The sequence below is a fragment of the Anolis sagrei genome, chromosome 1 (assembly GCF_037176765.1).
Source record: "Anolis sagrei isolate rAnoSag1 chromosome 1, rAnoSag1.mat, whole genome shotgun sequence".
Taxonomy (NCBI): Eukaryota; Metazoa; Chordata; class Lepidosauria; order Squamata; family Dactyloidae; genus Anolis; species Anolis sagrei.
In genome coordinates, this window is record NC_090021.1 from 213,965,399 (window position 1) to 214,079,265 (window position 113,867).

Below are 113,867 nucleotides of genomic sequence, written 5' to 3' on the forward strand. Positions count from 1 at the left end.
ATTTTGACCTGATAGGGCTGTGTATAATTATAGACAAAATTCTAAGCTGGAATCTAACCTGTGTGTGTGTGTGTGTGTATACACACACACACACACATACATACACATACACATAAATACACATGAATGTGACTTGTTAGGGCTGTGTATACATGGGGGTTTCATAATTATAGGCACAAATACAATTTAAAAATATTCCTTGGTTTTAAAGTGTTCCAGATATAGACAGTACACATTTGTCTCCTCCCATAAATACACCCCCTAACCACTTATAATGGAGGAATTACTTTAATGGAGCCCCCCCCCCCAATATATTTAACACCCATGTACATATATGGATATACATGCACACATCCTACTGTCTACTGGAGTGACAGGGAGAGAGTCTTGCCCCAGGTGGGAAAGCGGGGCTTGCTTGCCTGCCTCCCTCCCTGCTTGGCACTGCCTTGCCTTCCCCTCAGAGACAGGCATGCTCTCCCTCTGTCTCTGTCTCGCGGCCCCTGCTCCGCCTGCACGCGGCTGGCGCGCGCTTCCGTCCAATGCAGGCCTGGGAGAGAGGAGGGGGCAGAGGAGGGAGAGCGAGCCGAGCGTGGCGTCAGTGGTGCAAAGCAGAGCCCAGGGGGGCTCCCTTCCTCTCTTTCCCCCTCCCGCCTTCCTTCCCTCTCTCACGGGCCTTTGCAAAAGCCGGGCCTCCCAACGGGACTCACCGCGGAAGGAGGCGAAGGCCAGGCCGGCTCTCTTCAGGGGGTGTCATACACCGGAGGGGCTTAACCCCATCGCCAGCCCCCCAACAGCGGCTCCGGCTCCTCCTGCCGCCGCTGCCGCCGCCGCTGCTGCTGGAGCCATAGAGGGTGGTTCTGAGGCAGCCATCAGCCAATCACCTCTCTCTATCGTGGTGACGGACATCCTCCTCAGCCACTTAGCGCCTGAGCTACTCTTCCCCCTCCCACCTCGCCTTCTTCCCGGCGAGTGGTGTAATATTCGGCCCACGCAGAAAAAACGCCCCGGCGATTCGCGGGCAGCCAATCCGGGCCCGGCGGCATCGCTGAGCGACCAATGGGGAAGGGGAGCGGGTGACGCAAGAAGCCCGCCTCCTTGACGTGCGTTCTTGTGAGGTGTTGGAGGTTGACTGATGGCTCAACGTTCTCCCTCCGCTTCCCTGCCTCAGAGGGTAGCAACAAGGATGACAGTCACGATACCACGACAACCTGTCATGATACAACCCCGCCGTCGCCCTGTCTATATAGAGTTAGAACAACAAGCCTCAGAAACACACTTTCAAACAGCCTCGCTCTAGTGATGGAGCGAGGCATGCTGGGAGTTGTAGTGTGGCGCGTCTCCAGCCCTCTTTGGCAGCGAAGGCTCCTTAGGCGCTTGTAGGACTACAACTCCCATGATTCCATAGCGCCGAGTCATGGCAGTTTAAAAGCTCTAACTGCCATAATTGACCTGATAGGGAATTGTAGTCCCATAACCTGAGCAGGCCCACTTGCACCTCGGGCACGTTGCGTTGCGGCCCAGTTTGCCTTGAGCGCACAGCAAGCCACCTCAGTCCTCAGCTCAGAGTGTTTCAACAAGGTGGTGGGCCTGGTTTGAGCCCACCCGTGAAACCCTGACCCCCTGAAAGAAGGGGACACGGAGTTTCGAAGTATTCCTGACAGAGGCCCTCTCCCAGAAGCACAGCCAGCCCCTGCCTCAGCCATTGGTAAGAACACACAGACTAATGAGAATACTCTCCATCTGTGGAGCTGTTTTTTAGATTTGTTTCTGGCTCAAAATGATTAGTAAAGCTTGACTTACTGAACCTTGTGTGCCTGTCTATATATGTGTGTGTAAATATATGTTCTTGTGTGTACATGTGTGTGTGTAAATATATGTTCTTGTGTGTATGTGTGTGTGTAAATATATGTTCTTGTGTGTATATATGTGCGTAAATATATGTTCTTGTGTGTTTATATGTGTGTGTAAATACGACGAGATGGGACGTTTTTATTAGGAGACGCAAATGATGTATGCTTTTAGTATTCTTGTTATGGTTTTATATTATGTGTTAATGTTTTTAAATGTTTTATGGTGTTTTGGGGCATCGAATCGTTGTCATTGTAAACCGCCCTGAGTCGCCTAAAGGCTGAGAAGGGCGGTATGCAAATATAGTAATTAAATAAATAAATATTTGTGCAGCAGTGGCGCAGCGGGTTAAACTGCTGAGCTGCTGAACTTGCTGACCACAAGGTTGGCAGTTTGAATCTGGGGAGTGGGGTGAGCTCCCGCTGTTAGCCCCAGCTTCTGCCAACCTAGCACTTTGAAAACAAGCAAATGTGAGTAGATCAGTAGGTACCGCTTTGGAGGTTTCTATGGACAACGCTGGCTCTTTGGGTTAGAAATGGAGATGAGCATCACCCCCCAGAGTCGGGCAGAACTAGACTTAATGTCAGGGATACCTTTACCTGAAATATTTATACTTGTATGTGTGTATATGTGTGTATATTTATATATATATGTGGCTCTATAAATATATATATGTGTGCGTGCGTGCATTTATATGCATATAAATGTATAAGTAGCCCCCTGGTGGCCCAGGGGTTTAAACTGCTGAGCTGCTGAACTTGCTGACCTAAAGATACAGCAGTTCAAATCAGAGGAGCGGGGTGAGCTCCTGCTGTTAGCCCCAGCTTCTGCCAACCTACCACTTTGAAAACATGCAAATGTGACTAGACTAGACAATAGGTACTGCTTCTGCAGGAAGGTAATGGCACTCCATGCAGTCATGCTGGCCCCATGACTTTGGAGGCCTCTAAGGACAATGCCAACTCTTTGGCTTAGAAATGGAGCTGAGCACCACTCCCCAGAGTTCGGCACAGCTATGCTTAATGTCAAGGGGAAATCTTTACCTTAAAAGTATATACTTGTGAGTATGTATGTTTATTTATTTATTTATTTATTTATTATTCGAACTTATATGCTGCAACTCCCCTAGGGCTCGGAGCGGCTTATGTGTGTATACATATAGATGTGCATATGTGCACGTGTGTATATCTATATAAATAAACATGTAATGTTTGTTTGTGGGATTAACATAACTCAAAAAATACTGGACAAATTGACACCAAATTTGGACACAAAACACCTATCAGGCCAACAAGTGACATCACTCATAAAACACAGAAAAACACTGCAGAAGAGACTTAAGAAGCCACCCCCCCCCAAAGAAAAATTACAACGCATGCTCAAAACCACATATATACACAAACACACATATATACACATATACAGAAATATATATGTACACACAGACTTGACCACAGCAACGCGTGGCAGGGGACGGCTAGTGTGTGTGTGTGTGTGTGTGTGTATATATATATACACACACATACATATTGTATATATATATACATAAACATACTGTATATATATATATATATATATACACACACACACACACATATATGGCTATATATATCGGTATGTTTGTGTGTATATATGTCTGTGTGCATCTATTTGTATATGCAGCAATATATATGTATGTGTGTATATATTTGTATATAAGTGGCTATATGTGTGTGTGTGTGTTGGTATATGTATGTGTATATTTATGTATATATGTATATGTGTGCTTATATATGTGTATGTGGGTATGTGTGTGTATACATGTGTGTGTGTGTGCATTTGCATATATGTGGCTATGTATACCAGTATGTTTGTGTGTGTATGTGTCTGCATCTATTGGTATATGTGGCAGTATATGTGTATTTGTGTGTATATGTGGCAGTGTGTGTGTATATTTGCATATATGTAGCTATGTATGTTTGTATGCATATATGTGTATTATTATTATTAACTACTTTTGTATACTGCATTTCTCACCCCTGAGGGACTCAAAGCGGTTTACAACATAAGTGGCAAATTCAATGCCTCACACATATATAAAAAATATCACATATCTAAATCAATAGCATACAACTGCAGATAACCATTAAAACTATAAACATTTGTATTTATGTGACTGTATATACATATATATGTTTGTGTGTATATGGATATATATAGCTATATAAATATAGGTATATATGTTTGCATATATATACAGGTTACAAAGATTCGACTTAGAAACGACTCCTAGTTAAGAACGGGGGTGAGACAACAGGAAGGGAGAGAAATCTACCCCTTGGGAGGAAAATTCACTCCTGGGAGTTATAATGGGGGAAAGGTGTCTCCACTGAAGCTTTCTCGCCAATCCTTGTTTCTACAACAAGCCATTTTTTTTCAAAATGCAGTGATCACAGGGACAGAAAGGGGGGGGGGGGATATCTTCTGAACACGGGGCAGAGGCAGCAAAATAAACCCCACAGGGGTGTCAACCTTTCCCAATGCCATCCAAAGCATTCATTTGGAAGAAGGAGAGGGACTTCCGCCGCTTTTTTGGCGCGAAAAACTAGGTGGAGATTAGCCAGAGAAGGAGGAGGAGCCGCAGCAACCCTTTCTGTTCGCATGGGAAAAGGGAATGGTCTTCCTTGTTGCGCGTTGCGTTGCGGCGAAGTAGGCTTCTCCTGGCGGGTAAAGTCATGATGGCCCCTCTCCTTCATGCAGAGCCCCCTCCCATTGTGCCCACTCCCCAATATTCCGTCCAGAGGCAGCATTCGTGGAGTGGACGTGGGGAACCTTTCTTTTTTTCCTTCTTTGATTTTTTGTTTATTTAATTTTTTAATTGTGACTAGCTACTGTATTGTGATATTGTATAAAAGGTGGGCGTTTAATTTTTTTTTATAAAGGCATGGGAAGTCTTAACCTGGAGGCGTTAGAGGTTTCCTTCTTTCTCTCTTTTAAAATCTAATTAGCGCATTCAAAATTATGGTCCTCATTCCCTGATCTCTAGACTGAACTTGGACTTGTTCGCAGTATCATGGGGTATGCGTGGCCAGGTTTGTTCAGAAGGTGCCTCCCGCTGAGGCTGAGAGAGTGTGACTATGTCTGCGTCAATAGTACTGCCATGGCTCAGTACTATGGGATCCTGGGAGTTGTAGTTTGGTGAGGGACCAGCCCCCTTTGGCAGAGAAAGCTATAACAAGACTAATAATAAGACTTTAATTGTATTCTGCCCTATCTTCTCTAGGGCTGGACACTTTGGCACCATCTACATTGCCATATCATGCCTTATATAGTCACTGTAAAATCATATGATGCAATTACATTACACTATGTAACAAAATGTGATTTTTTTTCCGTTCCTGGTTTGAATTGTGTGGTACTGTACTTACAGTAGAGTCCAGCTTATCTAACATAAAAATGCTGGATAAGTGAAAATGTTGGATAATAAGGAGGGATGAAGGAAAAGCTTATTAAACGTCAAATTACATTATGATTTTATAAATTAGGCACCAAAACATCATGTTTGACAACAAATAGACAGAAAAAGCAGTTCAATGCCTAGTAATGTTATGTAGTAATTACTGTATTTACGAATGTAGCACTAAAAGAGACAGGGATTATTTCTTTCTCCCACCCTGGACGTTATTTTGGGTGGGAGGAAGACTGAGTTGGATAATACAGAACGTTGGATTAGTGAAGGTTGGATAAGCAAGACTCTACTGTAGTTGTTATACTCCGGAAACTTCATTTTTGTGCCAGTCCCAAATAGTTGAATTGGTTGAGAGTCTATGAACTATTCATTGAAAAATTATAGCAAAATGTGCTGCGGGATGTCCCACAAAGTTTTTGCAGTTTAATAAAGCCTTTTCCAAGTTGTTATTATAGAACCAATTAGGAAACAACATTTATAAACCAGGAACAAAAATTGTGTTGCATAGGCCCCTTCCACACAGCTGAATAAAATCCCACATTTTCTGCTTTAAACTGGAATATGGGGTAGTATGGACTCAGGGCCCTTCCACACAGCCCTACATCCCAGAATATCAAAGCAGAAAAATCCCATATTATCTGAGTGTGGACTCAAATAACCCAGTTCAAAGCAGATATTGTGGCATTTCTGCCTTGATATTCTGGGATATAGGGCTGTGTGGAAGGGCCCATAGAGTTATAAGAGTCTCAATGACCATATAATGCAACTGCATGAGTCTACACTGCAGTTTCAAACAACATTATAATGGCAGTGTAGATGAGGCCTTTGTAAACTCACAACTCTCCATGACAGTGGCACCAAACTGCATTAATTCCAACATTGAATGTTTGCCTTCTATAAGTTGTGCTCGCCCTGAGTCCCCTATGGGGTTAGAAGGGTGGAATATAAATGTTTTAAATAGATAATAGAAGAAGCACTTGCTTTGTTTTGCTGCAAGTGAGTAATAAAGCTACATCTCACCCCAAAATTCCCTGTACTGTATATTCACAGTCTAGACCAGGGGTCCTCAAACTTTTTAAACAAAGGGCCAAGTAACAGTCCGTCAAACTGTTGGAGGACCGGATTATAATTTGAAAAAAACATGAATGAATTCCTATGTACACTGCACATATCTTATTTGTAGTGCAAAAAACACTTAAAAACAATACAATAATTAAAATGAAGAACAATGTTAACAAATATAAATTTATTAGTATTCCAATGGGAAGTGTGGGCCTGCTTTTGGCTGATGGGATAGGATTGTTGTTGTTGTTGTGTGCTTTTGAGTCGTTACAGGCTTAGGTTGACCCTGAGCGAGGGCTGGGTAAATGACCTTTATTTTATTTGCTATATTTATATACCGCCATTTCTCAGCCTAGCCGGCGACTCAACGCGGTTTACAACATAAGTGTACCTTTAAAATAACCTAAAGATTAGATTTGAATTTATATTTTAATATCAATCAATTATTCCTTCAAATGCATGGAGTTAAACTTTGTTTAATGGTACAGTGACTCTTTTTCTTATCTGTCTTTTTTACCCTTCTTTCTCATCTGCCTCTGCATGGCCTTTTATGGAGGGCTCTCCAAACAGGTGTCCTTTCATAATACACATGTCTAACACTATTGTTCCAGTTTAATTGCTATGATTGTGTCCTATAAAGTCTGAGTTTGTCATTTGATCAGAAGTAATAGAGTATGTCTCTGGATGAAAAGCCTAAATTCTCCTCCCTTAACTCCTGATCTCTGGATTCAAGAGGATGGAGCCATGGCAGATAAAGTGAAATCACAGGACCCTTCCACACAGCCACATAACCCAGAATATCTACTTTGAACTAGGTTATCTGAATCCACACTGTCATATATTTCCATTCAAAGCAGAAAATGTTGGATTTTATACAGCTGTGTGGAAGAGCTAGTGAAAGGGCCCCATATCTGTGTAGTGTGAAAGGGCCCCATATCTGAAGGGTCTGTGTCCAGTGTTTGATGGCTGACAGACACTATTGTTCAATGAGAACTGTTTCAAAAAGGCATGCACATGTTTCTGAATTATATACAGCTTATATGGCTTTTAAAGTCAAGTATTAGTAGCAAGACAACTAGTTTTGTATTCTATTTTTATTGTTTTGGTTGTGAACATTCTGACTATTTGTACTCTGCCAGCTAAATTTGTTGTTGTTAATTGTGTGCATCAAGTCATTTCTGCTTTAGCATGGGGCTGTTATTTTTTTTTGCAAGATTTTATTTAGTTTCTCTTTGCCTTCCTCTGGAGCACAAACAGTGTGACTTGCCTAAAGTTCCCCAGTGGGTTTCCATGGCGGAATGGGAATTTTAACCCTCATTATTGGGTCATAGTCCCAAATGTATAGCTACTAGGGGAAAAGTTGACATATAGGGGGCCCTTGTTATCCGTTGGGGTCTGTTTCCTGTCCTCTCCTCCCCGAGGATGTCAAGATCCCATTTTATTCAATGGCATAGTAAAATGGTGTCTCTCATATGAAATGACAAAACAAATTTAGCTTTATTAATTAAAAATATTTTTGAGCTGTGAATGGTTGTATCCATTGCTAGAGAATCAATAGATACAGAGGACTGTCTGTACTTGTTTAGGAATATGATAGACATCTGCCTTCTTTATTGTAGTCGATTTAAAAACGTGCCTTGAGTTGTTGTAAGTGAACACATCCTGCTTGTAGTTTTTATTTCCTGATGAAATTCTCAACATTTTATGAGCATCTCTTGACGCTGCCAGCATTAATATGCATATATGTTTAAAATCATGTCAGCAAAACACTAGATAATTAGCGAACTAGATAGCTGGAGTCGCCTTGAACCTCAAATCTAAGAGGAATCTTGAGTGCTTGTGCTTGATGCATTTGGTATAAATAATTTAACTAGCTTTCCTTATCTATAAATATCGAGATGGATTATCAAAAGATTGCCTGCATGTCAAAAATCAGCTGCTATATGCCAGCATTGCAGAGTTAAATCATCTGCATTGTATTTGGTCTACCCGTGAATTAAAGGCTTTAACTGTAAATCCTTTAACTCATTACTGGACTAATTACATTGCAGATGTAATTACATTGTAGATGTTTAAATGTAAAGTTTAAGCAGCTGACAAACCAGTTGCTATTATATTGTGGCAGCAGGAGGAAACTATTGGAGATGTAGAGGGAAGTTATCTACCCTTATAGTTTTCTAAAAGCTCCACAGACTGCTAAAAGTGCTTTAAAGATGGCAGTAAGGGACAAAACCTGTAAAGGTTATGTTTACTACTATTTCTGAAAAATGTTGTTGTTTCGTATCAACAAATGAGGGACCTCCAGTTATTGCAGACCCCCAAGCTATGGCTTTCTTGATAGGGTCCATCCACCTATAATGCAGTTGTGATGTCTCGGCCTAGTTTTTACCTCTCTGTTTGTTCCCTGTAGTTGGATTGCTCCATTTTGATAAGTTTAGGGGAGAAGCTTAGGTTCCCCCTAGAGGCCGAGCTCGGTTGGTGCAGCCCATTCTGACTCAGAGCCAGAATGGGCTGGTGATAGAACTTCTTATGGCATTCTTTGTTGGTCATAGCTTGAAGTTAGTTAGCCAGATAGTGACTGGTCTGGCCTAGCAATTTGAACAGGCCATCCTTATCACATATTTGCCTTATAGATAGATAGTTCATAGATAATACATATTTGCCCCAAAGTTTATAGTTTGTTACCTCAGAGTTTATATTTCACTGTTCTTACACCATCATAATCAAACTGTACTTTTATACCTTGATTATTCAGTAAACAATGTTGAATTTCATCTTGTTTGTAGAGTTTTATTTTGAGGTATTAACTTAGGGCATACCGATGGTCACTGGGAAAGTAGCCAGACACCTTTAGTTTCTCATTAGATCTTCCTGGTGTGCCATCATACAGTCTTCCCCCTTTCCTAATTGCCAAGCATTGCTGTCCTCTCAATGAGTCAATTGTCACATGATACAGTCAAAATATACCGGTAGTAGCCCCCGTTTAGTCATATTAACTTCTAAGTAGAATTTAAGCATCCGCTTTAGCATCCATTTATTTGTCTTTTTGATGGTCCATACAATAGCTGTAGAATCCTCTTCCAGTAACACATTTGAATGAATGGATTCTCTTCCTGACAGCTTTCTTCACTATCAAGCAATCACAATCATGCATGGAAACTAGAAACACTATGATATGAACAATCCTGATTTTTGTATTAACTGATATATAAAAATAATTCTTTGAAAAATAGCTCTTTTGAAATGTTAAATGGAGCAGTCTCTCAGTTACAAACACCCAACTTATAAACCATTCCTAGTTAGGAATGAGGATGAGACAACAGGAAGTGAGAGTGATCTAACCTAGGAAAGGAAATTCACTCCTGGAAATGTATCATGGGGAAAAGCAGTCTCCACTTCATCACGAATCCTTGTTTCCACAACAAGCCATGTTTTTCAAAATCTAATGATCACAGGGACAGAAAGTGAGGGAAAAATCTTCTGAACAGGTGCACAGACAACAAAGGAAATACGACGGGTGTTAATCCTTCCGTTTGCTGTCCAAAGCTTCTATCTATCTATCTATCTATCTATCTGGAGTTACACTTAAAAATATACTTGTTCTGACTTACATACAAATTCAACTTAAGAAGAAACCTATTGAAGGAGAGTTCTGACCGTTCCCATCTGTTTAGATGACTAGACAGAGAAGGCAATTATGTTTCGTAAGATAGAAAACAGTAAGGAAAGAGGAAGACCACAGTTCAGAAGGATAGACACAGTCAAGGAAGCCCCATTATGCTACATTGTAAATGCACCCTGTGACTCTTACTGAAGAATACTAAGTGGGGCTCTTTAAATAAGATGTTTGTTGTTTTAGGTTGAAAATGGCAAGTGCCACCCAAGAGACACCTGGAACATCTGGTTCAGATTTTGATGAAGAACTGTCTTACCTTCCAGAAAGGTTGAAAAAGCGGCTACTTCCTTTTCAGAAGAAGGGGATTGTGTTTGCACTGGAAAGAGGTGGCAGGTAAAATTATCTTAAATATAGGTTGTTCTGAAATTGTCAGTTCTTTCCTAAGAGGAAAAATGGTCTGATGCTAGGTTTAGCAGCATATTTGATACAGAACTCAATGTTGAAAATATTCAACTCTGAAATCATAGTATCCCAAGCAATAACATCTCCCTCTTATGCTCATGAAGATGATTGTGCCCTCTAGGTGCAGGTATGCATCCTGCAAATTAGTGTTTGTGTCTAATATATGCACTGAAATGACAGTGTTCCCTAATCTTGTAGTCTGATTTCATATTGATTTCATATGAATGGCTATTGTTGTTAATTGTATATTATTGTATAATGTGTTACGAGGTTAACTGTTTTATACCGTGTTGTTGTAGCATTGAATTTTTGCTGGTTTTGCTGTTCCTGTTGTTAACCGCTGTGAGTCGCCTAAGGGCTGAGAACAGCGATATACAAATAAAGTAAATAAATAAATATTGCACTACTTCTGACATTAAGAAACAATATCTCCTCACGTTCTGACATTAAGAAACAATATCTCCAAGCTTCCATTTTTCCTATTGGAAAAACAGGAAAAGCTGCCTTTTTCCAAATCCCTTCTTTTTTTTTTGCCCCCATTCCTTTTTCTAGCCTTTCTTCCTTATCTCTGGTTTTATATGTTAAAATGTATTATTTTGTGAGGCCAGAAGTCCACTAAAATAGTAGTTTGGCCTACTGGTTTTCAGTTAACTAGCAGTATGTATAGTAGGCGATACTGTTTCATTAATTGACATAATTTGTTTAGTATTGTAGATTCACTCATTTGGGGTTGACAAACTTTAAAACTCAAAACTTTAATTCTGAGCTTGAAAGGTGTTAATGGGTTTGAAGGCTCAGTAGTCTGTCTCAATGCCAGACACTTTTACCACTTCTACCTATTTCTATATCTTCCCGTGAATTGCTGCAATTTGCAATGCTGTCAGTCTCATTGGCATCAGATTCAGCTTTAATGTGCCATGTGCAAGTCATTCAAGGCTCTATTTTGAATGAAAGCACCTAATTCCTGCAATGCAAGTCACTTTTGTTACAAATTTAGGACCACATAAGGTGATTAATGACACACAAATGATATGGTTGCTTACACATTTTAAAATCTACCAGCTTCTCCTTCCTTAAATAACCCCAGTATGGGAGAGATGTTAATTCAAAAGTGTTGGCTTGTGAGTAGGATGCAAATTATACACCGGACTGTTACATAAAACTGATTCACTTGTGTGGGTGAATATCCTAGGGGAAAAAAAATCTGAAACTCAACATTGAAGAAAAACAGCCTTCTTCCTCTCTACAATCTGCTCAGTTCAAATGTACAAATCCTTTTAATTAAAGAGAAGCAGAACAGCCTTGGTGCTAAACTCAATTTCCTTTTGTTACCTACCTTTTGTGTTTGCTTTTGTCATCTGTCTCTCAACTGTGCTCAGTTGAAGTTGCTTCCAGAAAGTGTGGGAAGATGGGATATAACTGTTTTTTAAAAAATAAGCACATTTAAAAAGTGATAATTAAAAGAAAAGATAGGTTTTAATTCTTGTTTACAATCTTTATACATTATATATCTTAGTCATTTGATGTTAGTTTTATATAAGCACCTATAGAGGCTGCTTGACCCATGTGAGATACCTTGTGGTTGTGGTTTATCATGATGTCTGAGTTCAGCCCACTGTGTTTACTGTAAGCTATGATTTCCTTCCAAAGTATAGTCAGACTTCCCATTCAACACATAATAACTGGGATAATGCCAAATTTTATAAGATCTTTACACACATGCATTATTTTAATGCAGCAGAAGTTACTCCTTTGGACAAGAACTAGTGCATGCCTTACTTTTGCTTTATGACAGGGACTCTCAAGAAAACCTTTTTCATCTGTAGATGTGCATCCATTCCTTTTTCATTATAAATACATCATTGTATAGTTTAGTAGTCAGTGTTGGGATATGGAGTTCGAATCCTCATTGTGTTGTATGATTCAATAGTTAGGACCACAACCTGGTTGCTGTAAGAATTAAGAGGAAAGGAAGCCATGTATGTGACTGTGAATTCCTATGAAGACAGGTATTAACTTTAGATACTTAAATAATAAAATGTTGTGGAGCCAATGTATTAGCAGGCTGCTGCACTGAGAGTCCCAGAGAGAGAAAGATGTTAGAGATATAAGTGTGTACCCAAGTGATTGCCAAATTGCATTAAAATAAAACATTTATTTTTTCAAAAAAAAAATACAATTATGCTGAAAAGCATGCCTCTTTTTATTTATTTTTAAAGCATTAATTGGCTAAAGCAACACTAACACAGTTCCTAGATACTCTGTCACTGGCCGAGCCTCTGGAGGCGCAATGGGTTAAACTCTTGTGCTGGCAGGACTGCTGACCAACAGGTCAAAATCCAGGGAGAGCGAGTTGAGCTCCCTCTCAGCTCCAGCTCCCCATGTGGGGACATGAGAGAAGCCTCCCACAAGGATGGTAAAATATCAAATATCCAGGCGTCCCCTGGCACTACCATCCTTGCAGATGGCCAGCCAGAAACAACTTGAAGTTTTTCAAGTTGCTCCTGACACCAAAAAAAAAAAAAAAAAAGGGACTTGCCCAAGGTCATTATGAGCGCCATGCTGGATTGTAGATTTATACAATGAATTAAAATCATCTATATACTGGTAGTTATCCCTCCACATTTACGGTTTTGACTTTTGTGGGTTTGATTATTCACATGTTTGATTTAAAGTCTCCCTAGGAACCTCTCTAAGTCCTGTCTACAAATTTCAAGAAATAACAGCTCACTACATTTCTTTAAAAATTCTTGCAATCTCTAAATTGGAGCTTTCCAAACTGTGTGCCATGACAAGTTAGTGTGGCAGCTGTAGTGTTTAGGTGTGTCCTGTGAACATACTGAGAAATGACAAAAATCTGGGAAATGTATACTATTATCTTATAAATCATATTTTTAAAAATATAAATGAAAAGATTTATGAGATAAATACATACACACACCCCATACATTTCGTTATTATAATTAATGAATATGTCTTTCTCTCTTAGACGAAGTTAGTTTAACCTCTGGTGTGTTATTAAAATTGATTACTATGTTGCGAAAGGATGCATGTATAAAAAGGTTGTCACCAGCAAGAAATGTTTGGAAAGCTTTTAGCAGACATTGACCAGAGAGTCATTTCAAAGAAATTTTTAGAGAGGTGTTTTCTTGGGTAAAAATAGCAATTTCTTTATTTGTGGTTTTTGCTTTCATGGAGAGTGGGGTCCTGTGCTCCTAACCCCAATGAATGTAGAGGCTTGACTGTAACATTTTATAACTGAATGGGAAATGATTGCTTAACTTCTCATTCCAGTGACATTAAAAAAATGATACAGATGGTGTTGTTACCTGCATTGGGGTTAGAGTGAAATTCATACCATTTTCATATTTGTTGGTGAAATCAGTTTGGAATAAAGCAGATGTTGTGTTTAGCCTTCCTTTATTTGTTTTAACGTTAGTTTTGCCTCAGGGTAAATGATTTGCTGTGGTATTTTCTCAGCAATTACATCCAAAAAGACAGAGGACTGGAAAATAGAGTGTTATTCATATCTACTTTTTGACACATTTTTCCATGTGAGCTGAATTTATAGAATAAAATGAAACTGAATACCTCTACGCTCAGATTAGCGTTCTTGAATGTAGTCGTCATATCGTTGTCAGGAGCAGATGGTATGTGAATGATCTCGTCTCATTTGGGTAACTACCAGTTGAAAGGAAATGACTAATTGAACTTCAAAGAACAAGATGTCCTGCTCGTAGCACTCAAAATGTGTGACAGAATTCAGATTTGTGCCTCAAATTTTTATCTGGAGATCTGTTTTCTCCTGCTTCAGCAGCACATAACCTTTCTATTGGCGTAGGTGGTTTGCTCTGATTTCATTAATATAGGAAGCAATGGTGGGGGGGGGGGAGGTATTAGAACTAACATGGGTGTCAGATGCTGCATTACATTACAAGGATAAGGGATATAATTTTGAATTACTGTAACTTCATCATAATGAGACTTGTTATGTGTTATGCATTATCCATTCATTCTGCCCACAGAAGCAGATGGAACAGCTAAGTAGACATAATATAATCAAGCAAGTGGTAATTAGATGTTACTTTATATAGTACCCAGTAGTTTTCTTTTAGATGTCACCTTCATGTGATGAGATCACTGTTTCCCCAAAAGTTTCAAATGGATTGGGGAGAAAAGTTCTTGTAGTCTTAAAGGTTTCTCTTTCGTTTTTGGCCTAAGTGTATTCAATGGCTAGATTTTCAGGAAAGTCTTGGGTTTATTTTTGGTATCTCAGATTATATTTCGTTAAAATAGTGTTATTGTAGTTGGTTCTTATATTTCACAATAATGCTAGTTGTAAAACTGCACTGAGCAGTATTTTAAGCTTATTCTCTGTAGCAAATAATGTATCAGATGATGCATGAATATAGGCTTGGTTCATAAGGCCATGAGCAAAAGTTATTTCCCAGAGACATATGTCTTTAGTGAGTTACTGGAAGTCAGAGGATCTTATAACTAAAGGCTTCTCAGCTGTATACAAATTACATCAGAGGTTCTAATAATCTCATAATATTATTTTAATACCAGTAAAAAAAATCAAATTCAGCATTTCAGGCATATATGCCCTGTGTCAGACAATAGTAACGAGGATCCAGAGATACTGACATAAATGGAAGATAATCTCTTCTGTTTCCTTAAGTAGAAGGCTTTGATCTTCACCTCTCTCCATTTAAATATATGACAGTTTGCAGTTTTAAATATGTCTTACATAGCAATAACTTGGCAGTTTTAACATCTTTCCTGTAGCAACAGCACTGATAGAAATCATATTTTTGTTATGAGCAAATACTATCTTCAAATAGCTGCTCCATTTCTTCTAGTTGTCTTGTATTGCAGACCCTATAAAGACAGTCTCAAAAAAGCTTATGACACATTCTATACTAGCAATCTCTGGACTTTTCTGCAAAGAGAGAGCTGCTGTCAAAATTGCATTTCCATTTAAACTTTAGCTGGCAGTTGTAAAATAATTGTCAAGAAACTAAACTCGTCCAGTGAACTCATAATTATAGCAAAATGTGTGTACATGTTTTCTCTGAAGGTGACAAATGCTGTGAAACAGGTGAAAAAAGAATGAAGATGGTGGGACTTGTAGTCCAAGATACTTGTTAGGCATTGGCTTGAAACTGACTTTTCCAGATCAAGGATGTAGAGAGGCATCCGGTGGGTCTCCAGCAGACCCCAAACCCATTTCTGTGTCCCCTACTTTGCACTCAATACAACCTACTGTTAAAGTAGGCTATGTCAAAGTACTGTTATTGGCCCACTTAATTTCATATATAGTGAGCAGAAAATTTAAATCCTGATCTCCTGGATATTTAACAAACCCTAATCATTACACCAGGCACTTTCTTCAGAAACACACCTCATGATCACGAATCACATTTACTCAGTTTGTCAAGTCTACTGGCTAATCTGTTCAAGTATATCTACACTAAAGAACATGCTTAGGAAAATAAAACAGTTATTTAAAGATGATGCAAAAACTTGGACATTTCCACTGGGATTTTATCTTTCTCATCTCAATATGAGCACTTTTGAAAGAATAAATACGGGTTATCAATTTTACATTGTATCCTTTCAATTGAATAGGTTTACTATGGGTAGATGTAAGTGGTGATATTCAACATCTCCTTGGGCACTTGATATTTGTGTATACATACTTGGATTTTGGACAGTAAACATTAGTGTGAGAGGTACAGTGGGCCCTTAGTATATACTGAGTTTTGTTCCAGGATTCCCCATGGATACCAAAATCTGTGGATGCTCAAGTTCTATTGTATACATTGATGTAATAAAATGCTGCCCCTTATATAAAGTGACAAAATCAAGGTATGTTTTTCAGACTATATAAATCTTTTCATGCTGTAGATAGTTGAATCTGTGAATACAGAGTCCATGGATACTAAGGGCAGCATATGTATTACATCCTCTGAATAAATCATTACATTAATAAAGAATGGATAGTTCATTTAATGACAATTTTAGACCTCGTCTAACATTTAGATTTTCTCTTCTAGGTGTATGATTGCCGATGAAGTAAGTTGCTTTCTATCTATTTCTTATGTTTTCTTCTACTTCATATTTTAGAATATAAGGATGCAGTTCTTTTTCTCTAATCTCAAAAACCCATATGCTGTTCTGGAAGGTCCTGTAGAACGTAGATTGTATTGCAGGTTGTGCTTTATTCACTGGCCAGAAGAGTCAAGGTGATACGATGATTTTATAAGAGGGATTTCAGTTCATCAGTATCTACTTCCTTGACTCACTCAGAAATTTGTGAGCTCCAGTTTTATAAATATGCAGTGCTTGGTTTCCCTCTTACCTTAGGTTTTTTTCCCTTTTTAACTTTCTGTAAAACTTACTTTCCTCTCCTTTGTGTATTCTTCATCTTTCCCAAACTCAAATTCCTCCTTTAAATTCTTTTCTTCTGCATACATCTTTCTATCCCTCTCCATGACTTTGGTCAAGGGTGTTTGGGTCAAGCCTGCAAAAATATGAAAGAACATTGTCCCTGCATGATATCCATCTCAATGAGCATGCCTCCAGCTTCATCATTCATTCCTACTGCTCAAACCCATTTAACTGTATAACAAACAAACTTTAGGAGAAGTGTCTCCTAATGAGATCTTGCAGTTTTTACAGTTTCAATGAGAAAGAATAACAGGCTGAAGAAGAGAGTACAAACAAAATACTATCTCCACCTTTTGGGTTATTGAGTCTGTGTCCAATTGATGCTCCCATTTAAACTAAATTTTCTGCAGCCAAACATCAATTCTGGACCCTCCACCCTTCATGACCCCAATGAGAGATTAATTGGGAATCCTATCACAACTGGCCTGGACAAAGGAGGATAATGATGTGACCTGGTCTTGGCTTAGGTAGACATTTAGTTCTGATTATTTTTCCATTTCCGGCCAGAACATGACTCTCCTTGGGGTTTAATCATCAGACTCAAAACCTGCTATTCCCTCTGATGAGGTTTTTCCATAAGAAAATCTACTGACCACATTTTCCCAATTTCACCCTGTGGTGAAATGAGATGCCCTTTTACAGAAAAAAAACATGGTGTCATTAACCTATAGAAAGTATTCCCTTTATCTATTTCTTACAAAACTCAGTTTCATCATCCATTCCTCCAGAGTAGGTAGTATTGAATTCTTTCATGTTTGTTCATACGAAAGTCTTGCTGCCATGGTAATACACAACAGCAACTAACTACATTTCACCCAACATTCCCAAATGAAACAATTCAGGTTTCAATTGAATAATAATCTTTAAAATCCTCTGTATTAACATATACCAGTACATCATATCCTTGGAAGGTTATCATATGTCCAGGAGCAAGAATAGATACAGACAAGCATATTTTGTGAATTAGCAGAAATACCATGATTCAATAGCATTGAGCCATGGCAGTTGAAGTGGTGTCAAACTGTATTAATTCCACAGAATAGATGCATCCTTCAGCAACAACAAATGGTTGTAATCAAGATTCTCTGTACAGATTTTAACAATCCACTAAAAGAGATACAGAAAAAATAAATTAATAAAGCAGAAAAGGGATACTGGTCTCCGTGTGCTTGTTGATGGTCTGAACTTGTTCTTTAAATAGCCTAATGCATTTCAGCCTCTACGTAAACTGATGGCCTTCTACAGGGACTGCACTAAAAATAAACACAAATATAAATATTAACTGGTGAGCTGCAGCCAAAGAACATCTAGGAAGGGCACAATTCCCATTTTTAGAGGGGCCTTCCATATGATTCACAATACTAGAAAAACCATCGTTATGAATTCATATGTATTAAGAAGACTCTTTATGTATTCAGAAGACTCTTCATATCAGAAAGCTACTGTACAAGCATAGAGGAAAATGGAAATGTCTCTGAGATCACAGCTGCCACTCTTTTCTCTCCTCATTTATTTGCAGAACGATGAACTAAGGCTAGAGACTAGGCTCGTTTTGAATCTGCAACCTGATATTCTGTTAGTTTTTCAAATGTATTCAGGTCTCCTGTTCACACATTTCAAGTGTTATTCCTGCAAATACTAAAATCAGAGGAAGAACATTTGATTAGTTTGGGCCTATAAGACAACTATGGAGAGATGCTGTTAACCCTTCAAAATGCAACAGACCTATTCAATATATGTTTATCCCCTATTTGTGAAAGAAAAAAATTGCTAGGCAACAATCCACAGTTTTTTTACCAAGCCCTGGAGGTCCATTTTCCATTGGTCTTGATGTACCATGGGTTCCTCCCACCTCTTATTTTATGATCAAAGAAAGAACTGAATGGTAGAAGTAAAATATTTTCAGAGACTTGGAGAGCCTCTTTCTTTGCTTATGACCTCAAAGTGTGCTTGTATATTTTTAATTGGATACCAATGCTTTTGTGTCAAGCTGCTTTGAATCCCCTTTGGGGAGATAAAGCAGGGTATAAATAAATATAATAATAATAATCATCATAATCATAATAATAGAGAACTTTCAGAATGGTGCAGAGGTTTTTTTAAATGAATTGGGTCTAGTGAAATGTAGTATAATTGCTTGTCCGGTCAGACTACAGTGGTTCTCAACCTGTGGGTCCCCAGGTGTTTTGGCCTACAACTCACAGTAATCCCAGCCAGATAGGATTTCTGGGAGTTGAAGGCCAAAACATCTGGGTACCCACAGGTTGAGAACCACTGGGTCAGAGGGAATCCTGTAAAGCAGGCTTGCACAACATATGGAACACCTTCTATAAGGACCGTTACCATACTGTTCGCACAAAACATGAGAGTCGAGATTATGTTGTGCCAGTGCTCTTTATATCATGGTGTCATAGTCCTTCAAGCCTTGGTTGTGTTAGGTTTTTATAATCAAATTGAGTCTACAGGCTTGAATGCCTAATCATTTTATTTCAGTTTTAATTACTGATATAGTAATTAATTGAAAGCTCCAAATGAAAGGAGACATGCTCATGAATATATTCATTACAGTTAATTACCACATTCAGAATTATGTAGAAATTTGATCTTTGAGAAGTAGCTGTCTTAGCGTGAAGCAGTAACTTGAGAAGTGACTTTGCTAGTTAAGATTACAGACTTAAACATATTTCAAGTCACAATGTTTCCTTAAAATTAATTAGATTTGCAAGACTGTCTATAATATTCTATATGTTTACCTGGGCATGATGGAACTTGGCATGATGGAGTAACTATGGCTAGAATTAGAAAGTATTTTAGTATGAAATAAATAAATAAATGCATTTATATTAGTTAAAAGACCCCCTCGTGATGCAGTTAAACCACTGAGCTGCTGAACTTGCTGACCAAAAGCGGTTCAAATCCAGGGAGCAGGTGTGAGCTCCCGTTATGCCCAGCTTCTGCCAACCTAGCAGTTTGAAAATATGCAGCTGTGAGTAGATCAATAGGTACCACTTCAGGAAGGTAACAGCGCTTCATGCAGTCATGCTGGCCACATGGCCTTGGAGGCATCTATGGGCAAGGCTCGCTCTTCAGCTTAGAAATGGAGATGAGCACCACCCCCCAGAGTCAGACATGATAAGACTTAATGTCAGGGGAAACTTTTACCTTTACCTTATATTAGTTAATGTCGGTAACCTATTTATCAAACATTTGGCATATAACTTACGCATACAAACAAATGTTGAAATCAAAGATAATATCTCTTTGTTGTTGAAACACAAACAGTTGATAGATATAATAAAGTTTTCTAGGTCTACTATGAAATTTTCTCTGACCTTTGTTCACATTATCACAAGTTCCATCCAGTAGAAAAATCACAGTTAAGCTAAGCTTTTCACTCACACAATTATTTCTTTCTTTAAAAAAATGACAACTTTATAGAAGGACAGAGAAGGATTGAAGGATTGATTCATCTGGGTCAGGTTGACTTAGAAATATATTTTAAGCTTAAAAGAACTTCAAGGAAGGGTGGGGTCACTCTGGATAAGGAAATAACATTGTTTTTTCCCCAGTCAATCCTGGGCATTGCCAACCACTTCAGTATACTAGAGGCAAAAAGCAAAATACGTTTTTACTTAAAATGCAAAAGACCAGTGTTTGAATTAAGCATAGGTTTTATTCTTGACTGTCTGTAATATGTAATTAAATCTACATGTGCACCATTCCTCATTTTAAAAGAATGTATTTCTCTGGGACTTCATATGGTTCTTTAATATATTTTATTTTGGTTCTTTTTTTCTGACAGTGGAAGGTATTTAAGAAGATAAATGAGATTGGAAGTAGCAAGTAATTACCTTGCTGCTATGCAGTCCTGCGCAACTTTCATTTGTTGTTTTCATTTTCCTGTGAGGCTTAAAATAATACTTTAGTTTCAAAATAGCTGGAGGCTTCCCATGGTAGGTTTTGAGTAGTAGAACAGGAGGAAGAAAGTATAAAGAACCCTTTCAGAGTCAATGGTTATAAAAATAATAGAAGCTGAGGTATTTCTTTATGTTTGTTGTTGGTATATGCCCTCAACTCATTTTCAGCCAGGTTTTTTTGGGGGGAGGGGGGCTAAGAGTGTGCAACTCATTCAAAGTCACCCATGGGATTTCCCCAGCTAAGTGCGGGAATCAAGCTCTGGTCTCTAGAATTGTAGTCAACACTCAAACCACTCCACTCCACTGGCTCTCACTCCACTGGCTCTCATTTCCCTTTGGTTTGTTACCATCTGGAATAAAATTTGAGATACAAGTGATATAATATTTCTTGTGATACCTAAAATGGAAGTTTAGCCAGGGATGTTTTTCGCAAAATATTTCTGGAAAAGTTTAATGTTTCATATTTTGATGGGAGTAACAATTACACAAACATGGCCACTAAAAAGAAGCACTTCTCTGATTGGTCCTTGAAGGTTCTGAAGCTCACTTCTGCTTTACATTTTTTTTCCAGGAGAATCAAGATCACAGCTTGGGTGTCAGATAAAATCCATGGCCCATCAGCCCTCCCTAGTTTCTTTCTTGTTCCACCTAGGTTTTTGCTTCTGAACCTTCGTCCATCTTCTTTTGCTGTTTTTTCAGATCTTCTGCTGTGTTTCCTTCAAGATTTTTCCAACTTGTGGCAACCCTAAGGTTACCCTATCATGGATTTTTTTTAACAAGATTTGTTCAGAAGGGTTTGCCTTTGGCTTCTTCTGAGAGAGTGATTTACCCAAGGTCATCAAACAGGTTGATATGCCCAAGTGGAAATTCACATCCTAGGATGCATCCACAGTTTGATACCACTTTAACTGCCCTGGTACAATACTATAGAATTCTGGAAGTTGTCATTTTATAATATCTTTCACTTTCTCAGTACCTCATTGAGCAAAGGAGGGACGATCCTGGAAAACAAAATTGTTATCATTACATGTCAAAGCAAGGTTATTTTTATTCTTCAGGTAGCAATGTGATATTAAAATATTTTAAATAAGTTCCCATGCTTTATTTTTATATTGTCTCTTGTTTTTGTAAACTGACCTGTGAGCTGCTTTGAGGAAATTATATTATTCTTTAAGTAAATAATCTCTTACCTGGCTGTATTTTTAACTGACCATGGCTTCAAAAGATTTTATTCATTTTTTTAAAATTAAAGTTGTGATTGCTTTTACATAGTGTTACATTGACAAATTACTCGGGTGCTGTCGAATGTTCTGCAAAGTTACATCTGATTTCAAACTGGTTAAACGATTTGTATGGCTTTGCTTTTATATAAAGGATTCTAATCAGCTCCTTCCCTTTTCTAATTGCTTCCATATTAGATGGGCTTGGGGAAGACTATCCAAGCCATAGCTGTATCGTACTACTACAAAAATGAATGGCCTTTGTTAATAGTGTTGCCCTCATCTCTGAGGTACCCTTGGGTTGATGAAATGGAGAAATGGATTCCAGACCTCTCTCCAGAAGATATAATCATCATTCAGAATAAAACTGACGTTTGGTGAGTGTCATGTTAACAATGATATCACCCCAAGTTGTAGCCATGTAGGTGGGCACAAAATGATTTTGGTTTTTTCCTTGCAAAACTTGCTCTAAATCACTGGTGGGAAACTGCAGAAGGTTCGGGGGGGGGGGGGGGATGCAGTATTTCTAGGTTCCTGTTGCCTCCGTTGGTCTGTTCTGATTCGGAGTTTTACAACTGAATTGAGACCTTGCTGTCGCAGTATAAAAAGCAGAGGGGATGTTCATCTATGTGTTCATTCCTTATTTCTTTATTTCACAAGGATCTGGAGCTAGAGTGGCTAATCTCCTGTAACTGAAGGAGAACTAGGCAGGGGAGAGTTGTGCCCACATAATCCTAGTGCATAGATATGAACTTGTATACCCATACTTCCTCCTTTTCTCAAAATGCAAGGTTGAGAAGGTTTAAACTTCCCCTCCTTGAGTCCTGTTGGCTTCCCTTTCTCTCTATAATGGCTCCAGCTGATAGATGGTGACAATAATTTTGCTCATTGCCTGTCAATTGGATGGGAAGGAGTTGTGCAATTTGAATGGGGGAGAATTCAGGGTTGTCTCTCGGCATAGATTTCCCCATGTAAACTCCAGTTCATACACACTATCATACAATGGTGTGAGAGGACACAATTACGATGTGGATTGTGATGTATGGTAATGATTCATTCCTTTTTCTCATATTCTGTATTGTCTGATCATAATTTTATTCCGTATTGTCTGCCTGTCACTCAAATGAGCAGCATACTGGACACCTATATCAGCTGCATGGAAGGCCTCCACAGTCTCCATATGAGTCATATACGATCCACTTCATCTGATCAGGGTTGTAACCATACAAACCTAACGGCTAAAAAATGCATTCTCTGTTTTAAAATATCTGATACTGATAGATCAACTAATGGTTAATTCAATCTCTTAACTGAATTTTTCTGTCTTAAAAAGCAGGGTTTTAGCCATTCAGCTTGAACCATTTGAAATGTAACTCTTTAGAAACCTTGGCATATTATGCACTTAGATCATAGTAATTTGAATTATAGCTAGATGTTTACTTTACTTTCTAGTGACTAGATAACTTCCTCTTTCTATTTTTCTAGGAGGGTATCTACAAGCAAAGTAATTGTGTTGGGTTATGGACTGCTGACTTCAGATGCACAGACTTTAATAGATACTCTACACAAGCAGGAGTTCAAAGTAGTGATTGTTGATGAATCCCACTACATGAAATCCAGAAATGCAGCCCGTAGCAAGATTTTGTTGCCTATCGTGCAGAATGCTGTGCGGGCCATTCTCCTCACTGGGACTCCTGCTTTAGGAAGACCCGAAGAGGTTCTGGAAAACTTCTCTAACTTTCCAATGAGTTATTTGCTTGGCAAAGATAAAATATTATGGCCCTTTGATAATAAGTCTTGAGACTGTGTGCTTTCTGTTCCTCTTCCACACTCCTTATCTTGATCCCCAATTTTTTTTTACAGATGTCTGAATTTTAATTAATATAGGTTGTATCAATCATAGGTAGTCTGCTTTCTTTTGCGGTGGGAAATCAACAATGGTTATTGTAAATCAGAAACATAGCAAACAAATGAGAATGTGGAAGTGCAGTGGAGAGACAGACTCTGAAGAAGATTCTTTGCTTGCTCTGAACCCCAGGATCGGGCCTAAAAGACATCAATGAATTTTGTTGTTGTTGTTGTTGAGCTATGTTATTGTTCTAATTTTTAAATGGGAATTTTCAAATATTTTGCCTCACTATAATTCCAAAAAATTCATGTGCACTAAATCCTTATTCAATCCATAGTCAACTATCTGAACTATACTGTAGATTGCAAACAGCAAGGTCATACTACACATTACTTCATTTTATGATCAGTACAGTGGTTCTCAACCTGTGAGTCCCCAGGTGTTTTGGCCTACAACTCCCAGAAATCCAAGCCAGTTTACCAGCTGTTAGGATTTGTGAGAGTTGAAGGCCAAAACATCTGGGGACCCACAGGTTGAGAACCATTGGTTATTTGGGACACTGATTCAGAAAACTGTATAGGCCGCATCAGCTATAGTTTCTTAGAGATGGTTATCATGACTTCTATGAGCGAGCAGGTGAAGACTGTGAACCACCCCGCCCTGAGTCCCCTTGGAGATTGAGAAAGGCGGTATATAAATACTGATAAATAAATAAATAAATAAGATTGGAAGATGGCATATGTTCTGTATCTCAAAGTAGAAATAGATCTCTAACATTTCAGGCACCAAAATGTGTGTTGGCCAATGAAACAGATCATTACTAAGACCGATAGCTTTGTACTAGCTTTTTTCTTTTTGAGAATGATATAAGGCAATGTGCTATATTCCTATTTCAATTAAAATTCATTTTTAAATGGTATAATGGACTAAACCACTAAAAACAATTGTTATGTTGTGTGGATGTGGCCAGGGTAAGGCATCTTAGTACCTTCATCAACAGTATTACAGTCATTATTAGAGATATGTCCATATCTGACTGAAAAACAGAGTGCTCCTAGAAATAAATGCAATTTGTTTAAGATTATTTATGCCTTTAATAACTTCTTAATAAAATGCATTTGTGTTTTTTTGTTTGTTATTTTGTTTTGTTTTGTTTTTTGCTTACAGCTTTTCATGCAACTTGAAGCAATTTGCCCAAGAAATTTTGGGACATGGACTGAATATGCCAAAAAATACTGTAATGCACGTGTTAGGTGCTGTGATTTTATTATCTTTTTTCATACACTCCTGCCTATTGTAAAGCTATTTTCAAAAGTAATGTGTTTCTATTACTCCTTGGAATGTTTAGAGAATAATTGGCTGCATTGCTCGTCTAAGAGATAACTCATTGTGTTAATCATTACGTTTTTTGCAATCTTACTGTTTTCTTTTTGAGGGGAAGGGGAAGCAGAACTGGTAAGAGATTTGAGACTCCATATCAAAATGACTTTTAAAAGCTACTTGAATGTTACTATTTAAGCTACTTGAATGTTACTATTCTGCCCCCATGCTATTGTAACTACTTGGAAGGTGAACTAGCTGCACAGGGAACAGATTGGAGACTATATAGTTGAATCAAACAAGAATTTATTAACAGACAAGAATTTTAGAACTTCTCTCCTCCTGACTCTCACTACAAAGTCTTTATGAAGAGAGGCAAAGTCTTTGAGAGCTAGACACAGTTCTGGCCGAACTTAGGCTCTTGAATCTTTATTTCTTTTATATAGTGTTCAACTGTCTCTAAGATGGTCTCAATATTTAACTCTGACTGGACTTGAATAAAATTCGTACAGCTCTGACTGCACATGCTATTTTGTAGACTTTCCGGCCTTTCTCTCTCTTCACCTTCCAGTCACAAAAAGGCTGACTCAGAACAACCAAGTGACTTGCTTGAGGCTCTGCCCCTGAGGGGATTCTTAAAGGGGCAGGGTGGCAGACTCTTCAAATGCAAAGAGGCTACCTAGACCGACCACTCAGAAACTACATAAAATATTAATCTCTCTAACTAGAAAGGGTTTACCTAGGGGTAAACAGTGAGGGTCTTCATGGGGCATTACAGTTACTCTTTACATTATTTTAGAATTGTGACTTTATTGCACCTTTGTTGCTTGAAAAAGTAGCTAGTTTCAGGTCATGTTGTTACTCTTAATCAAGTATCGTCAAACTGCGACCTTCCAGCTGTTTGGGCCTCCAATTCCCAGAAGCTCTAACGAGCTTGTTCAATTGTCAGGAATTCTGGGAGTTGAAGGCCCAAACACCTGGAGGACCATAGTTTGAGGATGCCTGCTCTTAAATAATTATTTCTGAGCTGTGTTACTCATTGGGCATAACAGCAGCCACTTCTAACTGTGTGTTGAAATGAAGTACAATATGTCAGTGCCCTCTTGATGCTATGTGCGGGAGAACTATGCTATTCTAAGCCCAGGCAATGAAGGCTTGTTTTTGAAACTTAAAGGGAAGTAGCAGAAATCCTGTCAGTTCAGTAGCATACTAGACTGGGGCGAAAACATTCCCACATTTCAGTTCATGTGCCTATTTATTTATTTATATTGCACACCAATTTTCCCTAAATTTGTGATGGACCCTGCTATGAAAGATTTCCTCAATGATACTTTGTCCATGACAGAACCGATACAGTACATATGACATTGCAGGGTATAAATGATAAAGCAGGGGTTGGCAAAGGGTCCCAAGTATTATTGTACTCTTGGCATTCTTCACCATTGGCCACAATGGCTAGGGTTGGTGGGAGTTGCAATTTGAAAACGTTGGAAGGCTGCCGTTTGTTCATTGCCTTTGTAAAGCATCTTGTGGTATGAATGCATTTAATCTGGTACTAAATTCTTATGTGTGTCATGAACGTGGCCTTGTTTTGCTAGTAAAAACAAGCCCAGGGACAGACAGTCAATTATTAATATATACCTATTTTCTGTCCAAACCATAGCTTAGCAGCAGTTATATTTAATGGCAATGTACTTAAAACATTTATTGAGAAGTCAGTAATGCTGTGTATCTAGAATTTATTAAAAATAACTCTTTTTAATGTTTGCCTCGTTTTGCAAAGGTCTGTAATGTTGATCTGATAGCTATTTGTGTGACCATTCTTTGCTTAATTAAATATTAATATGTTGATTTACATTTGCTGTCTTGTTTCCTTTTCTTCGTGGACTCTTGCAGATTTTTTGGTAAAAAGCGGCAGTGGGATTGCAGAGGAGCTTCGAATTTAGATGAGCTGCACCAGTTACTCAATCATGTAATGATCAGGAGACTGAAGAATGACGTTTTAACCCAGTTACCACCTAAAATCAGACAGCGAATCCCTTTTGATCTTCCCAAAAGTGCTGCTTCAGTAAGGTTAAATATTGGTTAACAATCATTCTGCTCCTGGCAAACACTGCTCTAATAACTGTGAGGTGATAGTGGTAGTGTTTCATTTTCATGGGTATAGTATCTGAAGAAAATACACAGACAAGCATTAGCTATGCTCCAAAAACTACACTGCTCAAGCTTACACAGGTTCATTTGGTGCATCACTATCCCTTATCAAGTTTTGTTATTGAAAAAGAATGAATTCCCTGCTGCATACAAGGGATCACGATTAAACCCTTCTGCTGGCTGAACTGCTGACCTGAAGGTTGGCGGTTCGAATCCATGAGACAGTGTGAGCTCATGTTTGTCAGCTCCAGCTTTCCATGCAGGGATATGAGAGAAGCCTCCCACAGGATGGTAACACATGTGGGCGTCCCCTGGACAACAAGTGATACAGTTATAATGTTATCATTAAAATAGAGTTAAGCTAATCAGAGTATTAAAACATTTCAAATATCGAGTTAAAATAATAAAATTTAAAACTATTAAAATAGTACAGTTTAAAACAATATAGCATGTACTTTCTGTATTAAAACCCTGTTAGAATAACAAGAGTTGTCTGCGAGTGGAAGGACAGCAGGGAGGAGACATTCTGCAAAGGACAGCACTGTGATCAGGCTGCATTGCAGTTTTGATTTCTTCAGTACTTTTATCTTAGAGACTTAACAAAAGATACTTTCAGATCTGATTTATGATCAAGACAGAATGAGTTGCACTTCTTTTGTTTTGTTTTGGGTTTTTTGTTTTATTTTGGTTTTTGCTGCTAGCTTTCATAGGGATTCTGTACACCCCTCTGCAGAAATAATGTTCTGGGAAGAAACTGGCATATTCTTTCTTTTTCTACAGCAAAAGTAGAAACAATGTATTCAAAGGAAATGTAATTGTTTTGCCCTTTCTCATTTTTAGCCTCTAAATATTGTTTTACCCTTCCATGCAGGAATTTAATGCCAGCTTTGAGGAATGGGAGAAATTAATGAGGGCTTCAGCTTTAGATTCTACAGAAAGTGACTTTGTCCAAGTGATGGCCCTCATTACTCGGATGTTTAAACAGACTGCCATTGCTAAGGTAATTTTGAATTGATTTGCAACTCTTAACAATTAAAGAGCTTGGGCATGTTTAGCCTGCAGAAGAGAAGGCTGAGAGGAGACATGGTGGCCATGTATAAATATGTGAGGGGAAGTCATAGGGAGGAGGCAGCAGGCTTGTTTTCTGCTGCCCTAGAGACTAGCATGTGAAACAGTGGCTTCAAACTACAGGAAAGGAGATTTCACCTGAACATGAGGAAGAACTTCCTAACTGTGAGAACTGTTCAGCAGTGGAACTCTCTGCCCCAGAGTGTGGTGGAAACTCCTTCTGTGGAGGCTTTTAAACAGAGGCTGGGTGGCCATCTGTCAGGGGTGCTTTGAATGCAATTTTCCTGCTTCTTGGCAGGGGTTGGACTGGATGGCCCACAAAGTAACTTCCAACTCTAGGGTTCTATTATTCTTTTTATAGTTGTTAAATTTGGCCAGTGTTTACAATATCTTGCAAGACTAGAGATGCTGTGTTGATTCAAATCAACTCCCACATAGTGTGACCCTATCTTAAGGTTTTCTTGGCAAGATTTATTCAGAGGAGATTTTCCACTGCTGTTCTCTTATGTTGAGAAAGTCTGACTTGCCCAGAGTTACTCAGGAGGGTTCCATGGCTGAATTTGGGGAGGAGGGGGGAGCGTGAGGGTTGAGTCCTTGCCTCACAGAAATCATTTCACCATTCTGGCTCAAAACAGCAAAATTATCTAGTTATGATAAAGTAAGGCTCTTGTTCCTTCAGAATCATGGTCCAGGTTTTTAATTGGAAGAGGCTCAAAGCTTAAATTGTCTGTAAAATAAGAACTAATTAAAAATATATAGTTAAACATGACTTCTCACTTTGATGCCAGTATTATTTTGATTGCCATGTATCATGTCCTAAGTGGATCTTTACTAGTAGCAATGTTCCAGAAAATCCAAAGTGATGGTTTTCTTGCAGAACTAGGCTTTCTCAAACATTTCTTTGTGCTGATTCTACCATCATCTGGACAAGCCACTCCTGTTCTTGGGACAGCATGGATAACAGGAAAGAAGGGGTCACTGCCTGAAATTGTGTTCATATCAAATCAGTCTATTAGCACAAATGTATTAATACAAAAGACACATCTAGCATATGCAAGACTCTGGAAAACTGATAAGACTCCTGATGTTGTAGACTGGATTGACAAATTAAGGGAAGTAAAAAATATGGACAAATTAATCTTTTTGTTGAAGGCCAATTCTAGAAATCCAATAAAAAGAACTGACTGGACACTTCTTGAAGAATATGAAAAAGACAAGAAAAGAGTTTAAACTAAACAGCTATTTCACTTCTTTTTCTGAATTTGATATAGATACAGATAGGTTTATGCTAACATGGGCAATTTTTTCTCCGCCACCCTTCTATAAATATACAGCAAATGAATTTATAGAGTAAGAAATATATACTAGCAATGCAGATATGAAAATAGACATAACTATCACTAAAAAGAATGATGAGCGAAAGCACAGGATGAAAGTCAATTGGACCCTTTTTTTCTTTTTCTTCTTTCTCTTTCTTCCCCCCCTCCCCTCTCTTTTTCCTACTTTTTCTGGATATTAATTGTTTCCCCACTTTCGATGTCTCTCCCTTTTACTATTACTTTCTTTATATATTATCTTTGATGTAGATACAATTAAAATTAAAATTTAAAAAATAAAATTTTAAAAAGACACACCTGTAAGAGAATATGGTGGAATGGGTTGCTTTTTGTTAACTTGGTGTGCTTTAAGGGAGTTGCTATATTGGAGAACACAAAAAAATATTTTTCACATCAGTACAAAATTGTTTTGACGTTTAACATTTCCTTTTTATTATTTAAATAAAATTTAGCTTTCCTTTTATGTTTTAGGCAGGAGCAGTAAAGGACTATATCAAAATGCTGCTGGAAAATGACAATCTTAAGTTTCTAGTCTTTGCCCACCACTTAAGTATGCTCCAAGCCTGTACCGAAGCAGTGATAGAAAGCAAGGTAAGGGTGCTCTGTTTGTTTAATCTTGAAAGCAATTGCCATGTCTTAGTGAAAGAAGACATAAAGGAATCTGTAGCATATTTAAAACTAAGTGGGAAGAAGAAAAAATTAGTATAAGCTTTTGTGGACTAAGGCCACTCATTTGATGTGGTGAAATAGACTGTAGTCCACAAAAGCTTTTGCTACAAATTTATTTCTTTGAGTGTGTCTCAGACGTGCTACTGGAGATATAGATAGATAGATAGATAGATAGATAGATAGATAGATAAAATAGTTTTTGAATGCTGTTATTAACCATAATCCTGTACATGTTCTTTTCAATTGCGCAAAAGGAAAAGTTTAATAATAAGCTGGTGTCTTTAGCATGTTGGGCATTTTGTTAACATTACAGACATAATGGCATCCGTTTGATCCCATTTTATTTTCAGATCCCACATTTTCCGTAATATTTTAGTTACAGCTTTCTATCCTATGCTCTATTGCAGAGTTAGGAATTGTTCAACCTTCAGTTTTGGTGGATTACATTTCCCATTTGACCATGTTAGTGGTCAGGAATACCCAACATAGCAGTTCAATAATATCTGCATTATTGCATGATTTCCACTCTTGCCCTACTGTAAAAAAAAACCCATAATTCTAGGTATATGAATTATAAATATTTCATCTTCTTGCATTTAACTTTATCCCCACTTCTCACTCTTTTTAGCACTAAACCTTAGATCTTCTTTCATGGTCTCTGTGACGCACACACATGGAATACCTATAGTAAACTATAGATTGTGAACTACTCAGGAGAGCAAAGTGTACCATCCCAAGGACCATCTGGGAGCAGCAGGGATAGAAAATGAAAGCAGGCCTACTGTTAGTCTTCCTGAGAATCCCATTCCACAGCAGCTGCCCCATTAGGGGTAGGAGAAACAGTGAGGAGGGCCACACACCTGAGAAATTAACAGAGATTTTGATAAGAAGGAAAACTAGGCATGACTGTTGGCAGCATTTCACCTTAGTCTAAAACCATTTAACATTAAGAAGTAGTGCAAACATTTTCTTGTTTTTCTTCCCTGTTCCTTGTTTCTTTTGCATCATGTGGCTCGTTTGCTTGTTTTAGTTTCTAGGTGTAAGGGAGATAACTGTCATGTCTTTATTGATATGGATTCAGCTCTGAAAAGTAGGGTAATGCCTAATTTATTAATAAAATTATATTCATGGACATTGATGACAGCTTAGGTTGATAGCCATGTATAAATATGTGAAAGGATGTCATAAAGAAGAAGGAGCAGGCTTGGTTTGTGCTGCCCTGGAAACAAAGACTTGAAGCAGTGGGTTCAAATTACAGGAAAGGAGATTCCACCTGAACATAAGGAAGAACTTCCTGAAGTTCAGCAGTGGAACTCTGTGCCTCGGAGTGTGGTGGGAGCTCCTTCTTTGGAGGCTTTTAGACAAAGGCTAGATGGCCATCTGCTGGGGATGTTTTGATTGTGTTTTTCCTACATGGTAGGGGCTTAGACTAGATGACCCTTGATATCTCTTTCAACTCTATAGTTCCATTGTTCTGTTTGAAAGAGCAAGCATAGTGAACCAGAGCCTGCTTCAGATTATTGTGATGGATGGAAGGAAAGATTTTTAAACAGTCCCATAATATCCTTGGCTTGTGATTTGATTGCAGCATTATAATTGGACTACCTTTTCCTAATCATTTAACTTTACTTTTACTGAAAACTCTATTTCAGTGTCTGGTTACAGTTTGTCTTACACCTTATGTTAATAGACTCGATATATTCGAATAGATGGAAGTGTAGCTTCATCGGAAAGAATAAGCCTTGTCAACCAGTTCCAAAAGGATCCAGATACCAGGGTGGCCATACTGAGTATTCAGGCTGCAGGTCAGGTAAGAAAACATACAGGATCCTATTTTTTTTCCTATGGTGAAGTTAGTGCTTGTGTCATTTGAACAGTGTTCGGTTGTGCTGCTGCTGTTTAAAAAAATAATGTAGGTCACATAGAAAAGCAAAACATAGTTTTAAGAATTGGCTGTTGTTGTAGTCATGTCATGTGTGAGAAAATCCCAGATAAAGCTATCTGCAAAAGTTAAACTTCTCTACTGTGCCAGATTGTAAGATAGTAATATTCTTGGTATCAATATGCAATGGTTTGGAAAATCATGATCAGGAAGAAGGCAATGCAATTTAGTGTGGCATTAAGAAAATGTGAGTCATTCTGGCTACATCCACGTACTGAGGCGTGAAATGATTATATCAGTGCTGAGATTTCTGGAGGACACTGGCAGATCTCAGCACTGATATAATCATTTTCATATGGCTAATGTGCTGGCTGCTGAAGCTGATGAACAACTGCATTGCATCCTGTCAGATCCCTAAAATCGGGAGGAAAACAAGAGTCATAGCCATTTTGAAACCAGGCAAAGATTGCAGCGATCCAAAAAACTATAGACCAATCTCCTTGTTATACCATCTTTGCAAAGTTCTAGAGAGACTTATTTTGCATAGAATTTTGGAAAAAATAGGCCCATGTATGATTCCACAACAAGCTGGTTTCAGGAAAGGCCATACCTGCACATCACAAGTGCTGGACCTGGCTCAGCACATAGAAGATGGTTTTGAAAGGTAGCAGATTACAGGAGCTGTCTTCATAGATCTGTCAGCAGCACATGATACTGTAAATCATTGCCTTCTCCTGAGAAAAAAATTATAATATCACAAAGGATTACCACCTCATCCACTTCATAGGAAATCTGCTACAAAACAGGAGCTTGTTGAGTTCCAAGGCCAGAGAAGCAGATGGCGAAAACAGAAGAACGGCCTGCCTCAGGGGAGCATGCTTGCTCAATCAATGTTTAACTTTACACAAATAATCAGCCACTGCCAAAAGGGACCGAGAGTTTCATCTATGCTGACAATCGTGTCATCACCGCTCAAGCAGTGAGCTTTGAGATGGTTGAACAGAAGCTCTCCAGAGCTTTAGGTGCTCTTACTGTCTATTACAGGGAAAAATCAGCTTATTCCTAATCCATCTAAAATACAAACATTTGCTTTTCATCTTAAGAACAGACAAGCATCTCGAGCATTGAGGATTACCTGGGAAGGAATCCCACTGAAGCATTGCAGCATACCAAAATACTTGGGAGTCACCCTGGACTATGCTCTGACTTACAAGAAGCACTGCTTGAATATCAAACAAAAAGTGGATGCTAAAAATAATATCATATGAAAGCTGACTGGCACAACCTGGGGATCACAACCAGACACAGTGAAGACATCTGCCCTTGTGCTTTGATACTCTGCTTCCGAATATGCATGCCCAGTGTGGAATACATCGCACCACGTTAAAAACAGTGGATATGGCTCTTAATGAAACATTCTGCATTATTACAGGGTGTCTACGCCCCACATCACTGGAGAAATTATACTGTTTAGCTGGTATTGCACCACCTGACATCTGCCAGGAAGTAGCAGCCAGCAATTAAAGGACGGAGGCATTGACATCTTTGGCCCATCTCCTGTTCGGATATCAGCCAGCATGCCAACATCTTAAATCAAGAAACAGCTTCCTAAGATCTACAGAGATACTTGCAGGAACACCTCTGCAAGCGAGAATCCAACAGTAGCAGGCTAAAACCCAGCACCTCAATCAGTTGCTGAGACCAGATGAGAAGCTCCCTCCTGGGCACACCGAAGAGTGGATGACCTGGAATGTGCTAAGCAGGCTGTGCTCTGGCTCCACGAGATACAGAGCTAACCTTAAGAAATGGAGCCACAAAGTGGAGTCCATGACATGCGAATGTGGAGAAGAGCAAACCACAGACCACCTACTACAATGCAACCTGAGCCCTGCCACATGCACAATGGAGGATATTCTCACAGTGACGCCAGAGGTACTCCAAGTGGCCTGCTTCTGGTCAAAGGACATTTAGTATAATGCCAAGTTTTAAAACTTTGTATTTAAAATGCATTTTAACTGTGTGCCCTCAACTTGCTTCTGATATGATGCAAAAAATCTGGCTACGGGGATGTAACCAGACAGCTGTGATCTTACCCACTGGCTTGAATGGCCAAGCAGAGGACCTAAGAGACTGTTTAGTAACTTGAGTGTAGAAGTGTAATAACAACCCCTTAGTACTCAGATCAGGACATAATGCTTGCATAAGGGAGACTTAGGGATACATACGTCTCTACCAGGATGCCAGCCTCTGCCTGCTAAACTTTCTATACATTATGGAAACTTTTGAGTCAGACTAAGCACTAAAACCTTTATTTGTTTACTAGCTTGGGGACCCGGCGCTGCCCGGGTTATTAGAGAAAGTGGGTAATGGCGGTTCTGTATGCCAAGTTTGGTCTGTATTGGTCATTGGATGACGGTTGCATTGTTTTCAGGAAGTGAGTGAAGGTACTTGAAGTCGCATTGTCCATGGTCAACCCTCCTCCAAACAGCAGCAGGATATAGAGTGAGTCATGGGGGCTCTGTGTGCCAAGTTTGGTCTTTATCATTGGTTCAGGGTCGCAGTGGTTTCAGTAAGTGAGTAAAGGTACTGCAAGTCCCATCATCCATGGTCAACCCTCCTCCAAAACGGCAGCAGGATGTAGAGTGGTCCATGGGGGCTCTGTGTGCCAAGTTTGGTCTTGATCGGACATTAGATGAGGGTTGCAGCAGTCTTGGGAAGGGAGTGGAGGTACTTGAAGTCCCATCATCCATGGTCTGTCCTCCTCGAAAGTGCACCAGGATGTAGAGTGGGTCATGGGGACTCTGTGTGCCAAGTTTGGTCTGGATCAGTCATTGGCAAGGGTCTCAGTGGTCTCAGGAAGTGAGTGAAGTGACTTCAAGTCCCATCATCCATGTCCAAATGTTTCTAAACTGCACCAGGATGTAGAGTGGGTCATGCGGGCTCTCTGTGCGAATTGTGATCCTGGTCCATCACTGTTGGCACTTGTAATGGTCTCAGGAAGGGAGTGCAGGTATTGCAAGTCCCATCGTCCATGGTGCATACTCCCCCAAACCGCACCAGGATGTAGAATGCATCATGGAGACTCAGTGTGCCAAGTTTGGTCTTTATCGGTAATTGGTTGAGGGTTGCAGTGGTCTCAAGAATTGAGCAAAGGTACTGCAAGCCCCATCATCCATGGTTCATCCTCCTCCAAACTGCAGTAGGATGTCGAGTGGGTCATGGGGGCTCTGTGTGCCTAGTCTGGTCTGTATTGGTAATTGTCTGAACCAGCCCCCTCTGGCCCTTTCCTTTCCTCTCTTTGTCATCTCGGAACCTTGGAATTGAGGCTGGCCAATCAGAGACCATATGCAAATTTCCCTCTTATGTTCCAGTTTCTGTCATGAACTCTTTTCTCCACCAGGGGCTCCTGTTGAAGCAGGCCAATCAGGGACCATATGCAAATAGCACCACAGCAGCAGCCAATTAGAATCTTGGAACTTTCAGGCTGGCCAATCAGAAAGCCGGCACATACACCGCCACACATCCGCCGCATACAAGTTTTGACTTTTATTATATAGATAGATTTTTACTCTCTCTGCTTCTTATACTGAAGCCAAATGTCCATACCACTAAGAAATATTCATGTAAGACTTGCTACCCCTACAACATCTCCCGGGTTCTCATGTATACATCTTGGAAAAATGATCTGTAAATACTAAGAGTTTTTATTTCCAATCTTAGGGTTTAACCTTTACTGCTGCAACTCATGTTGTTTTTGCTGAACTATATTGGGATCCTGGACACATAAAGCAAGCAGAAGACAGAGCTCATCGGATTGGACAGTGCTGTTCTGTGAATATTCATTATTTAATTGCAAATGGAACAATGGATCCTCTTATGTGGGCAATGTTGAACCGCAAGGTATGATGATGCACTTAAATATTGGCAGCCATCATTTTCAAAAACAAGGGTGGGTACCTGAAGAAGTGAAAATCCTCAATTCTTGTTCCCAGGTCTGCTGAGGACCACGCTGTCATTTTTGGGTAGACGTAATGTACATTGTTTCCAGTGTAATGTCATGTAATATATAAATAATGTTGGTGTAAACCTGATATATCAGGGGGGGAAACAAAACTTGTTATAAGTCTTCTAGGAGATCCATGTCAGGCTTTCATGAAACTCAGTTTCACTTAATTTATATCTTGTTTCTCTTCACATTTTAAAACCACAAGGGTAGAAATAACAACTTCACTCTCCAGCACCACCCTGTTAATATCTACTTTAGAAGAACCCATTTTGTCAATTTATTAGCATTCCAGGCTTTTGTCAGATCTGTTCATGAGTGAACAGAAGGATTTCTAAAAATAATTGTGTTCATAAGCATTTGAGAAAACGGAAAGTGAATTCAGCTGTTAGATTTTCCTTGGCAAGGAGTTTGATGAACACTGGGAAGTGTGCTGGGTCACCCCCTTATCCTTTCAGCCCAACTAGAACCCACCAACAATGCTGTCCCAAAAGATTTCAAGTCATACCATAGGAGATAGACATTTGGAGGATCATGAGGTCCCAGAAGGTGTGTTTTAAAAGTAGTCTTCCTTCAGGAAGAGTTCTTGCTTTCTCCATCAAAAGTAGAATTTATTTCTGAGGAATAGGATCATCTTTGCACACAGAATAGTGCAACGTCTATCAAAGTCTAAAGTTTTTCTTCAGCAGTAAACAATGCAAAATATGAGCAGGTAGAAGAAGAAGGAAAACCAACTGGTGGGGAAGTAATCTCTCCCTTGATTCACTGTCTTAAAATATAATCCATACAATGTGGCCGGCATTTAAATCAGGCAATAGTCAGCTTTGTGATGCGCTCTTGTTTGCACACAAAGTTAGTTAGACTTTTAACTACTGCTGCTGGGAGAAAGATGCAAACAATGATTAGTCCCCCATTTTTGGGATAGAAATATCTGCTGTTAGATAGATTTGACTCATTTCCTAGAGGCAAAACATTCATTGATACACTGGTTTCTTTATATTGCATCAATAGCATATGTGACTCTACAAATATGATACAATAAAAACACGTATTCCTGCCAATGGTATCCATTCTGTTGCCTTAATATGTTTGCACACATTTATTTTATTTAAAAGAGCCTGTGTTGTGTAATAGTTTGAGTGCTGTACTAGGTCACAGGGAGAACTGAATTTGAATCCTTGCTTGGCCCAGAAACTCACTGGGTGATTTGGGCAAGGCACTCTCTCTCAGCCTCAGAAAAAGGCAAAGACAAACCCCCTCTGAACAAATCTTGCCAAAAAAAATCTCACGATGGGTTCACTTTAAGGCTGTAAAAGGCCATAATTTTTTTGAAGGCATACAGTAATTCATTTTATTTAAGACCCGTCGCAAACTCTGTTCCTGCGGGAGGAAAATTGCTAGCATGTCCCTGACGTCACGAGACTCCGCCTCTCGCCCCGCCCCTTTCTCCGCCCCTTTCTCTTTGCGAGCGTGGTTTTTCCTGTGCTAGGGCAGCATTGCCCGCATTTTCTCTCAGTTGGCAGAATTCAACTGAGAGAAAATGCGGGCAATGCTGCCCTAGCAAAGGAAAAACCACGCTCGCAAAGAGAAAAGGGCGGAGAAAGGGGCGGGGAGAGAGGCGCAGGCTCATGACGTCAGGGACTTGCTAGCAAGGTTTTCTCCAGCAGGAACCTAGTTTGCGACGGGCCTAAAGCATTTCTCTGCTGCTTCTCAGAGTCTTTGAAGTGATGTACAACAGATAAAACATTTTAAAAGGCCTAATATAGCTCCTTAAAAATACTTTAAATTGTTGTCAACTTCCAAGTCATTTCTGAGTTATGGCACCCCTAAGGCAAACTATCACCGAGTTTTCTTGACAAGATTTGTTCAAGAATAGTTTGCCTTTGTCTTCCTTTTAGGCTGAAAGAGTGTAACTTGCATCACGTCACCTCTGATTTTAAGGAACCAAAGAACATTTGAAAAACACATTTGAAAAACAGAAACCCAAAAGGGGTGAAACCAGACTGGCTTCCTTTGGGAAAGATTTCCACAATCAAGATACAGCTACAAGGAAACAAGGTCACAAGTCTTCACTTACCTCTCTTTCTAGAATGATGGGACATATAACAGAGTCTCAATGAGAGGCAGAAAACAGATGTGAAGAGAAAGTATATAGATTTTTGAAGATAATCCTGATGGCATACTAGTCATTATTCCAAAAACTGAAATGGTTTTTGTATTCTCCTGCATACAGGCCAAAGTTACAGGCACCACTCTGAATGGCAAGAAAGAAAAACTGCAAGCACCAGAAGGTGACAGAGAGAAATGGAATTTCCTGAATTTTGCTGAAGCCTGGACTCCTAATGAAAGTATAAATGAAATAAAAAATGAGGCTTTGTTCACTCATGTAAGTGTATACAAATAAAACAGTGTCATTAAGTATTTGTATGGCTACAACTACATTTGTTGTGTATTTACAACCATGCTATTTGTATTGGTGCGCAGGCACAAGGTTAGCTGACATGTATAGGCCTCATTGCCTACATTTCTGCATTATCTGCTGGTTTATAAATATAATTACAGTGGCTTCTTAGTATCTGCTGGAGTTTGGTTCCAGGCTGTTCAAGACCCATTATATACAAGACCCATTATATACAATGGTATTATAAAATGGTCTCACTTATATAAAATGGCACAATCAAGGCTTACTTTCTGGAGTTATTTTTTGTTGATTACTTTTAAGCAACAGATGGTTGAATCTATGAATGCAGAGGGCTGACTGTCCTTGTAGTTAGTTGGTTGAATCCTGTTACGTTTCATATTTGTTTTATTTTTCACCTGGAATTCCCTGGTGAGGATGTTTTAGTGTTGTTGTTTTGTTTTGTTTTGGTTTTCAGACACTGGTGCAAAACCCATTTATTCTGGAAATGGGGAAAAATCGGACTGGGCAGTTGGGCTGATATGAGCTGAGATTAAAACTAATCTATCAAAACAGCTGGTGTTGTACAAGATTGTAGCAGACAGCCTGTTCAATATGAAATTGTAAGACAGGTTTAAGAATCTAGGGGCCCTTCCACACAGCCATATAACCTAGAATATCAAGACAGAATAGCCCACAACATCTGCTTTGAACTGGAATATCTGAGTGCACATTGCCATATATCACAATTCAAAGCTGATAATCTGGGATTTTATTCAGCTGTGGGAAGGGGTCTAGGATTCATGTTTGTGGTCATGAATGACCAAACATGACTTCCAAAAATTGATCTTTCTGAGACCTTGTTATTGTTGTGTTCCTTCAAGTAATCTCTGACTTAATGGTGACAGAGATGGAGCTATCACAGGTTTTTCTTGACAAGATTTGTCCAGAAGAGGATTGTTTTTGCCTTCCTCTCAGTGTAACATGCTCAACATCCCTCAGTGGGTTTCAATAGCTGAGCAGGGATTTGAGTCCTGGTTTTTGGAGTCATGGTCTAGTGCTAATATCCTTGAAATGTGTGAAGCTGCATTGCAGAAGGAGCAGCTTATGTTTCCTACTTTGCTTTTCTCCAGCCATCCTTTCTCTCTCTTGCTCTTCTTCATTATTATCATTTTTACAGAGAGCCCTCCACATTTCACCTGTATGAACATGCAAAGTGATTGCTCTCCTCCAGTCGCATAGATATGTCAGCACATAATCTGAGACATAACTCTCCAGTCATTCAAACATATACACAGCCAGCCTCAGAAACAGACGCATATGCAGTGCCACTCTGAAAGCATCTTTTCTGAGCTTTTCATTCATCTCTTGACCTACAATAGCCCTCCCAGGGTCATTAAATCTGTCTGCATACCCCTAAAGTATATTTTATCCCAACCCTATTCTCCAGCCTCCAAGCCTCTGTCTTTTGCTCTCTCTTGTATAGCAAGAGTCCTCTGCTGGTAAGAAACAGGATGGACAGCTTATTGCTTTGGTGATGAGCTTCTCTGATAGCTTTGCTATTAAATCTTGAGCCTTGAACTTTTTCATAGTTTTCAAGTTTTCTCCATGTCTAGATTGTTCAAGTTTCTGGGTTTTTTTTAATGATTTGATATTAATAAGTCTTACATTAATGACTTCTTATGTAGATTATAGAAGCCCTAAACAGTTTGGGACCTGCTCATCTCCATGATCGCCTCTTCCCCTATAAACCAGTGCATACCTTGAGATCACCTGGGGAGGCACTGCTCTCTCTCCCCCGCCATCTCAAGCATGGTTGTTGGGGATGAGGGAGAGAGCTTTCTTGGTGGTGGCCCCTCAGCTCTGGAACTCCCTCCTTAGGGAGATCAGACAGGCTCCAACCTTGTCCTCCTTTCGGAGTCAACTAAAAACCTGGATGTTCTGGTGTTCTTTCGATTGAGCAGCTCACCAGTAATTTTCCTGTCCCTATTGAGTTTCTGCACTTTATTTCCACCCTCAAATGGCCTACCTCAACATGTTTTATGACAGCATTTCCCGCCCAATCTACTAGTCTGTTGCACTTTTCTTGCGCTCCTGCAGAATATATTCCACTCATTGAATTGTACCTCAGCTATGATTTTTCTCAGCCATATTGTTCCTATGTTGTTTATAATTGTGTTGTATTGTTTTTATCTGATGTTTTAATTGTAGTTTGATTGCTGTGTTTTAATTGTAATTTTTGGGCTTGTCCCTTGTGAGCCGCCCCAAGTCCCCTAGGGGAGATGGTTGGCGGGGTATAAAAATAAAGTTGTTGTATTGATTGCTTCAGAAAACCATCGAACTCGTTTTCATGCCATTAGCCTGCCTCACTGGAATATGACTAATATCTTTGAAAGAAACATTAAAGGGTGTGATTTAATGGCATCCATATGTCCCTGGAACAGTGTACCACAATTACAGGTGACAAAGAAAAGGTTGTGAGATAAATTTCACAAATTGAAATTGTTCCAGTGTTGGATGCCACCCAAACGGTTCAGTGCTCTGAGCCAGACCAAGTTGAGTACTCAGCATGTTTTTGAATGAGGCTCCTGGTAGCCTGTGAGTTGGGAAAGCAGCTAGGTGAACTTTTAAGTACCGAACAACAGCATGCAAGCTACACTGCCAGGATCAGATATGTATCTTTTGGCTTGGAAATAGTGCTGCTTATTCATTGCACAAATGAATGATAATACAAAACTGAAATTACGTGTGTTCTACCTAATTTCTCTAATACACAAAAAAAGGCTTTTCGTTAAATATGGCTCATTTTCTATAATACTAGAATTGAGAAACTAGCAACTAAGATTCAGCAGATGAGACCTAGGAATCCTTCCAGATTCTTTAATAGTAGTAACAGCAACAAGTAATAGCTTTGAATTCAATTTTCCTGCTTCTTGGCAGGAGGTTGGACTGGATGGCCCATGTGGTCTCTTCCAGCTCTATGATTCTATGATTCTATAAGACTAATACAGGTCCAGCTCTGTTATTTCAACCATACAGAAGATAAAGATTGAGAACTTGTGTCAGGAAATATATCTCTGGGGGGTGCTTACTTCACCCAGCCAGACCTTTTCATCAGCCACCCCGGGACTGGGGAAAAAATTTGACAGCTAAATGAGTTGTCAGAATTTAAAACAGGACCTATCTTTTCCAGCAGGCTACTCAGTCCATTTTCAACTATGAATTTTAAATTGACATTTTATTGGTATGAATTATTTTAATGTGTTTTAATCTCATATCTATGTCTTTTAATATATGTGTTCATAATTGTTTCAGGTTACATTTTAACTATGCGTAATTACTCAAGTATAATGCGCCATGGAATGAAATGCGTAGCTCAATTTTGAAGATGCACATTACAAAAAAAGTTGTTTTGTCCATGAGTGTCATATGCCCAACAGCACATCAGGGAGGCAGGTGGCATGAATGAGGCTATTTGGGAAGCTATGTCCCTTCGTCAAGTTGAGGCTGGCAAACTCGCTAGCCTTGCACAATTCCCAACTGGCCTCTATCACAAGACTTCAAAACCAAGGGGAAGGTTTTGAAGGTCTTCAGAATGAGGCCAGTTGGGAACATCATGGGACTGAGTCTAGGGTAGATGGGCAGGAGACCCCAGGGGCCATCCAAGAGCCAGAATCTTGTCGACTACAAAAGGCCACCTTACTTAGATCTGCATGCATCATTTGAAAATACATCACACATTCCTAAACGCTTGGGAAGTGTTTAACTTGTGATTTTGTGATACAAAATCCAGCATATATATCTTGTTTGTTGTGCCATACTGTGTTTTTGTGTCAGTAAAGTAATAATAACACAGTGCACAGTAGGTTCCTGCCCAAGATGGTCATTTCATGTATTGCTTTCAAATCTTATAAACTGTTTTAAATCAAATTCTGTAAGTTATTTTAACATGGTTAGGAGCATGGTGAGACACGACCATCCCTTTTCCTTTGACTACAGTAGGCATGTTCCAGGACTCTTCCTACTCTAGGAAGATAGCTTGATCGTTCTTTTCCACTCCCTTCATTCTCCATAGAAATGTGTGTCAAGTGGCCTGCCACACTGAAAAGGTGGGCTTTGGAGAGGAAGGGCGGATTTAGCCATTGCGTAACCACATCACAATTACAACCTCCACAATGAACCCCCCCCCCCCAAAAAAAAGATGGGTTATGAGAAACTAGGTTGGATTTATGCCTCAGGATGCAAGAAACTTACTTAGTGCTTAATTTTTACCCAGCTGGTAAAATTGATAGGTTGTACTATGGTGGTTGTGAAAAACTGTGTCATTCTATGAATCAAAAGTTACACACTTGGGTTAAATCCAATTTTGGTACCTTTTAGAATAGGCCTGTTAAAATAAATGGTGCTTACATAAATTGTAAGAAACAAGTGCAATACATTTCAATGAATCAACTCTATTTATTATGTTTATTTATATCCTACTTTTTCTCTCCACAAAGAGATTCAAAGCAGCTCAAATTAAAAGCATTTCAGTACAATTTAAAATCCAAAAATATACAACTGATAAACAAAGAATTAAATATAAAAAGTACAGTATTTTAAAAACCACAATTAAAACCCATAAAATTCATAATGTTGGATTTAGCACCCTGCCTGAAAATATAATGGGACTTTAAATGGACAAGGAAAACCTGTTTCACTGGAGCACATGATAATGGTGTAGAGCTCTACAGGTCTCCAGAAGATATTTGACTTAAAACAGCCTTTAGGGTTTTATATGTAAAATATAAAAATGACAGTCCATGCACATGTTTTTGTGATTACTGTAGCGATCGTTTGGTCACTTACAATGGCCAGAAAAAGAGGCATAATAATAGTTTCTCATGTTTTGTAATATGTCAGTTGTCTGTTAAAAACCAATTCAGTTACAAAAAGAAAACTGGCTATTGGTATAAGGCTGAAACTGGAAAATATAAAAAATAGATTCAGGACACAAAAAAGCTATTAATATAAGTCTGAAACTAGAAAATATAAAAATAGATTCAGGACACAAAATGTAATGAAAACTGTACCCCTGTATGTTAATGTATTTTTTGTCCCATCCCTTAGTTTGAAAAGGAAAAGCAGCATGATATCCGTACTTTCCTTTCACCAAAGCAAAATATGAAGCGGAAAAAGGTTGCTTGTGATAACTCTCCCCAAACTTTGGGGGAAAAGAGCATAGAAAACGGCATTTCTTTGGATGTTGAGGGACTAAATGAATTGGATGCACCTTGTAAAGAAGCGAAGAGAGCAAGAGCTTTAGAGCCGCCAAGTACACCAAAGACTTCTCCTAAGGAAGGAATCAAATCTCTTTTCCAAAAACCAGGCTGTTCATTTGCAAAAGACATTACAGAAGATGAGTTTGATACTCCATTATCTCATTCAAGTAGAAGAGAATCTGCTTCTGAAGCAATATGGCATTGCAGACAATGCACTTACAGCAATAATTCACTGCTGCCTTATTGTGAAATGTGTGATTCTCCACGGAGAAAGAAGAGTAAGTATGCTCTTGTGCTACAATATATGAGGCATTTGAAGAAAAACATAGTAGATGTTCATTTTCTAGATACACCTCTTAAAATCTTTACCCAAAAAATTAAATGTGCCATACATTTGTTACCAATGGTTATCTCTTGGCATTAGGAGTTGGGAGGATATCTGTAGTACCTTTCCATAGAAATTGTCATTCCAGATCCTTTCAAAAAGCCATTGTTTTCCAACAATTCATGAAACTCAGGTTCTTCTATTACTGATCTTGAATAGATAATATACTTTGGAAGAGACCTCATGGGCCATTTAGTCCTACCCCAGTCACAATCAAAGCACTCCTAAAAGAAGTACATCATCTCACGTTTTTGGTAGATAGAGTCAAGATGCTAGAAGAGAACAGACTGGCAGGCACATACCCTGGGATACTTTCTAATTTGTGAATTATCTCATAAATCAGTTATATTAATAGTTTTTCCTTGAAGAACTAGTGTGAAGATTATGCTGTAACATAATAGTGCAGGATTTATCTTGAAAGTGTAGATTTTAACAGCAGAATTTCATTATACTTCTGCTCGTGTGCAAAGATCTAACTGATGTTACTGTTGTTTTAATATCTACAGTTACACAGAATGAAACTCAGATTAGTTTTGTATCTACTCAAAGTGAAAAAGAAAGAATAGCTCAAGATGATGCCAGTCGAAATGGAACAGAGGAACCTAATCATGTTAGTCAAAGAGAAAACACAGGACCAACAGATGCGCCTGATGGAATGAAGGAAGAAGATGCAGCTACTGCAAATAATGATCAACCAGATTGTTTGGAGCAAGGGGTGAAAGAAGGTAAGAGCTTGCTTCCTTTGATGACGAGAGATGTAAAATTACTGGAAATATAGTGTCTATAAAATGAACTATGGTACTATTATCCTGTACATATAATTAAGTACAATTTTGTTTGGCTTAACATTATCAGGATTGGCGTATTCATGTAACAGTTCATTCAGTCATTAATTACATGTTCAGTTGTCTTTCTTTTTTTAACAAATAGAGCTACAAGGTCCTGAAATGTAAGGAGTTGCTTTGATTTCACAAGTTTATTAGGAACAAGGAAAAATCAATAAAAACAAATAGCTATCGGTTATTATCTCCCCCCCCCCCCCCCCGCCCTGGTGGCGCAGCTAGTTAAACCTCTGAATTTGCTGATCAAAAGGTTGGCAGTTTGAATCCGGGGAGCGGGGTGAGCTCCCACTGTAAGCCTTAGGTTCTGCTAACCTAGCAGTTCAAAAACATGCAAATGTGAGTAGATGAATAGGTACTGCTTCTGTGGGAAGGTAACTCCGCTTCATGTAGTCATGCCAACCACATGTCCTTGGAGGCGTCTATCGACATTGCTGGCCCTTTGGCTTAGAAATGGAGATGAGCACCACCTCCCAGAGTCGGACACAACTAGACTTAATATCACAGGAAACCTTTGCTTTCATCTTTATCAATGTTAAGAAAATAGAGAATTTTGTTTTACCTCCTGTATTTTTCTGTAGTTTCAAGCAAACAAAAGTTGTTTATGTTAAGGCTATTCTTCAATCAATCGAAATAAGTAAAATATATAGGAAGCTCAAAAGAGAGAGAAGAGGAAACGAGGACCAGGAATTGCCATGATCAGATACTGTGTCTTACTTAAAAGTAAGAAATCATTTTGGAGGAGTAAATGTATGAAAGCTCTGTCTTAAATGTTGTATTCATTACTCTAAATTAAACCCGCCCAAAAATTAATCACTTTTTTCAGTTTTTATTTTATCCAAATTTCCCATGAAAAAGGCCTTCCAGAAAAAAGGAGTGAGAAATACCATGATTTTTTCCGACTTTTTTTCAAACTTTTTTTCTAAACCCTCAGGTATCTTTCCAGGAGAAATTATGTTCAGTCCTGTTGAGAGAATTAAGGAATTTAAAATGTTATGAAGATAAATAGATATTGTGCTTTCCCACACTGAGAGACCAGTGTATATATAAAATATTCGCACACAATCCCAAAGAGTAAAAATTGGATCTGTCTAACTTAGGCATGAGCAAACTTTGGCCCTCAACTTTGGACTTCAACTCCCACAATTCCTAACAGCCGATATGTGTAAGAGCAAAAGATTACAGCATTCTAGGACTTGCTGGATCCTGTCAACCATAGTTCATATAGCTAGTAGTGAGCAATCATGGGAGCTGAACTCTGCTGAGATCTGGATCTTTGTCTGTTCCTAAAGTATAATCTAATCTGTTTTAAGAGGATGAAAGTGAAGTGTGAACGATCTGAAGCTACTTCATTTTCATTTTTAGGTTATTTAGAGGATTCAAGATTCTTTCCAGCTTATTCTGGCTTGATGTTCTGTGCAAGTAGGAACACTGACCGAATTCATATCTACACAAAGGTGGGTTAAAGTTTTTGGTTTAGGTGGAAAAAAGTGCAACTGAAATCCATTTCTGTCCAAAAGAAAAGAAAAGAAAATCCTGCTCTTTCCCTTTCTCTGGAGTTCTTCCTGAGAGTTGAGGGCATCTCCATAATAATGTGGTGGATATTGTGGAAAGGCTGCACTGGAGTAAGATGGAAATCAGGAAGGCTCCTCAGAAACAGTGCCTTTGTGCTTTGTGCTCATACGAGACACTGTGGGGTCCAAATCATTATATGGGTATATCTTGGGTGTTGCTGCCCCTTTCTGCTCCCGTACATACCAGGACCCAAGAGTGGAGTTTGTTGGGTACCAAATCAATTTAGAAACAAAACCCACATTCCAAATTGTACCAAATTTTACAGGAATAGAAAAAATGTGTCGAGAATCTGCATTCTTTTGCTATAAAGTGCAATTTTCCAAGTCCTCTACCAAAGTGATGTGATACATTTTGATGGTTTTGAGCTGTTCATGATATTCCACTCCTAGCCCACAAGATGCTGCCACCTGTACCTCATTTTTTTAAAAAAATTGGTATCATTCGGGGGGAAAACTCTACAAATGTGTTCTGGCATGTCCATTGGTGTTTGCTTTTATTTATTTATTTATGTATTTATTTATTTATTGTTTACTATAGTTATACCCCACCATTCTTACCCCAAAGGGGTCTCAGAGCGGCTTATAGTAGGCAACAATTTGATGCTGCACAAACATGCATACAAATGAAGTAAACATATGTATTAAAACCAAAAAGTTAAAGCATCTAAACTAAATATAAAACCAATTATTAACAATCATGTAATCCAAAATCAAAGTTTTAATGCAAGTCTTAAAGTACTGATTGATGTTCAGTACTTTAAAGCAGGTCAGGACCAACTTCAGCTCTTCAGGTGTCTTCAACTCCCATTATCCCTAACAGCCCGCTGCTAGGAATGGTGGAAGTCCAAAACACCTGGAGGGCCGATGTTGGCCCAGGCCTGCTTTAAAGTATTCAGGTGTAGTGTTGAGTTTTCTCTCCTCCTCCCATTTAGCCAAAGGGAAACTAAGAGCCAAGTTACACTGCCAGGTCTTCAGTGGCTTCTTGTTTCATGCAGAGCCAGAAATCATGGTTTGAAAGCACTAAGCAAACCAATGCTGTACTGAGGTGAAACAGCAGCAGAACAGTTTATTGTATTGTTGAAGGCTTACATAAGGAATCACTGGGTTGCTGTAAGTTTTTCAGGCTGTATGGCTGTACCCTAACTCCTCCCAGGGTCTGACTAACAAACAGTTATTTGAAGAAACAGATGGAAGCTTGGAACTTCACTGGGTTTCTCTTGATTTCTTCCAAAGAGATCCTTTTTTCTAGCCTCTTCTGTGACCTTTGTATGGCTTTGAGTCCTGTTAACACCTCCTGTTAAGTCTTTTTTCTTCTTTAAACTGTAGACTTGGTTCTTCAACACTTCAGACTTCTTTCTCCAAGTCTTAATCAATTTCTTCAACATTTTGCTTCTTAAACTTTGACTGAGTTTCTTTAACCTTTGACTTCAACCTTAGGTGTGGAAGATATTGCAGCCTCTAGACTCCTTGGCACTCTTAGACTGACTGTGAAAGAGTTGATGAGGAGTACTGCAATCCCTGCCTCTGTAAGAGGGGAGGTTGTTAAAGGGACAGGTTCTAATTAAGGTACCCTCCTACAGAAAACTATACAAAAACAAACTGAGCCCATTCTAACTGAAGGGACAACTGAGGCTCAATAGAGGAAACAGTAAAAGCCTCTGAGGGGGACATGATACCCACAAACGAAGGACTTGGCTTGCTGCCTTTAAAGTCACTTCTGCTGATGGGGATGTAAAAGTTTTGGTAAAGTAAAGTGTTGCTGAACTACGTAGTTTTAGGAAGGAAATGAAAAGTGTACATTTTTTGTAATTGGGATTACTCTAAGAAATTGCACTGGTGAATCATTGTGGGAAAACAAGTATTGTAGTTGGGAAAAGCCTACAAATGTGAAATATTCAAAGAACTAAATGCCTTCTTTCTTTTACAAGTTTAAAAGAGCATTTCTTTGACTCCCTCAGGATGGAGAGCCTTTGAATTGTAACTTCATTCCACTGGATATAAAATTAGATAACTGGGAAGACTTACCAGAGTGTTTTCAACAAAAACAGAACCGTTCATTGGTAAGCTCAATTTAATGATTTTTGATAAAGATATAAATGATGGTACATGCTTGTGCTTTTTCCATTTAATTAAAATATTTTGATATCAAGGATTTTCTAAAATTATTAGGTAGGCTTTTAAAGATCTTAACTGCTATTTTCGTAGATTTCTTTTTAAAAATCATGCTTCCTATCTATATGCATAATTAAACTGCCCATCTGTAATAATGAGTAATTGAATTTTGTTGCCAGAATCGTCTTTAGAAGAAGAATCTTTGCAATATGTTAAGATAGATAAATGTTAAAAACAGATAGAATTCATAGGATGCATTTGCAAATTCAATTAAGAACATTTTTGTTCTTTCCTTTGTACTGCTTGTGGTGCTAAGTCCAGACAACACCACATTATGATTGGATTTTTTCCCTAGCTGCAGTGTTTGTCTCTGAAAATAAATCTTGTTATCTGACAACATATTTTCCTTTCCCTGTGCTTTCTTATTTTTATTACTTTGGCCTGAATGACAAAGTAAAATAGGTAAAAACAGTGCATGAAAATGTGTGCCAGTATTATAGCAGTATTGAATACCAAATGCCATATCTGTGTATGTATTTTAGATATATTTTATGAGTGATCGCCAAACTCTTGTCCTCCAGGGGTTTTGAACTTCAGCTCCCAGCAGCCCTAGTCACTTTTGCCAGTGGACAGAAATTCTGCGAGGTGCAGTCCAAATCATCTTGGGGACCAGAGTTAGGGAATTATTCTTTCATGTAATGTTTAGCATCAGTTATTCCTTCCAGGATAGTGGTCTGGGATTGGGAAGATTTCGCTGGGCCTGTATGCTCTCCTTGGGTGAACTGAGGCAAGTGCTGTGTCCCACCTCAATCTGCCTCACAGGATAATTGTGAGAATAAAATGAAAGAGGGGGATGGCCATATGCACTGCCTTGAACTCATTGTATGATGAGGAGCTATCATTGAGCTAGTAAATAATAAACACAGAAGAAAGAGACATTAGCCTCAGCCCCCATATTGCTGTGTGGGAAGCTGAGGCTGAATGTGAGTAGGACGTTCCTGATTTCAAGCTTTTGAAGTTTTCTCAACATGTATATGAGCATATCCACTCTATGATGAGGTGGTAAATCTGTTGTTGCCCTTCAGATATTTTTCAGCCCCGAAACCCATCATCTATCAGGGAGCTGGAGTCCCTCAAACTTGTGGCCTATGTTTCTCACTTCGGCAATTTCTTAACAGTAGAAAGTAAAACCTTTGAGCAATGAAATTTGGAAAATGAGAATCCACATCAGTTTAATGCACTTCTTCCCTATGACATTTCATGGTTGAAGGGACTTAGCTCGCATTTCCATCCACCAGTGAAACAAACTATATTATGACAGAAAACAAGAATTAACAGAAATGAACTTTGGCTATAGCTGTTGGTGACCTTCAGTGTCTGAAAGCAGTTGTTTTTTGTTTTGAGGTGAAGAGGGATTTTTATTCACAACCATCCAATGTGCCTTTAAAGCAATCCAGTTAGGATAATAGTTTGAGCAACGTTAGTTGACCATATCTTGGGCTTGACTGATTGAAGAGGTCATTAAACTATCAAGTTCCATCTTCATTTCTTCACAAGTTAACATTCAAATATGTTATACTATATCAGTATAAAGTTTTGCATGTTGTGTTCTTTCCTTTAGATACTGAAGTTTGTAAGAGAATGGAGTGGTCTAACAGTCATGAAGCAAAGAATCATTAGGAAAAGTGGCCACCTCTTTTCTAGTCCCATGCTTGCTGCTGAAGAAATGCTGTCTAAACAACAGGCCAAGCTCAACAGTACCAAACGGTATGGGCCAGCAACCTTTTATCTGCTTTGCTGAAGGGATGGAAAGAGGCCATAGCTCAGTGGGAGAACACCAGTTTTTCCTGCAGAAGTTTCCAAAGCCATGCCCTGGCTTGACCACAGGTTGCCTGAAATTATGGGCATGACCAAAAGCTGTCAAATCAGTCCCAGCAGACCATAAATTTGTGCTGGAGGACCTTGAGATTCTTGGAGAGGTATTCTGTCTAGGAATTGGCTTGGTCCTCCAAAACAATATTTTGATATCTTCTGGGGGAAGTGTACCATAAACTTGTCTGAAGGGCCTAGCAAATTCTTAGACCGTTTTTCCTTCAAGTGCAGGTAAATGACGCTGCAGATATGGATACCATGGTTATGGTGAACTGCATGCCAGAAGCCCTGGAAAGCTCTTTGATAATCCAGAGTGGCCTTAGATTAGATGCACCAGTGGCCTGACTCAGTGGAAGGCAACTTCCTGGCAGGTTTACAAAACTGAGGTTCATAAAAACATATTTTTAATTGTATCCTGGTTTTATAGTAATTTGTCATTCTAAATCCAAAAATGACCTCAGATTTGCCCCATCAGATACAGTCTTTTTACAACTAGCTTTCTATAGTGTAAAATGTGACTGAATTAAATTAAAACTGTGCGTGGTACATTTTTATTCTGTTTTTCAAATTCAACACCCAAAAATACATTGAAACCAGCTACAATGTTGGAAAAAAATTACAATTTCAGGCCTATATTATTATCAAAAGTTACTATATCACATTTCCATGGTATGGGATGCATTGAAAAGCTAGTAATAATGATACTTTAAAAATGCTTCCAAGTGCATAACATGCAGGAAAAAGTAATAAAATACCATTCCTTGCCCTAAGGATAATCCATGCTTCAACCCAGTCTGTTGAAATCACTTATCCCTAGTTAAACTAATTCAGGTGTCTTGACTGAAGCTTCCTAGTTATTTAACATGTAAAAAGTAGAAACTACATTAGTGCTTCTTTTCAGCATCCACCATATTGGTGGATCCCTGCTTAACGCTGGGCTATGAAAAGCACAGAAATTGTGCTCCATGTTCTTTAGCCAGTCTTGCCTGCTGGATAATTGCTTTACTGGCTCTAAAGCTTCTTCTAGATAAACAGCTACTACTGAATTGATTATTGCTCCTGAGCAGATAAGCTCTAATATTTGTGAGTTATCCCAAAAGAGTTCCTTCCACACAGCCATATAACCCAGAATATCAAGGCAGAAAAGCTCACCATATCTGCTTTGAACTGGGTTTTCTGAGTCCACACTGCCATATATTGCAATTCAAAGCAGAAAATGTGGGATTTTATTCCGTTGTGTGGAAGGGGCCTAAATCATAGTGAGCAAACATGCAGTTGCTACATAATCAGAGACATTTAGAAGACACATTGCAAATTTAGTGGGTGGATTTATTTCATGATGTCTCTTTTTTTGCTGAGGAAACTATATGAAGAAATCAATAATATCCAAACATATCATGAACTTTTATCTCATGGCATGTTTTTGTGTGATGAAATTTGGGGTAGGTGGGATTACAGCAGTGCTTTTAAGCAAAAACAAGCTAAAATTATTGAAGTCCTGTGTTCTTAAGATAGAAAAATCGGTAATTCATCACCATATGACTCCTTTTAATATCATTGCAATACAAATATACAGCAATATAAATATACAGTACCTTATCAAGTAAAAAAAAGGTTGCCATGTGGAAGGCAAGGAAAGATCTGCTCAGGATTTCAGCTTTTGGCTTCAATGTGGGCTAAAAGTTTATGTTTGATTTGATTCTAGGTACATGACAAAAGAGGATATTACCAAAGCTTCAGTAGAGAAAGCTGGCACCATTGGGGGCAGTGTCCGTATGGTTACCAAAACATCTACAGTTGCCTTAAAAATCCCTACCATCTCTGTTGAAGAGGAGAAAAATTCTACAAAGTAAGTTTGTCAATGGCAGAAATATTTTTAAAAAGATTTTGGTGATTATTTTTTTTGCCATTATCATTATTTTGTCCCAAAAGGAATCATTTTCTACAAATCCTGCTTTTTTATCTTTATTAAAATATTCATTCATCTGTCTATATTGAAAGAGGAGGAAGTTTCTCATCTGGTATCAGCCACTGATTGAGATTCCAGGTTTTAGCTTGCCACTTTTGGACTCTTGCTTGCTGAGGCTTCCTGCGAGTATCTCTATAGATCTTAGGAAGCTGTTTCTAGATTTGAGTCATTGGCTGATATCGGAACAGAGGATGGGCTGGAGATGTCAATGCCTTGGTTCTTTCATTGCTGGCTGCTACTTGAGGTGTAGAAGATGGTTTTCTCAGGGATGTCATTCTAGTTATTAATTCTGTCCCCAACAGTCCTTTCTTGCACTTTGCAGCTCCAAGTAAAGACACATTTTGCTCTTCACTTTTAAATATATACTGTTTCTGAGACCGTTTACTGCTGGTTTTTCCCTATGTTTGGTCTGTTTTTGATTCCAAGAGTTTTTTCCTCCTCCCTCCCTCTCTCACTCCATATCTTTAGTGTGTGTGTGTGTGTGTGCGTGCGTGTATATATACATACCTATGCACACACATACATATACATACACACACACACACAACACATACATACATATAATGAGCCTATGTGGTGTAGTGGTTTGAAAGTTGGACTAGGACTCTGGAGATCAGATCTTGAATCCCTGCTCAGCCATGGACATGTGTTGGGTGACCTGAGGCAAACCCCTTCTGAACAGATATGGCCTAGAAAACCTGTGCTAGGGTAAGACTTGAAGAATCATAAAATATCTGTGACCGTTGACATTTTAAATACTTATTTGTGACTTTTCAAAGAGCTGGTCAGAATTTAACTGTTGCTTACCTTGAATGGTGACTGTTGGGACAGCTAATAGAAAGCAGAGCGATGTATCAGTGGAAACAACTTGGTCAGTTTTTCCCCTTGTCTCCTTTTGCCAAAATGCTAAGGACATTAAACTTTACATCACAGTTATTTCACAGAATACTGTCCTGCCTTGATTAAAAAACATTGTGTGCTGTTACACATAGTTCTGTGCTTGGAGATAAGGTGTTGGGGAGAGTTTGAACATCTTCTTCCATATCAGCATGATCATACACTTAAAAGCCATCTTCAGAAGTCCTTGAGGTATTCCACTTGTCTGCAGTAAGGACAATGACAACTGGAGAGAATTATGTCTTCAAGCTTTTTAAGACTTGTATTTTTTCATGGAGCCTTTTCTAGCACCTAGTCTGTTGCCTTTTATTGATATTACATTTTAAAAGAAATCTGAGTTTTCAGAAGTCTCTAAATATCCTGAGGACACCAGGTTCTGTCTGATCTTGGGCGCTAAGCAGCATCAGCTCTGATTTAGTACTTGGATGGGAGGCCACCATTGAATACCAGGTGCTGTCAGCTATTTTTCAGAGAAAAGAACTGATAAAACCACCTCAGAATACTTACTCTGGGCCTAAGAAAACCCTGGGAAAGTCATGGAGCCACTATAAGTCAAGAGATGACTTGAAGGCTCATACAATGTTTTTCATTTATTTCACAATACTATTTATCTTGCGTTGCTGTGCTTCCTGATATTTTAGCTTGTTGTTCTATTGAAATTATGCCCAGGAAATTGACAGGCAGAATACAGAAGCACAGATATGACTAAAATGCAAGAATTTTGTTTGCACTATTAAAAAAAACAACCAACTGCTGCCTTTTCTATTTGTTTTAGACCATCTTCTGGCAAAAATGGCACAGTCTTAAGCTCAGACTCTATTCAAAGTGATGATGTTGATGAAGCTCACCTGAGCAAAGGCTACGTGCAGGCGGTGGATAATGAAGGAAATCCACTGTGTCTCAGCTGCCAAAAGCCAGCAGTCCAGGTTTCCCAAAGCCCTGTCTCTACCGCTTGGGATGCCCGCTTTTGCTCTCACAAGTGCCAGGATGACTTCTTATTCCGTACGAGCCAAAGTTACCTGAGAAGCAAAGTCTTTGAAATTGAGCATGGGGTTTGTCAGATGTGTGGCCTCAAGGCTCAGGAGCTTTTCCTCTGCGTCAGAGATGCCCCGAAAGATAAACGCAAGAGTCTTCTGGAGAGTTCATGGATGTCAAGGCTTCCTTTGACACAGGTAAGATTCACAGTTGAGACTACCTGGCTTCACAAGAAATGACAACTCTTTACAAACAGAACCACTGATGGGTTGCTATGAGTTTTCTGGGCTGTATGGCCATGTTCCAGAAGCATTCTCTATGAACGTTTCGCCCACATCTATGCCAGGCACCCTCAGAGGTTGTGAGGTTTGTTGGAAGCTAGGCCAGTGAGGTTTATATATCTGTGGAATGTCCAGGGTGGGAGAAAGAATGCTTAACTGCTTGAGGCGGGTGCAAATGTTGCAATTGGCCACCTTGAATAGCATTGAATGGCCTTGCAGCTTCAAAGCCTGGCTGTTTCCTTCCGGGGGGGGGGGTTCTTTGTTGGGAAGTGTTAGCTGGTCTTGATTGTTTCCTGTCAGGAATTACCCTCTTTATTTACTGTTCAGATTTTAGAGTTCTTTAAATGCTGGTCACCAGATTTGCATTTGCAAAACCTTTTTAAGTAGAGTATTCTGCTTGTAGCATGTACAGGATTGATATGTTCATATAGTTTGGTCCATTAGGAAGACAATTTATTTCTATGTGTTGACTATTATTGTAGTCATCAGCAGACTTGTGGAATCTGTGTTTTTTAAACTATAACCTTAAGATTTTATGATCACAGACTGGTGCAAGATATAAAATTTATATGAAATAATCTAGAGCAGGGGTCCTCAAACCAAGGCCTGCGGGCCGGATCCGGCCCCCCGAGGGCATTTATCCAGCCCTCAAACCCCTCCAGTATTTTGTGGAGCTCATAATGCCCTTTGATGGCTGGTAAACTATAAATTCCACAACTGCAACTCCAAAATGTCAGGGCAACAGAAAAATATTGCTCCTGGGCAACAGAAAAATATTGGCGAGGGTTGAGGAAAAGTTCTGTGCAGCAGCATACAAAATCCGCCAGGGAATGACTCGTTCCAAAAGTCAACTGTGTGACCAGTAATCTTCTTCCCTGAATCTACAATTTGGTGATGGATCTGGGCATTGTATGTTTTTACCCTGTTTCCCCTTCTGCTCCCTCACCCATATTGTGTTTTTAGTAGTTATATTTATATTTTTAATGTACCAAACATGCCAGGTTTGTATGGAAATGTGACACTATTTCCTGTGCTGGTCAATGACCGAAATAAATGTTTTGATTTGATGTTGCTCCTGGGAGTTGTGTATGCCAAGTTTGGTTCAGTTCAATTGTTGATGGAGCTCGGATTGCTCTTTTATTGCAAGTGAACTATAAATCCTGCAACTGCAACTCCCAAATGTCAGGTTCTATATTTCCCAAACTCCACCAGTGTTCAAATTTGGGCATATTGAGTATTTGTGCCAAGTTTGGTCCAGATCCAGTCGTTTGGGTTCACAGTACTCTCCAGATGTATGTGAGCTACATGTCCTGTAAATCACTGTCAGTTTTTCCTAACCTACTCCAGTATTTTATGTTGGTCATGGGGGTTCTGTGTGCCAAGTTTGCTCCAGGTCGGTAATTCGTGGGGGGTCTCAGTGGTATGTGGAAGTCAGAGCTGAATCGGTTGAATGTACTGGCAATCCCATTATTAGTTGTCCATACTCCCCGAAACATATTGTTTTTGTGCTTAATCACTATGCTTTAAGCATGTTCAATTTGTAACAATGAAAATACATCCTGCATATCCAATATTTACATTATGATTCATAACAGTAGCAGTTATGAAGAAGCAACAAGAATATGGTTGGGGTCCCCACAACATGAGGAATTTTATTTAGAGGTCACAGCAATTAGAAAGGTTGAGAACCACTTTTTTAAAGTGTTTTTTTTTTTTTTTTTTGCACTACAAATAGGACATGTGCAGTGTGCATAGGAATTCATTCATGGTTTTTTTTCCGAATTATAATCTGGCCCTCCAACAGTTTGAGGGATTGTGACCCGGCCCTCTCTTTAGAAAAATTGAGGACCCCTGATCTAGAGCCTACATAATATAATATTTTCAGTAGTGGAAATGAATGAGATTCAGTTCTTACTTGCAGAAAATCATTTTAGTTATGTCAGAGTATCATTTCAGCAGTATAATTGATAGGAATAATGTTATTGTTGCTGTTTTAAAATAATTAGGATCTTATTTGACCTCCTGGAGATCATTCAGAGATCTGGCAGATGCAAGCCTGCTTTTTGCTTACCTCTAGATTATGGTATTGAGAGATTTGGGTGCTTTCATCTGATTTCTGCCTTTCAAAAAGTGCTTCTTTGCTAAAAGTGAACTTTATTGTTTGCAATGGTAGTCTCTGTAGTGAGATTCTATAATTACAAATTGTGAGTGGGTTGCTGAAGAATGTAGTTAACTATGTATTAATTCCATCAAATTAGAGCTCATACACATTAGACGTGCAGGTTAAAAAAAGCAACTCTGGTTTGAAAAGGACAGATGATAATCACGTTTTTACAGCTATATAGCACATACATTGTTAGTTCAGTTTATTTATAAGTGAGAAACTCGTTTGAAATGTGAATATGCTAAGCTTTTCAAGCTGGGAAAGCTTGAGAAATCACGTTTTTCAGGTCATGTTTTGATTTTCTAATTTCGCTCAAACTTGCTGTACTTTCACCCTTTAAAACATAGAGTACATTGATTGACAGTCCAAGTTGTGAGTTACTTTGCAGCTTTCAACTGCCAAACAACAGTGCCATTCAGTACAATTTAGTGTATGTGTAGTACACATGCAAGAGAGGATGTGGCAGCCTTGCCAACTCCATTTCAGTTGACGATACCAGATCTTGTCTGATTTTGGAAGTTAAGCAGGGTCAACTTTGGTTAATACTTGGATGGGAGACTGCTAATAAATTCCAGGTGATGTATGCAGTACGTATTTCAGGGGAAGTAAGTGACAAAACCACCTCTGAGTTTTCCTTACCTAAGACAGCTCTATGAAATCCATAAGTCTGCAGGTGACTTGAGTCCCCTTCGGGGTGAGAAGAACAGAATGAAAATATAGTAAATAAATAATAAATTGAAAGCATAGGCTACGGCTTGCACACATACTGTGGTGAAGGGGGAATTGCTTTAGACCTCCAGGAACATTTTGCAGAAGAAGTGATGATGGAAGGTGCAGAGCCAATCTTCTCTGCTTCTTGCTCCTCTTTATATGCCTGAATGAGAATAGAGTGCAAAAGGCACAAATCAGTGTTTACATTGTTAACGATCCTGAGTGGATAGTCCTCTTCATTTCGTGCAAATGATGTAAGGATTCTGGTACAGGGTCTTGAAGGCATTTATACAGGATTCTGTCAGGTATCATGCTTTCATGTCATCCAAACATCGATTTGGATAATCAGGAGCAGACTGCTTTTCTCAGTGATCTATGACCAAATCTGGGCCATGCAGATTTGTCAGCAGTTACCAGCAAAAGGGAAGGCATGTGGGGCGGCTCATAGTGCCCCGGACACCTTCTCTCCCTACCCCATCACATGGTAGGGACGGGACAGGATGAATTGGCATCCTGTCCCCATCAGATAAGAGAAAAGATAGCAACATGCATTGTCCACTACCCTTTCCCCCATCATACGAGGAAAAGAGGAGGAAGGTGCTGGCAGCTCCGTCAGAGCTACTCAAAACACACTTTCCTCCCCATAGTAGTGGAAGAAATGCCTTTTGACACTTCCCCTCCATTTTGGGAGGAATGTGGGCAGAGCTTGCCATGTCATGTGATGGCGCATGGCAGGCCCCGTCATTGCTGAGAATAAAAGTGGCAGAATGGGGCTAAAATACCCCATGTGAAGAGGTCCTTAACTGAATCAAGAGTTTGTTACAGCTCCTGAACTGTATCTGACATGACCTTTTCAAGCTGGAATTGTAGGTATTATTCCAGCCTTCATTTTCCATGTCATGAAAATCTAGCCTGGCCATCCAATATGGATTGGGTTTTGCTGTTTCTCTTAAAGATCATTGTATGGGGGGGGGGGGGGGGGAGAGAGGTTGGCATACAGCTCATTCCCAGTAGTTTGTTTGATTTTATTTGTTTTTTTGTCATGTCAGGAGTGACTCCTGGTGTGAGAGAATTGGCTGTCTGCAAGGACGTTGCCCAGGGGACGCCTGGATGATTTGATGTTTTTATCATCCTTGTGGGAGGCTTCTCTCATGTCCCCGCATGAGGAGCTGGAGCTGATAGAGGGAGCTCATCAGCCTCTCCCTGGATTAGAACCTGCGACCTGTCGGTCTTCAGTTCTGCCGGCACAGGGGTTTAACCCACTGCGCCACCGGGGGCTCCTTATTCCCAGTAGTGAACCTTGGTGTTGAAATGCAGCTATTGTCATTATTGGAATAGTTTTAGCAGCTTATGTTACTCTTATTTGATTTCAGTTAAATGAAATTATACTGAATCCAACTGAAGGTCTCTTCTGGCAAGTGGATCATATCAAGCCAGTGTATAGTGGTGGCGGACAGTGTTCTTTAGAAAATCTTCAAACACTGTGTACGGTTTGTCACAAGGAGGTAAGTACTTTTAATGTAACACTGCAAGGCCCACCTCTTCTTCCATTAACATCAGTTTCTTTGATTTTTTTAATGTTAACTTCAACTTCTGTTTGCCCATATGTTCATTCATCTTGAACAGCACCTGAAATCTAGCTTGTTGGCCAGAATCCCACATGGAGTAATGTGGCCATTAGAATTAGGTGGTCGCATAATAACTGAATCCAGTAGAATGCAACTGTGTTGAAGAGCCAGCAAAGTGACCCATGTGGTACAATCCTCCAATACAGGGTGGTTCTGATCTGCATTGAAATTGAGCTCTAGCAAGACCATTGACACTCTTGCCAGTGTCGTATTACATATCTTAGCAATTTAATAACAGGATTCTGTAACACCCCTGCTACGTAGTTACATTACATACAAGTCACATCTTGTTTGAGCTGTTTTATTTAGAACAGCCAATGCTAATCAGTAGGCTTAGGTAACCACGGAAAAAATTGGTTCTAAACTCGTTTCGTTTTTAGGGGGCCCTTGGGTTTCATTTTTTTAAAGAATTCCGAAATTTTCCTTTAAAAAAGTTCGAAATATACAAAATTTCGTAAAATTACGAATCGATTCGTTAATGGCGGACGTGATTGTGCAATATGCTAAAAAAACCTCCAAATGGGACAGGGGGAACTTCTGAAGCTTCCCTCTCCCTCTGTTGTTGACTGTTGGTGTGATAATTTTTTATCACTGATAAAACAAACAACTATAAAACTTGCACCAGACATACGGAAACAATTACGAAACAATTTCGAAACAATTTTGAACCAATTACGAAACAATACGAAATAAATTGGAAAAATTGTTTCGATTTTTAATTACTCCTCACAGTAGTCCTGCATGGCTCAATATTGGATCGTAAGCTAATTTAAATACGAATTAATAACGAATTACGAAATTAACGAACGAAACCGCCCAAGCCTACTAATCAGTGATGTATTTTTGAGCCTAGCGTGGTTCATCAGATGTTGATGCACTTCAACTCACAACATTCCTCACCACTTTGCTGCCTAAGGTTGATGAAGAGTCCTGGGCCAACATCTTGGGGTTCCCAACCCATTTTAAAATATTAAACATCAGATGCTGAGCTTGTACTATATTTCCATCTCTCATTTACTCTGGATCTATGCTGTGAAATCTATTTTAAATTTGTTTTGGTATACGATTACTTTTTTTTCATTTTACAGAGAACAGCAAAGCAAGCCAAGGAAAGAAGCCAAATGAAGAGGCAAAGTATTGCTTCAAAATATGGATCTGATATTACTAGATTTTTTGTGAAATTATGAAACTTTATTGGTAGTCTTTCCATTAATCATGCCTTAGCATGTTATTTTTTTAAAATAAGGAAATAAGGGTTTAATGGCTCCCAATGACAATGTTATCCAGCTTTTACTAATAATAGCTACTGAAGAATTGTCACATAAGTCTGAAAAGGAAATGACTACATGCACCTAGATTTTTGTTTCCAATGATGGAAGAAAATTGAGTATGTTTCACATTGAAAGACTTTAATGCTAGACATTTGTTCTGAAATCCTGCCACTGGTTTAAAGGCTTTTACAATTTTCTCCTCATACTTAGAAGTTACTTTATAATTCTGAATAATAATACCACCTGGGAAGAAGGGGAACCACCTGTACTTTCAGCGTTCATTGAACAAGCTAGAATTTGAATGTTACCTGTACAGTGATATGGAGGGTTTTTTGTTAAGAGCTATTTTTGATGCAATTTCAACTGGTGTTGTGTTCAAATTACATCCAAAATTCTGATAGGTGACCAGTGATTAAGACAAATGAGAACGAATCTATGTAACTGATGACATAGTTTCAAGTAATTTAATAGGTGTAATCTTGGGAGTAAAAAGTGGATTTACACCCTGGATTATAAAGTGATTACTGTATTTTGAAGTATCTTCCTGTATGCTGGCTGACCTCATTCTTTACTGTAATTGTCAGCATTCTTAAAGATGTACACAGCTGCAATCTGGATCTTTCCAGTTCATTATTGAATAGATATTGTTCACTTAGAAGAATAAAGCAATAACATTCAACTGTTTCAAATAACCCTTACTCTTTCCCTTCAGGAAATGTATAAATAAGAGGTCAACATTTAATGTTCAAACCTACTGGTGCACAGGGTTTAAATACATTTCATCCCATGGCAAGAATCCTGGTGATATGTTGTGGTATCAGTTTTGCTATCTTTATCATACTACATGAAGCAAGGTTTTAGCCCATTTTAAGTAAGAGATGAAGCTATGTAAATCCACAAATAAGTTTGTATTTATTAAGTTGGATAGACATGTTTTAACAGCTTGAACCAATTTGTGGCAGTATTATAGGCCATGTTAAGTTTAAAACTGAACAGAACAAGCATTCACAAAAGGCCATGGAATTCTACAAATATTACCATATTTAGATTTTACACAATATTCATATATAGTTCTCTGATATTTTGATTACCACTGTAAATAGATCTGCTGAACTGGATGGACTACACTGAGAAGCTAAATATGAGTAATCTTGTTTATTAACCTAGGAAAGCCCAGTAACACTTTCAGCTAGACAAGGAGTTTCCACAGAAATTGGGCACTAACAAAGTACTCTTTAAAATTTTACAAACATCTTATGAGAAAAATGTTTTGGATTTTTTGTTCATCTTGAGAATGTCTTGATCACTGATTTACTGAAGGAGTGTCCTCATCTTTAAAGGACTGGATAAATACACAATTCCATCAAGTGCCAGGTGGTGGCTTACTTCGCATGCCATCCCAAAAGGTGCAAGTTCGATAGATGATGATATTAGAAGAACGTAGTATCGGATGAAAAGGCACCAGCCAGTCGGAAGTCCTCTTTTGTAAGAACGCTGTACATTCGCTGAGGCAGAGCTTTAGAGTAAGGAGCCGGCCGTGGGATTGTGGTGCGTAAAATGACCTCCCGCCCTGCTGGAAGAGGAAAGTCCGCAGCTGATCCCAAATTCATGCGTTTCTCATCCATGGAGCCCGATCTCTTGAGTTCATCATCGAGGGGCATCATTGCAGCCGTCTAAAAAACAGAAGCCTTTCACTTGAGAGATACAATACCTTGCTTCATAAATGGTTTTAGGGATAAGGATACAGGATAAGACAAAGACTGCACAGGTAAACACAAGATTTGGATGTTTCCAAGCAGCAATACACAAAAAGGTGAAACCGACATGAGCGTGACAGAAAGCAGAATATTCACCATATTACTAATTTGGGGCAAAGGCACATATTCCTTAATTCTGCAGTTCATTATGCTTCTATAATACGTTCATTGTGGTATCAAAGCATTAAAAGCTCAGCCGTGAGTATCACGCAAGGGAGCACACCACAGACCACTGTGTCAGGCAAGCGCAAAAGTGGACCTTGAATGGCTTTATATACTGATCTGATCCCCACACCAATTCCTAAATGTCCAACATTGGCCAGTATTTTCTATAAACTACTTAATTATACGCAGGTCATTTCTCCTGGTCTCGTCTGCACAAATATACTCCAATCGCTGGCAGAATTGATCTCCCCATGCAATTGATCCCAGCTAAAATAGAGTGAGGATTTGAATGCAGTAATCCTGAGTAAATCGTTATTGTGAAGATGAAATTACAATCACAACTTTGCCACCATTTGTGATGCAATTAATGTAATTGTTTCCCTCTCCCCTACACCTCAACTTAGTTTACTAGGCATCAGCCGCATAGGAAGAAGGTGGCCCATTCTGCTGGTGAGCAGAGCCTGACTGAGTGATGTTTCAGGCAGGGGAGGGGAGGGGAGGGGGGTTGTTAGGCCAGGAGATATATACCGTAAATATTCACACATAAGTCTAGAAAGTCAAAAATCAATTCAAAAAGCCTGGGCTGACTTATCCATGGGTCAAAGTAAGTACTAAATTTTATCAAAAGAAAAACATAAAACCTTTCTCTGAACAGAGTGGCAAAGCCAACAGCTTACTCCTTCCCAGGATGACCTAAAAGAAGAAGCAACCAACTCCTTCTACCCCAGTAATTCTCAACTTGTGAGTCCCAGATGTTTTGGCCTACAACTCCCAGAAATCCCAGCCAGTTTATCAGCTGTTAGGATTTCTGGGAGTTGAAGGCCAAAACATCTAGGGACCCACAGGTTGAGAACCACTGTCCTACCCTCCAAGAGTAGCCGCCCTGTAATCTTCGGAACTTTCTGAATTCCTGGGCAGAGATATGGCAGCTGGCCTCTTGAGGCAGCATTGGTGCTTTCCCCTGCCTGAATGACCCTTCATGTATCCATAATTTTGGCCCCCAAACCTGCTCCCAACTTAACCACAAGATCAACTTATCAGTCCAACATACTTAGCATGCACTCTACATTAAGCTTTGTAAAAGGAAGACTGCTGAACACATGGACCGCTTTCACAAAATGGTTGAAGCCCACCCAAAAGGAAATATAGGTTGGCAAAGTTTAAAACAATTTGGCGGGGGGGGGGGGGAATATTTAAAAAAAACATTCTTAACAGCATGCATCCTTGACCCCTCCTAGCAAAAAGACACCCAATAAAAGGTCACCAATAAGAACTGTATTTCCAAACAGTCCTCAAAACATTCTTTTATGTTCTACTTTTCCATCTGGAAAGGCTCTCTCTGTTCCATACTGCTAAGACACCGACTTGGAAGCTCCAGTTTTTCAATCACAAGTTTCTTCACAACTACTTTCAAAACTTGTGATTTCATAAAACTGGTAGAAGCTGGAAATATGGGGGAAAACTTGTATGGTGTGAAAATGCAAATGATCAGTAGTACTCAAACCAAGCCGTTATGCTATGCTGCTACTGCATTCATTCCTGCGCACCTACATGAAGCTAGGCAGATGACTAGCGAATGAGGGAAAAGTCTTGTTACCTCCTCAGTAGGTTCAGTCAGCTGGATAAAGAAGGGAATCAGTGACAAAAGAAAGAAAGGCAAGTCAGAGGTGACTCACATGGGGTTAGAGAGAGGCTTTAGAACGGCCTGCTGTTCAGAGGCAGCAGACACACTGTAGTCAGATATAGGTTGCTATCAAGAGAATTGTGATTAACATTGAGATGACATACAGGTCTAACTGGTGCAGAGAAGACGGCCAATTCAGACAATAGAGCAGTGACGACAATTTTTTAAAAAATAAATCCACTAAATGCAACTTTTGATACACCAACACAAGTAGCAGAGTTCCCCATTTGTGGCAGGCCCCCCTTCATTTCAATATAGGTAATCACAACAGATACACTGTCATTCATGGCTGCACTTTTGCCATTGAAAATGAACAGGGAATTTTATGAACTTTCTTTTGTATACATGGTTTAAATCTGGGAGCTTTTCTGCATTCGTTTTTATGCAACTGAATGTCAGCGCAGTTGAAGCTTGAAAGACAAACTGGTATTCTGCTTGTCACTCAGTGCACCCACATAAATCAACAGCAGAAAGCACTGCTTTTAGTGAGATTATAAAGAATGCTCTTTAAGAAGCAGAACTAATGCTTTTTAAAAACAATAATATATTTCCAGAAAAGTATTTATAAAATCCATTTCTGAACAAAAAGAAAAAAATATTGTTTGCATTTGCAATGAAAATTAACTGCAGTGCCCAAAAACTTAGGGCCACAGAATTTGTATGAAAATCTCAAGCTATCCTGTTTTGTTTTCAAACAAAATAGGTTTTTAATAAACATTAAAAAATAATATTGAAAGAGGACACAATGGCAATCAGTCGAGCCCTGCAGGAATAGACAAAGCAGTCACAACAAATGGCCATCCAGCCTCTGCTTCAAAACCTCCACAGAAGGAGACTCCTATGCACCCCATAATTATACTGAAAATCTGGAAATTACATTGAAAAAAGATGCCACTGGAAATCAATGTAAAGGTAAACACGATCATTTTGACCTTCTAATCCACAGTAATTTATATTACTAAAAAGCACTCCTTTGTACTAGTGGCTGTTTCACTGTTGCACCTTTAAGCACTGTTCTACTTGAGAATGAAAAGTCAGGCTAGCGTTGGTCCTCCAGTCTTTCAAAAGGGTTTAAATCCATTTCAGATTATTATTTCTAGCTCAAAGAATTTACGCAAGAAGTACTAGTTAATGGTAACACAAAAGGTGCGCTTACCAGTGAGACAAACCATTGAATATTTCTACAGGAAATAAAAGACCACCAGTTGAAAAGAAACAGCTACATGTTGCTCTGTACATGCTTTAAGTCAGTAATCTGTTTCAGATGGAAGAAAACCAAGTTGAAAGCCTTCACCTTCCTAGGTGACCAGTCATTCCCTTGCAAAGGGGCCAGCCTGGTTCACCATATTCTAGGGAGGACAGAAGTGTGGGATTTAATCTCTGTCCTTTCCAATCATAAGGAAGGACAGAAAATACAAAATATTCTTCCACACACATCGCAAGCTGTCAATCATGATGGGAGGCATCCAAAGTATGAAAAATTGCATTAGAGGGCTTTTGCTGCCACCTCTTTCCAAGTTCAGCCTCTGCATTAAACATCCACTTATGCAGAATGGCCCACAACTCAATGTGCTCAAATGGTAATAACCTATTATTTCATCACATTTCATTTGGAATACAGCTGCATAATAAACTAGCATCAAATCATAACAAAATTCTTAACAGATTTTTCTACTAACAAATATATTAATAAGATGGGACCGAATTCCCATATGGAACTGTTCCCCTAGAGTACCTCCATTAGAGGAAACAGGAGGCTTCATAGCCAAAAAGTTGTCCTTCTAGTAGTTTTATGAATGTTTGCACACTTGAAAAACTACTTATATGAACTCATAAAATCCTCCAGAAATGCAAAATAGGAGGCTATAACCCAGTCAGAGGAAGTGGCAACTCTGCCTCTATACAGATATGGGGTGCCTTCTTGCTCATGTACGGAATAGTTTGGATTCAAGCAGCAATGTAACTTACTTGACTAAACATGAAATCAAACAGATGGGTGGTGTGCAGTAACATATCTCACTTCAGACTATTTAGATTATTCTTAGATATACTAAAACATTTCAGAAGCTGATATATCATGTAGAGAAGAATTTAAACTTGTTCACAGCTAACAATTACTAAATTTGATTTTTTTTCTCTCTGACAAACTAGAGAATACCTACTTCATTTTAATCACTTTAATACAAAATGGACCACACATAGATACTGTGCCTCCCCAAAACCTTTACTAAGATTAATGTGGCAAAGTGTCACAAAATTACAAGATACGCTTTAAGTGAGGTTTGCAACTCTGGGCTTTGACAATAAGAGCAGTGCATTGCTATGCAAGGACAACAATGTGAACACTTTACAGAAAATGTAATTTAAGATGGAATTTGTAACCATGATTAAATCATGATTGTAACATTTATTCATCAATAGAAATGTATGAACTTATCCTTCACAAACAATAGCATTAGCTGTAAATGGGTGTATACATTTTAGGGGGACATCCTGTATAATGTGCAGCAATCTTCCTAAATTTCTGGTCATTTCATGCAACTAGTGCCTTAAAAGGGACACACTGTAATGTATTATTTGCCAAATAACACAAATTTTCTCATTTAGTTGAAATGCAGAATTGCAATTTTAGCTTATGAGCAGAGCAATACAGAGGACACATAGTACCATGATGGCCAGAAATTTGGGAGGACATGGTAGCCAGTTTCATGGCTTATACTTGGCAAATGGTCTGATGGGCAGTTTGAAACTCGGCAGTGTAAGAGACAGGCCATGCCATTTTTGAGATAGAAATAGTTTAATGTGTTGTCGAAGGCTTTTATGGCCAGAATCACTAGGCTGCTGTGAGCTTTCCAGGCTGCATGGCCATGTTCCAGCAGGATTTTCTCCTGATGTTTCGCCCACATCTATGGCAGGCATCCTCAGCAGTTGTGAGGTATGTTGGAAACAAGGTAAGTGAGGTTTATATATCTGTGAAATGTCCAGCGTTGGAGAAAGAACTCTTGGCTGTTGGAGGCAAGTGTGAATGTTGCCATTGGCTACCATGATTAGCATTGAATAGTCTTGCAGCTTTAAAACCTGGCTGCTTCCTGCCTGGGGGTTCCTTTGTTGGGGGGTGTTAACTGATCCTGGTTGATTCTTGTCTGGAATTCCCCTGCTTTTTAAGTGTTGCTCTTTATTACTGTTCTGATTTTAGAGTTTTTTAAAATACTGGTAGCCAGATTTTGTTCATTTTCATGGTTTCCTCCTTTCTGTTGAAATTTTCCACATGCTTGGGGATTTCAGTGGCTTCTCTGTGTAGTCTGACATGGTAGTTTTTAGAGTGGTCCAGCATTTCTGTGTTCTCAAACAGTTTATTTTGGGGCAAGGGGCATTGCCAGGAATAGATTTTGTCAGCCAGTGTCTCCATTTTTACCGATTCTGGAGAAAACTGTTTGGTATTGCATGAAGGGGGACATCCACTAAATCCTTGCCTATAAAGGTGTTGTAATAGGTTTAAAATTTCTATTAAAAGGCATTTTTAGCTATGTAAGGCTATTCAGAGCAACAAATTCCAACTAGAAAAATTGCTTGTTTAAAGTGATAAAATGAGAGCCCAAGGGAGGGACCTGACATGCCTAACTCTATATGTAAACAGTGAGGTGCTATTTAACACTGGAATCATGTTTGGATTTTTACACAGCTTAAGAGTTGTTTTTGCCCGTGTTTTCCCCTCAATATTATCTCTATTTGGAAAAATGTTAAAAAGAAAGGTATAGGGACAGAACACAGTCAGAGGATAACTTCTAAAAATGCCTGGAAGGAGTTTGAAATGCCATATCAGCTCCCTTCTTTTTAATGCAGAGGATGAGGCATGCCATCCCAATAACTCTTCTTGTTATCAATACAGGTAATGCATTCCTAGCATCTACTTCTTTTGTATTTCTCAGAGACTGAAACAGTAAGATAGACACAAGGACTGAAAGAGAACATAAAGAGTGTGCTTCTGTATGTGGAGGAGGGATACACTCAACAACACAGATTGAAAAACTGCACAAGACAGTCTAGAAAGTTTTCCGAGACATTGCAAATTCCACTTGATATCTTCATTAGATATATAAATACCTCACTTTCCACATGTCTGATTCATTAAATAAGCATACAATAAACTTATCCAAAGTGTTTAGCAGTTTTAAAAAGATATACTATTTATGCATCTTTCAACTGAACTGCTCAGTATTTCCATTGTTTAGAAGACTTTGTCAATAATTTCAAGATTAGTGCACTGTAGACTACTCAAATTTTAATCAAACTCCATAAACCAAAAGAATATTAATTCAATGTGAAATAAACAGCCAGTGAGCAAATAAATCTAGATATGAGCCCACCATTCTGTAAACCATCCAGCTGCAGGGACATCCTGAAACTAGGATCTCCAAATCCTATCTGATATGGATATGGCATGGTGCATCTCTAAAGTGCCATTTCCTAGCATGTGAGGGCTTGAGAGAACACAGAACGCTCTTAAAACATCTTGTTAAACTGAAACATTTTTTGGCTCCTGGAATGAACCAGTATCAGCATCTTCATGCATCACAGGAAGTACCATCTGGTCCCCACAAAACATATGCCATTATTATTTTTAACCCTAAATCAAACTGCTAGTCCTAATTCAGTTAGATTCTGTTGATTACCATTCAATTGCTGAAAAGTACCAGTAAGTCCAAAGTTATGGAAATCCCACCTGATCTAATTTCATTGGGCATAAGCAATCAGATATAGGACTTAGGGTTTAAAAGGCAACAAAGGCTTTGCAGTTTGTCTTGCATATTACTGCAACCCCCTTCTGGAAAATATAACCAGAATATCTTTATATAGAAAGAATTCTGAAGTTTGAAATAATCTATCACCCTGAAGCAGAAAGAATAATACAGCTACATTGTAAGGTAGTTGTTTTACCATGTGGTCTGAAATGTTGTGGCTTACCCTCTGTGCACTCATGAAAAGCTTGTGAATGATAGTCCCAGCAGGACCTCTTCCCGCACCAATGACTGAGACTTCTGGCTGTTCCAGAAAAGAATTCACAAATCTGACAAGACAGAACAAAAGTCAGAACACCAAAGTGCCATTTGTTTTGTTTTTTTAAGAGCTTGTTACTTCAAAGCTTCTCAATACAAGTACGCACACTAAACATACCCAGATACTGAGATATACCGTATATACTTGAGTATAAGCCAACCCAAATATAAGCTGAGACACCTAATTTTACAACAACAAAAAAAAACTGGGAAAACTTACTGACTCGAGGATAATGGGAAATGGAGAAGCTACTGGTAAATTTCAAAAATAAAAATAGAAATAGATACCAATAAAATTGCCAGATATACTCAAGTATAAGCCAACCCAAATATAAGCCGAGGGGGCTTTTTCAGCCTTAAAAATGCGCTGAAAAACTCGGCTTATACTTGAGCATATATGGTAATATCACTTGTTTTATTTACTCTTCATTGGTTGTCTGCAAAACTGATTAAGCCAACCAGATTAATTCCACTGAAAGCATGTGACAATTGAGTCATGAAGTGTTGAAAACATATACTCTGAATCAACTACTTTGATTCAGAGCACATGTGACTCGGTCAATATTTTGGCATCTGACATGGCTCCGGATAAATGTATCTATGGCTGCTGCCTAACACAGGGCTAGTAAGAACTTCACAACCTTTGGTGACACTGGATATGTCCCAGGGTTTTAATCACCCTTACTCTTTCATATACCAATCTTCCCTGCCCTCTTTTCCTTATGAATGATTGTTAAGTGAATACAAGCATTAATCCTGGTTTCCGCCACTCAATTCAAAACCAGTTCACATGCATAAAGATGTGTGTTTATCATAAAGGCCACAAGATACTTTCCTCACTTCAGAATATAGTCAGGGATACAAAAATATATGTAAATATACTAAAGTAAATACACTCATACATACTGATTGTAATCAAAGACCCAAATATGTCAGTTTCAACTTCTATATCCCAAATGGTCTTGCATACAAGATGACAAACCAGAGCAAGAAAAGGGAGCATGAAGGAATTTGATCTGTAGAGGCCAATGAGATATAAGGAATCTGAAATCATTCACCTTTCTAGATCTTTCCGTTCCTCTTCCTTATCACACTTTTCAACACCAAATTTTGCTTTCAATGACCTCGCTCGGGCAATTGTGGCTTCCACACTCAGAATCTGACCAATTATTTCCTATGCAAGAAGAGAAAACATTTCCAAGGTGCCAAATGTCAGAAAGTTTCTTTTTTTGGATGTAATAAAACTTTTTTAAAAACCAAAACATCTTACTTCAAGTTTTTTGTCCTCTGGATTTGGAAACCGGAGGACTTTACTAGAGTGGGTGATTATCTGCTTAATGATCTTCTTTACTGAAGAAATGTCTTCTAGGGATTCTATTTGGAAAACATGAAAACAAATACTGTAGGTAATAGTTTATTTTCCCTCCAAGCATGAGTTCTTGCTCACCAAGTGTTATTTACCTTCTTCCTTTACCTTGAGTACAGCTGCATGGATGACACAAGGCAGAAGATGCCTCGCAAGGTCAGCAGGTTTCTGAACTGCTAAATAGTGCAGCACCTGCAGGTTTGGTAAATAAAGACCCCATTAGCATAGTAATCCCATCACTAACATCTGAGCATCTTGCTGCTATTCAACAGACATCATCTCTCTGCTATATTACATGAAAGTATTATGGGAATGGAGGCTATCAGAATGAACCCTAATAAAGAGACTTCTGTATTTATATCTCACAACTTTTATACTAACTATCTGTAACTCTGGGGGGGGGGGGGGGATAATCTGCATGGTAGTTATAGACTCTTGTGTTTTTGGGAAAAGTTTAGGCTTTAGCATGAGAAAAGTCAAATTACCTGAAAATGACTGGATTCTAAGAAACAAAGATAATGAATATTCAAAGCTCAAAACCTGCCAGGAAAAGTACATCTACCCTTTTAATCAGTAGGTAATTTTTGGAAGGTACTACAAGTGAAGTCCCAAACTAGTGAAACAATGCAGAACTGGCTTTCAACTACCCAGCATAGTTTTCTGGATGAAGTAGTGTAGCTTAGAAGAAGTTGAGGATTTGTTTGGAACTGATGATGGGCAGGAAGCAGAGGCCTGGAAGGAAAAACTCTTCATAATTACTGCCAAGTCTGAAAGGCTTTATTTCCAAAGTACATAAAACTCCCGAGTGTTGGCAATTATTTGAAGGGCCTTTGATGACTTTGTTTTTATTTTCCCTTAAAAAAAAGACTTCCAATCCACAGGATTCTATTTTTGGAAGGAAAATCATTATTTAATCCAACCTTAAAAGCAATCTGCATGGTGTGTGCTAATACAATGAGCAGGATGATGTACAAAACAAACAACAATATTCAGAAGTGGGTTGTGCCATTCTTAAGTCAATGCTGTAAAGCCCAAACCTTCTGAACAGCCCATCAGGAGTCTTTTTACCTTCTCCGCCTCACGAGTGTCGTCAAAGAGCCGCCGCTGCCTCCTTGCTGGTATTGGCTTTGCGGTTTCCCAGGCTTCAACCCACATGTTGCTGGGAATCTTCATTCGGGCGCTCAGCTCACCCTTAATGACCATGTTCCCCTTTTCATCCACAATTTCCTCTTCAATGTAATCCCGAGGGGAATACCACCTCACAAAGTCCTCCAGACAACAACCAGGGTTGGCTGCCTAAGATGGAATTGCAGGAGGGGGAAGACACAGAAATAGAACGTAAGTTTAACAAAACAAAACTTGCTTAGCAAAGTAGCTACGTCTTTACAAAGACGTATATAAAATTGGATACAAAATCCTGAAAATGATAGTTGGGCCAGACTTTAGCAAAACAGGTTAACCACCAGCTGCAATAAATCTTGCCAATCGAAGGTTGGCAGTTTGAAGTCTGGGTCGGGGGTGAACACCCGACCTTCAGCCCAGCTCACTGCCCACATACCATATCGAAAATGGCTGTGAGTAGATTAATTAGTACTGCTTAAGCAGGGAGGTATTTTAATGGCACTAAAAGAAAACATCAGAAAATGCCAGTGATTCAATCAAAGGGCTCTTCAACATGGTGGATGGAGCGACAGCAACCCCCCCCCCCCCCACCTCGTGGGGGAAAGATGGGGAAAAGCCTATATACCTCAGTGTATAATGGCATTGAATGTTTGCCGTATATGTATTCTATGATCCGCCCTGAGTACTCTTTGGGTTGCGAAGGGCGGAATATAAATACTGTAAATAAAATAAATAAAAATAAATACTAACTCAGCAGAAAGGTTTCACATGAGTGTTCAATGTTACAAAATTCAAAAGCAGATCCACAAAATACCTGAACAAGCATTCGTGCAGCTGACTGGGCAGCAACTGCAATGACGCGTGAGAACTGTCATTGAATAGATCTTGGACTGGAACTCTGGATATGATTTGGATTTGCAAACTTAGGCTTGGTTGTGCTTTTAATATTTTAATGGCTAAAATTTTAATATATTTTATAAGCTTGTTGTCTTATTTAATATTAATTATTTGTATTGCAATTGTTTGTTTGTTGACATCTAATGATTGCCCAGTTGTAAGCTGCACTGAGTCCCCCCCTCGAGGTTGAGAAGGATGGGATAAAAATGCCTGAAATAAAATAAATAAATAAACTAGATTGGTTTCTGACACTACACTACTCTCAATGATTTTGTATGCTTACTCACAATGCCCTGCCTCATGCACAGAGGAAAAACTGTTTAAAGCTACAGACAATGTAGTCACTATTGCCCCGTTTTGGTCAAAAATTATTTAGACACTTGTGTTCCCTCTATTTTATCAGTTTTATACTAATTTATTTATGCAATGGTTTTGACACGAAATAAATGATATTGTAGGACACACCTTGTAAGCATTATGAAAACCCATCAGAGACAAGGTAATAGCTAGCCTTTTACAACACAGACGACCAAATGCTCTAATACACATGCCTAAAAGAAAAAGCAAAGGAGAATCCTATATTGTTCCACAGAGTCAAGGTCTGTAAGTGTTTCTTGAAAGATCTACTAAGTGTTCTATTGGAGGAGTGATTCCAGTATAGTAATGTTATAAAGACCATCTCTTGCAATGTGAAACCTGTGCTTACCTTGAAAGATTCCATGTCGGAGAGTAAGCAGGCGCTCTGCATGCGAGCACGGAGGTGGGCTCCTTCTGCCGATGTTCCCAGTTTAGCCAACACTTCAGATTGTTCTTCTAACAGATCCTCAGTCATAGGAGCTGGTTCCTGCAAAAGGCACAGACAGAATGCTGAAAGTTGGGATAAATACAGCTTTTTCTACTAAATTGCCTTCTCAAAATTAGGGTGTGCATTAGATTCACAGAATATGGTAAATACTTTTGGGTTTCACGATTTTAAAAACTGAGGTGCACATTAGATTTGATGGTGCATTAGACTTGAGTAAATACGGTATGTTGAATTGGTTTAGACTTGATGATACATTAATTGAAAACCTATAGCAAAATGAGCTGCAGGACATCCTGCAAAACAACATATTTACAGTTTAATAAACGTTTGCCATGTTTTTATTATAGAACCAATTAGGAAATGACATTTATAACCCAGGAACAGTGTAATTGAAACAAGGTCACAAAAATCAGATGAGCAGAAGGCTTCTAAGTCTTTCTTTCTAACCTGTGTAACTGGAACATAGAGAGGGTCTCCAGGATGAAGCAAAGTCAAATTGCCATGTTGATGTAGACGGCCTTCTGGCTTTAACGATATAGTCTCTTTGCTGCCGTCTTTTGGGATCCCTTTCTTTCCACCTTCTTGTCCATTTGCTTTAAGATCCTCTGTGTCACTCAGGCATTCAAAAAATTCATCTTCACTGTCACTCCACGATTCCCAAGATTTTCCTACTTCTCCTTTTTCCTTATCACCTTCTTTTGAACCGTCAGGTTTTCCAGTATCACCAGAATTTACTTTTTTCCCTTCATCTCTTGCTTTCTTTCTTTCTATGCAACAATTTAACATCTGGAAGTAAACACACATTGAAAATTTGTTATGTTTATTTTATATACATAATTCACTCTTTGGCTGACTTACACAGCAAAACCTATCTGAGCTCAGCAGCCAGGCAGTTATACCTTGAATTCAAACCTTATGATACATTGCTGCTTCTTTAATATTTACCTGGAGTTTCTGATGCAGTAAACAACATCTCAGATCTGGAGCACCACTGGCTAACCTAAAAAGAAATTAAATTAATGTTATTAGTATTATTACAGAGGAAACTCCTACCTGATAAGGTCCCCATATGGTTCTCAGAAGAAGCAGAATATAGGGACAATTGCACAACAAACATTGATTGAACTCTTGGGCTACACTCCAGAAATCAATTTTAAGATGTCGCTGTAAATGCTTTGACCAAACACCTGTGTCTTATGCTGACGTACAGACTAAGTCCACTTTGCCACAACCAATATTATCAGCCCAATCTTCCTTACAGGGCAACTTAAAGGACCATTTTAATTAGGTACATCAAAAGCAAACATAAATAGGTCATACTGGGTTGTTGTAGGTTTTTTCGGGCTATATGGCCATGTTCTAGAGGCATTCTCTCCTGACGTTTCGCCTGCATCTATGGCAAGCAGAGGTAGTGAAGTCTGTTGGAACTAGGAAAATGGGTTTATATATCTGTGGAATGACCAGGGTGGGACAATAGGTCATACTGTCTTATATGGAGCCAGGTTAATGTGCTGAAAACAGGATGGTCTCTGTGGAAGCACCAATATGAGGCTCTCTTTAAGCATCAAAACAGGCCACAGCACAAGCTATGGTTGCTGCACACCCCAAAGCACACTATTTTTCACAACTAAATGCCATTAGGAAGACTCACCCTGGGATGAAGATGTTGTTTTCCCATCTGAAGCGCATTTCCAAGACAAATTCCTGCCAGAGATGTGCAACTCCTTTGACTCCTCCATGGTAAAAGTTGATCATACAAAGGCAGAGAGCCAATTTGTAAGTGAGGCTGTCTGAAGGAGCCGATTTGAACTGAATGTAGAGATTCTAAACACAAGGAGAAAACAAGTAAGAGGGGGGATTAAGACAAAACAAAAATGTGTGAAAAAAGATTGTGAAGCAAACACTAAAAGCTAGTAAGCATATACTTCATTTACTGAACCTGCAAAATGCATCTCTAAATAGGATACCATGTTATCGTAAGAGAATTTTGATATTTTTTGGCAATACATATAAATTTGATTATATAATGCAATGGTTCTCAACCTGTGGGTCCCCAGGTATTTTGGCCTACAACTCCCAGAAATCCCAGCCAGTTTACCAGCTCTTAGGATTTCTGGAAGTTGAAGGCCAAAACATCTGGGGACCCACTGGTTGAGAATCACTGATATAAGGACCAAGGCAAAGAGCTTACATATAAAAAAACTATCCTTTTATTTTTAAATAATGGTTATAATAGACTCATATTCATAGCTTCACAGATGTACATCTGCATTTTGCTTTTCCTTTATTAAGCCATTAAAATGTAGTACACAATTCTTTACTTCTGCAGTTTAAACTTACATAGTCTTCATTGTCTGGGGGAGGAAGGCTTCCTGCCGATGTACTTATTCGGGCTTCAGATACATCTGTTAATTTATCAGCAGCATCGGGGAATAAGTACTTAAGGGGAAAATTCACAGAGTCATCTTTCAAACAGAATGGCCATCCTGACATTTTTTCATAGGCATTAGGTACATCAACAAAACACCACTGATGAATGATTACTAAAAATACTTAGATCCTTGATGCTCTGATATTTAAGTGCTCAGGTATTGAAAAAAACCAGTCCTTCTCAAAACCAGGTGCTGCTCACAGTATACCAGGCACAATAAACAAAACAATGGCAATACCAATAGCAAAAAGAGAACAACCAATGTACTTAAGAGGAATACTCTTCTTTTAAAGAAACAACAAGGAGATAACTGAACTTCTGCTGGCAACAACCTCTGAGTATCCCTTAATATCAACAGGGTATCAAACACTTGAATTCCCACTATGTTTTTCAGTCTTAAGCTTGCGTATTTTAGGGGCACCAACACAAAAGGGTATATTGCAACTGGGCAATCTGCAAATGACCAAGGAATGTGTAACCAAGATCACCTTATCTCAAAGACAGTACAGTTGAAACACCAAAGCTGGATAAAGGCATTCAGCTTTACGAGAATGTATATTCAAACATAAAGTACTACCATGGAATTGAACAGATTAACTTACCAAAAGAATAGTATTGAGGACATCATTATTTAATGGTGACTCATCTATACCTCTGTGTTTACGAATCTTTTTCTTGGCAGTGTGAACCATATTTGTCACTGACAGTTTATGGATTGGGACTGGTGCTGGCTCCGTGAGCTTTGACAAAGCATGGCTTATATCGGCATCTATAAATATCAAGATGTGGCAAAATAAGACCACAAATTATTTGTAATCTACATTTATGTCCTCATTACCTTCTCCTAACTGCTCCTTAAAAAAGAATACAAATGAAAGGCTGCTTTGCTAAATCTGAGTGTGCCATCTGCTGCTTGTCCAGGAAAAACGCTACAGAAGATATGATAAAGTAACTGTGCATACCCTGCAAAAACTGGTCAAACTGCAACACTGGGACCATTGACATTATGACTTTCTCTACAAACAGATACCCTCACCTGAGTTATCTCTCATCAAATATGAGGAGTAAGGTCCATTAAACTTAAAATAAGGCAAAAAAAGCCTTAAACGTTTAAGCAATGAAATACAAGTCTACAAGTAACTCGAAGTTATTCTGAGTTATTCCCAGGATCTTCAGAACCAGAGAGAAAAGTTATTCTTCTGGTATTACATATTCCTTGCCGAGCCTGGACAATAATGGGAAATAACCCAACTGAGGATGGCTCCTTCTACATACAAGAGCCTTGCCTAACTTGGACGTTCATGGCAGCATTCAATGTGACAATCCAAGATGAAATATTTTTGCTTGAAAATAAGTAAAAAAATGGATTAAATGTAGGAGGAATAAAAATACAATTTTTCTGAGGAAGGGGAAATTGTTTTACATCAAGATGTTTTAAAACAGTAACTCAGATACTGCCATTCCATTCTCTTGGTTTTGCTTCCACAACGGTGTACACCTGACATACTTCAACAATCACAATGACCAAGAAAATGACCTTTCAAGCTCCTACCTTTTCCATCCTCTTCAAATGCTGATCTTCCCAGAATTTCATCAGTTGATTCTTTCCGGCGACAGACTTTGAAAAATTCAGTAACAAAATCACCTATGAACAGGGAAGGGGGAATCATTTAAATCCATGATGAGATACTACATGATTAGTTTTTCTACTGAGATTCTGTTTTTCATTGTAATTTAGCTGGCATGCCTAATATGGCTTGACAAAAAATAAAGTGTGAGAGGTCAATCACAATTCCTACAGAAATTTCAGTGCATATAAGCACTAACTGAAGCTACAGAATGCAACAATGTCACGTGATATCAGTGTCGGTATGGAAGCCTATGAGAGAACCTTGTAAATTCAAGATAATACACTTTCTTAATGAAAATACTCAAAAACCTTAATAGAAAAAAATCAAGAGATATAAACTTTAGGTCACTTACTCAATAAGCACTGTGGATTATCTGCTTTTCTAACTCTTACGGACCACTGAGGTGCTTGAAGAGGATCCAAGTCTCTAAAAACAGATAAATGTTATGTTGAATGCTGCATCAAACATAAATATTGAAGCTAGCAACCTCAAATATTTCCATATTATTAATAAACAAAACAAATCCTCATTTTTTTATCCATTTACCTATTTTTTTTCTTACTCTAGCTCTGTTTTAATTATCTCATTGCAAATTCAAAATGAACCTATATTTCTTGCACAGAGCCAGGCTCACAAGATGAAATATTTGGTTTTTTTTCCTTTTATATATTTCAGAATTAGCGGTATTTTTCATTTTGACTATCAAGGCCCTTTAATTACTACTACATTTTCTCATGATGAGATACTGCACATGAAAAGAAATTTGTTTCTAGATCTGGAGTGAGCAAAGCACACTGCTCCAGAGATTGTTGGGCTGCAACTCCCATCATACTATGCTAGCTAGCATACCCAATGGAGAGCGATTTGGGGGAGTTCAAATCTAACAGTTCTCAAATGCAATGCATAGCCCACCTTGGCTCTAGGTGTAAATCATTCCAATATTGGAGTCCCCGGTAGCCCAGTGGGTTAAACCCCTGTGCTGGCAGGACTGAAGATCAACAGGTTGCAGGTTCAAATCCGGGGAGAGCGCAGATGAGCTCCCTCTATCAGCTCCAGCTCCTCATGCAGGGACATGAGAGAAGCCTCCCACAAGGATGATAAAACATCAAAACATCCAGGCGTCCCCTGGGCAACGTCCTTGCAGACGGCCAATTCTATCATACCAGAAGCGACTTGCAGTTTCACAAGTCGCTCCTGACACAACAACAAAAAAAATTCCAACATTCTGTTTATTATTAAAACAGCAAAAAGTAGGTAGAAGCAGAAGGGAAAATACACAATGAATAAAGAAATGGAAAGAAAGTGTATATAAAATAATGAACACAGACAGTGTGTTCACTAAAGTCTTACTCATGACCATTTCAATAATATATGTTCTAGACACAGGAAAAAAATGACTTTAAAAACAAAGCTTTAGATCTTTAGGCTTATGAAAACCAATACAATGGCTAACCAATACTTCGAAAAGAAATGGTTAAGAAGCAGTAAGAAAGCCACCTTCTAATATTTGAAAAATGGTCATATACAGCATAAGTCAATTTTGTTTTCTGTAATTGTTGAGGTTAGAATTTATCTAAACAGCAGGGAAGAGGTTTTTGGAGGTATGAGTCATTTTAAGACGAAGGGTTAATATCCACTCATCTACCACTGAGTTGGGGAAGAATACCTCAAATTATGTCTCAAGACATTCAAATACTCTGATTCTGAAACACTGCGTGACAAACAAAAGCCTCATATAGTTTGTTTTAACAAGGAATTCCTGGATGATGTTTCCTATTAACAATATACACATAGGGGAGAAAGCCAACATGGATACTACAGTACTTACTACTCATTATGTAACAAAAACTTGCCAACTAGGTTACTTGGATTCTTTAAAAGGGCACAATCTTGAAGCATGTTAATTAGATATTTGGCTTAGAAGAACAAATAAAAGCAATGTACTTACGAGTAAACATCATTGTCTACAATTATGCCCTCTGTTAGATGAGGCCATGTAGTTGCTAAATGGAGTTCACTAAAAAAAAGACAGAAGGAAGTACACTACTAAACCAAGTTAAAAAATCATGACACAAATGCTGGCAATGATTTAGATACAAAACTAGACTTATGTGAAATGTCTAAAAGCTTTCGATCTAGTTGATGAATTTATCTGCAGATGTGGCAGGAATGAAAACTTGTGCATTTTCCTTCTCCCATCCTCAAGGGCATAAATGAACACACATGACGACTATCCTACTTGCTTCAAGGTATCTCCAGACTATCTTAAATTAAAACAGTTAAGACAGTGCCTGTGATTCTAACATCATTCCTTTTCTTCTCCTTTATGGTTTTGGCACCTCTGAAGAAGCCAGTGAAACTCTGAATGCCAACATAATATATGTATTTTCGACAGTTTGGTTGACCAATAAAGGTATCACATATCTGTGGATTTTGTGGAATTTGTTGTTGTTGTTTTATTTCTTGCCCACCTTGTGGCGGATTACAACATAACTAAAATACTATTGTGAATGGCTCCCTAACCATGCAACAGCAGTTTTATAGAGGGCATAAAGGACTGAAGAGAGAGGAGGAAATATCTCTCCACTACACATGTTTAGCACTGAGAACATCCCAAACCAAACTTTTCCTGCTGGAACTACCCAAACTGAAATTCAAGACTTAAGACTACTGGAGAGATATTTCCTCCTCTCTCTTCAGTCCTTTACAATACAATTTTGTTCCTGCCATTAACAAATAGCATGTGTGTGTTTAAAGGATTAAAGTAAGTATATATGCCATTAACAAAAAGCACGTATATTTACTTTAATCCTTTAAATACATGGATGTAAGAATTAAATCTTCTCCTGGCGACATACCGCACAGCTGAAGTTAGAGCAGTTTCCCTTAAAGTTCCATCTGTTGTTGATGTTGTTTCTGAGTGTTCCATTTCAGCACAGGGGCAAAAGTATTCAATTTCTTGGAAAAATACAAGTTTTAAGTGCAGTACCACAAAACCTGCTCTTTTGGGTAACAAGCAGATCTGAAAAGTTGTACGCATATTTGCTATATGTTAAGTTACAACAAATTACATGAATAAAACTACTGAACTACTATATGGCGAAGTGCTTGCAAGTTGGCCTTTGTAAATAAGCAAAGACAATTTCATTTGACTACAAGGCCTGTATATTTATCATACTAGATCGTACCTGATAGGATCCTCACAGGCACCAAATGGCAACTTTCCAAATTCAAGGCCTCCAACTTCTCCTCCAACTAAAGCATCAATATCTATTGGCAAAACATGGTGCACGTTACATCAGCATGGGGGGTAACAGCATTCGTTTATTTATTCTGTGTCAAACGCATGGCATACATAAGTATAAAACTGATAAAAATAGAAGGAGAACAAGTAGCTAAATAATTTTTAACCAAAATTTTATTAAACAATGGGTTAAATACAATTTTATCCCAATTTCAGTTAGATCATTAAAATTGACGGGACTTAAATTGGTGTTGATTAGCAAGTTTAGTTCATTTAGATAGCCCTATTCTTGTTAAGACTATAATTGGATTTAGCTCAATATCCTGGAACAGATAGTAATCCATATGATCCAGTAAAGGATAAAGTAGCCACCATAAACAGTCTTAATCTCCTAGTTGCAAATAAAATGGTCAAATAACTCTTCCAGCACACAGAATTTCCTTAGAATCACAGAAACAGGCATCACTTGATATAGATTATGTTTCGATTTACCAAATAAGTCAAAGGTAGGCAGCATGCAGTCTGTAGATACCCTCTCCCAGTTTTGTGGTCTCATTGCCGGGTTTGCCACTGCACTCCTGCAATTTAGCAATGACAGCACAACAGCAAAAACAAGCAATGCACCTGAAGACATACAGGAATGTCCCCTTCCACTACAGCTGCAAAAAAAGCTACTTCTCTTTGAAAATGAGACACAAAGTCACAAAAAGTGTGTGCATCATGTTTGAAAATCACATTATGACTCTCAGAAGCTATCCAAGCAATCCTTATTTGAGGGATCATCTGTTTATAACTACATTTACATTCGAGAAAAGGATGGCGTTCTACATCAGAAAAGAATTTTACAAACAGATCAAGGAATTCTCTTTAAAAAATCAACTTATACATTGTCAATAGGAAAACACTACTAAGCATTTCAAAACTTTTAAGAATGCCTCTGTTCTACTGGAACTTTCACATGCCAGCATAGTAACATGCTTCAAAAATACCAACATCTTGGCCTTATTACATCTAGCACTGTTTTAAAACTCTCAATTGCAAAAGCAGCTAATCACACACAAAGAAGGGGACAGGAGGTGGAAAGCTGCTATTACAGCTTTCTACCTGGATTATTTTATGTACTAAGTCCCACTAACATCAAATATTTATAATACAATAAAATTATAATATCTCACCTGGTGGCTGTTGAGGCCAGAAATACTGTTGCCAATCCTGAAGTACATATGTAAGTCTAATACTTATATTTATCGGAGGTAATGGAGTTAATGGACAGCCCTAGAAGACACATGAAAAAATCTAAATAGGACATGAAAACAAATTTGAAAAGAGAATTTCAATATTGCTATAATTTATTGAACTGAACCAATGTAAACAACAATTATTCATCATTATCTTTTTGAAACATCCAAACCAAACTGTCTAATATTTAACACGTAAATATGAAAACAGTAACAAAAAGCTGGTCTATTGACTGCAATTAGATGCTGAAGAACATTTCAGCTTCAAAAATGTTGCTTGTGGGAGACACACATATATTAATAATCATCCAAAGTTTGTATTATGTTGACAAGATCTAAATTATTTCTGTGGCTATATCTGCATGTACCCATGAATCTGAACAGATCCCACGAATATCTCATCTGCATGATCTACCAAAAGCTGCTTAGTCATTCTGTTTTGGCATGTTGCAAAATCTAGGCTGAATATAAGTTACAGACATAAGAAGCATTTGCTGGCTTCTGTAAAAATAATCTTGGCATATACACCCACACAGTTGTACTTACAATCTTTGATTTGAAAATGTCCAAGAGTCCTGACAAATGAGTATACTGACTGGGCACTTTGCGAAGATGAACCATTTCAAAATCTGTCCTGACTCCAGGACCTTGACACTCTCCTATGTACATTCTTCGCCATTTATGATGAATCTGCACAAATACTGGCACCTGGCTGCAAAATGGTCAGAAGATTTAAAATGTTTTAAGCAGAAGCTATCTAACAAATAGAGTGCAATCAGATCATATAATTTGCCATGTATATAAATAAAAATGCAATGTTTGTTTGTGGGATTAACATAACTCAAAAATGACTGGACAAACTGACACCAAATTTGGAGAGAAAACACCCAACAACTCAATGAGTGGCAATCACTTTTTTAAAAAAACAACCAAAAATGTAAGGAACTTTAAAACCCTAAAACGATAAAATAAGGTACAGCGCATGTACGAAAATGACTCCCATGGCCCTGCCCCTCTCCTGCATGAGGGGAAAAAAACAAACAGCTACAGAGAGCATGGAAGGCTCTGGTGGGCTGGGCAGGCAGACCCTCGGCTTCCCCAGGCCCCCGATTTGGGGTCTCTCTCTTCTCTCTCCCACCCACCACCCAGCAGGGCCCCTTCCTTCACTTTGGGCCTACCCTCCTCTACCACGCTGGAGTCTTGCATGGACCCTCCTTACTTCCCAGTATCTGTCCTCTTTGTTGGCCCCACCAAACACAGACCCCTTCTCCTTTCTTTCCCCCTGGTGAGGCGGGCAGGCGGCTGCTCCATGCAAGCACTGCTCACCAGGCTTTGCTTTCCCTTGCCTAGGCGCCAACGGGAAGGGAGCTTTGCAGCCCTCAGCCTTGCTGGGCCTGGCATGAGGCGCTTTCCGAGATGGGCCTTGCTTGCCCAGCACTGGACCCTTCTTTCTGCTGCAGCCGCAGGATGCCCTTCATGTGATCCCAAACAGGTGGGAAGGCGCCCCGCATCCACGGCAGAAAGAAGGGGCCAGCACCAGGTGAGCAAGGCCCACCTCAACAAGCAGCTCCCGCCCACCCCATGCTGGGCCCAGGAAGCCCAAGGGCTGCAAGGCTCCCTTCATGCTGGTGCCCAGCCAAGACATATAGAAGGAAGGAGAGAAGATAGAAAAAAAGAGAAGGAAGGAAAGAAGAATGGAAGAATGGAGAGAAAGAAAGAAAGAAAGAGGAAGGGAAAGAAAGAAGGAAAGAGAGAAGGAAGGATGGAAGCAAAGAGTGAAGGAAGGAAGGAAAGAAGGAAGGAAGGTGGTAGAGAAGGAAGAAAGAAGAGAAAGGGATGGGAAAGAAAAAGGGGGGAGGAAGGAAAAAGGTAGAGAAGGAAGGAGAGAGGGAGGGAAGGAAGATGAAAAAGAAAGAGGTAGGGAAAGTTGGCCACAGCAACGCGTGGCGGGTACAGCTAGTTGTATTTTAAATCTATTGGCCAGGAGACCAAATTATTCTTGAGATTATGTTAGAACAAAACACGATTTCAATTAATATAAAATAATCAAATTTAGCTTCGCAGAACACATCCACACATTAAAAGTCAACTGCATTTAGGTGAATATATCCAATACATATGTGGTTACCAATATACACTTTTCAAACTGTTTCAACTTTAAAACAGTATGGCAACAAGACAAAATTTATTTACAAATACCATTAATGAACATTTAAAATACTGCATTTAGGTGAATATATCCAATACATATGTGGTTACCAATATACGCTTTTCAAACTGTTTCAACTTTAAAACAGTATGGCAACAAGACAAAATTTATTTACAAATGCCATTAATGAACATTTAAAATACCAGACCTAATAATTCCACATCACAAAGTCCTGCTCTCCCAAGTATGAAGAAGGTATCTGGATCATCAATCTGAAAAGATAATTTTCTAACTGGGATTATAGTCTATATATTTAGAGGGATATTGGATGAGATAATAAATAAATATATCTTTATGTAAGCATGTTTTTTCTCTTTTGTTCAGAAGACAACAGCTATCTCAGATTTGAAACAGGAAGCTTCTTCATTCATACAGCCAGCTGAATATTTTCTCTCAGCAGAACTACATATGCATCAACAGACAAATATCACTACTGCTACTCACCATCCTGTGTTCCCCAAAGCAATAGAAACTGAACTCAAGAGAAGATTACACTTGGATTCACTAAGAACTGCATCATTATTTGCTGCTGGTGCAATAACTACAAATTCACGCAAACCATACCTAGAACAAAAGCAACAAAATTATGGATAAATATTCAATTCTAAAATACACACTGTATTGCCATTGGTATTAGCATATGAATAATTATTTTCTCTTTCAATTGCTTGTTCATGTTCCATGAACATTTGTTCAAGGGAAGCCTAAATTAAAGAAACGTGTCTTTTTATTTATTTACAACGTCTTGGATCAAGACTTTACCCTTTATTTTTAAAACAGAAGAATATATGGTACTGTTGTGCCTTTCTGTAAGCCGCCCTGAGTCCCTCCTCGGGGGTTGAGAAGGGCGGGGTAGAAGTACCCGAAATAAATAAATAAATGTTTCATTATTTGGGCAGAGGCCAAAAGGGGGAGCTATGGGGGGGGGGGTGTGGAGGAAAACCATCCCCCCTCCACCCTCTGCTGGTTATTTCCCGTCTCCATTTCCCATTTCATAAAGATGGCATGATGGTGGCATTGGTTGGGGGAATTAGTAGGAAAACTGGGGTAAATGGTTTTACTCCTTCAACCCCCTCCTTCTCTATCTAGGCCCCCTTTTTGGCCTCCGCCCAGATAATGGAACAGTACCAAATATACAACAACAGGGCGATAAGAAGGGGGCCATGGAATGAGTTTCATAAATTTGTTCTTTCTCCAGCAGGCCCTAGTACTTCTTCCTGACCTTGTAAAACACATCTAGCCATATGAAATACCATCCAACAAGATTGTTCTCTGGGTGATTCTACAGGATTGATATTGTTATTATATTGACGATGTTATAAAAACTGCATGTATTGTCATCAACAGCAGGTTTTATGAAAGTGCAAGCCCAGTTTGTGGGCTATTTCTATTTTTTTTTTCATTTTTCTCCTTCAGCACAGCACCCTCTATGCTTTCATTTACAGTTCATCGATGTTTACTATTGTATCCGAAGCCAATTAACTAGGGTTCATTGAAACAAGTCACGTTCACAAACTATGGGGTAAATTTTGCTTTTTTCCATAAAGTAAGAGGCAGATACTGGAGGACACTCATCAGAATCCACGGGGGTGGGGGGTCTACTAGTGTTCAATAGATGATGTTCATTTTTTGTTTTGTTTTTATTTTAGAAAAAGCCCAATGCATCACATACATGTGCATTTCAATGGCTTATTCAGGCTAGAAAAGTTCCAAGTGCATTTTAATTTTCCTATTTTATTATCATTTGTTTTAATGCAGCCCCTGAAGAAGGCCACTGAAATATATACATAAGCCAAAACACGTTGGGCTTTGGGGGAAAGAAACCCATGGAGAATAAAGCCCATCTCCTCAGCACTTAGCGATGTATCGCCCCCTTTATTCCTGTGGATTCCATCACCTTAGGAATTGCGATGCTTTAGTAATTCTATATGCAACCTACTGCAAACGGCATGTTCGTGTGTCTCTAACAACATATCATATGCTCTACAACTATAATTTAGGTGAAGAAACAAAATATAATACATTAAAATACAAACATACCATCTTACTAGGCAATGAGCTCTGGGAGGAAAATCATTGTTCATACAGAGAAGGTCTTGCATCGAAACTGGAAGTACATCTGTTAAAAATTTTAAACATTAGTTTTCCACATTTAAAAATAGTAGAAAATGTGTATGCGTAAGATGCAAAGCAGAGGACAGACTAAAATTGTTTTCATTTAATAAACAAGTTTATTGAAACTGAGTTGGATTCAAATTGAATAAGATTAGGCTGGTGGAAGTATACTTCCTTGACTCCTCCCATCCAAAACAACTCATCTGAGTTGTTGAGACACATAGGAATCTCCCTTATAGCTAGACATCATCGGCAGCAGCTGTCCAAGGTTCCTAAAAGGGTTTTTCCCCAGCTCTTTCTACAAATCCCTCATCTATCCTGGGGGTGCCTACTTCAAGTATTAACCAGGCCTGACCCCAGTCAGCTTCTGAAAGCAGACAAGACTGTGTTTAAGGTGGTATAATGATCAGAGTTGAAGAACCATGCTGATGAGTAAGCTCTGCTGCAGTTTTTGGTTGGAGAAAGGTTTCCTAACAAAACATGCATACGTCAGCTTGCAAAGACTGCAATTTTAACCTTTTTTTACCCTGGAGAAAGCCTAACAAAACATGTATACTCAAAAGAAAAATCTCAACACTACAAAGAAATAACCATGAAAAAATGTATTGTGTATTGATGCAGATTAAGATATTCTCTAGTAATTCTCAGATCTGTATGTACTCAAGTATGTCATATGTTACAGAAGTCATATTTCTGAAGTGGATTGTTATTTCACCACACCTATAAGACCTGAATAACAGGAACCATCCAGTCTCTAAACAAACATTTACATTCACTCTCTTGACTTGAAGACTATTTTAAAGAATTAGCAATCCTCAAAATAGCTTTTATATAATATCTTGTTATTACAACCTGAACCTGAGGTAGATTCCTTTTAATGATAACACCAAAATGGAACAGAAGACCGGATGATGAAATTCAAGTTCTTTTACTGTCTTATGTCACTTTAAAACACCAGAAAATCAAACTCCTATATCAAAAAGATTCTGTAGATTAAAAATAACCCACTTGTGTTTACACAACAGTGTTTCTAGGAAAGTAAAGAACTGATGTGCCTCAAAATAACAACAAAACGGCAATAATAAACAGAAGCTATTAATTCAAGATTATTTCAGCTTTAGACATGTCTACCTTCCACTAGCTCTTCTTTTGAATCCTTGTCATTTGATTCTTGCACAAGGTAATGGTGTGTAACAGAGAAACGAAAATCCGCAAAAGCAATCTCATCCGATTTTTCCTCCCATGTTTCAGTGGTATATGCACCCTGCATATTAAACAGAACTTACATTAATTATATTTTGGTAAAATAATCTGCAATATACTTTAATGCATGTCTCACATGAACAGTGATACATATAATTCCATTGCTACTTTCAAAAACTATTTGCAAGTTTTATATACAGTTCCGCAACACAGAGGTAGAGAACTACTGCCCTACAGATGTAGACCAACTATTATTTCCATTATGCCATATTTAGTAAGACAGAAAACGGAATTCCAAAACATTTAGTGAGTAATATGCTCTCTAGCCCTGATCAACAGAATATTTTCTATTCTTACTAAGTAAGAGACATAATACTATTCCTGTTCCCTCATTTCTTTTTTCCCCTTGTTCTCCTACTGATTTACATTATTTCCCTTTTATATAGTTAAGGCATTGTGGCAGTTGTATTGGTCTCTAAATTAATCAGAAACATATGTTTTTACCTTTTCCAAAGGTTTGCCTGATGACACACCAATAAGCTTCCAGTCATTCAAAACCTCTTCAACTTTGGAAATAAATCTAATGAATAAAAGTTATAACTTTGAGATTATTTTCATGCAATAGCTATATTTATATTATTTAAAATGACAGGAGATCTTTAAGGTTACCTATGTAATGCATTTTATCCAAAACTAATCTAGCCCAATCTAACTACTTTAAATGGTTTCAGATGCTTGTCTGAGAATAATAGGTCTCCACTAAATGAAGTCACAACTCCATCTTGATCTGCCAAAAATGATAAATGGAACACAATGTCATCAGAATAATGACACATCCCAGCTCTCAGGGTCATTGCTCCTACTAAACCCACAAAAAGGAAAGATACATGTCTCAACAAAATAAACTGCAAAGGAGAATCTTTCATTCCCATTTTGGATTACCCTGAAGCATACCACATTCAACAATAATGAAATCTGTTAAAAGATCAAGGAGAATTAGCAGGCACACATTCTGGCTCTCACTCCAACGCAGATTATGCACTGGGCTGACCACTGGCTCACAAACTAGGCCAAACACTAGGCTGTAACGCATCTAGATGCTAATGTTTGAAATCTGTGCATCTTATTGATAAAACTATAGAACGATTAAAGAAGAACAATTAATTAAACAATAATAGTAATCAATGGAAAATAAGAGCAATTGAAGCTAACATTATGATGTGTGTATCACATTCCCTTCCTGTGCCAAGTTAGGGTATGCCATGGACAAGTTGCTTCCTCCTCCCTACTTTTAAGACTATAAGGCTACAGATCATAGGACAGCCATTCTGATGGAGTGATGCTGCAATCCTGAACACACTTACTTGGAAATCAGAAATTAAATTGTTGAGTATTTGCGCATAAGACAGTATCCTATTTCTAGGGAAGTCTGGTGCAAATGGGTTGAAAATCAAGAGGCTGTTGCTTGCTGCAAATCCACCAGTTCTCTCTTTTAACAGAACAAGGAGCCTGTTGCAAGCAAAGAATATGCTCCACTATAGATACAATCACTACCTTGCTCAGACCTCGGGCATTATGCTTATTCAGAAGAAAAGATTTACTCAGAAGAGTTAATTCTGTGGACATCAGCTCACAAACACCCAGTGCCAGGATGGGCAGCAATCAGGGCTTTACTTTTGGTCTTATTCTAGGTATTCATGTAATGGGTAGGTGTTAGGTCTCTCATATTTCATTTTTGAAACCAGTCTACACTATTCTACATATCACATTTAACAATGCCACCTGCAAACCAGAGGGCTAGTAGAATCCAGCAATGCAGAAGATAAGGAAACCAAAGCAAAAGTTGACAACCACAAGGATTTATATTTCAAGTTTGGGGCTGTTTACAATTGACATATTTCAACTGACTAAAGGTGGAGAAGAGGAAGAGACACCAAACATATACTAAAATCGTTTTGCTCTTTCATTTTGTATGCATGGCATGTTCTCCATCATAGGAACTGGTACCTTTTAGCTAATATTCAGCAACAATTCTTTGATTAAGGTAATCCTGGGTGAATCTACACTGTAGACTTAATGCTTCTTTGGAGGCTTTTAAACAGAGGCTAGATGGCCATCTGTCAGGGGTGTTTTGAATGCAATATTCCGGCTTCTTGGCAGGGGGTTGGATTGGATGGCCCATGAGGTCTCTTCCAACTCTATGATTCAATGTGACAGCCCTTTAATTGCCATGGCTATGGAATCATGGGATCTGTAGTTCCAGAAGACCTTTCGTCTTCTCTGCCAAAGAGGGCCGTGGTGCCTCAACAAACTGCAGCTCCCAGGATCCCAGAGAATTGAGCCAGGTCATTTAAAGGGGTGCCAAAACTGTGTTAATTATACAGTGTAGACGCACCCTTAGTCACACATAACCTGAAGAAGTCATTGCAAGTTGTGGAAAGACTTGCACAGGATGGAGCACCTCTGAAATCATTTGGGAATGCAAAATACCACCATTCCTATAAAACCAGCATACTTTTAAAAAGAGGAAAACTGCGAAGACCATCTATGTTTGCATGTCTGTCTGTGTGATGAGCCCTGTGGGGAAAGTTCAGCGGAACGGGGCGCCTTACCTCTCCCACTCCGAGGCGGTGGTGAAATCCGTGATTTCAAAGACCTCCGACTCCGGCTAAGGAGAGAGGAAGGCGGTTAAGTGGGACTGGGCCACAGAAGGGACTTGGAAAGAACATGAAGGCAAGGAAAGAGGAAGGCTCCTCAGCTTACCTCACTGTCCGCCGCCATCTTGAATCGCTGCTAGCCCGCAGCTCCCCGAAAGGAATTATGGGAGAGAAGCAGGGCCAGCAAGGAGACGCGGAAGCGCCGCGGAACCGGACTGGCACGCCATTGGACGGTTGTGTACTGTGGGCGGGGCTTAGGTTCATTGAAAACACACACCCCTGTTGGCCAAAGAGGGCCTTTCCACACAGCCATAGAACCCCAGCCCATGCCACACAGCTGAATAAAATCCCACATTATATGGCAGTGTGTACCCAGGGCCCTTCCACACAGCCCTATAACCCAGAATATCAAGGCAGAAAGTCCCACAATATCTGCTTTGAACTGGGTTATCTGAGTCCACACTGCCACCCAGTTCAAAGCAGAAAATGTGGGATTTCATTCAGCAGTGTGGAAGGGGCCAGAGTCATTTCTAATTGAGTAATATTCTTTCTGAAATAGATTGTGTGCGCACTGTGGGGCTGGTCTGTCTCAATACATCAGGACTTGGAGATATTGATTCCCCAGATTTCAGTTGCAGAACCCTAGAACTGTGAGGGTTCCCAAAGACCATAAATCCAACCCCCTTCTATCAATCAAAAAATAGTTTATTGTATGGGCCCAAGGCCATGACAAAAAGCACCACACGCGCAGAATAGTACCCTCAGAGTACAGGCACCAAGGATGCTACACAGAAGGAGAAGGTGCAAGGAACAAGAATCTATATAAATAAAAATGCAATGTTCGTTGGTGGGATTAACATAACTCAAAAACCACTGGACGAATTGACACCAAAGTTGGCCACAATATACCTATTAGGCCAACGAATGACCATCACTCATAAAAACACTGAAAAACACAATAGAAGGGACTTAAAAAGCCTCCCCCCAAATAAAAAAACACATTACAACACATGCACAAAACCAGTTATATACATATATACACAAATATATACACACATATATACACATACACATCAGACATATACACAGACTGGGCCACAGCAACGCATGGCAGGGGACGGCTAGTAATAAATAAGATAGTGACTGAAGTTCAAGGGTACATTCAGCTGACCTCTCACTGAAGAACCAATTGACACAAAAGGTTGCCAGTCAGTGAAAGTACCACATCAATTACTGGAGATTACTCCATATATCTTTGCCTGGATTTCACCTTGACACCGGGTTTTGCTCTAACTCTGATATTAACATAGATTTTTGTACTTCACAAGCAAACCCACTGAGAATTTTCAGCATTTAGGTAATTTTTACAAGGGATATGTAAAGTGTTTGGGATAGTTGTTTTCCTTTAATTTTATAATTCTTATTATTTTGTTGAAGGCTTTCATGGCCGGAATCACTGGGTTGTTGTAGGTTTTTTCAGGCTATATGGCCATGTTCTAGAGGCATTCTCTCCTGACGTTTCACCTGCATCTATGGCAAGCATCCTCAGAGGTAGTTATTATTTTGCTATTTGCTACTCTATAATTTCACAATTTTATTATTTACTATTTTACTATTTTTATTATTTTAGGTATCAATTCAACGAGATATATATCTTGAATGTATTCTTCCGTTTTCCAATAATTTGAAAGTAAAAGTAGCAACGTCTTTGAACAAAACCCAGGAGTATCAAACAATTCTGACTTTGATTTTAGGCATAGTTAAACTCTCAAAGCCATAGGATAGTTTCTACACGGGCCCAGCTACGTAAAGCCTCTGCTCTTAAAACTCTGCCAACTCTTGTTCAAAAATCAGTTTCAGAATACTATGACCAAAAAAATGCTGAGAAAGAATTGATAGCAAGTGAGCACCAGTTGAATCAAGAATTCACAGATCCCTTCTAGTGCAGGCATTTATACTTCAAACACTCTTAAAAGGTGGCTATCCAGGATCTGCTCAAAAATCTCTAACAAAGTCACCACCTTCCATTAAGAGACCTTGACTATGGAACAGGTTTATCGAGGATACATTTTAAAAGCATGTATTGTTTTGTTCTGTTTTCATATTGACAATGTGATCAACACAGAAGCATCTTTTTAAAACTAGGATACATTCTGATAAGATTCATGGGTCTATAAGAAATATTAGAATGGTATAGTAATGACATGACCTTGGAGGTGTCTACAGCCAACGCCGGCTCTTCAGCTTAGAAATGGAGATGAGCACCACACCCCAGAGTCGGACATGACTGGACCTTTACCTTTACTATAGTGATTTTATATTCGCCACCAATACAAGTATAGGAGTTCCTTTTGCCTTCTTTTGTCTATTAACATATTTCAACTTGCTTTTATGTAGCTAAGAAGTGTGGGATTTCTTCCAGCAAGGAATCTACCTTGCTGCTCTTTACCTCGACCAGCAAGATGGCCTTCACTCTTTTGAAAACAGAGCTGCTATATAAACTACATTTTCCCTTTAATTTTCTGAGAGTTCTTTTACAACTCTATAACATGTTACTTACTGGCGTAATCTTTAGTTTGATTTAAGAACACAAGAAAGCCATGCTGGATTAAACCAAAGGACTGTTAAGTCAAGCATCCTGTTCACACAGAGTTGAACCACTTGCTTTGGGAAGTCTGCCAACAGGACATGGACGCAACTGCATGCCACATCTGAAGCTCCCCACCAATCCATATACTATAGTGCCACACTCTACTGCATGTGACACATATGCATCCTGACTATGGATATAAATTATGTTAATAGTAATTATGATTATTATTTTCTGCAACTTTTTTATCTCAACCATTTTTAGTTGAATTATGTATTTCACATTCATTTATGATAGCACAAACTTTGGTGAACTATGACACATTGTGATCAACAAATACTTATACCATCACAAATGTGTTGGCCTTGTACCAATGTTTGTTACTGCAGGAGATTGAATGCCCTCCTGCAAACAATTCACAGGGTTACCGAGAGAACAAGACAAGCATATCACATTCTGAAAGTACGCTTTATATGTATGATTGACTTTGACTCCAATCTTCAAAGTATTTTGATGGGTGCAATGAAGTAGTTCGAGTTGGTTCCTTATTTGTGTTCCCAGTCAGCTGAGCCGAAATGATTGATAATTCGCTGTACTAAATGCCCAGAGGACAGTTCCCTTGGTGACAGCCTGTAAACAAAACAGTCTCAATGCAGCTCTGGACACCAGAGGGGGATGTGTTAAGGAACAGGGAAATCTTCAAAGGAAATAAGAGAGCTGCCTCTGCGAGCAAGCACAGGACGACATACATGGGGTCTCTTCATTGTTTGGACAGATGATGCTGGAAGGATAACAGTCTAGGTAAGTTTGATTCTCTTCCCCTTCCTTTCCAGGAACAGCAGCAAATTACAGGTGACACACGTGAGGACAAAGGAGAGACAGAAGGGGAAGGGAATCTACCAACATCCTTAAGATCAAAAGATTTATTTAATCTTTTCCTCAAATACAGCTGGTGTACAATATTGGAGCTGTGAATACAAACAAGGGAATGGATTGAAACACCTGTCTGTTCGTGTTAAACAAATTAGATCAGTCTTAAATGTGCTGAAAGGTTCATTCTCCTATTTCTATTTCAGGCTTCTCTGACTTTTGAAGAAGGCACCATATTGCTTGTGCATAGCCATTCACAATAACTATATGGCTATGTTAACTGTATGGCTATGCACGTTAATTGTATGGCTATATACAAATTGTGCAAAATTTGTGTACAATCACAGCACAAATTGCATAAAAAATATCAGTGTTGACTGGAGGTTAGTATCAAGTATGGATGAATTGCTTTAGCTTCTCTTTCAAAAAAATATTATACCCCATTCCTCCAAACTTGGAAATGTGGCTTTTCACAATTGCAACTTCCAGGATCCGTAGCAAGTGTGGGATGATATGCTAGCTGGGATATCTTTGGAACTATAGGGCAACATTTTCAAGTTAGTAATTTCTTCTACCCCTAATAAAGTGGGACCACCCATTATATTGCCTATGTATTATTATTATTATTATTATTATTAGAAATACAACAAAATTAGTACACAGCAAGCAAGATCACTACACTGGCTGTTATATTGGATCACACGTCGGACACTTTCCAAGTGTCTAGGACTGTGTGATGTATCGGCGAATAATGCGTGCAGATCCCATTATTATTATTATTATTATTATTATTATTATTATTATTAATACTATTATTTCTGCCTGCCTCTCTTCATGGCTCAAGGTGGATTACAGCATTAGTAAAACATTAAAAAAAAACATATAATCATTTTATGTATGCTGTATTAGCTGCTTTTCAGTGGAAGTTGCCCATGGAGTTATGCCAGAAGACGTATAAATTTTTTCACTTTCATAGAGTTCCTATGCGAAGGAATGACTGTCGTAATTTGTAACCCTCTTGGTATGAAATATTATTAAATAGCACTGTACATTATTGGCTTTGCAATTAGAAATCTCTTTGTGTCTGATCACCACACATAGGAGAAACGGCTGTATTTCTAAACAAATCACAGAGAATCACCCAGACTGAGCTGATACAATTAAGACAGCCACACTACTTTAAATACTTACATAAGGAAAATTTTTCTTCTACTTTTCTACTTGTGCTTGAAATACAGCCCTAGATGTTCACTTCAAAGAAATATTTCAGGTTTTAATTTTTATTTTCTCAAGGTATTTGTCATAAATGGTTGCTCACTTTTCTCTCTTCATTAATGCAACCGGGGGGGGGGGGGGGGGCAATGTAAAGCACTACACAGCCCGGCGGTGGGAAGGTGTTTTCATAGCACAGCAGGAGGGCCATGAACATTTTCTGTTTATTTAAATGTTGGCCAATTAGATCTTGTTATTTGGAAGTGGAGTGAAACTGGAGTGTACTACCACCAATGTTTACAGGACTTTTATTTATGTTTCATTATGCAAGACTCGTCTAACTTTATTTTTTGTGTGTTATTCTCGCTCCCATACCAAATTCTCCGTTTAATAAGTACTGCTCAGGGACCTATGTACATAGTTAACTGAGGTATACCTGTACATCCAAATGTAATGTGTATTGAACTTCTGGGTATGTCAATTCATTTTCTTTACACATATGTTAAAAAGGACACACAGATCAACTGAAGATCTAGAATAAGTTTCAGCACATCCTTGTTATACTGTCAATGTAATAGGAGCCCCGCAGCAGGCAGATGCTGAAAGCACCATATGCCCAAATTCTCAGCTAAATAGCCCATTCTTTAGCCATATGCTAGTCTGTCTGAAAACACAGCAAGAGAGCCATTATTTATTGCAATGTAAGTAAAACCACCTAAGTCTTCGATTTCAGAGTATTGTTGTCAAAGCACAAATATAATGGCTGAAAGGAGGAACTGTGTTATATATTGGTGAATGACAGGTGGCTAATACAGAATATCAAATCACAATACACAGTTTAGGCTTACTTTGTTTTAGAAAAATTAGAATCCGTAAGCTAGCAAATAAATGCTGGTGATTTTCCATTGTGATATAATATCAACATTAACTATGAGATGCCAGAATACATTGTGTGGAGAGAAACTGTCAAAATGATTAAGTGTCTTGTCAACCACTATAAAAATGCAGTATGCAAATATCTTGTCAAGTTCTTAGGAAATAAATGAGTATGTGGATCACACCATATATTTTATCCTCTGCAACCTTGTGAAGTATGTGTATTTATTTACTTATTTACAGTATTTATATTCTGCCTTTCTCACCCCGAAGGGGACTCAGAGCGTATCACAGAACACATATATGGCACATATCCAATGCCATTATACACTAACAAGGCAGACAACTGTACATAGATAGAGGTACACATAGGCTTTCCCATCTTTGGCATTTTGGAGGCTATGGTCGGTTCCGGCCATTAATGAGGTATGTGTGTGCTGTCACGCCATCTTCCCTGCCAAAGAGCTTTGTTTGTAAACTTCCTCCTTGATTGAATCACTGGCATTTTTATGGCATTTCCTTATGAGTGCCTTAAATACCTCCTGCTTTTAAAGCAGTACCTGCTTATCTACTCACATTTGTTTTCGAACTGCTAGGTAGGCAGAAGCTGGGCTAAAGGCCAGGAGCTCACCCTAATTCAAGCTTCAAACTCTCAACTTTTTGATTGGCAAGATTGACTACAGCTGGTGGTTAACCTGCTGTGTTAAAGCCCAACCCATGTTAGTCTATAAGACCAAATTTGACCTAATGAAAGCTACTGATCGCTATCCAAATAAGTCAGGCAGCAAAATGGTCTGATGTGGGAGATCAGCCAAAATAAATGCTGTTTTTCATGTAAAATTGGAAGTGTATCCAAATATGTAGTATGCCAAAGAGTCCATTAAAATGGTTTTGCACAGTAAGTGGGATCCAATGACAACTGAACTAATTTCTTAAACATTATGGTTCATTAAAACTGTTGTTCCCAAACAGCACTACTCCCATGTTACATGGCAAAAATCTTTGGAATTTGCAGGAAATTTTAAAACTTAGTTTGCAACATAGCATAGAGATAAGTAGCTGATAATAAAACAACCCAAACATATGAATGGGATACTCCAAGCCCTTCAACATTAACCTAATATAGATTTTGGATTTCAGTTTTCCCAGTGACATTTTATTGACTTTTAAAGATTAAACAGTAAACAGATATGGTATGCTTGCCGATGGGTCCCGGAACAGGAGAGCAAGCTCCCTAAACTAAGTGGGGTGGGGGTGGGGGGGTGGGGTGGAACCTTTGAGGTGATTAGAAAAGCTTGGCCCAACAAGAATCTTACGTAGTTGATGCCCCTCTTGAATGATCAATAAAACGTATTGAATTATATTTAGTTTGATATTGTTTTCAGATGCTTACCATCTTGACTTGTGCTGCTACTGATGTTTTGCATAGTTATGTGTTCTTGTTTTATAAAGCCGTATCTGCAAGTAGGCAAAATTAATAAACGCCTGCCTGTCAGTGTTATGCCCCTTCATCCTAAAAACTGTTCCCCATCTTTGCCTAAATATGGTTAACAAATGCTTCCATGTTAAATATGGCTCGCATTTCTAAATGCATAGATCTGTTGCAAGCCTCAGAAGTGAGGCTTGTGGCATATGTAAAAAAACCCACAAATAGTTCACGTCTGATCAGCCCACACACTGCCTTGCCAGAGAAAGAAAATATGCCACGCAGGTGAACAATAAAGAACAAGTAGTTTAGTCTTCGTAAATTCAGAACAACATATGTACAATGTGATCAGTTGCATCAACTCATATAATGTCCTTTTATGAGAGGTTTAAAATAGTCTTCCTTTGTCTATTTGAATAAACTCCTTCAGCAGCTCATGAAGCAAGGGTACACTCCAATCTCTCTCTCTCTCTCTCTGCTTCTCTCTTCAAAACTGTCTCTCTCTCTGAACTCACATAGCTCAAGACAGAACAAAAATGTAACAGTATCCAAAAGTCCCAGGCTTAGTCTGCTCCCCAGGCATTGCCCGACCAGTCAGCTTCATGCTTCTTATTTTAAAGTTGACACACACACATTAACTGATTCCTTGCATACTCCAAAAAACTGAGTCTCACCACAACTCTTATCAAGTAGTATCCATGCTTAAATTAACAACCTCAAATGTAAATAATGATTCATTTGTTTATTTTCTTTAATCTACAGCTTAGACTCTGACACCAGAGACGAAATGGTGCATCTTCCTCTTCTAAAAGAGAATGCCAAGAAAAAGACTGATAGTGATGAGTTTCCATGTACTTCAGACTCTGGTTCTTGTCCTGCAAAACATATTGATCCCCAGTCAGATAACCAGAGGCAAAAAGACCAGTCTGAAAAGCCAGTTCCCAGCGCTGTGACTGAAGCTCTCTCATTGACTCGATATTCACATGTATTCAATCAGGATAATTGCGATATTACCTCTGGTTACCCTGGAGGGCAAGACACTGAAAACCATTTGGATGCAGATATAAAAATTGAAGACCACAGCATCAAAACACAAAATATTTTAGTAACCACTGAGAACGTAAGTGTTATATACATAGGCCACAGTTTAGATAATTCCAATCCTTATTTCAGCCTAAATGAAATAGTGCCAATATCAGATGAAGAATGTGAACATTATTGCCCTTCAAAACATCCAGAGATTTTGAAGGTCAAGAACTGGAAAAATAATTTAACAAAGAGGGGTAGCCCTCAAATGCATGTAAGTAACATAGAAGTGAAACCTGATCATATTATAAGTGTAAATAATGATATGTCTATTGAGCATGGAACTGATGATGGAGATTCAAGCTTACAAACCTTGATAGAACAGCCTGTGTTGGTGACTGCTGTTCCTAATGCTTTAATGAATCTTGAACAACCTGAAAGCAGGAGTTGTACATTGGCTGATGTGAAAGTTCCAGCATCTCAAGCCAATGAGAGCAATATTACTGAATTGGCTCCCGTTGTTAATATTATATATGGATGCAGCAGATCAACCCAAGCTTCCATGCACTCTGCACCAAGAAAGAACAGGCCATCCAACTTAAGCCAAAGCTTCAACATATTTGCTCACAAAGACAATGACAGAAATAGAGTGAACTGCAGCAAAACAGACACTGCTTTAAAAACGAAAGTGGGTGTCAAGATGTCTCAAGACTTTATTGTTTTGGGCAGAAGTTCTATCCAATGCCAGACTAAAAAGATAAAGAATTCAATTTCCTATTCTCTGGGATTTTCTTCTGAAGACACTGGAATTTTGTCAAAGTTTAAGAAAAAGCACCCTGAGCAGACGAAGCACCACTTCAACCAGAGCAGTCAGAAATCCCTAAAGCAGAGACTTCCTTCTATTTCCAATACCTCTGTAACTTCAGGGGAAAGCAATGCTCCTTCTCCCATCAGACAAGCACATTCAGCAAAAGACTCAATGGATCTGAAATACAGTGACATGTTCAAGGAAATAAATACAGGTGACAAAGGTCCTGGCATTTATGAAATGTTTGGGACTCCAGTATACACCCGTGAACCCGCCAGACATGAAAACCTGTCCTGCAGGAGTGTGCATTCTGCTCCGACTGGGAGGCGCAATGTAAGAAAACACAAATCTAACAATTTCAGTGGAAAGACAAGCAATGGAAAAAGAAACTCCCCAAAGAAAACATACCCAAAGCCACACAAGATCTCCTTTGGCACCAAACAGAAGAAGGAATATTTGGTGTCCAAAGAGACATCTGAAGTGGAAGGCAGCTCTCTTGCAAAGGATAACAATGCAATAATCTCATGTGAAAGAGGGCCAACAGAGACTGAAGGGAACATTTCTGAAGATGTTCATCGGCAAGCTCTGACTTCCACTGAATTGCCAAGATCTGCTAAACAGAATGAAGTCCTTCCACATTCAAACTTGTCAACTATTGAAGAAGTCTCACTGGAAAACATGTCAGATGTGGTTGTTAACAAAACACGTGTTACCAATGCTCAGGAATTCCTCTGGCCAGAGATTAAAGTCCATGCAGAATACGCTCCTTTTTTAAGCTACGTGAAAGATACCAATGAATATATGGATTTAGGGGAAAGCAGAAACATAAGGGAGGTAGGAACTGAAGTAAGTTCCGTGTGCCTTGAGGAAGCGAAAGCAAAGCAAGACTTGTGCTATGGAGATAATCAAGAAAACCCCTCTGGGTTGTCTTTCCCAGAGGCAGCAAAGTCACCTGCACAAAACCTTCCACCTGAGAACACCAGCTTAGTAAATGTATCACCTCAACAGACTTGGCATTCTGCAGACTCCATTTCCGAGACATATTCAAATATCCTGCCCTGTGAAAAAAGTGAAGTAACAGAAGACTTATTTTGTTGCTCAGTCACTGAACTACTCTCTCTTGGAAGTGCAGATAGCAACTGTACAAGAGCAGTTGCCAAGAATTCAAAAAAACAAGTATCCAGTGGAGATGCAGAAAGTAAAGAAGATGGTACAGCAATTGAAAGAAAAAGGAGAGTAAGTTCTTATATGTTAACTGTTGGTTGTGCAATGGGAGATAATCAAGAAAACACCTCTGGGTTGTCTTTCTGTAAACTCCATTTCCGAGAGCTGGCAGGACTGCTGACCGAAAGGAGCGGGGTGAGCTCCTGTCTGTCAGCTCCAGCTTCTCATGCCGGGATATGAGAGAAGCCTCCCACAGGATGGTAAAACATCCGGGCATCCCCTGGGCAACATTCTTGCAGACGGCCAATTCTCTCACACTAGAAGCGACTTGCAATTTCTAAAGTTGCTCCTGACACAGAAAAAAAAAACCTTTATTTAATAATGCAATAGTGGAGGGTATTCTGATATTCATAGTATGTTGCATTTGGACCTGGAGAACTAGATCTCAACTTCTTGTTATTTACCATTTCTTAAGTCAGTCTTGGGCAGCTCATGCACTTGTCATCTTAGTTTTCTGATTCTAGGTAGCAATAGGATATTAAGCATTGCCTTGCTGAATCAAAATAATGTTCACATAATCACAGCTGTTCCATTCTCTCACACCTGAAGTGACTTGCAGTTTCTCAAGTCACTCCTGACATGGGGAAAAAAACCCTTTATTTAACAACGCAATAGTGGAGGGCATTCTAATATACATAATATGTTGCATTTGGACCTGGAGAACTAGTTCTCAACTCCTTGTTATTTACCATTTCTTTAGTCAGCTTTAGTAATAGGATATTAAAAATTTCCTTGCTGAATCAAAATAATGTTCACATAATGCTGCATATGGCCAGATGTCTTTGTGACAAGCAGGGCATGAAGGCAATAGCCATCTTCTTTTATTTGTCTCTAGGAAGAGATAATTTCTGTCTATGGAAGTTTCCATTTAGATGATGGTGATGATTTTGGAAATAGTACTTCATAGGCCCAGTAGTATTTAAGCCTGTAATTATTACCACTTCTTGTCAATTAGTTCAATTTAATTTAAATAGTAGCAATGACTATCACCAAGCTGTTGTGTGGATCAATTTTTTTTTCATATTTTATGTTTTCATTCCACATGACATAAACTTTACTAGTTTCAGATGAAGTTACAACATTTCTATTCTAGTTTTGTACTGCTCCTCTTTCAGTATGTTATGTGCTTTTTTCTGCTACATTGTACAGCACACCTGGCCAGATTTCCTGGAACCCAGTAGAGAACACACATTTCAAAATATGGCTGCATTTTCAGAAAACAGTTTAACTAATGAAGATTCCGTCCTGTGGACCAAAGGTGAAATCCTTGGAAAAGGAGCCTATGGCACAGTAAGTCACATGTGCAGTATGTGTGTGAAAGAGAGAGAAAGGCAGAAAGAGAGTCATTCTCAGAAACTGGGTGACTGGAATGCAGTTTGATGAGTGGATAATGGGTCCTGATGGGCCAATGCCAGCTGGACAAAGGAGGTGCTGGCTGATGGACAAAAAGTGCTGCTTGTTGTTGTTGTTTATTCATTCAATCGCTTCCAACTCTTCGTGACTTCATAGACCAGCCCACGCCAGAGCTCCCTGTCAGCCGTCACCACCCCCAGCTCCTTCATGGTCAATCCAGTCACTTCACGGATGCCATACATCCATCTTGCCCTTGGTCGGCCCCTCTTCCTTTTTCCTTCCATTTTCCCCAGCATCATTGTTTTCTCCAATCTTTCCTGTCTTCTCATTATGTGGACAAAGTACTTCATCTTTGTCTCTAATATCCTTCCCTCCAATGAGCAGCCGGGATTTATTTCCTGAAGTATGGACTGGTTGGATCTTCTCGTGGTCCAAGGCACTCTCAGAATTTTCCTTCAACACCACAGTTCAAAGGCGTCTATGTTCCTTCACTCAGCCTTTCTTATGGTCCAGCTCTCACATCCATAGGTTACTATGGTACAGCAATGGCTTTAACAATGCAGATCTTCGTTGCCAGTGTGATGTCTCTGTTCTTCACTATTTTATTGAGATTGGTCATTTCTCTCCTCCCAAGAAGTAAACGTCTTCTGATTTACTGGCTGCAATAATTTTCACACCTGTTACTGCCTCCATGTTTTCTTCCTCAATTTTCCAGTTATCAATCAGTCTGGTTGCCACAATGAGATTTATTTATTTTGTGTCAAAAGCATTGCATACAAAAGTATAAAACTGATAAAAATAGAAGGAGGACAAGCGGCTAAATAATTTTTGACCAAAACGGGGCAACAGCGACTGCATTGTCTGTAGATTTAAACAATTCTTCTTCTGTACATGAGTCAGGGCATTGTGGACAAGCATAAAGGTGCAGAGTTGTTTATTCTGCTCCACGATTGCACAAGGTGAAGGATTCTTTGAGGTAGTTTCATTTCGCCAGGTTGTCTTTTGACCTGCCCACTCCGCTTCTGAGTCTGTTCAGGGACTTCCAAGTTGCCCATTCTTGGTTTGCCCCTGGAGGCAGACTCTCTTGGGAGACTATCCAATTGGAATTGCCTGATTTAGCTGCCCAGAGGTGTGCTCTGTGGACACAGAAAGAGCCTCCTTGAAGACTGAGTAAATACAGTCGGGCATCCCCAGGGCAAAGTTACTTGTAAATAGCTAATCTTTCCAAACCCAAAAGCATTGTTTTTAAACATTTAAATGAGATTAATGGAAGGTTACTTTGAAGGTAACAAGAAAAAAATCCAATGTGCGTATATTTACAGATAATAATTCATATATTTTATATACTTCATATTATTGTGGGATCTGATTTCTTGATAAGAGAGGAGAGTAATTTAACACATTCTGAACATACATTGTCTTTCTAGACACAATCTTCTCAAGATGGCATACAAAAATAGATCACAAGGTCCAAATGCAGACTGTGATTAAAACTGTTAATTATTAACATGTAGGTACAACATGTTAATATATGTTTGGAAAGCATAAATACGTACTGAACACAACATACACCTCTTCGTTCAAATTGTTCACAATATCCTTGTGTTTTTTAAAAAAAATATTTTAATATGTGACAGAAGGATACTTGCATCAGTCTTAATTGCATTTTGATCCTCAAAAGCATCAAGAGTTGTAATTACAGAGGACTTTACAGAGGACTGTCAAAGGAAAAATATTGGGTGTCCTTATATTCCCTGATTTAAACACTGGAACATTCATGTTAAAAAAAATCCTGTCACTGTAATATATATTTTCCCATTAATATAGCATCTGGCATATCACTTTAAAAAGGAAAGTGACTCATACCCAAATAAAATTTTGAAGGTATCACAAAAGGGGAAGAACTCCCCCCCCCCCCTCTATTTTCTGTATGAGGAGAGGAGAAATGAAGCAGACTTTTGCAATACCAGCTGGGCCTCTGATTCATGCTTGAATTATTTTGGCATGGTAAAATTCTCCCTGTGTCTCTTATTGATGCAAACATGGTCTTTTCTCTTCCAGTTCAGTTCTATCATAATATTGAGCTGGAATTCAAGCATATTAGTTTATACATTGGCCTTCCAGTACATGGGGAGGGGAAAAAATAAAATGCTCCCTTTTTTGGTCTAGATTACATAGCGACCCAATATTTCTGAATATTTGGCTAATTACTCAATTTGCTCCAGCAAAGGTTGTGTATAACAACAGGTTTGAGTTACACTGGTCCATGTTTGGGAACTGCTTTGATTTCCAATGCTAAAATGCTTGAGCTTTGTTCCTAGTTCACATCTCCTATGAAACGTTTTGATTTCTAGGTCTATTGTGGACTTACCAGCCAAGGGCACCTGATTGCTGTGAAGCAAGTACCACTGAATATCCATGACCAAACTGGGAATGAAAAAGAGTACCAGAAACTTCAAGAAGAAGTTGAGATATTGAAAAATCTAACACACATCAACATTGTAGGTTATTTGGGGACAAGTTTGGAAGATAGCATAGTGAGCATCTTTATGGAGTTTGTTCCTGGGGGTTCAATTTCCAGTATCATTCATCGTTTTGGGCCATTGCCCGAAATGGTCTTTTGCAAATACAGCCAACAGATTGTACAAGGGGTTGCCTATTTGCATGAAAATAGTGTCGTCCACAGAGATATTAAAGGCAACAACATTATGCTTATGCCCAATGGTGTTATCAAGCTGATAGACTTCGGATGTGCCAAGCGCTTAGCATGTGTAAGCCTAACGAATACGCACAGCGAACCACTCAAATCAGTCCATGGCACTCCTTATTGGATGGCACCAGAAGTGATCAATGAATCTGGCTATGGAAGAAAATCAGATATTTGGAGCATTGGCTGTACTGTTTTTGAGATGGCTACAGGAAAGCCACCATTGGCTTCCATGGACAGGATCGCTGCCATGTTTTATATTGGTGCTCACAGAGGACTTATGCCTTCACTACCCAGGCATTGCTCAAAAAAGGCAACAGATTTTGTTCATCTGTGTTTAACCAGGTAAGTTATTATCAATGCTGAGAGAAAATCAGTGTCTTTCTCCCCTTAAAATGTGAGATTAAGGCTCCTTCCACACAGCTGTATATAATCCACATTGAACTGGATTATATGGCAATGTAGCCTCAGATTATCCAGTTCAAAGCAGATATTGTGGATTATCTGCCTTTATATTCTGGGTTATATGGCAGTGTGAAAGGGCCCTAAGGCCCCCTTCTACACTGTCAAATAAAATCCAGATTATTTGATATATGCAGTGTAACCAGATTATATGGCAGTGTAAACTCAATCCAATTCAAATCAGATCATGTCGATTATCTACTTTGATAATCTGAACTGTATGATAGTGTAGAAGGACCATTCTACACTGTTACATAATCCATAATATCAAGACAGATAATCCACATTATCTGCTTTAAACTGGATTATCTGAGTACACTGCCATATAATCCAGTTCAAAGCAAATAATCTGGATTTTATAGAGCTGTGTAGAAGGGGCCTATGTCAATCAGTTCCTAGAAGGTGCAGGAGGAAGGATATTGTAGTGCTCTTATAGACTAAATCCTTTGCATGCAAAAGATCAAATGTTTTACAATTTTTGGAACCTCTAGAAGGAACTGAGAAAGTATCTCATTTTAATTATTGTAGAATTTAACATCCACTCTTCCATATTCACATACCAATCTGTCCCCAGTAGGCAAATTTAAGGGGCTTTTTTAGGCCCCTTCTACACTGCCATATAAAATCCAGATTATCTGCTTTGAACTGGATTATATGAGTCTTCACTACCATGGTATTACATGGTAGTATTATCATGTAATACTACCATGGTATTACATGGTAGTAATACCATGGTAGTAATACATGGTATTACTACCATGTAATACCATGGATTACATGGTAGTGTAGACTCATATAATCCAGTTCAAAGCAGATAATCTGGATTATCTGCTTTGATAATCTGAATTGTGTGGCAGTGTAGAAGAGGCCTAAATGCTACCCATTTACAGAAATCTGTAAGCAACAATATATTGTGTTTACAGTGGACTCTGCAAACAATGCTTCACTTGTACTCCATAAAAAGGAAAATTAGTCTTTTCTTATCTGTTTTCCTATCTGTAAATGTTTGATTTTTATTTCTATTTTAGAGACCTATAAATCTGGGGTCATGATAAAATGTATTGGCCAGAAAGGGGCCACGAGTGTAAAAAGTTTAAGAATCTTTTATTTAGACCACATAATTTGGAATGAACAGACAAAATTAGGAATCAGTGGTGTTAATGCCATACCTCTCTGAAGCCTCCACCCTAAATAAGTTAATGTTTTTTGTTGCTTTCTGGCCTTCCATGTATTTTATAATATATTTCAAATTCATAATGTCATGAAATGTTATGTTTCCGTCTACTTTTAAGTAAATCTCAATGTCCAATCTGTTATTTAATCGGTTGAGGCACTGCATACAATAAGTTGGATACTTCTTTGCCTAGAAATTATTCTGTTGGGACAAGATAGAAACACAAATAAGTTTAAAAACCAAGTATATTACAGGAGTTTAAATCCATGGCTGCTGAGAAAAACAAGTCTTATTTTCCCTTTCTTTTTTATCATTTCCCACACAGGAATCAGTTTGACCGGCCAACAGCTGTACAGTTACTGCAACATTCCTTCATAACAACAACATCACAAAGCCTGAAATAAATGTTAGACCATTTTCTATAGGAGGCTATATAACAAAATCAACTGTTTGCATTTTTTAAATAGCCAGGATAAACAGATGACGGTTGGGCTTTTACATGCTGGGATTGTGTGACTGGGATTTTAAGATTTATATAATGTGCTTATTACATTTTAATATTAATGCTTTTAACAGTGCAAACTGTTTAATTTTTTTTCAAAAATATTTATATTTGTGTCCCACATAGGTGGGATAAATATAAATAAATCAAGCCTGATTTATGTCTAAGTTGTGAAGGATATAGGAATTGTGCACTTTTATTTCTAGTTTTCAGTCAGGTGTGTTCAGCTCTTTCAACTTGAGCAAAGCCAACTCAATCAGAGAATACTAATAATATTCTTATAATTATTTGAATTATACTATCTCATATATATATATATATATATATGATAATCTTATAACTATTCAAATTATACTGAAGAATAATCAATTGCACGCTCAGAGGTGACCTACTCCACTTCTTCCACTTCTTGAAATGCACTTCTTGAAATGCAAAGATACAGAATGGGGGACGCCTGTCTCAAGAGCAGTACGTGTGAAAAAGATCTTGGGAGTCCTCGTGAACAAGAAGTTAAACATGAACCACAAACTTTTTAAACAGAGGGCCAGGTCACAGTCCCTCAAAATGTTGGAGGGCCATATTATAATTTGCAAAAAACATGAATTCCTATGCACACTGCACATCTTATTTGTAGTGCAAAAAAACACTGAAAAACTATACAATAATTAAAATGAAGAACAATTTTAACAAATATAAACTTATTCAATGGGAAGTGTGGGCCTGCTTTTGGCTGATAAGATTGTTATTGTTGTTATTATTGTTTGCTTTCAAGTCTGGGTAAATGACCTTGGAGGGCTGTATCTCGGGCTTTAGTTTGATGACCCCTGGTCTAGACCGAGGGAAGTCATGCTACCCCTCTATTCTGCCTTGGTTAGACCACACCTGGAATACTGTGTCCAATTCTGGGCACCACAATTGAAGGGAGATGTTGACAAGCTGGATGTGTCCAGAGGAGGGCGACTAAAATAACACACAACCAATATACATAGTTGTGACTTCCAATGTTAACCTCCTCAAAGTGGTCTTGTTCTCCAGTGAGCTGCATGCAGTGGAGCTTTGGTTGGGAGCCAAGACAGTTTTTGCAGTAATGCTCAAATTTGCAGCATGCTCTATGGCATTCCCCATCATTGAACTTCCCTCACACCCACTTTCTTGGGTCCTTCTCTTCCATCCCCTGAAGAAGCATTCTGTTCTCACTCTATTTGTACAGAACACAGAATAACCACAGGTTTGTGTTGAGCAGGTCCCACCGAGTTCAGCTGCTTTTGGATGCTCTCTGTCCAAAGGCTGTGTCATAATCAATGGTAGCCTGCTAGCCTCCTTGGCTAGAGCACATTGCTAAAATGGCTGCAGAGGTGCCACCCACATTTGGGATACGCCATCATCACCACCCCCTATGAACACCGTGTAACTGACCAACCAATTGTGGAAGGAACGTATTTCCTTCCTTTCATCTGGACCAGATGGAGCACAAAAAACGTCCAGATAGTACCTATTGAGAATCCTCTAACTGGAGGTCAGCTGTGACCAGCAGTGTTGCTGAATTCAAAGAGGCACAGGAAAGCATGCCAAGGGAAGGCACATCAAGTTAACCCTGACTGGGACCACCTTTCACCTGGAAACCAATGCCCTCGCTGCAGAACATGCGGATCAAGAATAGGTCTTCACAGCCACCTATATACACTTGGAGGGCCATCATCCTCAGACTAGGAAGGATTGCCCTAGTAAGTAATATTATTATTATTATATAGAAAAGAAATAGATACTAGACTCTCAGTTAACCAACACCCTCTGGAATTGGTAGACGCTGGATAAATGCTCTTGTAGGTTGAGAGTAACTATTAAAATACGAATACTACACCATACCACAAACTTCTTTGGTTTGATAGTAATATTGAAAAACAGCCATTAAAAGCAAATTAAGACAAAGAGAAATCTTTCAACAAGTTTTACTATATTATGAAAAATGATTATTAAAGTAGAGGAAATGTAGACACATCTGAGGTTATAGCCCCACAGTCCTTCCTTTGACTCAAAGCAGTTATCCGAGGTATTATCGCACTTTCATCCCTGTACTAGAGTTTGATATTATTTCAAGGTGTGAGCTGCTTTGAATTCGTTTTCACCGTAAGAGTTCCTGATGAATCTGGGGGACAATACAATATTTGCAGATAAAAAGTAGTTACTCTGCATAATGCCTTACCACTCCTATAGCATGCTGCAAAGGCACACTGGGCACATTCAGCTCTTTGTGGCATTTCACATTACTTTCATAATCCTGATAGTACCAAATACACACAGATTTTGCATTGTTAGATATGTTAGCACCCCCCGCCCCCGATATGTGGAAAAGCAAATGAATATGTTATGCAGGATTCATGCAGATTTTACAACTAGCAGAGAATGGTGAATGATTTCATTCTTGTTCCTTTTTTATTATGCAATATATATTTTGTTTCCAAGCAGGTGTAGCTCTTTCTCTGAAGATCTTGTACATAGATGTGCAGCCTAGCCTAGCTTCCAGGGCAGAGAGTAGTTGTAGAATTAGAGTTGCAAGAGACTGCAAGGACCATCCAGTGCAACCACTGCAACGCAGGAACACACAATCAAAGCACTCCCAACAGATTGACACCCAAACTGTTTTAAAAATCTCCAGAGAAAGAGACTCCACCACACTCCCAGGAAGCATATTCCACTGTTGAACAATTCTTACCATCAAGAAGTTATTTGAATGTTTAGATAGAATCTCTTTTCCTACCATTTGAATCCATCGCTTTGTGTCCTAGTCTGTAGAGCAGGGGTCCCCAAACTAAGGCCTGGGGGCCATATCTGGCCCTCCAAGGTCATTTACCAGGCTCTCGCACAGGGTCAACTTAAGTCTGAAATGACTTAAAAGCACACATCAACAACAATCCTATCTCATCAGCAAAAACGGGCCCACACTTCCCATTGAAATACTAATAAGTTGATATTTGTTAAATTGTTCTTTAATTATTGTATTGTTTTTAAGTGTTTTGGCACTACAAATAATATATGTGCAGTGTGCAAAGGAATTTTTCAAATTATAACCTGTTCCTCCAACAGTTTGAGGTACTGTGACCTGGCCCTCTGTTTAAAAAGTTTAAGGACCCCTGCTTTCGAGCAACAGAAAACAAGCTTGCCCCCTCCTTAAAGTGACATAATGCCAGATATTAAACATGGCTATCATGTTCTTTCTCAGCCTTCTTTTCTCCATGCTAAACATCTCTAATTCTTTAAGCCAATCCTTGTATAGCTTCCAGATCTTTGACCACTTTGGTTGCCTTTTGTTGGACACATTTCAGTTTGTCAATCCTCATTAAGCCTGTGGCCCCATCTATACTGATCATTTAATGAAATTCAAAGCCAGCTTCAAACTGCAGAAGCCAGGCAACATCCATCCACAAATGTGTGTGAAAGAAAGCCCTCATCATGCATCAGTGCTTTGTGACTTGTGAAATCACCACCCAGACTTCAAACTGGTCCCAGGATATCCTATGTAATGATTGCATAGTGAAATCACTATTTTCAATACTGGTTTGAAACTGCATTAATGGTCAATGTAAATGGGGTCTATGAAAGCATACGCAACCAACTTAATTCTGTCACTTAGGGTGTCCCTATTCTACACTGCAGAACTAAAGCAATTTGTCACCACGCATGACTGCTGTGGCTCAAGGCTATGGAATAATGGGAGTTGCTGTGGTTTTTAAATATGTTTTGATGGTTTTTAACTAATTTTTAAAGTGCTGTTTGTGTTTAATTGTTTCAATGTTTGTCCATTTGAAATTGTATACGAATGCTTTTATGTCAAGCCATTTTGAGTTCCCTTTGGTGAGACAAAGCGGGGCATAAATATAAGTTATAGTTTTAATGGTCTTCAGCCTTCTCTGCCAGAGAGCTAGGGCCTCACCAAACTACAACTCTCAGGATTCCATAGAATTGAGCCATGAGTTAAAAGTGATGTTAGTAAAGGTGAAAGTATTCACCTGACATTAAGTCCAGTTGTGATGTTACACTGCATTAATTACAAAGTGTATATGTACTCCCAAGTATCAAGGTGTTACAAGATTCTTTTGTACACCGATATCCAATCGAGATTGCATTAGCCATATATTGTAAAATAAAATGATGTACAAATTGGGCAAACAGTGAATATGTAAGCGCCATAATGGAAACACTTCTTTCATTAGCTTTTAAAGGAAATTATTATGTGCTGAATAATTAGTAACTCCAAGGGTGAGTTTGGGAGGTCCATCCTATAAAAGGGCTTTGCCAGTTGTAAAAACAAAGCAAAAAAAAAAACCACACCATGACCAGAACAGCCATTGCTGTTCATCAGTGTGGCAAAGTTTACAGAAGTTTTGAAGATTGCATTTCTAAAACCTTAGAAACTTCGTCTGCTGTCTGGTAACAAAAGGGTCATGATGAAAAGTCACTGAGGAGACTTCATCCTATTTTTTTTTTGTAAGAACCTCTGCGCCATCTTGGAAGCCACAAAGAATCTGAGTAATATTCAGGTATCTGAAGGCCACTGCTGTTTCATCGATTGGGAATCAGGAAAAGACTCAGCAGTTTGTGTTACTGGGAGCCAAAGATGAAGGAAATACGTGTTGTCTCTCCAAATTTCCTTTCAATTTATGGCAACTGCATAGAATTCATATTTCATGTTTTTTACGGCAAGGGATACTCAAGAGATGGTTTCACCAGTTCCGTTTTCCGAAATATAACCTATAGAACCAGGTATTAATTGGTGGTCTATCTCCAAGTTCCCACCGGGACTTGATTCTCCAAAGCTTCCAAGAGTAGATGAGATCTGGTTTTTGTGGGGCATTCTGGCCCTGAAGGAAATGGCTGCCCTCTTAACCAGCCAGTTTATCAGCTGCTAAGATTTCTGGGAGTTGAAGGCCAAAACATCTGGGGACCCACAGGTTGAGAACCACTGCTCTAGATAGCTTGCTATCACTGACCCAACTATGAATTATGTAGTAAATCAGGTGTCTTCAAAAACATCAGAAGATCCACCCTAGAGCTGAACAGAAAGTGGGCCATTCAACACATCTAGAACTTACAGAAGAATGAATTAACAACAAATCTCATGTTTTCAAATAACCTATTCAAAGTTTGGACATAAACCCTATCAAGATGTTGAAGCAGAACCTTAATGGCAAAGTACTCAAATCACTCTAAGATAAACCATTTCTGTGGATAAGAACAAGATTCTTCAAAGTCACTGTTACACTGATCAAGTTTATAGGACATGATCACCTGAATTTCTTTGCTCAGGAGCAGGTGCTCAATCTAAAAGCTCCCAAAGTTTTCCACAAATGATTATTGCAATCTATCATGGATAAATAAACACTGAAAACATAATAGTGTTTCTCTTTTTTCTTTAATCAGGTCAGCTGTTATTTTTATCTCAGATAATAACATTAAAATCTAACATTTATGTTTAGAAATATGTGACAATCCTAAGAGATTCATAAATTGATCCTCATTGCTCTTACGATATACAAAATGATACTGATGCAATATCCAATTGCTAAAAATCAGTAGCCTTTAGATTTATCATAAGCTTATATATGGTCCACTTCAGTTGCTTTTTTTTAATAAAAAGGAGCATAAAAAGTAAACTACACACCTAAAAGTCTACTATGGTTTGAAGCACAACTTTATCTGCTATGGCTCGATGCTATGGAGTCATGGGTTATAGGTTTACAAGGTTTTTAGCCTTCTCTGCCAAATGGTGTTGTTGCCTCATTGGAATACATGTCTCACGATTTAATAGCACTGAGCCATGCTATTGTGTCAAACTGCATTACTTCTACAGTATAGATGGATCCTCAGTTATGAAATACATTTGCAAGGTAGAACTGTATTAGACATTCCTACCAGTGGAAAAGTATAAGACAATTTCTGATGATCCCCAATCTACCACTATAGAAATTTGATCAGGAGATGGCACTGGAGTATGCAAGAGAAAAACACTCTGTCCTCCCCAATAGAACTCTCACTTGAATCAGCACCACTTCCAGAGATTTAAAGAGGCTTGTCATTCATAATTAGACTTGGATCCAGCCAATTCATAGGCTGGTTCCCTGTCAGATATTATGTTGGATATTGCTATGATTGCAGATGCCCACAAATCCACCTTAAAAACCAGGCAACAGCAGCACCCAATTCAAAATGCTGGTGAACAAGGTGCTGAAGGACACACCATCCAACCCCCTTTTCCATGCAATCTTAATTTAATCCAGCATTTGATTAACAGTTTAGAGTACTGTAGCAAATTAGGTTTAAATGATACAAAATTATCACTGCTTAACTACTCACATCTTTCCCATGTAGAATTATCTACAAGCATATAGCTACCAAAGTAATAATTAAATATTCTAATGTATCTTGTACAATTATAGCAGAGGTGTTAATTCAATCGAGAAACCTTATATTCTATTATCATTTGCTGAATGCATAGGGGTACTATATAAGTACTTGGAGAGAATCTAAGCAATCTTGTTTCTTTTATTTCAAAACTGTGGACCCTTCCACACAGCCCTATCTCCCAGAATATCAAGGCAGGAAATCCCACATTATCTGAGTGTGGACTCAGATAACCCAGTTCAAAGCATATTGTGGGATTTTCTGCCTTGATATTCTGGAATATAGGGCTGTGTGGAAGGACCATGTTAAAAAAAAGGGCAGACTTATTAAGTCTTATATCTGTTTTAGATTTTGTGTCCAGTATATTTTTTATTGAATAGGCAAATGAATCATAATAAACAAATTCCAAAGCAAATCTACAGGCTGTAAGCAAATACTATGAGGCTTTGTAAATAAATTTTATTTAAAGTAAACATGTACTGGTTTATCTTCTTTCCTACTGGGAATCACAATTTTAAGACATTTTGAATCTTGCTTACACTACATGGCAAAGGCTCTTCAGAATTTCATAGCATGGATGAGGTAGCGAAGAAAGTCTAAAAAGGCTAAAAAAATGCAACAATGCAGGATCAAGGTTCACAATACAGGGTTTAAGAAATATTCTTTCAATGTAGAAAAATTACAAGGGTGAATGAAGTAGTAACAGTTTTGGATGAACCAGGCTGAAGGGCTAAGGACTAGATTAAAATATGAAGATACATTATTCACTGTGTCCATGTTCAAGTGTTAGAAAAGACACCAATAGTTCAAATAAACGTATTCAAGTATGTAGTACAAAGTTTTGTATTACTGGCAACTAAATATTACATAGTAATTGATGCATTAAGTAGTTACGTCATATGGTAACTACAAACTGGATACATGGTCAACAATTCTCTAAAGCACTTTTAGTGTAGCTAAAGGGCTTCAAATTTCAGATTCATATCTGAAATGTTTAGAACCAATTAGAGCA

General features: G+C 38.7%; 3 protein-coding genes across 9 annotated transcripts; 2 read left to right on the top strand and 1 right to left on the bottom strand.

Moving 5' to 3' along the window:
• Positions 1-1,093: 1,093 nt before the first annotated feature.
• On the top strand, positions 1,094-61,337 carry ZRANB3 (zinc finger RANBP2-type containing 3). 6 transcript variants are annotated; one of them, XM_060775953.2, is made up of 21 exons: positions 1,094-1,705; positions 10,218-10,367; positions 16,496-16,514; positions 22,225-22,403; positions 23,512-23,743; positions 25,043-25,128; positions 27,092-27,263; positions 28,221-28,349; positions 30,226-30,345; positions 32,114-32,233; positions 36,026-36,205; positions 38,542-38,694; positions 43,816-44,245; positions 44,859-45,077; positions 46,557-46,648; positions 48,724-48,825; positions 50,499-50,644; positions 52,455-52,598; positions 54,391-54,787; positions 59,120-59,251; positions 60,463-61,337. In XM_060775953.2, exons 2-21 carry the CDS (start codon positions 10,225-10,227, stop codon positions 60,559-60,561), a joined length of 3,294 nt encoding a protein of 1,097 aa, XP_060631936.2. In that variant the 5' UTR covers positions 1,094-1,705; positions 10,218-10,224; the 3' UTR covers positions 60,562-61,337. The 6 variants fall into 6 exon arrangements, with proteins under 6 accessions (XP_060631936.2, XP_060631955.2, XP_060631971.2 ...); XM_060775962.2 differs by lacking the exon at positions 1,094-1,705 and adding an exon at positions 4,438-4,554; XM_060775972.2 differs by lacking the exon at positions 10,218-10,367.
• Positions 61,338-61,534: 197 nt separating this feature from the next.
• On the bottom strand, positions 61,535-90,424 carry RAB3GAP1 (RAB3 GTPase activating protein catalytic subunit 1). Of its 2 annotated transcripts, XM_060776009.2 has the most exons (25): positions 90,333-90,424; positions 90,182-90,237; positions 88,074-88,149; positions 87,498-87,630; positions 86,292-86,370; positions 84,696-84,815; positions 82,589-82,754; positions 81,980-82,079; positions 80,749-80,830; positions 79,509-79,577; positions 77,913-77,986; positions 77,482-77,574; positions 76,532-76,698; positions 75,839-75,937; positions 75,150-75,322; positions 74,444-74,498; positions 73,946-74,284; positions 73,400-73,537; positions 71,743-71,970; positions 70,770-70,866; positions 70,579-70,682; positions 70,367-70,482; positions 69,217-69,319; positions 64,165-64,185; positions 61,535-62,318 (listed from the first exon to the last, which is right to left on the bottom strand). In XM_060776009.2, exons 1-25 carry the CDS (start codon positions 90,348-90,350, stop codon positions 62,076-62,078), a joined length of 2,949 nt encoding a protein of 982 aa, XP_060631992.2. In that variant the 5' UTR covers positions 90,351-90,424; the 3' UTR covers positions 61,535-62,075. The 2 variants fall into 2 exon arrangements, with proteins under 2 accessions (XP_060631992.2, XP_060632001.2); XM_060776018.2 differs by lacking the exon at positions 64,165-64,185.
• A 7,563-nt stretch (positions 90,425-97,987) lies between these two features.
• On the top strand, positions 97,988-106,452 carry MAP3K19 (mitogen-activated protein kinase kinase kinase 19). The gene is made up of 4 exons (XM_060775941.2): positions 97,988-100,270; positions 101,408-101,548; positions 103,966-104,663; positions 106,280-106,452. Exons 1-4 carry the CDS (start codon positions 97,988-97,990, stop codon positions 106,356-106,358), a joined length of 3,201 nt encoding a protein of 1,066 aa, XP_060631924.2. The 3' UTR covers positions 106,359-106,452.
• Positions 106,453-113,867: the final 7,415 nt, after the last annotated feature.

Coding starts and splice junctions, on each gene's coding strand:
- ZRANB3 (XM_060775953.2), top strand. CDS start 10,225: ATGGCAAGTGCCACCCAAGAGACACCTGGAACATCTGGTTCAGATTTT. Junction 50,645..52,454: donor AAGCTCAACAGTACCAAACG/GTATGGGCCAGC, acceptor ATTTGATTCTAG/GTACATGACAAAAGAGGATA. Junction 59,252..60,462: donor GTACGGTTTGTCACAAGGAG/GTAAGTACTTTT, acceptor TTCATTTTACAG/AGAACAGCAAAGCAAGCCAA.
- MAP3K19 (XM_060775941.2), top strand. CDS start 97,988: ATGGTGCATCTTCCTCTTCTAAAAGAGAATGCCAAGAAAAAGACTGAT. Junction 100,271..101,407: donor CAATTGAAAGAAAAAGGAGA/GTAAGTTCTTAT, acceptor TACATTGTACAG/CACACCTGGCCAGATTTCCT. Junction 101,549..103,965: donor GAAAAGGAGCCTATGGCACA/GTAAGTCACATG, acceptor TTTGATTTCTAG/GTCTATTGTGGACTTACCAG.
- RAB3GAP1 (XM_060776009.2), bottom strand. Junction 88,150..90,181: donor ACCGCCTCGGAGTGGGAGAG/GTAAGGCGCCCC, acceptor TTTATTCATTAG/ATTTATTTCCAAAGTTGAAG. Junction 62,319..64,164: donor TGACTGAACCTACTGAGGAG/GTAACAAGACTT, acceptor TCTGTTTTTTAG/ACGGCTGCAATGATGCCCCT.